General features: G+C 38.9%; 1 pseudogene; it reads left to right on the top strand.

The window, feature by feature from the left end:
• Positions 1–11,370: 11,370 nt before the first annotated feature.
• On the top strand, positions 11,371–12,415 carry LOC120795408 (annotated as a pseudogene).
• The last annotated feature ends 131,764 nt before the right edge of the window (positions 12,416–144,179 follow it).

The following is a 144,179-nucleotide window of genomic DNA, read 5'->3' as shown; positions in this document are numbered from 1 at the left end:
CATTCTTTAAGAATTTTATGTGAATGTTCATAAAATCCACTATTAGCTAATAGTTGTCAGGATTTCTGGAGACAGTGAAACTTTCAATCCAATACATTTCCGATCTGTTTTATGTGACCATTCAATGAGGCTACATTTTATTTTTTATTTAACATAGAACAGTCCTCCCCCTCTACCTTTTTTTGTTTCTATCCCTCCTAAACACATTGTATTCAAAAAAATTAAACACAGCCGTTGGGGAATATTTATTTAGCCAGGTTTCCAAGATGCAGAGAAAAACCAAGTTAGAGCAAGTCAGTGGATGTTCCATTTGGCTGCAAATATTTAAATGTCCACCTAATAATCCTTCAGTTTGGAATATGGATCCAAGAAAATGTTTGCATGATTGAGAGTTTTAAAAAATTAATTCTGAAATAACTCTTGATCACTGGATTTAGGCCATTTTGTTTGTACCCAATACTGCAGTCCCAGACATTGAGAGAATTCTATTGCGAAGTATGCAAATGACGCCACCATCTTTGACTGGATTACAAACAATATGAGAACCTATTAAAGGAATTCATTGAGGAAATCAAAGATCTTGCAGAGTGATTCACATTGAACAGTGTACTGCTCAATGTGAACAAAACCAAGGAGCTCAATGTTAATTCTAGAAAAAAAGGAAAAAAAAGACACACACCCCTGTCTACATCAGTGGAGCTAAGTTGGAGCAGGTGAACAGTTTTTTTTTTTTTTTTTTTTAGGTTCAATTAGTCCAAAATTTCCCATAGGTGTACAATTGGGTCGAGATCTGGTGACTGCGAAGGCCATAGCATATGATTTACATCGTTTTCACACTCCATCAAACCATTCAGTGACCTTGTGCCCTGTGGATGTGGGGACTGTAATCCTGTTTCTCCACTAAGTTTTTAGTTTTTTCCCACTAAACAGATTCCAATTTGAGGAGAGTTACCATCTAGTAAAGCCTTCCATACCTTGGTTGGTTATCAGATCACAGGTTGAATGATTTAGGAGCCTAGTAGGTAGCATGATTAGCTGAATGGAAAGCACCCAGGGAAATGTATGAACTAAAAGGAGTCAAGGAGTAATAAACGAAGAGGGATTGTGAAAGTTGCCTTGTGTATGTGAGAATAGACTAATCAGCCAAGTTGACCAGTAACCAGGCTGCTGTTTCTCTTATCAATTGCCAAAGAGAGAGAGAATTATAGAGACCATGATAATAAATGTATCATCAGATCTCAGTTAAAAGCTGCTTCTCTGATCATACTAAGGACCAGCATCAGTGACATGTCCTTTCCAAATTGCTCTGGTTATACACCACAAAGTCCTTTTTTGGTCAAGTTTTATTGATAGTACCTTTGCATGTATTATATGGCGGTTTCACAGCCTTTCATATTAGATCATATAGGTTTAGGCTACAGGCTTCATGAGTTTTAAATACAAGGTATACTTGCATTCACATCATGATATTCTACACACTGGCTGACACCAAGAAAGGGGCTTAAATCTTAACCTCTTCAGTGCTTGAGGACATGACATGACAAAAATGTCAATGATGACATACAGCTTCAACTACATGATCTGTTGCCCCTTCTCTCCCTGCTACAACATTCCCAACAGCGCCCTTTGATATAGTTTTGTCCCTACGTTCTATGCACACAGATGATAAATCTCCAGTCTTGTTTTTCCGATGACCCCCTCATGTTCACTGACAGGCCATGGGCAGTGTGTTATCTCTCAGGATTTGGGTGTTAAAATCTTTATTTTTTCTGTTTGCCTTGTTGCCTACTTCATTTCAGTGGCAGCACACAGACTCATTGGGGGAAGCCGTTTCTACCCTTTCCCCCAATCGTACTATCAGGGTTGAGGAAAATAACCTACCCCATTTTGCAGAAAGTCACTGTAGTGACTTATAACATTAGCCAGAAGGAAGAATCTTTTAATATGGACTTTGGCAGGCTTTCCACGGACCACAGCTCCAAAGTGGTGTTGACGCTACTGTGCTGCATTAAATTCAGAGGTCTGTTGTCATCTTGACAGAAGAACTGAGATTTTTTTGTGGTGCAGCAGAGAGAAATTACAGAACAAACTAGTTTATTTCTTTGGAATCAAGACAGTCAGTGGATACGTTTGTGGGACAAAATACATTTGCCCAAATCTTTCATGTTGTGTTCAAATCTGTTGTTGTTGTGAGATAAATTTGTACCACTCACAAATAAATAGCAATTGTTTTGGGGGGTAAGGGAGCATTTTTACCCTAACCGTATAGACAGACAGGAAATATCCTGAAAGGACGGGTCTCAGTCGGGTTCCAAGCAAACTCTGATTGCAGATATGTGATTTTAGCTCAAATTAAAAAGCATTTTTTTTTCCATCTGCTGACGGTGAACTGTCTAAAAGGCAAGCTCCTCGTCTGTATGAGCCTCATTTTCATAAATGCATAATCATTTGGTAACCATGGTAACACATAGCCACATTAGCATATGAGTGTGATGATTTTCCCTGTTACATCCAATAAGTTCTACAAATTCAACAACATAATATCATTGGTCCATGGACTCCAGAACAACACACACTCAACCCAGATAGCAAAATTAAACTTCTCAACCAGAGTTTGGCCCAAATACTTCCACACCTGAGCTTATTCCAGTTGTTATCCTTCAGTGTTGGTTGACAGCCAGGAAGACTTTTTGTGTGTGTGCTACACTTGGTCCAGAGGTGAAAGTAGAATCTGACAGTCATGCTGTATGTTGGCCGGACTTGGGCCGAGGAATGGGGCGAATATTCACCAGAATAATTTCACTGTCAAGGAAGTGTTTTCTGACACCCCTATCAGTAGGACAAAATTTGTCTGCTGATAGGGGTGAGATGCTGCTCTCTTACACCCCTCCCTCCCCTCTAAAGGAATTATACCACCTGTGGATCTGCCTGAGGCTTTGAGAGTAAAGCCAGTAAGAAACAGACATCCCCGAAGGAGAGGCAGAAGAGGGGGGATAAGGTAACGTCTCTGATGATTAGACAACAGTTTACCACTGCCCTGTATGATACTATACAACACGGGAGCACTGAGAAGCAGAATGGAGGAACTCCACACCAGTGCCAAGGTCTGTTTTGAGTACTGGGAATTTAGCATGATGGTGTTTACAGAGACTCCATAAGGATATTCCTAACTCGATCGAGTTGGAGGACAGAACTGAAATGTCGGGGAAGAGTCAAGGGGATGGCATCTGTCAGTTTTCGATTGACAGTGCTGACACCGTGAGAGAAACTGTATGCAAAACTGAAATTGAACTGCTGTGCCTGTCTCTGAGACCTTTTTATCCTCCAAGGGAGTTCAGGAACACTTATAGTCTGTGTGATGCATGTTCCTTCTAGTGGAAATGTGGCGAGAGACGTTGCTGGACTAGCAGACTGTGTTCACCAGCAACTGCAACATACACCTGGAGCTCCTGCTTTCATAATAGGGGATTTTAATCACTGTATATTATAACTGTCTCTACTGGGTTTTGAACAATATGTTAACTGTGACACACAAGATAACAAAGTTTTAGACAATTGTTATGGAAACATCAATAATGCTTACACCACTAAACCAAAGCCCCCAAACCACAGACCAAGACAGTGACTGTATGGTCAAGAGATAGTGTAGAGACACTCAGGGGATCCTTCCTTTGCACAAATTGGGACTTTTTTCATGATTTGGAAATTGATAAGGCCACCAAAATAATTAGACTACATACAATTTTCAGTGGATAGCGTGGCCATCACAGTGTAACCCAACATTAAGCCTTATGTAAATAGGAATGCAAAGGACTGCATCAAGTGGAAAAGAAATTGCTTTTAGAATTTAAGACACAGCTAGTTTGAAAATAGTGCAAAAAGAAACTTAATGCTGAGGAATGCAAGAAAGCAACACAGGAAGATTATAGAGCAGAATATCATTTCAAGAATCGAAAAGCTATGGGACTCGATGAAAGTTATAGCCAATATGAACGCAAACAGGAAGTGCTTAATCACTAATGATGATTTACAAAAAGTCAATGAACTGAATGATACGTTTGAAACATGGGACTTTTCTTTGGAATGTAATAATGCACTGGAGACCATTTCAACTACACATTAAAGCTTCAAGTTGATAGTTGACCCACACAAGATTCAGTCACTTTTTAGACATGTATGCACGAAGAAATCTACCAGCTCTGATGGCATCTCTGCTCTTCTCTTAAAGACCTGTCCAGAAAAGCTCACTCCAGCATGGTGCCCCCTTTCCAATGGTCTTTGAACTCATACATTGTCCTTGCCCTCTGGAAAAAATTATTATAGACCTGTGGCTCTGACTTTTATTGTGATGAAATTCTTTGAAAAATACATAGTCTTTACTCAATGCAGAGTTCAGTTTTGTACTAGATCCATTCCAGTATGGCTGATGCCATTAACAGTATCACCAATTTGACTATTTAGAACTCGGAAGACCCCAAAGCCTATGCACACCTGCTATTTGATGATTTTAATACGCTTCAACCCCGCTTGCTGACCCCAAAACTGAAACAGATGAGTGTTAATCCCTTTGTAATTAAGTGGTATTTAACCTTTTTGACCAATTGAATCCAGCATGTCAGGGTGAACAATGCCCTTCCAGAACCCAGATCAATCAGCACAGGTGCCCAGCAGGGTTGTTTCAGCTCACCAGTTCTTTTTACATTATACACAAATGAGTGTACAAATAGAGACCCTAGGAACCACATTTTTAAATTTTCTGATGACACCACCATCCTCAGCCTACTGCACAAGAACAGTCCCTCAGATTATTTCACCTTAATTGAGAGTTTTGTGCAGTGATGTGATGCCAACCATCTCATTTTAAATGTGAGGAAAAACTGAGGAGATGGTTCTGGACCCTATGCCATTGGCGAATCATAATCCAGTGGTTACACATGATGAACCAATTAATCAGGTCTGCTCCTTACAAGTACCTTTTGGCATTCATTTCGGACAACACCTTTAGCTGGAAGGCATACGCTGAAAGATTCTCATTTACAGAAAAGATTATATTTCCTATGTAGACTCAGGATGTATGAGGTGGATCAGTGGATTATGTTTTTTTCTACCAGGCTGTAGTAAAGAGTATGGTCAGATACGGGATGTCAGCATGGTATGGCAATCTCACTGTGCAGTTAAAATCTAGGCTTTCTCGTCTGGTACAGCATGCCATGAAGGTTATGGGGAAGAATAAACACCAGTCCTTCCAGTCAATATGAGTGAATATTTTCTGACCTATCTCATGTGCTCCATGCCAAGTATGAACTCTTATCCTCTGGCAGATGATATAGAATACCCCAATGTAAACTCAACCGTTTAAAAAAAGTCATTTGTGCACACCTTGGTTAAAATTTCAATAATGTGGCTTGATGCTGCAGGAGTTGTGCGATAGCATCATGGTGTTCTTATCACTTTATATCACTTGTTGAGTAATACAGTCCATTCATAAAGTAATCAGACCCCTTCACTTTTTCACTTTTTGTTTATGTTGCAGCCCTATGCTAAAATCAATTCTTCCATTCCAAACTTCTTCCATTTACAAATAATGGAGGCCACTGTGCTCCTGGGAATCTTCAATACAGAAGAAGTTGTTTCTTTAGCCTTCCCCAGATCCGTGCCTGCTCTGCAGGCAGTTCTTTCGACCTCATGGCTTGGTTTTTGCTCGGAAACAGTAGCGCTGAAGAAGTCTCTGAATGAATGTGTTCTGCTACTTGACCAGCATGAGGTGGATGGGAAGCGAGATGTTCTCCATTATATTCAATAGTTTGTGCAGCATCCTCCTCTCCACAACGAAATCCAAGGCCTCCAGAGAAGTCCCCAGCACAGAGCCAGCCTTCCTGATCAGTTTGTTCAGTTTGTTGGTGTCACTAGCTATGATGCTGCTGCCCCAGCAGGAAGAATATTGAACTGGCTACAATGGGCAAAGATCTGCAATATCTTGCTGCACACATTAAAGGACCTAAGCTTCCTCAAGAAGCAGACAGCCTCTGTATTGCATTTCCAAGCCAGTCTGTTGTTGAGGTGGACACCAAGGTATTTGTATCTCTTCACTACCTCCACCTCTTCTCCAAGAATAAAAATGGTTTTTAACATAGTCCTGGTCAACTCCTTGGTCTTGGCCACATTCAAAAGCAGTTGGATGTTCCCACACCATGCTGCAAAGCAGTCCACCAGGTCTCTCTACTCTTCTTCCTGGCCATTGTTGACACAACCCACAACTGCAGAGGGAGCCGAAAACTTCTGAAGATTACAGGATTCTGAAAGTCAGAGGTGTACAGGGTGAAGAAGAAAGTTGAGAGGACAGTCCCCTGCGGTGCTCCGGTGTTACCGTCCAGTTTTGGTTGTTGTAGTTTTATAGTATTTTTAGACTGCTGTCAATCAGCAAAACCAAAGCTTAGTTACCTACTGCTTATCTGGAAGAAGATGGCTACCTACCAACCAATATACACTCCCTGAGCCATTTGTTAGGAACACAATACTAATACTGGGTAGGGCTTCCCTTTGCTCTCAAAACAGTTTTCGTAGCATAAATTCCACAAGATGTTAGATACATTTCTTTGAGATCTGGTCTTAATATGAATGCATCACATCATTTCTGCAGATTTGTCAGCTGCACATTCATGCTGCCAATCTCCCATTCTACCAAAACCCAAAGGTTTTCTATTGGATTCAGATATGGTGCCTGGAGAGGCCACTGAAGTACACGGAACTCACTGTTATGTTCATGAAACCAGTTTGAGACGACTTTCACTTTGTGACATGGAGTATTATCCTGCTGGAAGTAGCCATTAGAAGATGGTAAACTGTGGCTATAAAGGGAAGCACATGGTCAGCAGCAATACTCAACAGGCTGTGGCCTTTAAACCATGATTGATTGGTATTAAGGAGCCCAAAGTGAGCCATGAAAACATTCCCCACACCATTACACCAGTACCACGAGCATGGATTGTTGACAGAAGGCAGGTTGGGTCCATGAATTCATGCTGTTGAGGGCAAATTTTAACCCTACCATCAGTGTACCTCAGCAAAAATCCAGATTCATCAGACCAGACTATGTTTTTCCAGTCTTAAACTGTCCAGTTTTGGTGAAACTTTGCCCACTGCAGCCTCAGGTTTCTGTTCTTGGCTGAAAAGAATGGAACCTGACGTGGTCTACTGCTGTTGTTGCCCATCTGCCTCAAGGTTTTATGTGTTGTGCATTCTGAGATGCTGCTCTGCTCACCACAGCTGTAAGGAGTGGTTATCAGAGTTACTGTAGCCTGTGTGTTAGCTCCAACCAGACTGGCCATTCTCCTCTGACCTCTTTCATCAACAAGGTATTTCCATTCGCAGAACTGCCGCTCAGTGGATGTTTTTGGTTTTTGGCACCATTCTGAGTAAACACTAGAGACTGAAAATCTCAGGAGATCAGCAGTTTCAGAAATACTCAAACCACCCCATCTGGCACCAACAATCATGCTATGGTCAGAGTCTCTGAAATCACATTTCTGTCCCATTCTGTTTGATCCTGTTAAAAAAAGAGGAGGAGAGTGGAGTAGAAATCAGAAGGAATAAATCTTGCCTGTAGGAAAAAGGAAGAATAAAACAAGGGGTGAGACAAGAAAGAAAGAGGAGAACAGTATATCTGGATTTTTTAAAAAGTATGTATGAAGTACGGTAATAAGTGAAATACCCCTTTTAATCTCATAATCATTGAATTCTGGGATAAATCAGGGCTGCAATGGATACACCAGTTATGTTTTCAGGCAGGAAACCTATCTGGCCTTTAGAATGGGACAGGCCTTGTTCGCCTGAACCAGAGGTGAAATGTCTACATGTGTCATTCATTCCCTGACTGTACCAGAATAACAACACAGATGAATTAATACAATGAAAAATGCAACCTAAGACATGCTCCAATTAAACGTGTGCAGCAGAGACCCCTGGTCAGTGTGATTTCTGTTTTTTAAGAAGAGTGAAACCTTTTGCGGCCCACTGTGGATATTATCTAATATTTCTCTTAGTGCATAATGAACCCTGGGTGCAGACCAAAGTGTTCACTTATAAATAATTAGAATATGTAAATGAGGAAGTCTCAAGGCATACTTGCCACTGAGAAAGGTTAAAAGCAGTATTACATGAAGTGCATGTGCAAGCAGGATCAAAGCCAACATAACAGCCATTTGCTCACAAATCAAACGTTGGCTTTGAATTACAAAACACCAAACAGCATTAAATCAAACATGAAAATATTTGTGATGAACATAATAGAAGCTCTTTGGGCACTGTTCTTGTCTGAAGTCAGAACTTGTGGATGGGGACAACATTAACAGGTTTACTGCGGACTTGATTAGAACCAAATGGGACATCCCTCTGAAACACTTTCCCATTATATCTATTTTATTATTAATTTTACAAGAAATGTTGACTATTGCATCATTTCCCAGTTGGTTTTGTCCTAAAGCTATTATGACAGCAACTTCAAAAATTAGTGTAGGAATTCTGAGAGGTCTATAATTTTTACTTAGCAAGACTTAAAACTAACTAACTAACTTTGTCTGTCTCCATTCTATTTGTCTTATTTTCTGCATTATAGCCACATGCCCAGAAATCACATACCTTCTGTGTCATGGAGAAAAACCATATATTGGCATAGTGGTAACCACAAACTCAGTGTTGAAGAATGTGATTATTTGGCCGATAATTTTCTTTGCTGTGCATTCATTTAAGATTACACATTTGGAATTCAAAAAAGATAAGGTCCTTTTGAGATATGCTCTAAATATTTTAGGGTGATACCATTCTTCACCACACACTAGAAAACACAGGTAGTCAGTTGTAAGACAGTCACAAGCACACCTAAATACTGATGTCCAAGTTCAAGAAATCCAAGTTTGGGATGAAACTGTCTATCCATGTCTTGATAGTCATTGAATGTATGGATTTTAAGCCTGACACATAAATAATTTTAAATAATAATTTAAAGATTCAGCCACCTTACAATACATTGCATTATTGAGGAATGTCAGGAGGTCCATTGCTGTGGAATGAAGCAAGTGCTAGAAAAGGTAGAGGAGAAAATAATAGGGTTAAATATTGTTGAGGGTGAAATATAGAGGATAGTCAAAGGATTTCAAAAATGAATTATTTACAGTGAAGGTGTTTTGAGATCACACAGAACCAGGAAAAACATATTTCAAAGAAAATTTGGATTACGTAGCACATGCTCAGATGTACCCAAGAAGAGATAACATTGGAAATTAACACTTTTGTCAGTATGTCAGTCTAAGGATATATGGTACTTGCTGCCAGTATGCACAGTTTCAATTACATGTCACAGTGATATGATTTTCAATGATGTTAATGATAAAATTTAAACAATATGCCACTTTGAGAGGATCATCCCCTTCTGTGTCATTCTGTACCAAAATCCCTTTGAGGATACAAACTCCCTAAGCTCTGGCAAAAAGAAACAAATCACAGCCATGTTCATTACACATGGGGAAATATTACCACATAATCAATCCACTGTTGACCTAGCAAAAAATATTTTACGGTCTTCTTGCTGATCTGAAATGTTTAGAGGCTTCGGGCTATCAGTTGGAGGACGGAAGCAACCTCAAGGCATCATTAATTACCATATGTGGCAATAATCTTGGTTCCCACTCTGTTGGTGGATTTATAGAAAAATTTCAGCAGTAGCAAAACCTTTGTAGGTACTGCTTGACTGACAGAGAAAATCTGCCAAATCACCACTGGTATGTGGCCCAGAAAGGACACCTGCAAACTATGATGATAGTGTTCAACAACTGATATGTGGCAAGGATGTAATTGATGGAAAACCATGTGAGAATGAGGAAAATGCTAAAAGCTATTAGCAGCTATACAGCTATTACCAGTGTATTTTGGCAGAAGGATCAAACACCATATTGAAAATGAGGTTTGCCAGTTGTGCGCTACACTAAAGTAAATAGCTGAAATCATCTGTACTCCAAAAAATCATTTCCGCGAGGTTTGCTTATCTGAAAGTGTTGCTGGAGGAATGTGTATTTACTGCATGTTCCCTTACCACCTTCTCAAACCAAGGTATCACTATGCAGACCTTATCCTTAAATTTGGGCAACTAATAAGCTTGTGGAAACCGTGAGGATTGAGAGCAGGCATTCCTATTTCAAGGAGTGTGCCAGAAAGCTTTGCAATTCTTTTCACAAATTTTATTTTTAAGTAAAACACTGGCTGAAAGAAACCAGAGTCTTCAGTCATACTTAGGTTCTGGTCAGTTATTTCTGCCTTATATTCAGGTTGCAGGTGAAGCAAATGAAACTGATGAACAGTCTGTATGACTGACAGCAATATACAGAGGATAATAAAGACAGATTTTCATTGATAAACACAAAACAAAAGAGGTTTCAGCAGTGACACATATACAGACCCAGTACACCAGACCTTGTTATTCTAGAGCGCACTGGCAACACATTGGTGTTTGTGAAAATATACCTGATAATGAGAGACAGGTGCACTTTGTTCTTTTGGTACATGACTCAGATAGCTGATATTTATGTCTACTACCTATGTAAGTCAGATAATAAATATGCATATATTTATGTAAATCGTCTGCAGGACTATTAACCTTTGCCAGTGTACAACATCTTGGACCTTCCTGTTATTTGCTTGCCTCATTCAGGGTTCTTTTCATTCTAAATGCATTCAGGAAATTCAGAGAGTGCTACCTGAACTGGACTATTAGAGGTTGATGGTCATTATTGAACACCAGTCATCAATGGTTGGAGTCACCAAGAAAGATGACCTGTTGAGAGGGGTAACTTGCAGCATTATTTAGCACCAGCACAGTGCCAGAAGGTCACTCATTCTTTGAAACAAACAGGTGAAAAAAAGCTAGGTTGGAGCTAATGATTTTCATACTGATTTAAAATATTGGATCAACGCAGTGTATAACTGTCAGCAAGAAAGGACAGAGTAATTGTAAGCTGGGCACAAATTGATATTGTGCAACTGCTCAAAGCACAGAGGCCTAAAACATAAGCGCTGATATTTTTGCATGTACTGTATATATGTGTAACAAAGAGAGGCAGATTGAGAATCCCAAATATTTCAAGTTCTTTCATTTGCAATCTGTATATACTGGGAATAACCTACAGTTGTAAATGTCTAAAATATCTATATCGAAGAGCAGAATGTTACAGTGGAAACTGATTTTAGCTGAGTGCTGAATGAAAATACAGTGCCCTTCTCAACCTTGGACACAGCACTGGCAAATGGACGTCGCAACCTACCACCTCCTCGTACACAACGCCACAATCCAGGACTCTCTTTGACAATAACATAGAACTCATGAATCAGGCAGTTCAAGATTCCTCAGGACAAGAAGCCTGCTTCACTCTCAAAGGCTCTATCAAGAGGGGAAAATCAAATGCCATGCAGGATCACTTTCTAAACCCCAGTAGGGCTGCATGTGTAGAGGTAGAGAAAGTTAGTCTGTCAAAACATCCTGTGCAGACACAACTGAGCAAGTCAAACATAATGGGTTACTACTCACTTGTTACTCAGCTTAAGACCGGAGTTGAACTTGTCAACTGCAACAATATAATCGAGAGAATACAGAAACCAAAGACAGCACTACCACCAAAACAGTATGTTGCAAAGTAGGCAGCTATGGCTGCATAAATTGGCAGCCAGAATCTCTCCCAGGACAGCCACTTGACTCTGTAGAAGACAGAAGTAAAACTATGGCAGCCGTAGTTCAGTCTGCTGGCTCCAGAGCTGGAAAAATGCCAGATACTGTTAATTCAACGAGTCTGATGCCTTTATCAACTTCAAATGATAAACAGCTTTCCTTCTCCCAATATCTATGAGGCTAAAGAGCAGTGGCCCTTCCTCTTTATGAAAATAGTACTCTGCACCCATTTCAGAACTCTCACAGGTACGGATATCTGTGATTGAATGAGAGAAACTCTTCAGACCAAAGGCAAGAGGATAATAAACTTCTTCCACAAACTATCACAGAACGGAGACATTCAGAGTCTTTTACTTGACATTGAAAGCAATGCTACAGCCACATTCCAAAGCTAAACCAACATACCAGCAGTGCTTCTTATGATGAAGCACTTCCCTGAAAATGAGGACATCTTTATTTTGGATACAAGTAGGCAAATAGTCTTGTAAATTAGTTGACACACAAATTAAGACATGACCCTACCATATATGCCAAGACTGCTCATGTTTGGTAAGAAAAAGATTTAGCTATGATTTTAAGAAAGGTGTAACATTTGAAGTATGCCTTTTTAAGTGTGAAATTTGCTTTTGATTTCTCTCAGGGAACACACTCCTCACTGTGTATCTACTCAAAGTGTATCGCTGTCTTGTCTGCATTTTTTGAATGATTTTTCATTATCAACATTAAGTACCAGGAACCAAGAGGAAAAAAAAAAACAATAAAAAACTTCCTTTGACCTTTATCTGTCCATGTAGATAGTTTCATTTTTATCCCCCACAATTTTAACCGCGTCAGCACTAAAATTTTTGCTGCCAGTTTTTGGATGATTTATGCAGCTGAAATTTGGTTTTTTATTCAAAACTTTAGCAAATACAATTATCTGCATGGCAAGATACCACTTATAGTAAATTTAGTAAATCTAGCTATTCTTATTCAGGGTGACTTAACCCTGAAGACCAATGTCACAATAGATGCATATGCAGCACCAATTTGGCCTCAATCACCAAACCGTGGTCCACACTGTCCGTGATGCATACGATGCAGATGGACCGTGTGGCAATGGTTTGATGATGAGTGTGAAATGTGTGCTGTGCATCCATTGGTAAAATGACCTTTTTAAAACAACATTTACTCATAAGTATGATCATTTAGTATTCAACAGTCAAAAACTTTTTTTTTTTGCCAGGATCATTTTTCTGGATGTTTTTTTTTTCCTTTTTTTCTGTAAATCTGTTAAAACAATCCCTGAGAGGCTAGTGAAAGAAAAAAAAATCGAAATGTTTTCTTCTAGGTGATTTTTAATTTCTCCATGCACCCTTAACACAAGATACATATATTGTGTGTTAGCAAGTTATGTAACATAACCGTCACATTTCACTTATTTGAGAGAAAAGGCTTCAATGATGCGGACTCTCTTGTATTTGGGTTAATGGTTTCTCAGGGAAATATTCCCAACAGGATGAGTTTCAAAGTGTTTCCTATCCTTAAAAATTTAGTTGTCCTATATTCACACCAATGCGGTAATTTATTTCTACGTACAATTTTCTACAGAATTTTTTTTTTTAATATGAATGTGGCACTGAGTGCACTTATACCTGAAGTGAGTTTTGTACATGCAAGTTAACGTGCTTTGTGTTAAATGCATTTTTGAAAATGATTTGAAATGATAATGTTTTTAATTAAATGTGTTCACACCTGTATAAAGTGCTTTAAGCATTTGCAATTTAGTGCACAGTTAACCTAGGTTTTACAGTGAAGTGAGAGTAATACATAATTACAGTAATAGTAATAATTACTGTTGCCATTGAGTTACTGTAAATATCCTTTGAATGTCTAACAGTGTAAGCTATTCAGATGCTAAGTAAACTGCATTTTTCCAGATTTTTGTAATGTATTAGCTCATATTTATAAATGAGAAGTTTCCAATCTTGTGTTTTTATGCCACAGCCTAGTTTTTGATAACAATATGTTTTCATATAAACTTACAACAAGCCTGCAGTCAAAGTATAACACCAAGGACTCACATAGAGTAGGAAATGGGAAAATGTTCAGATAAAGGCAAGTAAAACCCACTTAAGGGGCTGACAGCATCATGGCTTAGATAGTCACTTAAAATCTGGCTGGAGGTCAGTTTTTCACTGCTTACTGTATTTGAAAGTTTCAACCTTGTTCTGATGGGTGCGGTTGGATGTGGTCAGAAGTGTGCTCTGTTACACCTGTTACCACATCCAACAGTGATGCCACAGGGTCCTGGAGTACACATGTACATCACTGACGCAAGGTGAGAAGTTAGGCCAGTGGAGGTCAACAAAAACGAAATTTTCAAGGGGTTTTAAGTCACTGTTTAAGAAGATATTTACATATACATATTAACACAGATTAGGGTATCATTCATTTTAACAAACTTTTCAGAAATGTCCCACAATTGACACTGGCACATTAGTTGATTAATTTGCATTCTCCCAGAAAAAGTAAATAAATAAAAAAGATTGTATGAGACAGAATATTCATACTTTATTGTCAACAGCTGGCTGCCTGAGGACCATGGAGTGGTTTGTCAAACCTGTGTAACACCCTAGTGCAGCAAGTACAGGTAGTCAAAACCTGGTATTCCATGCTGGATTTGAAGCACTTATTTGTAGAACTTTTGTGTGTCTCAAAACTGAAAAGAAAAAAAAATCTTAAACATACTTGGTTAACACACAGTACTTTCTCTGTGCAGTGTTTTTTTTCATCTCCTTATGTCATGTCAGTAGTGGGTGACTTGCTGCTTTGTGTGATAAGACGACACTGAGGGCTTTGTTTTTTTTTAACACAGGGTTGCAGCCAGATTGCAGTAAAATTGTGTTCTACCCATTGCAGCATGCCAAATGCCTCTTTTAGTAATTTTATGCCCAAGCTCATCTGGCACACCTGTGGTGAACTTGGATACATGGTGGGATCAGAAAGAATATCATACAGTAGTTGGGTGTGTCAGGTGGGCCAATCACATTCACTACTTTCATCCCCTTGAAACACAGGGCTCTCCTCGTCATGGCTCACTGACAGTTTGGGAATCCTGTTGAGAGTTTAAAATATGAATACAGCAGCTCAAATGAAGGTGATCACTCTTTGTAGTTTAATCCATGTTTCATGTTGAATATCCAGTAGTCACCATGTTTTCTGTAAACAAGTGCAGAATTTTATGGATCATCATGGTGATCCAGTACAATAATTATCTGCAGTGGAATACCATTGTAATGCGATAAAGGAAATCAAAGTCGACTTTAAATGTGTTCTAGCGTTTTACATATTATTATTATTATTATTATTATTATTATTATTATTTCTTTTTTATTTTTGAAAGTTTTTCAGTCAGATTGGACCATTTACATTTGATTTTCGTATTGCAACATTTACATGATCCTGGTTGGTTGGATGATTCACAAATTGGCATTTTGAAAATAATAAATTTTTTTCTGGTAACACCATTATAAAATTTAACAATCAAATATCTCTGTTACTTTATTTTGCTCATCGCAGCCAAATGTCTCCCTGTATTGTAATTTTTAAAAGTGAAGCTTCAAGTGTTAATTTGGACAGACTCTTAAAATTAAAAGACAATGAAACGTGCAGTCGTTTCTCCGGTTACCCATTGTTTTGGATGGAGACAGTGAGTGAAAACTGGCAGGAACAGACGGTTATTAGCTAACCCACAATTTTTTTGTGGAACTTTATGAACAATTTGTCAATTAATCAAAATGACAAGTTTGATGTGCATATAAGCACAGAGGATTCTGTGGAAAGAGGAAAAGAAAACAGGACATGTGAGCTGTAATGCTATGAAAACAGTATGTGTGTAAATATATATTTTTATATATAATATATTCCAAGGGGTTAACAAAAATGTCCATTAACTGTTTAGCAATTACAGGCATTTTTATATAATTGATATTGATATTTAATACATAATTGGACAATTGACTAACAATCAACAATCAGTTTCCTGGCCATGTGTGGTGTGTTCCCTCCCCAACTAAGGAAATAAAAGATCTGGACTTGATTCCCTGTATTGAATTTGCCTTTGATAGCTGTTCATGGGAACTCTCAATATGTGGTCCAAAGAGGAAATAATGCAAATGAAGGAAGGCATAATTTAGCCAAAAAAAATAAACTAACCTATCAGACAGATGGCAGAAACTTGGGGTGACCAAATTAACAGTTTGGTGCATTCTTCAAAAGAAGAAATGTACTGATGAGGTCAGCAACACCAAAAGGCCTGGAAGAAAACTGAAGAAAACTGAATTGGATGATGGCAGAATTCTTTCCCCGGGGAAGAAAAACCTCTTCACAACATCTATCCAGGTCAAGAACAATCTCAAGGAGGCAGGTGTATCATTGTCAAAGTCTACAATCAAGAGATGCCTTCATGAATGTAAATGGAGGGGGTTTACCACAAGGTGCAAACCACTGTTAACACTCAGAAGACAGAAAGGCCAGATTAGACTTTGCCAGAAAACATCTAAAAAAGCCTGCCCAGTTCTGGAACAAGATTCTTTGGACAGATCAAACCAAGATTAACTTGTACCAGAATGAAGGGAAGAGAAGAGTATGGAGAAAGAAAGGAATTGTTCATGATCCAAAGCATACCACATCATCTGTCCAACATGGTGGAGGCAGTGTTATGGCATGGACATGTATGGGTGCAAATGGAACTGGGTCAGTGTATTGATAATGTGACTGCTGATAGAAGTAGCAGGATGAATTCTCAGGTGTATAGGCGTATACTACCTGCTCAGATTCAGCCAAATGCTGTTTTTCTTCAATGGCCCAATCAGTCACATGACCAAAACCCAACTGAGCATGCTTTTCATTAACTGAAGACAAAACTGGTGGCAGAAAGACCCACATACAAGCAGCAGCTGAATGCGACTTCAGTAAATGCCTGGCAAAACATCTCAAGGAAGGAAACTGAGCATTTGGTTATTTCCATGGTTTCCAGACTTCAGGCAGTCATTAACTGCAAAGGATTTTCATCCAAGTATTAAGAATAATCCCTATATTTATAATACTTAGTTAGTTTTGTCCAATTACTTTTGAGCCTCTGAAAATAAGGGTCTATGTATAAAAAAAGGTTATAATTCCTAAACAGTTAATGCGATACTTTAGTTGAACCCCTTTAATTAAAGCTGAAAGTCTACATTTCAGTCACATTTTGATGGCTCTGTTTCAAATCCATTTTGGCGGTGTACAAAGGCTAAATTTCGAAAATTGTGCCGCTGCCTGGATACTTATATACCTAAATGTATATATTAAATCACAATATAATGAAGTTTAAGAACTGACATACAAAACCGTACCTTACTAGGTATCACTCTCTCACCATTCTATCTCTACAAAGACAATTCTGCACGTTCTATCAGGGTTTTAGTGGACTTCATTTAAGTGTCTGTATCTGTCCCTGTAGTGACTCTGATCCCCCTGACACTGACATATTACACATATAACAAACATGTTTAAAATATGGGAACAACTGGCAACAACTATATTTTATATATATAATATATAATATATATATATACATATATGGGTTGCTTACAGCCTTCATGGTCAAGAATAAATTCTACTTTAAATTCTACTTCCCATTTCATTCATACAGTGTGTTGTGGCAGTAACTAAGTATTGTAAATGGTAAATGGACTGCACTTACACTTTTCTAGACTTGGACCACTCAAATAGCTTTACACATTTGCTATTCATGTACAGCGCTTTTCTATCCATAAATTCTCTATATTTTCTATACTTACAGCCTAAGCCACACCTGTACTTAGTAATCTACTATTTTGAGGTACTTGTACTTGACTTTAATATTTCCATTTTGTGCTATTTTATACACCTATTCCAATACATTTCAGGGGGAAAATTGTACTTTTAACCCCACTACATTTATAAGACAGTTTAGTTACTGGATACTTTTCAGATTAAGATTTAAAAATGCAGTGCATAGTTGTAATATATCAAATGCATTGCATAGTTATAGATTAAACCACTGGTTCCAAACCTGTTTGGCTTGTGACTCCCTATCTAAAACCACTGTCTAGCTAGGGCCCCTTGTCCCATTTCAGATGTCTATGAGTTGTTAGCAGTTCCAGCAAAGAATGGTTTCCCATCAGATTAATTGAAATAAGATCTTGAAGTCAAATTATCCAATATTTTACAAAATAGCAAAGGTTATAGAAAAGTACAAAAAAAATTATTAATTAGAACTGGATACCACATCAAAACATGGCACTCCATTCATTCCTACAAATGTAATTCATTGGGTACATATGCCAGAAAATCAAAAAAAAAAACATACTGAAATCACTCCAAAGTATTCAGACCCTTTGCCATGTCACTCCAAACTGTGGTCAAGTGCATCGTCTTTGCTTAAATTATCCTTGAGATGTGTCTAGAACTTGAGTCCACCTGTGTCAAAATGAATTGAAAGAAAGGCACACAGTTGTATATATAAGATGCCACAATTAAGACTGTATGTCAGGACAAAATCCAAGGCATGAAGTCCAAGGAACTCTCTGCAGACATCCTTGATAAATTTATATCGAGGGGTATAACATTTCTAAAGCTTTGAGTGTTCCTTGGAGTGTAGTGTAATTATACAATATAACTGTGAAATGGCAGAAGTTTGGAACCACCATGACTCTTCCTAGAGTTGGCTGTCTGGCCAAACTGAGTAACCTGGCAAGAAGGGCCATGGTCAGGGAGGTGGCTAAGAAGCCAATGGTCATTCTAACGGAGCTTCAGAAGATGGGAGAACCTGTTAAAAAGACAAACATCTCATCAGCGCTCCGTCAATCAGGCCTTTATGGTAGAGTGGGTAGACGGAAGTCACTTTGAGTAAAAGCATATGACAGCCCACTTTGAATTTTCCAAATGGCATTTAGAGGATGAGGAAAAACATTTTCTGGTCTGATGAGACAAAAACTGAACCCTTTGGACAGAACTCCAAACACTATTTCTGGGGAACACCAGTCACTCCTGGTTAACACCATCCCTACAATGAAGTATAGTGGTGGCAGCATCATACGTGCTGAGCATGCTTCTCAGGGGACAGGGACAGGGAGAGTGATCAGAATTGAGGGAAGAATGAATTCAGCCAAATACAGAGAGGTAATTGAAGAGAACCTGACCTGAGACTGGAGTGATGGTTCACCTTTTAGCACGACAATTATCAAAATCATACAGCCAAGACAACGCTGGGGCGGCTTCAAAACAAGTCTCTGACTCTCCTTGAGAGGCCCAGCCAAAGCCCAGACTTAAACCCCACAGAACATCTGTGTAGAAAACTGATGATGTCAAAGTCAAGTCAATTCAAATGTTATTTATATAGCACGAATCACAAATTTACCTCAAGAGATTTAACAATCTGCACAGCATATGAAATCCTAATAAGGAAAAACTCCTTGATAAAAAAATCCTTTTAACAGGAAAAAAATGGAAGAAACCTCAGGAGGTTTTAATAGAGGAGGGATCCCTCTTCCAGGACAAGAAAGACATGAAAGAGATGTCGTATATACAGAATAGAGTAATAAAGTACATTTATGGACAATCAGGATGACAACATTATAGACTGTCAACATAAATGGAGACTATGATATGGGAGGATGTCTTCCAGGTGCCACCAACAGACACACAAAGGGGACAGACTACACAAACACACAAGAGGCAAAACCAAGCACATCATTCAAATTACTAGGAGAGGAAAGAAACACACAGAGGGAGAGAGAGACAGTGAGGAAGCTGGGACTCCCAGAGGGTGATCCAGATCCAAAACATCTGAAATGAGGCACCAACAGCCAGGAGAGGGAGAGTGGTCCCAGGACCGCTGACGATTCGGCACAGGGAACGTGAGTGAAAAGAAAGGGCAGGGAGGAGAAAATACGGAGAGAGAGAGGAAGGGAAAAGACACAGAGAGAGATAAGCACACAGCCTGAACACTCGTGCTTGAGGGACAAACACAGGGATAGAATGATAGTGGTTCATAAAGTTAACATTAATCTCATCAGATGGACTACAACGTCTATGCTGTACATACTAGGTTTAACATCTTCATTGAGATTGAGACTAATTCGCTGGCAGAAGAATGGTAACATGTACAAGTACAACTCTTGGGACAGATAGGAGCCCTGCATTCTGAGAGCCACAGCATGGGATGGGATATAAGGTTTAAGGATATCAGACCAGTATGAAGCAGCCTGCCCATTTAGGATTTTGTAAGTCATCAAAAATCTGTTCTGACATGGACAGGGAACTAGTAAAGAAAAGCTAAAATGGTGTAATGTGGTCAGTTTTTTTCTGGATTTACTAAAACTTCTAGCTGCAGCATTCTGAACCATTTGAAGACATTTAGTACTGTCACATGGCAGGCCTGAAAACAAAATGTTACAGTAAGTCTTGATGACACAAAAGCTTCTGTCTCAGCATCTTCCAGGGACAGAAAAGACAAAATTTTAGCTATGTTACATAGGTGAAAAAAGGCGGTCTTGTTGATGTCTTTAATGTGCTGATCAAAAGAGAGGGTAGGATCAAACATAACCCCAAGGCTCTTGGCTGTCAGACATCAAGAAATAATAATGATAATAATATTAATAATAATAATAATGAACTTTATTTATATAGTAGCTTTCGAAAACAAAGGTAGTGCTAGTACAAAGTAACAACCAGAACTTAACATATAAAAAAGTTAAGTTACTTATATAAATACAACAAATACGATCAGTTGAGAAAGTTAAGAAAAGGTCATATGATAAAAGTGAGTTTGAAGAAGAGATTTAGAGGAGGACATTGAGTTTGCCTGCCTGAAATGTCCTGGCAGGTAGTTCCACAGCTGAGGGGCCTGGACAACAGAGGAGACTTGTCATCAGTCACCTCTGATGACAAGTGAGGTTTCAGAAACCATTAATAGGCCCCTGTCAGAGGATCTCAGGCAGCGATCAGGCTCATAGAGAAATGGCAGATCGCAGATGTAGGCAGGAGCAAGCTCATTAAAGGCTTTAAAAACAAGCAGTAAAATCTTAAAATCAATTCTAAAACTTACAAGAAGCCAGTGAAGGGCAGAAAGAATTGGTCTAATTGTTCCTTTTAGTATGTGTTAATAGCCTGGCATCAGCGTTTTGTATCAACTGCAATCTTTAGATGTTTTGCCAGAAGAGAGTTCCTGGAGGAGATAAAAGCATGGGTGACATTTTCTAAGTATGCAGTGGAAAATTAATGTTGAGTTGTTGTGTACATATGCAAAGACAATGTTGGACTCTGGGCCGCTGTGTAATCTGACCAGGGATGACATGTATAGCGGCATGACAAGGTGGTGTCCAGTTAACAATGTGGACTTTGTAGATAATTGGCGGACTTTCTGGGGAATACCTGGTCTGATTAGGAATGATGGCATACATCCCACGTTGGATGTAGCAGAAATCTGACCAAGTTTATTTATACACAAAAACCATGCCAACAAAGAGCTGAGACCAGGAGGCAGAGTTGCAGTCTTACACGCTTCTGTGTGCTTCCATTACAGCAGTCACCCACCCAAAATCCCATAGAGACTGTGTCTGCCCCCCAAACCAACTGCATTAATTAACTTAGAAATAAACAGAAGAGGAGTTGTAAACAGAAACCTAATAAAAAATTAAGACCACCACTGCAAAAGTACAACAAAATAGGAGAAATAAATGTGGACTTGGCTTACTGAAACCTGGCTGTGCAAAAATTAATGTTAGCTTAGGTGAATCCACTCCCCTAAGTAATATTAATACTCACATTCCTCAAGGCATTGGCTGAGGATCTAGAGTTGCAGTTATTTTCGACGCAAGCCTATTTATAAACCCTAAACATAAACTCCATTATAACTCATTCAAAAGCCTGGTTCTTAGTCACATCCATCATGGAAAACTTTAAAGCCTGTTCTATTTGTTATAGTGTACCGCGCTCCCGGCCTGTACTCTGAAATTTTATCTGAATTCTCAGAGCTTTTATTAAGTTTCGTCCTTACTACAGATAAAGTAATTATAGTAAGTGATTTTAATATTCATGTGGACGTTGATAAAGATAGCCTTAGCACTGCGTTTATCTCATTATTGGATTCAATTGGCCACGGAGTGTAAATAAACCTACTCACTGTTTGAACCACACCCTCAACCTTCTTCTGACTTAATGACACTGAAATTGAACATTTAATAGTTTTTCCACAGAATCCTCTTTTAGTGAACCATTATTTAATAACTTTTGAATTCCTGTTACTGGACAAGACACCTGTGGGAAAAAATGCCTTCACTAAATATCTACCTGATAGCGCTCTAGCTAAATTTAAGGAAGTGATTCCATCAGCACTTAATTTACCGCCATGTTAACTGCTATGCTAACTTTGGTCCCTCCCAAATTGAAAATCTTGATAGTGCTGTAGGTTCAGTGAGAATGACACTCAAGTCTATTGCCCCTCTAAAAAAGAAGATAATATAACAAAGGAGGTTTATCCATGGTTTATCTCCCAAACCCATATATTAAAGCAAACAATGTGGATATGGCATTCGACTAAACTGGAAGAATCCCATTTAGCCTGGCATGATAGTCTTAAAACATATAGGAAGGCCCTCTGTAATGCCAGAGTTGCCTATTACTCATCTTTAATAGAGGAAAATAAAAACAACCCAATATTTTTTGTCAGTACTGTAGTCAGGCTGACAGGGAGTCATAGCTCTGTGTATTCCTATAGCTCTCAATAGTTATGACTTCATGAGCTACTTAATGATAAAATTCTAACTATTAGAGACAAAATTCATAACCTCCTGCCCTCAACCAGCGCTGACTTACCCATTATTTACCTTTTAGTTAGCACTTCTTTATTAGATATGATAAATCTGTCTTGTACCACAGGCAAGTAACTGTAATTAAACCTCTTCTTAAAAAGCCTACTCTTGATCCATATGTTTTAGCCAACTATAGACCCATATCTAACCTTCCCCTTCTCTCTAAGATCCTTGAGAAAACTGTTGCCAACCAGTTGTGTGACTTTTTACATGATAATAGTTTATTTGAGGATTTTCAGTCAGGATTTAGAGTGTATCATAGCATAGAGACAGTGCTGGTGAAAGTTACAAATGAGCTTCTAATTGCATTGGACAAAAAACTTGTTTCTGTACTTTTCTTGTTAGATCTAAGTGCTGCATTTGACACTATTGAGCATCACATCCTATTACAGAGACTGGAACATCGAATTGCCATTAAAGGAACCGCTCTTAACTGATTTAAGTCCTATTTATCAGATCGATTTCCATTTGTACATATTAACGATAAATCTTTTACGGAGCTCCCCCAGGTTCTCTGTTCGGAACAATTCTATTCAACTTATATATGCTACATTTAGGCAATATTATTAGGAAACACTCTATAAACTTCCATTGTTATGCAGACGATACTCAATTGTACTTGTCAATGAAGCCTAAAGAAACCAATCAGTTAGCTGAACTTCAAGCACACCTTAAGAACATAAAGACCTGGAAAACAAGCAACTTTCTGCTATTAAACTCAGAAAAAACTGAAGTTATGGTACTTGGCCTCCAACACCTCAGAAACACATTATCTAATGATATAGTTGGCATTATCCTGGCCTCCAGCACCACTGTTAGGAAACTCGGAGTTCTCTTTGATCCGGATATGTCCTTTAACTCCAACATAAAACAGACTTTAACCACTGCCTTTTTTCACCTACAGAACATTGAAAAAAATCAGGCACATCCTTTCTCAAAACGATGGAGAAAAACTATTCCATGCTTTTTTTTTTACTTTTAGGCTGGATTCTTGTAATTTCTTTTTGTCAGGCTGCCCCAGCAAGTCTCTAAAGACTCTCCAGCTGATCCAGAATGCTGCAGTGTGAGTACTCACAGGAACTAGGAAAAGAGATCATATTTATCCTATGTTAGCAACACTGCACTGGTTCCTTATAAAATCGAGAGGAAACAGAAAGCAGTTAAAAATGGCTAAAATATCTGGACCAACCACCTGAAATACAGCTTAGAAAAATTCAAATGGAAATACAATATTAAGGACAGGTGGAAGATTTTGAAAGTGCAACAATGGGTTTCAGGTTTGACAGAGAGATATCACGGAAATGGGTTAATGTTGAAGGTAGGCATGAGTGAACATCAAGCTCTTAGTGTTCAGTGTTAAAGTGCTGCCACATCTCCACTATTTTATGAAAGTCTTTTAGAAATTCCTCCCATCTCTCTTGGGTAGATTCAACTGGCTGGCCAGGCGGGGGACCAATTACAGAATTTATGGTTTTAAAAAGGATTCTGGGAGTGTGACCCTGTTTAGCAGATTTGAAAATATAGGTGTTCCTTGTTGTTTGAGGCCTGACAAAAGTGAGGGACAGAGAGTAGATTTAGGGGGTGGGAGCGAATAATTGTAAAAGGTTTAGGGTCAAGGGAGAAGGGTGGAATCTGGAAGATCACTGTTTTGTGATCAGAAATGGCAAAATCAACCAAGTTCACATCACCCACACAGAAACTAGAGGAGAACATGTGGTCAAGTGGGTCCCCACTTGTCATGACTGGGCTGTTTCACATATTTTGTTAAATTAAAAGAATGTAAAAATATGTTCAAATCAGAAGTAAATGAGGAGGAAGAGCAGCAAAAATCATGGATATTAAAATCACCAAGAAGAAGAACAGTAGATTAAGGGCGAGGGTAGATTGAAAAACATAAGATGGGCGGTTTATTCTTTAAAATAAAGCTAGCACTCTCAAAGGAGGAGAATCAGTCAAGTGAGACTGGGGAACAACTAAAATCATTTCTGTGTATCACTGCAACGCCATCCCCTCGGCCGGTAGAAAATAAATATTCTGTGGGAGAAGACTCAGTGAGAGAGCACATTCATCAGGATTAGTCCAAGACTCAGTGATGATAAAAAAAAATCTATATTGTTAGTCATGATAAAATCCTGGCAGATAAAAGACCTACTGGCAAGGGATCTTACATTGAGTAAGCAGAATTGAGCTGTTTCAATGACAGGGAAGAATAAGTAGTTTTGACTGTGATGAGATTGTGTGGAGCATGAGTGGGTTTTTGTAATACACACTGTCATTCAGTGATACTAACAGGAATGAATGAATTATTGGGAGAAACAGAGGGGTAAACAAAAGCAAAACCAGCACCAGCCAGAGCACCAGCAGGGCCTGCACTGTCTGAGACAGGGCTATGAAGTACAGAGTCAGAAAGTTGGGCATGTTCTTGCCAGGGAAACCATCAAACAAAGGCTAAAGCAATGAAAAAAATAAAACTCCAAATCAATTTTCCTCTTCCTTTCCTGTTAGGATGTGAACCATCATGTTTGAACAGGTCCCACTGGTACGGAAGGAGTCAAAATGACTAATATATCCAAGGCCAGTGGCAATAGTAAAATTTTGCATCCATAGGTGCAGACTAAAAAGATGGCTAAAACGTTCAGAGGTATTGGTCGTAGTGGGAGGGGGACCAGACAGGACAAATCTCTTCCCGGGGCTTTCAGCTGTGGAGGTTAGAGACTCAAGCTCATAATGCAACTTAATGGATTGCTTAGACTTGACGTCATTGGTGTCAGCATGAACTACAGTGTGGACAGAGAGATAGATGTGAAGGAGACCTGTAATTAGTTCTATAATATCAGCTGTCCTGCCTCTTGAGAGACAGCATGTAATAGCAACAGGAAACTGATGCTATTACAATCATCTGATGGAATCTCCAACAATTTAAAAACTCAGGGTCAATAAGTTTCAGGGTTTCCTTTGTAGGTTAGATGTAGGTTTTTCTTATGTACAAGTGAAAAGGAAACCCTGAAATCATCTAAAATATCCTGGGATTCATCATTTATGACAATCTGGCTAGTAGTTGTTGAGAAACCCTGCAATTAAAAGAATTTTGGACAAATAAACAAAACAAAAAACTGTGTTGTCCTACCAACATCGCCATCTAACCACCAACAACAAAATCAATTGTGTTTTATTTGTGTTAACTCCATTTAATAGGGGATCAATAATTTCTATTACAGAAGGAGTGTTGAAATACCACTCCTGCCTGTCTTCAAGGCTGTTTGGATATGCACACCATGTTATGATCCTCATCTGTTCTGACTGTAGTACTGACCTCAGGCCTGCTAACATTGAAGGCAACGATCAAGACATTTATCAATATAGATTTTCTGGCCACATCTCTGAAAGAAGATACAATTAGAAAAGCAAAGCCCAACTAATGACCAAAACAGATTGAATGGGTGTAAACAATGGGTGTTTTATTTTACATTTCCTATGACAGTAAATATCTAGACAATTTCATGGGGGATATTCTAAATGATCCTCTTGAGAATGTTAAAACTAAGTAACCACAACTTTCCATAAAGAACATATTACTTGTAACAGATGAAGCAGGTGTCAATGGTGTAATGATGGCTGTGATATTTTGGAGCATGCGGCAAGGCTGTCGCCAGCAACCCTCTGTTTTTTAAGCAGAAAGATTTGTCTTGTATTGAATGAGCTCTTCCCACTTCATCACAGCTGACAGCTTGTGGCAGTTTCATGATATAGTAGTGGCCTCCCATGCCTGTTTGGCGTGTGTTACCACTGACCTCTGTGTTCCTAATCCTCCTTCACTGATGCAGTCTGGCAGACAGAGCTTATAGAACTGGCAGCGTTTTGTAGGTCATCAGCAGACAAAGAGGACCATGAATGTCTGTATATAAATTCAGTGCAATCTATCCAGTAGTTGTTGACATAATTCAGTCTGGACCAAGGTGATGGACCAAGCAAGCAAAATATCCATCTGTAATAGATTCCAAGCCTCGGGAGTAGGTACATCATGAAATAACCAACCAGTGCAGGCAGTCTGCAACACACTCACTGAGTGATGGGAGAGTTGGAATTTCATGAACAACATGACCCACAATTTGACAACAATCAATTTTTTGTGTTTGTCAGTGTGGTCGGAAAGTAAGATCTAACTCCATGACAAAACATTCATAGCTGAGCCAATGCTGAACACCTTACACTCAGTTATCAACCATACCATTGCAAGCTGACAAAGCAAGGGTGAAAATGATCAAGACTTTTGTTCTGACTGAACAGAACAAAAATATCTGATTATCATTAGACTATAAGAATTGCTTATATGATCACCAAGTAACCATACCTGACCAGTAAGAATCAGGACCACATGGGTTACCATCAACTCGGTCCACATTTATATAAAACTAGTAATTGCAGATTGTTGAAGTTTGTGTCATTGCAGATGCTCACATATAAGTTATTTCTTCAATTTCTTTGATCAGTTGTTCAATTTCTTGGTGATACTACCATGAGACGTCAGAGTTATTGGTTTTGCCATCACTCAGTGACTCATCCATGGACCCTGAGACTTACTGTATAGACTGCACAAGCCGGTCACCAGTTTGTCATGTGACATGATGTACATGCTGTAACTACTCCAGAAGCTTGGACTCTAATGCCTACCATGCTGCTTACATGCCTAAAAATGCAATATATAAATTAAATAATACAATAATAGTATAGTTATATAATATGGCACTACTAATACTACTACCACTCCAGTGTCCTTTGAGGACTTATGACTTTTGACTGTGCAAAGATCATGCTTTTTCCTGCACCTGCTTCTGTTTGGTTTCTTTATTGACTTCAGAATACAAAGTAGTGACTGCTGTGGCAGAGCTTTTAGATAAGAAAAGCGTGTTTGAAACAAGAATTTGTTTGATAACACACAAATTAACCAGGTAAGCTTATCCAAAATATGTAAGTAAATGTGTAAGTAAAGTTTATTTGTATATCACTTTTCACACACTTGTTATTTTACATCAATAAAAAATACAATATTAAAAACAATATCAAAACTAGAAACAACAAACAGCATAGGGCTGACAAGTTAAAATCAAAAGCAATAAATGAACTTCAGCAGCAATTCAGAAAGGTTTTTGGTCAGACTTGGTTTCAGCTGCTTCATAAGGGTGTCATTGTAATGATAAGGGGAGCATTCCATAACTTGGGTGCAACAGCTTGAAAAGCGCAGTCACCTCGAGTTTTATAGTGGGTTCGAGGGACAGCCAGTAATTTTTGTTCAGCTGATCTAAAAGCCAGATTGGCTGTACAAGGAAGGAGGAAGTCAGCAATATACTGTGGTGTTTGACCACGCAGGCCTCTAAAGGTTAGTATCGTTATTCTAAAATGGATGCAGAATGTAATTGGAAGCCAGCACAGAGAGGACAAAATTTGTTTGATATGTGATCTCTTGTCATTTCTAGTTAAAGCCGAGCAGCTGCATTTTGGACAGTTTGGAGACAGTTCAAAGTTTGATTCAAACAGGAAAAAAGAGCGTTTCAATAATCTCGATGAGAAGAAATAAAAGCATAGATAATCATCTCTCCCTCAACCTTGTTCACCATAGATCTTAATTTAGCAATTTTTCTCAATTGGAAAAAAACATGAGCGCATAAGATGATTGACATGATCATCAAAAGACAGGGATTGGCCAAAGATGATACTTACATTTTGAAGGTTATGCTGAACAAACTTAATGACCCCATATGCTGCTTGATGTTTGGAATTAAATTTTCAGGAGCAATTATAAGAGCGTTTGTCTTATTTGCATTTAACCGAAGGCAGCTGTCAACCATCCAAATCATCACAATTGATGGTATCCAAACATTAATTTCAAATGGACAATTGGTTACTCTCATTAGGCCTAATAGAGCAATACAACTGAGTATCATCGGCATAAAAATGATGAGAGATGCCACTATAACGGCTAATAGTATCTCCAAGAGGCAGCATTTATAAAGACAACAACATATGACCCAGAACAGAAACCTGTGGGAAACAATTTGACAGAGATGCTGTGACTGACATGAACTGACCCACAGAGACTGAAAAATTCGAATCAGCAAGATAGGATGAAAACCAATCCAAGGCAGACCTGGAAATACCCACTAACTGGTTTAGTCTATTTAATAGAATATCATGATCAGCTGTATCAAAAGCAGAGCTGTGTCAAGTAACACCAATAATTAGCATTTCCCATCATCTGCAGCCATCATAATGTCGTTAGTGACTTTAAGAAGAGCCATTTCTGTTGACTGCAGTTTACAAAACCTGATTTAAAGGAGTCATACAGACTATGTGTTTCAAAAACAGCTATAAGCTGTGTGGTGACAACTTTTTCCAGTTTGGACACAAGAGTCCGCTTGGATATAGGTCTATACTTCATTGGGAGGGTGGGGTCTAGATTTTTTTTTTTCAGGAAAAGCTGAACTATAGCATATTTAAACTGGTTAGAGACAGAGACAGCCGAAAGGCAGGGATTGATCATGGATACAAGAGTAGCGCCAATTGAACTAAAAACAAGGATGAGGGAAGAAGGTCAAGGGGGCCAGATGAAGGCTTAATTTTGTGCAACAATCTAGTGATGTCCTCTAAGGAAACAGGAGAAAAGGAGTTCAGGATTGTGGAACAGGAAACACCAATGATATGATGGTTTGATGATGGGGGAATATTTGCTTTTATATCCCTGACTTTGTCCACAAAACATTCAAGAAGGTTATTACAATCAGTATTAGAAAAGACAGGCACCTGTGGAGTGGTAAGATTATTCACTTTTGGTGATGCTCCTATAGAAGTTTCAAGGTCTCTCCCAGGGGCCTTAGACAGATGTTTTATGAGCCCATGGGAGCCTACCTATGCAGCAGCCTGTCGCCTTACAATAAATGGAAATAAACCAAGCTAAGCCTGTCCGAGGGTCAGTTTATAGCCAGTGCATGGGTAGCGTGTGAACATCATATAATTTTTCTGTCCTATTGGATGATGTGTTTGGGTAGAGTTATTTGGCTTAAGAAACACTATAAGTGATGTTTGTAAGATTCTTTCTATTGAGAGACTCTCATTTGACTTCTTGTGATAAGGTTTGTTTGTCTCCTATATTGTAACTTAAATATATTTCACTTTAGCCTTATCAGTTATTTGTGTTTAATTGTGTTCAGAATTTTGTCTAAAATCTTCCACAAGAGAACTTTTGAATTTATTTTGTTAGATGAAATGTGGATGACAAAATAAGCACTCCTAACATCCCTCATCATTTCATTCAGAATGATTAAAAGCTCTTTAAGATGCAGCTGATGGACTCCTAGTTTAGTGCCTTTCCCATAAGCGCTCTGTCTTCCTACATTTTCACCTGAAACTGCAGATTGTCTCATTAATCCAAGGTGAGGATTTGACAGAGATTTGTCTAGATTTAAAAGGAGCCACTATATCCAATACAGAGGAGCACTGTTAAATAACTGGACCAAGGTCTCCACATCATTACAGTATGACAGTACATCAGGGTCAAATAAAGCTGTTAAATTTTCAGCTGTGCTGATGCACCTATGAGACATGTTTATAGGGCAGCAACTCCAAATTACAAGAGACATCAAAAAGCACACACTGATTGCTGACAAGGAAATCATGCAAACAAACATTATTAATTGTCAGACTATGTGAAGTCCAAAGTGTGCCTATGTGTGGGCCCAAAAAAATGTTGTATAAAGTTAAAAGACTCAGTAATATTAAGAAATTCAGATGCAACTTTAGGAGTAGCATCATCAATGTGAAAGTTAAAATCACCAATAATTAAAACTTTGTCCGACTATATAACCGAAGATAAGAACTCATTAAAATCAGACAGGAAGGGCCAGATGGGCCAGATGGGCCAGGAGGTCAATAAATCAAAATGCAATAGAAAGGCTACAACTGACCAACTTTAGTCATATTAAGTTCAAATGAGGGGAGGGTCTCAGTGATAACCAACTGGCAGTCAAAGCAATTTTTATAAATCATTGCAGGACATTCCCCAAAGCCTGACAGCCGCGGCGTGGTGATGGAATTATTGTCTGCTTAATGTAATAAATGACTGGGATTGTGGCACTGGGGAGACAGTGTGCAATGGTGTTTATGAAGCGGATATCCCTGGTTATGGAATATCCAATGATTAATGTAGTGGGTGGGATAGCAGATGCTCAGCTTTCTCTGCCTGCATTAAAGACCACAGTTCAGGCTGGAGTGTCTGCGCAGGCAGGAGAAGATGAATAGGCTCAGCCCGGAGAAGACCTCCTGAACATTTGATGACGACCTCCGGCAGCATCCTATGGCGGTTGTTCCTCGTGGTGGAGTGATGAGCTGCCCGTGCAGCACTGGCCACAGGTGGAGGAAACACAGCGGAGATGAGACGATTCATCGCCGGGATGAACTGGAACCTCATCCATCAGGAAAGCAAAGCAGTTAGAGAGAGTTACAGGTGGAAAAACAACAACGACGCTGTTAAGGGAGCGGCTACAAGCTGAGCTGCTATCGCAGTAAAACTCTCCAGATAGGCCAGCAGATTTTTAGACCTTCCACAACATTCAATTTCTATTGACTCTACTGCAACTTCCAATGACTCGACTATTAAGAACAAAATAAGACACAAAGACAGGCAGAGTCTGGTGTAATTCTTTAGATTTACTGTAAAATGCAACAAATACAGTAAACCAAAGCTGGTTCACGAACACAGACACTGAATATGAGTCAAACCTTTCTTGGTTTAATATACCGTGCTGGACACTCCTTCTTGTGTGCTGAACAATCCCTCTTATGGCTTATTTTTAGGTATCATCCCACTTTTTCCCATATTAGGGGACTTTCCACCAATAGGTTGCATACCTTTGTTATTTTTGGCCCTCTACATACCCTTGGCAACATTCTAACCTACGGACAACCTAAGATATTTAAACATATTGTCTCAGCTTGGTCTGGTTCCAAAAATAGAATATGGACAGGTCTTGTTTCAACCATCAGAAACGAACATGTTTAGAAATAGTAATGTCACAAAATTAATTTTCCAAAATAAATTATACCACACTGCCACTCAAGTTTGCTCAGCGTGATTCACTGATAACTTAAAATCCCCCCATCTGCTTACAACAGTCCTTCATCCAGTGAAAAATACTGTTAAAAACACTAAAGATCTAAACAGTATAATGTAAAAATGTGGCTTAAAATTGGATAAAAGTCAGTTTTATGAATGCTTTACAGTAGTTGAGCCTACTAGTGATAAAAGCATGCACAAGTTGCTCAATATTTGCCTGGGAGAGAAACATACTTTAGCAGTATTTTTCAAGTGATAAAAGACAGGTTTTGGTCATATTCCGGATTTGGGCATTGAAACTTAAATTAGAGTCTATGATGACACCTAAGTTTTTAGCCTGTATCTTAGGACTGATTGCCAATTTATAGGTCAGTTTCTCTCTGTGTGCCTCTGCTTCAATGACAGTTACCTCGGTTATATCTTGGTTGCCCTGAAGGAAGTTCTTAGCCATCCAAGCATTAATTTCTCAAATATACTTGTGGAGGTCATCACTGGGGCTTTTGTCATCAGGAGACACAGCAATATAGAGTTCAGTCTCATCAGCACAACTGTGAAAATTGATGTAATGTCTGCTGATGACACTGCCAAGGGGTAGCATATGAAGGCTGAAAAGGACTGAACCTAGGATCAAGCCTTGTGGTATGCCACAGTTGATGTTATACTTTTAGAGGAGTGTGCTGGGACCTGACGAGGGCAACAAAATAATTCTCTACCTGCGAGGTAAGATGTAAAACACATAAAAACAGTGCCAGAGAGGCACAAACATTTTACTGTATGAAGTCTGTTTATGAGAATATTGTGGCCGACTGTATCAAATGCTGCACTTATTTCAAGGACAGAGAGTTTTTTTGTGTCCAAGTTGATTTTAAGGTCATTCACAACCTTTACCAAAACCGTTTCTGTGCTGTTATGGGCCCGGAAATCTGATAGATTTTTTTTTCAAAAATGAAATTTGAGGTCATAAAAACATTTAGCAGCTTAAAAACTACTTTCTATAGTTTTTTTTCCTGAAAAACCTAAAAGTAGAAATTTGCTAAAATGGCTAAAAACTGATAAGGTTGTTTTTCTTTAGCAGGGGTTTAACTATAGCAGTCTTAAGTGTGGTCAGAAAAACAACCGTCTGTAAAAAATAAAAAGATGGGTTATGTCAGCAGCAAATCTGCTTGTGGCAGGCTATCCCAACCTGGAAATTTATAGTTTAGAATCCGAGCGTCACATAACTAAGATCTTTTAACTTGATAAAAAATAAAAGTAGAACAACCAGTCTAAAAAGGGTAGCATAACATTTGGCTTAAAACTGGTTGAAAATGACAATTTAATAATTCAAAAGCAGCTGGTCATGAATCTGTTGGCAATTTTTACTTTACTGTGCCAAGAAGGGAAAGGCTTTTGAATATGTCAACAAGCTTAATGTTGTCTGTGGATAATCCAGATTAATTGGGACATTTGCTATGGAGTATTTCAGTTTTTGTCATTTCCTTGTAAATGATATTACTACCAAAGACCAAATTCAGATTTCAGATATCTCATAAAAACCAAAACCATCTACATGGCAGACATAGCTAAAGGTAAGTAAGAAAATATATATATATATATATATTTTTTTTTTTTAACATTTTGGGTGAGCTGAATCTTTAATACAGTGTGACATGAATGACTGGAAATACAGATTTCATTCCTCAGCCCTATCAGTGATCAGTACTGATTCAGAAATCATACCCATCATGCTTGTGCATGCACATTTATGCTGTATCAGTATGTAAGCATTCATGCGTGTGGACCTGCAGCCCCTATACCCTCACATTAACACGATCGGTATAAAGCCGTGAGTTTACATTATTCAAATTTCTTTAAATTGATGACGCAGGCATGCCCGCAGTAAATTACACTCATAAATCTGACCAAGGTGCTTTCAATGTGCTCATTGAGAAGCTAATGTTTCCACCGCCTACTTCCCAGGATCAACATTACCTGTGTGATTGGATACAGCAGGATTATTGATGATGACTGATTAGAATATGGGAATGAAATGTTGGTTAAGTGTCTTCAGGGTGTTTGGTTACTGTCTGATAGAATTTATCAGTTATGATATTTTGTTTTCAAAACCAAGTATTGGCTTCAATCAATCAGTTTGAAAAGCTGAGGGGAAACAAACAATTTGCTTCCTCTTTAGTCTTTTGATCACTGGAAACACTCAAACTACAGATTATGAGCTAATTTACAAATAAAAAATAATAAAATATTATTTTCCCTGCTTAATATTTCCTGCTGAGAGTCATGGATTACTGTGGTTGCAATTGAACTTGGTTGCATTACTAAACCAGTTAGTTATGAATCCATATAGCGAGAAGAACTTTGACTTTCTCTTTATTGGTCTAACTTGATATTAATTCTTATGTGAAAGTGTGACATAAATAACATGAGGGGGTCCGTTGTCATTAATCAAGGGGCTCTGTACCTAGTATGCTAAAGCTGTGCCAGTGTGCTTTTGCTCAGATGAACCTTAATCACGTTGTCAATGACCTGAATTGACAGTATGAATACACCGAGTCACCATGTCAAGTGATGAAAATATTACAGAACTAGTGTTTAGCAAGTTACTTCAAAAACGCAATCAATTACTCATACATATTACTCTTTTAAAAAGTAATTATGTTACCTTGCTAATTACTCAACAGCAAAAGTAAAGAGTTACATTACTTTTGTTACTCAGCCCAGCTCCGTCTCATAATCTGTATGTAACAGATGTGAAAATAGAAAATGAGGCATTATCGTATAACAAGCCGCCAGTTTTTGGAAATATTTACTGACTATCAACAGCTAACAGTACTGTTAGCTACAGTGACTGACGCAACTGTGGGGTTCACACATCCTCCAGTTCTGAACAAAATTCAGGTGACTCCTGAAAGTAGGCTTACCAGCAGGTAGCGTTAGTAAGTAATGTTCTTCAGCTATGTTTAGCCAGCTTCTATTGCCAAAGTTCTTACACCATGAGCGCTGCAAAACTTTGCTTCTCATATCTGTGCACTTTTGTGTCCCTGGTGTCAAAAATGTGGAAATAGAGCGAGCTTGAAAAAATGGTTGTTTCTGTTTATCTCTGAAAATCCAGTTTTAAATTTGTATAGCAGTCTATGGGGCAGCAGGATGGTACTCCACCACTTTAAGGCTCATGGAGCAAACTGTGTACGTTTGTTTTCTCGGATAGTTACTTTGTGTGAAAGAAGAAAAATTTGCCTAAGTTCTGGCAAAAAATATTTGTGAAGAGTGAAGTTTTTGGCTGTTGAGTGGTGTTAAACAAATTTTTCAGAACACCTTCTCCCACTCTGATCTAGCAATCCTACCACTTACCATCGACACACATTAGAATCTTTACTTACTGCTATAGCCTCTCTTGATTTAATAGACATTCGTCAATTTTAGAAATCCAAACAAAACTAGGAATACATGGCATAGAAATAAGCAAGTGAGAGGTGAGGCCCTACTCACCTCTCACATTAAAAGTGTCAAGAATTAACATTGGGCAGACATGGAACACCCCTCTCTCCAACTTGAAAAGGCTATTTTTTTGACATGATAATAACAGGAACTTTGTGGGACTTTGTGACCTTTGGGGGTCACACTGGCTGTGAAGGACCAGATAAGGTGAAAACAATCATGGAGCAGAGACTAGTGTTTTATTCAACAAACTGAGATATATTTTACAAAGGAAAGTAATCACTATTTAAACATATGATGATCTGCAGGTCTCTCTCTCTCTCTCTCCCTCCCTCCCTGTCTCTCCGTTAAACATGCACCCACACACACACACACACACACACACACACACACACACACACACACACACACACACACACACACACACACACACACACACACACACACACACACACACACACACACAAACACCCGTTCTCCCCTTCTCTCTGTCACACCCTGGGACAGTAGTGATGCGCGGGCCAGGGTTTTTTAATACCTGCACCCACCTGACCTATTATGAGAGCCAACCCGCTCCGCCCCAACCACAAAAATATGCATTCATCAGCCACCAGAACCCAACCCACAAGCCGCCAACTTTCAGCTCTTTTCACTTCTTCATGCTCAGAAACGGCAGCTACAGCATTGATAAAGCACTTGATTTAGCGTTTACTTATTTTTATTCCAATTAATAAGGATAAGAATAATAACAATGAGAAAATAGATGAAAACAACATCTGCTGTCTGCTGTGCATCTTTCAACACCAAGGAGGAATGGCAAGCAATGAGGAGAGAGAGAGATGCTGTTTATTTCAGTAATAACAGTAGTACACTTTATAGCTGATAGAGAGAGAGAGAGAGAGAGAGAGAGAGAGAGAGAGAGATGCTGTTTATTTCAGTAATAACAGTAGTACACTTTATAGCTGATAAAGAGAGAGACAGAGAGAGAGAGCATCCTACTAATCCACTCTCCTGTGTGGAATAAGTACATCGTTGTATTTCTGAGTTCTACAGTTCATACATTACTTAACTATTTTATTTTCTGTTTTCAAAGGCAAGAAAGAAAACCAAGTCACTTGCACATGCCTCAAATACAAGCATGTGGGCCTACGTCAGCACATCTGATATACAGTTCTGGCTGAAATTACTGGCACCCCTGCATTTTCAGTACAGAAGTTAGAATATCTTCAGAAATAAATGCAAATTAACCAATTTTTTTTTTATCACATTATTTAATTAAATAAAATGTATCTTCAACACAATTATTGGCAGCCTTTTGATGAATTTAAATTAGTTCTTCAAACAAAATAAAAAACAAATCAGACTCACATGTGCTTAGTTTTCAGTGTTCACATTACCTGAATTAACCAATGACTGATGGCTTTACTGCATAAGAAGGGGCTGATTGTTTCCAGTTTCTTTTTCACAGTGGCATGCACAGGAGAGCTGTCTGAGAGCATATTATCAAAAAACATAACATTTCCAAAGGCTACAAGGCAATTGCCAAGGATCTTGAAATCCCTGTTTCAACAGTTTGTAACGTTATCAAGAAGTTTCACAGTCATAAAACTGTTAGGATGCTTCCAGGACGTGGCGCTAAGGAGAAACTCTGCGAAGGTTGATGTGGAAAAAATACCACGCAAGACATCTAAAGAGCTTCAGGCTGACCTGGACCAATCTGGAGTGATGGTTTCAGCCAGTATCATACGCCACACACTAAACCAAGTAAGGATCCATGAGCAAATACCAAAGAGGACACCACTATTGAAAGAAATGCACAAAAAGACAAGACTAAAGTTTGCAAAAACTTTCATAGATAAGCCACAGTCTTTCTGGGATAATGTTCTATGGACAGATGAAACCAAAATAGAGCTCTTTGGGAATGAAGTGCATCAGTTTGCTTATAGTCTATGAAATGAAGCCCATTAGGAAAAGAACAGCCTACCTACTTTAAAACATGGTTGAGCTTCTATCAGGCAGTGGAGTTGCTTTGCTGCCTACGGTACTGGAGACACTGAAGGTATCAAAGGAATGATGAAATCAGGAGATTACCAAGGCGTTTTAGAGTGAAATGTGTTACCTGGTATCAGAAAACTACGTTTGAGGTGAAGGTCTTGGGTCTTTCAGCAGGACAACAACCCAAAGCAGACATCCAGCAGCAAAAAGGAATGGTTGAAAAGGAAAAGATGGACTGTTTAAATGGACCAGCAATGAGTCCTGACCTAAATCCTTTTGAAAACCTTTGAAGTGACCTGAAATCTGCCTTTGCAATTACAAAAGGACACATGCAAATTTAAAAGAGCATAGCAAAGGAAGAAACTGGCAGAAACTCCCAGCAGACAGGTGTAAGAAGCTTCTAGATGGCTACAAGAAACGTTGAGGCTGCCATTGTTTCCAAAGGTTCTGCAACCAAAAGTTTTGTTTTTTCTATTTTCTTTTGTTCAGTAACTTTGGAAATTTTATTAAATATTTGGATTATATAAGATCGGTTAACTTGCATATATTTCTGCAGATATTCTAAATTCTGTACTTAAAATTCAGGGGTACCAATGATTTCCACCAGGACTGTATAACAATCAGATAATGACCACATCAAACCTCCACATGGATATCAAAACCACACATCAGACTATGATCATTTATAGTTCCGTAATGCAGATTATTGACAGCCAAGGCATAAGAGGACCTGCATCCTCCGGTGCCTGCATGTTTGAAAGAAAGAAAGAGAGCGAGAGTAACAGAGAGAGGGGAAGAGAAGGTGGACTAGTAATCACAACCTAGCCTATTGCATGCAATGTTACTATAATTTATTTACAATTTTTTAATTCTTTGTTAAGATGCGTGCATTTTAATCTTTAGTTATGAAAAGCTTTACATTGTAACTCAATACCAAATTGAATGAGCCTAAGTTTTTTATATTTTTGTACTTCAGTAAGTCTCGCTTCGATAGTATTTTAGAAGTTTCGTCATCCGGCCAGTGAGATTACTGGACTAGACTAATCAATGAGTCTTCTCAAAGAAAGTGGATGTAGCAGGGTTTTTATCAAAATAACCACAACTGACCAAGAAATCAACAGAGGCTGTGTCATCTACCTTCTGCCTGCTTGCAAAGAGCCACCATCAGCCTTAAAAATCTGATCCATCAACCCTGGAGTGAGGTAGCTAGATCAGATGAACATCCCACTATATGACCCCTTGTTGCTTGGGAACTGTTGCTTCCCAGGGAGTGCGATGTTGCTGGGAGAGCGGCAAGCGCAAGTTCACCAACTGAACCACCACGTGTACGTCTGCCTCATATCCCCAACTTGGTCAGATTGGTCACCATCCAAGGAGCTTCGGGCCGTTGAGTTGTGGAAATCCAGGGCAAGGAACATGATACATGACATTGCTACCCCAACCGGGGTTGATGTCTCTGAAACAAATGGGAAATAACTTGGAATTGTGTCGCCACCTTAACAACTAAACAAACAAGATACATGTCTAATTTCTAAAAATAAAATTACAAAATTCTAAAACCTACTGGTATTATTTCTACTTACTAGTTTTAATATATGACTAGGGGTTAATTGGTTATTTGGAGTTCCATAACTAGTCAACTAGGAGTTCTAAGATGGTGGGAGTAGTGTCATCTTCAATTATTAATAGGTCTTTGGTAGTTGGATTCTGTCCTGGTTTCTTCCGTCTGACTTCCTTTTTCAGCCTCTCGGCGCACTTCTTAATCTGGCACTGCGAAGCCTTAGTGCGCCAGATATAGAGGTACGTGAGACCGTAGGTCAGTACGACAGCTGCTAACACACTATCCGGAGTAGACCAAGCATATTACAGGGCTTGAATGAGGGTCTTGCCCTATGAGGCAATTTCTTAAAGGAAGTTATCAACAGGGCCTACATCTGTAGTCTGCGTTCATTCGTATTATATCTGGGTGATCGTTTTGGGATCTAGTTCAAGGGTGTGTTTGCTGAAGAAGTTGGATATCTCAATGTTACTTTCATACTGGTCTGGGTGCATGTGGTAGAAAGCTAAGTCCCATATATGGATGATTGTACCCTCGGCGACGCTGACCCAAAGGGTATGGTCAGGCAGCTCAATACGGATGGAAGTATCATGTATGTCGTAGGTAAGCCTTGCTATGACTGCCGGGGTGTTGATTAAGCAGTGGTCCCCTACTATTTCTGCCTGAGTGGAGGTAACTTGATACCAGGGTGTGATACTTGTCGGGCACTGGGAGTCTTTTGTCATGTTTCTGAGGCTGCAGATAACACCTGTATTATCACGGATAAATGCTTTGCTTTGACAAAGATAATAGATGTCTCTAGTCAGAGTGCACATGCATAAATTTGGGGGCAGGTACAGTTGTGGATTGTTGTCGTGGTAGGCCACGACAGGTGGTGCGTGCACTCTAAATTACGTGCTGGCGTGCCACGTTCCGACCTTCATCACATCCTTAAGTCAGTAGATATTGTCGGGTGTCACTATTGGCAAATTAACGATGAAGGCCACTTTTCTGGCCTCTGGGTCAACATAGATGGGTATGGAGTTGCCCATGCCCTTATGTCTAACTTGGCAAGTGTTACAACCTCCTGTTTCCAGCCTGTGCCGGCCGAAGAGGTTAGTTTGACTGTGGTGGGGACATTCATACTGCATACCATTTTAGGGTAAGTAGTTAGTAATGGAGGAGGGATGTGCCAATCACTGGGATCCCTAGCTCAAAGTCATATAACTTGGAACTGATAAGCCAGCCCAATGGTGAGGACTTCAGAATCAGTATAGTCTCTGTAGTATTGTTCTGCACAAACAGAAAGGTTGACCAAGAACCCAGCTCCATTAGGGGAGTGGCCTCTATGGAAAGTCCTACGTCAAAGAAGAGGGAAGAAAGTTGTAAGCCTGGGTGCCTGTGAGTGATTAAGGCATTGACCAGATCACATATTGGAGCACATGGAAATATTCTTGGTGTAGGCAGGTACTACTACGCGATGGTCATTGGCTATTTGGCAAACCTCAGGGATTGTCTGCTCTGACTTCATGTTTTCAGGGTCGGGGCCGGTAGGGTCGTTTTGAGCTTTTGTGGGCAACCATGGGATATTAATGATGGTGTCCAGATGGACACCAGTATCACAGGGCCAGTATCACATCATCAACTAAGTTCTCTTGGTGACCCTCAGTGTTGGGAGACTGTCAGCCTCTTCCTGTGGAGAGGTCTTGGGAAAGAGAGCAAGGCAAAGGTTGGTGTACTGAAGTATTTGAAATCAATTAGGGGTCCAAATAAATTAAGAAGATCCTTGCCATTGAGGAGAGGAATGGAGTTAAGAGGGAACACGTACAGGGGGTGCATGAGGCTCATTAGTCCACTAGTCAGCTGCACTACCTACATTGCTGTCAATGTGATACGTGTGGGGGCATACGGTTGGACGTCCAGGGAAGAGGGCTGGAGTTCCAAGTCTTTGTTTGACCGGCATGCTATTGTTCGCAACTTACAGAAGTGTGGACAAAATCAAGGTGATGTCCATGGTCATGTCAAGGAGTGGTTCATGTGCAAGTGTACCTTTGAGCGTCAGAGACATGTAAAATTTCCATGCAAACCCTTTCTCATGAAAGTAGTATAGAAATTGTTGGACGGGTGGACCAGGATGACTGACATGTACTTGGTGGGGGACATGTGTTTTGGGTTGAGTTGCAACACCAAGGAAGGATTGATTTCTTACCCCCCTTGGTCTGATGTGTCAGACCTTTTATTAAGGACTGCTGAAGCCTGGTCTTGAGACAGGGTAGGCTTTGATCCACTAGGGCCTAGATATAACTCCTCAGCCACCTCATTGGCCTGGTTGGAAAGGTTGTTTTGAGGAGTAGACCCCTCGCCACCAGGATCCCCTTCTAACTCCACAGGCAAGTATTCAGTGTTGAGTCAAGATGATGTTAGGCTCTGTCTGTTTGGCATGGAATTGTTTTTGTTTTGCAAATCCTACGTAGGCAAGTTCATGCAGTTGTTGGATAGTTGAGGTGCATGGGTTTGCAATGATACCTAATGGACTACTAGTACCAGTGTGGAGGTTTTGGACAAAAATGGATTTGAAACCTGGGTTCATTTCGAGGACTAAAATAGGCCTGAAGAAGATGATGGTAATATTGTTGAAGAGGGTCTGGTATTCCTTTTTTTGACTGCCATAGCGCAGTTAGGCCAGTCTATGAAATTCAGTCAAAGAACTCTTGTTCCAAGGACTTGCAGAGCAGGTCACAGTTGGATCCAACATAGTTAGGCTGCTATTCAATGAATTTGCTCAAGTTGCAGCTAGAGGTCATCCTGATCAGTACTATCCTCTCGTCAACGGTGGCATTCAGGAACTTCCGCAAATAGAATTCAATGTCGTTCAATTATGCGCTCATGTCATGAAAACCACAAGGACTGGGTTCAAAGCGTGGTACATCATGAGTGATCTTATCTAAGTCTTGATCTGAGGTGTTATGTGGATGCCTGAAAGTAGGTAAGGTCATGCAGGGGGACTGCTTCTAATCGGGTCCAGAAGGGCCCTACTGACCCACCAGGGGGATGGCGTGAGTGGCGAGATAGAGTAGTAGTGGTAGATCATCTTTACTATCCTCTTGGAAAGTTTCATCGAGATAGATTTGTCGAGATCACCCTGTCTAAAAGGATTGTTACAGCTCTCTTTCAACAGCTGTAAGTTCTATTTCTTTAATTTCTTGTTGCCGATGGGCCTCTTCCACCTTATCCCTGGCTTCGGTCAACTGTTGTTGCATCTGTTGGATCTGCTTTTGATCAGCTTTTAGGTGTTGGTCTGAGCTTTAAGATCATCTATCTCCTCTCTTGCTCGCTGAAGGTGCCATTGAAGTCGTTGCTGGCTTTACTTGCCTCACTGAGTTGGTCTTGCATTGCATCCAGCTCTTGGCTATGTTTGAGGAGAGGCTGTTCTAACTCTCGGTTTCTATCTCTATCTTAACTCAGGTGCTTTTTCATCTAGTTTGTTACATTGAGCTCTTAGCTCCTTGATGTACGCTTCAGCCTGTGTTAAAGAATATTTGGATTAGTGTTGGAGAAATTTATTTTCTTCCTATAGCTGTGAATTTTGTTTAACTTGTGCCCATTCTAGAGGATTGTGTGCATTTTTGAGCCATGGGGTCAGCACAACAGCGAGGCTAACTAATATTTGGGTTAGTGCTTTATCTTTTAGTGGTTTAGCCAGTGCTTCAGCTACTAGTTCTGACATTATCAGCTTGAGTTCCAGAGCGTTAGTGCCGTGGATGCAGGTTGCATAGCCAGGTAGCAAATCCTCAGTCATGTCCACCAATGCGGCTTCCAAATTCTCAAAAGCGTCATCGTAGCTCCGATACAGCAGGAGCTGCCCTGGTTGGTTTAATAGGGATTGCCATGTCAATGGTTTGGTTAATGAATTTGAGTTATTGATTCCAGATCAGGACACAAGGTAGAAGGAAAACAGCAAATAATTGGGTTAATTTCACAGGCAGTTAGTGGGTTCAGTATTGCTCCTGAGTTGTACTGTGAACAACCACACAAAGCATGTGTATGTTTCTGTCATTGGTTTATTTGTTATGAGTTATGGGATCGATAGGGGTTATGAATAACGTAATTTGAATGGTTATTGCTTATTTCTGTCTGCTACATGCTCACAGTGATTGCTTGAATATTTCAACCCTCAAACTGAGTTAACCAAATCAACCACCAGAGGACAGCAAATATCTTGTGTTTGTTTTACAAACAGTGGGGGTGGAGTGAGGTGGGAGGTGACATGGGGTTTGGTTACCTTAGTACCACCCAACAGAGGACCTCCGTTACTCAGGCATAGAACAATCAGTTTCCCTTGAGACACAGAATGAGCAACTTCTCTGTTAAGGCCTTTGACCTTTCAAACAATAGGCCACGAGGCGCAGCTGCCCCAAGCCCGCGCTTACTGAGCTGGTGTTACTTTAATTAATTTCTATTATTCAACACAGTCCACTTGCGGATGCCCGGCAGTAAACTAAGCACTTACAATATTTATTTTTTTCTTTGCCTATCTAACAATTCAAACCATGAGGGTATTAACAGTGTTAGAGTTATGTTTAGCGATCACTTTTTTTCAACATTTATCCTCTCTCAGACATTCAGGCAAAAAAGCACTTTTATTTCTTAACAATTCACACCACAGGGGTAATTTCACTCATTTAGTGATTACAAACACAGTTGTCAGACCACACCGTGCAAATATAAACCTCTACCTGTAACTACATTAAGCAGTTGCAGCTCTCAGTGTGTCTGGTAGCATGGCTAACGCAGAGGGTCTGAGGAAGACTAAATTCTCCAGGACACGTGGGGAATTCCACCCACACTCAGGGCGGGTTAACAACTCCTGGGACACAGAGTAGCCAAAACCCACCGACAAGCCTTTTTCATTGGCGGATATTCAAAGTGTTGCATGAAAATTATGACTAATAGCTTAAGCGAAGTAGGCCATAGCCTCAACTCTTCTTTTGTGATTCCTGTTTATTGAAGGTCGGCGGAGCCACTTACAGGTACACTATCGCTTCCACTCAACTGGGGAATTACTTGCATTCAAGTAAGTCAGTTATTTTTCAATCACTTGTGTCCAAGTTTTTCAAACTCAACTTCATAATTCAAACGCTAAGCTTAATTCATTAGTTTACAAATAAAGTTAATATTTATCTAGGTTTAGTTGCTCACACACAACAAGCCACATGCAACAAGCAGCCAGGTCAACAGGCTGATTTATGCATATGATGCCACTTTCCTAAACTTGCAATTCCTTTGTTTTACAGAACGATGATATTGCAAATCGGCCTTACACGGGGCCGCAAAATATAATGTAGCATGTCTATCAGAATTAATAAATAAGCACTCGTAAGGGCACCACCTGTTTTTTGCAGGAAATCGATTACTCAAATTAATTGACTAGTCAAATTCATCTGCGTAATATCAGAAGCCATGACTTTGCAAGTCAATGGATATCCGAACTGTACTTCAAAGGAACACACAGCAATTTATTAATTATTGTCTACTAACAGAACAAATGCTGTCTAATAATTACAATGAAAGCTGGAACAAAAGAACAATAGTAACCAATAGCTGATAAGTGGGTAAAGTGATAACTTGGGCAATGGTAGGACAGAATATGTTAAGGTTGTGGATGATGTGGCTATAATACTATATGGATCCTAGGGCATCCATAAATAAAGTTTTAAGGATTGCAAAATGTTACCAGTATTTCGTCATCAACCCAGTCATGAGCAAAATAATAGATGGCTTTGCCTACTTTAGTTACTGGTCTGGGGCTTTTGACTGGAAAAAAAGCAGTTGGTAGTCGCGGCTGGTAATCTTTACGGCAGACACTGGGTGGATCCTCCCTGAGGTGCCGTGGGTTGCCTATGCAACAGGCTCTGCCAATATTCTCTGCTGTTTCAGTGTTTGGAAGTCTGCCAGCAGAGTCTTACTTGGCACCGCTGATTATTTACAATGTTATTGGTGATGGGAAGGGAATCATATAATTGGGGAACTTCAGTACATTGTTCACAAACCTTCAACACAGGAAGATGCTTAGTTAGACATAGTATGGTTACATGGTGGAAATTGGTTTAGATCTTGCAACACACATTTCAGCCGTCCTAAGGCCTAAAAATTGGGGGGTTTCTGCCTGTAAATATTTGAAGAATAACATTAACATAGTTACAGAATAGTTGGACATTTAGTTTCAATTATTTTAGGCATGTGTTTCAAGGATGGAGATGTTACTTTCAGTCGTGACTGTAATGTAGTGTATTTTATGGAAGGGGTCTGTGATCTATCATTTGGGACCCCTATGGAGGTGAAGAGGGAAAGGGGGGAAAGATTGTAATGTCCATGTGTGTTATTCCAATGGGTTCATAGTGTGGGTATCACACCCTGGTGGCAATTACAGTACTTTTATGTTACCTTCTTTGTTTAGAAGCAAAAGTCAGATATTGATCGTAGTTTTGTCTAATTTTGATGGGATGAACTCAGTTCAACTCTGTGGGGGTCTCACTTTTTAAATCCCATTTGTCTCATGTCCTTTTGACCTTTGGGTCAGTCATACATCTCTCTGACTATGTTTTGTGCTATGGCAAATAGCAGGTCTGTTTTTTGGATACTGCTCCTTTGTGTCTTTTTCCTGTTGGAAGGGTAGTTTGAGTGCAAGAGAGCAGGAAGGGAAAGCCCTTCTTGCTCCATAATTTCTGTAGGCTGACCGACTTAATGGTTTATGTCTGCTACACTACTAAGGTCATTAAAAACACCCAAAGGCCACTGAAAACATGTAAGTTTAGAGTTTTGCTTAAAAAGTGTCAGTGGATTATTCCAAAGCTGGGGCAGCTAATACAAAAGCACTGTCTCCCTTAAACACTACCCTTGATCATGGAACAGCAAAGAAGCAATTAATTCGAAGATTTAAAAGACCTGGATTAGGGGCAGAGAATTTCAGAAATGTACTGATCTGCCATCCCTCGTATGGCTTTAAACACAAAGAAAGAACTTTGAACTTTGTCAATGCATCCTTGCACTGTCACACAGTGCAAGCATGCTAGTACAGGTGTAATTCTGTTCAACTTTGTGGTACCAGTTAGGAGTCTCACTGCAATCACTGAAATCTAGGAGGGTTGAGGAGATAAAATCATTTAGAATAAAAGTCATGTTTGAGGGTGAGCTAACAGTGGATGCAGTAGCCTGAGGTGAAGCCTTAGAAGAACAAGAACCTTCCTAGGAGCGTGTGTGGGATGTAAACAGTCATTTATGTGGCTCGGACTGTACCATGTGCTGCATCCAAGTGCTTAGTTTGTTTGGGTGGATTCTGTGTCTCTTTTAAAGATAAAAAATCCCAAAACAGATTGAAATTGTCAATAAAACCTATAATCTGAAGCCTACAAGCAGACTGAAGGCTAAGTATTCTTCTGTACCGCAGTTCACTGTGGAAATGGGACATGAAATATAAAGAGACTACAGCATGCTGCAATTGGAGGAAGTGGACTTAACCTGCAGCAGAAGCCGTTGGTTTGGCTGTCCCATTATGAACTAACAAGGTGCCCAATCAATGGCAGTGGCAAGTAAAGAGGAGAGAGTAGCATCAGCAGATGCCACAGCCAGGGGAGAGTCTAAGTCAGGTGGAAACGGGACCATGGGGCATCTGTTGGATGGGCTGGAACCTCATTGGCCAGAATCGCATGGCAAGTTGAGAGATTTAGGCAAGGTTATGAAGCAACCCTGTCCAAGTCTGTCTTGCCACCAAAAACCACCTCATTCCAAGACGGCTGAGTCCAGAGGTTGGGCTGGTGTGGAGGTTAGAACAGCATCCTCGGATGTGGCTCCTGAATGAACCCATACAGTGTCTGGTTGATCAATGCTAGCCACAGAAGGTTGGCAACAGAGTTTGACATCAAGACTTGTAACATTAGGGAGGAGGCCAATCAGGCCACAGGGATAGTGATGTAGACGACTGCATATAGGAAATATGCTTCATCTGGGCAGAGGTGACCAATACAAGCCATCGACCAATTCATTCTTTTCCTGGATTTCTGACTCCAGGCAGTGGAGGCGGTCCTTCAGTTAATAATAATAATAATAATAATCATCATCATCATCATCATCATCATCATTTTTTTTCGGGGTACTCAAAGATACGTTACATTAATTAAAAATTATGATAGAAAGCAATACAAGACATGACACATTAATTACACATTAAAAGCAGTTCTGAAAAGGTGAGTTTCCAGTACTGATTTGAACACTGACAGATCAGTGCAGTCTCGGATGTGTTCATTGAGAGAGTTCCAGAGGGAGGGAGCAGCTATGGAAAATGCACTGTCGCCCCAGGTTCGATGCTTGGTCCTGAGTGGTGTAGACAGTACACAGAGTTTGGCATCAAGGTAAGAGAGGCTGCAGGAAGGAGTGTGGTGATAGAGCAGTTTGGTGAGGTAGGAGGGGGCCTGGTTACGTAGGGCTTTGGGAGTGAAGAGAAGACTTTGAAATGGACCCATTGTGGGACAGTAAGCCAGGGAAGCTTCAGTGACCACAGGGGCAGACATGCAGTAGAGTTCTGGATGTACTGGAGTTTATTTAGGAATTTAGATGATGTTACATAAAGAATGCTGTTGAAGTAGTTAGTCCTGGATGTGATGAAGGCATGGATCAAAATTTCTACAGAGGAGAAGGAGCGTGATGGATAGAGACAAGCTATGTTTTTTAGGCGGAAAAAGGCAGTTCTGGTTTCCAAAGGACAGGTTGCTGTCAACAATGACTCAGAGGTTGTGGGAGGTTGTGGGGAGGGAGACAGAGTGGGGTTATCAATGGTAGGCAGAAGTCATGAGTGGTTTGGGTGAGGAATTTGGGTGAGGGATTTGGGATTTATCACAGTTTAATTGGAGGAAGCTTGCATCCATGATTTAATTTCTGTGATGCAGTTGCTCAGAGCAGAGTGAATATCAGTGGTGATGAATTTGGTGGAGATGTAGAGCTGGATCTCGTCAGCGTAGCAGTAGAAGCGGACACCATGACAACTTATGATGTTACCATGGCGGAGAATGTAGAGGATGAATAGAAGAGGATCGCTGAACCCTGGTGACGCCTTGGGACATAGAAGCAATGGAAGAGGTGCAGTTGTTGAAGTTGATGAACTGGTGTCTGCTTGTGAGATATGACCTTAGCTAGGAGAGGGCAGTACCAGTGATGTACAGGGAGGATTAGAGGCGGGAGAGAAGAATGATGTAGTAGATGTTGTCAAAAGCTGCTTTGTGATTGAGGAGGATGAGGAGGATGAGGTGACCAGATTATGAGGAGAGAAGGAAGTCGTTGGTGACTTTGAGGAGTTATGCTGTGCACGGAAACTTTATTGAAATGGTTCAAATATCATTTGAGAAGATGTGGGCTTTGAGTTGGGAGGCGACAACACATTCCAGTATTTTTGAGAGAAAGAGAGATTGGAGATGAGGGAGGTGGTCAGGTTGCTTGTCTCAATTTTTGCTTAAAAAAATGAAAGGAAAGAGTTCAACTTATAAACTTTGAAGGATTTGAAGGTGTTGTCACTGGGTATGAGAAGTTTGTTTACTGTGGAGAAGAGAGCTTTGGGGTTGGTGGAGCCAGGCTGTATGAGGTCTGAGTTGTAGGTGGACTGTGATGAGATTGTCTTTGGATTGTTGAAGGTAGTCTGAGAGGGCTCGAAGATGCACTGTTAGACCAGTTTTCTTGCAAAATCTTCCAAGCTGGCATTTACAGGATTTCATTTGGTGGAGTTTAAATGTATATCAGGGAGCTGAGCATGTGAATGAGACTATTTTTGGTTTTAATGGGAGCCAGCTGATCAAGACAGGAGGAGAGCATGTCATTTGGCTTGTTCATACCTGGCATTAACATCGAGTGATCTGATCACAAGTGAACAGCTCTAAGTACAGGTGTAAATGCACCGAAGAAGCATTGAGGATGCATTTGAGATCTGATCACTCATACCACACTCGGTGGTGGTCTGGACTGCATCTGGCCACGTTCTTTTTGTGTGAATGCAAATGTATCCTTAAGCAACACTGAAGGACCACCTACTCAGCTGACATTCTCATCCTGCCACAGTTTCATAATGAACTGCAAATATTATTACACTTCTTAGTGTTTCCCATACATTGATTTATTTGTGGCGGCCTGCTACAATATCAACATTGTCTGCCACATACTGATTTTCAATTTTTTTTCTATTTTAAATGGGTAAAATCTTAAAATCTTCATTTTATTGTAGAGCTGTGCACAGTGAATTATTCGCTCAGCCCCTACTTACTCCACTGTCAGTCACTCTCTCTCTCTCTCTCTCATACACAAACCCATTGACAACGGACCGTCGGTCATAGCAAAGCTAATGTATTACAGTAGAGCAGATCAAATCCAGGATGTGACCACAGCTCTGAGTGGGGAAGTGGATATGTTATGTGAAGTTGAAGCGTTGAAGCAGTTCCTTGTCAGTCTCATCAGTGTGGATGTTAAAATCACCCAGGAGGAGAACAGAAGGTGAGACGCCACATAGCTGGGACAGAAAATCAGAATAATCAAAGCGAAAGGAGGGGTTTGGTTTGGGGGGATGGTCAATAACGGCAGTGACCAGACCAGCGGGACAAAAGAGTTTGAAGGCAAGGTGTTCGTAGGAGTGAACGGCAGGAATGGAGATAATGGTTATCTGTGGATGTGGTATGATTTAGCGAGAAATAGTACCGGGGTTTATGCCAGGTTTGGATTAGGAAGAGGAAATTTAAATTACTGTCAGTTATAAATTCATTCAGAATGGGGCTTTTCTTGTTGAGTGAATGTTGAGCTCGGAACTTAGGTTCAGAGACAGAGCAGCAGCAAAAATGTGCCATCTTCCGCCATCTTTTCAATGTATGTTTTGGATATGAGCTGTGAGTGTCAGTTGTGAATATGCTAGTTTACAGTCCCTACACATGGCCATGTGGTCTTCGCTAGTTCGAGTATAAGGCGATCAAATCACCTGGTTATTAAAATAATTGCAGTGGATAAAGTCGTGGATAATATAAGTAAAATACTTGGTTTAACAATGGTTTAAAACTAATAAAATGGTTTATAACCAGTGAAAGATTTTTAGGAATATTTTGGTGGAGCACCAGTACACACTGACGCCATCGCATAGATGTGAAGTGTACAGTCAGACATGCCTGAACCTAACCAAGCTGTTTTTATGCCTAAACCTAACCAAACCCTGGCCATTCCATAAGCCTAACCACGTGTTTATTATTGTAACCATGACAACGAAGGTCCAGTATGCCTGCGGCTGTAGGGGCCGCAGGCATAAGACAACTTGGGTTCCTGAACACTTTCTTAATTGACGAGTTGACCATTGATCATTAAAATCAAGGCCACAAACTAATATTTTCCTAAGTGAAAGCTTGAAAGAGCTACCAAAAACCACTCCCCTTTACACAGCATTAAAAATTTCTTGCACAGTCTTGTCTTACCTTGACCTCATCTCATGCATGCACATTTCAACAAAATCCAGGGTTACTCAATCTGTCGGTCAGCCATGCAGACCTATCAGCCACAACATTAAAACCGGTAACTGGTTTTAATGTTGTGGCTGATTGGTGTAGCCATTCACGCCTTTTGGCCTGCATCTTCAGCAGTCCAGTAAAAATTATTTAAAATATCTTAAAACCAGCATTAACAGCATGTAAAATAACAGCATGTGTATCAGTAGTGGTGGAAGTCTATTACAAAACATGATGGAAATATCATATTAATTCAAACTATTAACAATATTACTTACTTTCAATGTCCTACTATCCTACCTGTCAATGAAATATGAAAGAATAAGAATATTCACTTAATTAAATAAAACACAAAAACATTGTATTAAAGTCTGTGTTGCAACACCTGCAAGTTGGAGTGACCCTGCAAAGCTCTACAGCTTCCGCAAAGCAAAACCCCCAAGCTAAGCAGCCCCTCCTCCTGCCTTATCTCATCCTCCCACTCTGAATAGCTTTATTTAAGTCCAGTGGGAGAGCCAGATTTACAGCAGAGCGCTGAAGTAAAAGTGTGCAAAGTTGGATTAATGTGCATGTTTAACACAGTGACAAGATGCCCAACTATCATTTCATTGGAGGTGAATGAAGTTCCACCCAGTGCAGATTTAATGTGAGTCTATTTTGGTCTCAACCAGTGTTGGTAGCTTGGATGGTTTTGGTTTCTGCTTTATTTCTTTGCTGCCATACCAAACATTACATTTCCTCTGTAAATTTAACAGAACAACCAAATTATCTTAAAAAGTCACTTCACTCAGGTGTACCTAACTAACAAAACGCTTTGACTGAGGAGTCATCTAGTATGTCTGTAGTTCTGTCCATACATCCATACATTTATTTACTAGTAGCCATTTTCTAATGTTGGATCTTTTCCAGGAACCCAGGGACCTTTTTAAAAGTCGATTGAACTTAACCTGAATTTTGATTTGAGGAATTTGAAGGTCTAATTCTAATTCAAGGCTCCATAGATGTTACTGCTTGGGAGAAGTCCTCTAATAGCCTGGGAGGTGAAGTTTGTAGTGCTGACCATCAAAGTCAAATTTACTAAAGTTTTTAAAGCAAGAATACATAACTTTTAAAAGAAGGGACAACACATTCTTCCTCTTATAGATAGAATGTTGAGTTTATAAGCAATAAAACACACTCTTGCTCAATTCCACACACTCAGGTGTGATGCTGCTACAGTCTTACTCGGTCTAGGATGACCATTAGCTGTTCTCCTCCTTTCTCCTTTGAAAGTGGGCATGTAGAAACCCACTCATGTGAAGTTGTACTGATATTATTGTGTTTTACAGAGGTATGTGATCTCTTTCTTTGTTATTTTGTTATGTAAAATTTGTTTTGTATTGATCATTTCAGCATTTTTATACAGTGTATATTTCTATGTATGTTCATGTTCATTTTCTAAATTTAATATTGCACATAGAAACCTGCTCATGTGAAGTTGCTGTACTGATATCATTGTGTTTTACACAGCCTTTGAGAGAAAAAATCCCCCCATGGCTCGCAAAACAGCAGTTGTCCTTGTCTCATTTCTCATCATCCACAAACACAATGTAGAGTTCATAGAAAAATTGAGTTTTGGACCAGACTGGCTACATTTACATAGATCTTATTTTGTGACTGACGTTTCTGAGACAGTTCAGTAATTGCACGACTCTTCCCTACTTGAGGTACTGTTTTCTCTCAAACAAAGCTGCTGCTGTCATCTTTTCTTGGTCTATTTCCCGAATCTTCTTCAGATTCAGTGGAAACAAATGGGAATGTATAAAAGGGACTTTTAGGACTTTTCTAGATGTGTCCTTATACCATATTACATGCTAATAGTATACTTTGTGCCACTTTTGTATTTAGTATACAATAAAGAAATTAAATCAACTGCAGCCTTCTGTTTCAGTTCAGCATCTGTGATAGCAGATCAGCATCAAACTGTAGCTGGACCTGCATCCACAGACTGATCATTTCACACAGTCAATTGAGCCAGTCACTCACTACTTCCTCACAATTACTGCTACAAATCATATCTTTAATAGAAGACTGGGTTTAATTTAACATGCATGCTCATATAAAACTCAGAGTCATTTATTTATGAGAGAGGGTTAAAGCTTTGGCAGACTGCTGTTAATTGAGATGCAGAAAAGGCTCCCCTGACTACTTTCTGCAAAATTCCTTGAGTATGGAGAGTTTTTTTTAATTTGCCCTCTCCTCAGTAGCCATATGGTGCTGTGAATGCTTTTATTTAAAGAAACAACAACAAGAGAGGAGAGCTGCAGCATGTGAAAGGTGCCATGGTTAAAACGGCAAAGCAGGATCAATACTACAACGTGTCAGATTAGGCAAATGACATATCACTTACACACTCATGTCAGTAAATACGCACACCTTAAAGAAATTCCTAACCCCTTAAAATTTCACAATTTTCTAGCAGTGACTCAGCTCTGTAGTCTGAAATATTACAGCACAGAAAGTTTGTATTTGCATCCCTTTAAAGGATAAATTCAACACAAGCTGGAATCTAGACAGACTGGAAAAAGCGCACATAGAGATTACTTCCACGCACAGATATTCTAGTCTTTGACAGTCAGGAAGTAGCATAAACCTTACGAGTAAATACACTAGACAACACACTGAACCACTATTCTCAGCCAGCTTTGTAGTAATAAGCTCTAGAAATTGCTAAAACCTTCACACACACAAAAAAAACGGTTAACTGTTGGTTAGCAGTTACACCACAGAGATTTCCTATTACATTGCAATCAAGCTAGCAAAGTCACTGATCATGTGGTGAGCTCAACAAATAAAACTACAAAAAACTAACATCATCACAAAAGCATCTGATATTGTATTCAGAAACCCTCTTGAATATACAACCTGCATTAATAACAATTTTACCAACAAAACAAACTTATTAAGTACTTTAGCAGAGCTTATTACAGCTCACCACGAAGACAGGGTATGGCAGACTGATAACAGTATGTGGGGCATAACGCTCAAGTTTGCAGGGGCACAGTAGAGGGAGGTCATGTTATAAGCAACAAAAGGTAAATGGTAAGTGGACTGCACTTATATATTGCTTTTTTAGTCTTATCCAACACTCAAAGCGCTTTACACTACTGCCACATTCACCCATTCACACACACACATTCATACAGCACTTTTTTCTATACATACAGAGCTTTCTACATACACACACCGATGATACATCGGGCATAATTTGGGGTTCAGCCTTTTGCCCAAGGACACTTAACACGCAGACTGGAGGAGCCGGGGATCCATCGGGGAACCAGCGACCTTCCGGTTAGTGGACAACCCGCTCTTCCTCCGGAGCCACAGCTGCCCCTCCTCATCAGATGACAAATAAGACGTTTTCTTACTTATCTGGTTATAATTGATGCCTAAAGCCTATAGCAACATTAAATGTGGACCATGCTCTGATAATCAGACCTGTTTTTTGATACAGGGTGCTGGGTTAACCAGTACCAAATCAATAAACCTACTTGGTACTGGTTAACTCAGTACAAAGAACCAAGTGGTTCCTTGTGTGTGTGCGCCTATGATGGACTGGCCAGGAGTGTGTGTATGGCTGAAGGACTGCCTGCTGCTGATTAGGTCCTGTGACGAAGTACAATATTAGTTGTTTATATATGTATTTGTATAAGTTATTTCAGGGTTCAGCCTGAGCAGAAAGTATCCTATAAGGTATCATTCAAGATTCATAATAAATTATTTAACTGTAGCTGAAAAATCTGTAGCGGCCTGATTCCGGTTTCAAGATGGAGCAACACCTGCTGTAATGCAGTGTCCTTTTTCCCTTAGATGGAGTGTAACAAATGCTAAATAAACTACATCTGTCTGCCTCTGTCTCATTCAGTGTCTACCCCGATGCTCAAATTTCAGGTTAAATACTTAAAGACACAGACAATGGAAATGAATGTGGCCTGATAAATTTTTTTTTTTTTTTTTTTAAAAGGTCTGTTGCTGAAGATACCATGTTTATTTAGCATAGATGGGAATTATTAGCTCTTTGATTCTGATGTTTAAAGTCATTTTTGTAGTAGCTGAACACATTAAATCAGTTTTATTTTACATTGCATGTTTACAGAAAACAAACTATAGGGACCAAGGGAGACATTTATAGGGACACTATAGAGTACTTTTGTAAATACAGAAGGAACCGGTAAGTATTTTATTTATACCTGCTTCATACGACGAATATTACACTGTAAAAGGTGGGCTACACCATAAATTCTTACCGATTTTTCTAATACTGTTTGGTTGTGATGCTTCCATGTGGATCACTGGCAGCTAGCCGGGACTATATAAAACCTCAGTCGACAGGATAATATGAGAGCTTTTGTGTTGTCAGACTCAACATGTGAGGCTGTGGCTATTTTTTGGAAATACTACATACCAGTTCAAACTGTACAGTACATACCGCACTTCAAAACATCGCAATATAAATGATTCATATGTACATTTTTGTCAGCACAAGCAGCATTAACAGCCAATTCAAACAGTTTACAACCACGAAACTAGATGTCCCATGTGCCTGTACTGTTGAGATTTTTTGAAACACTGTGACACTTTTCTGGACATATGGCTTATAGCTTCCTACAGCTTTATGTAACAGGAAGAGTAATGTTCATGTCATTACATCTGTGCAGTTGCTATGTGATAATGGTGTTTACAACATTACACAGATGCTATCCTCTGTTGACTCCACTACTTATACGGATGCACTGCAGTTTTGCATGTGATGTATTTCTAAAAATCTGCATACTGACTTTGTTACTTTCCACAGATCTCCCTTGTTTTCTGAACACATATGAATTAAAATTCAGGGTTTTCGTGTTCATTTCATGGAGATAAATTGAATGTTTCAATTACATGTTCCTGGTCTTATTAGTTTTTTTTATTTTTTATTTTTTAACATATTTGTTGCTTAATTCATCCTATGATTCATCTGATGAATCTTATTCGTTTTGCCCCTGTGAGGCACATGATTCCTCCAAGGGGATCATTTTAGTTCCATCTCAACTTGACTTATTAAATGGAGATTGCAGCGTTTTGTTTTTTTTTGTTTGTTTGTTGGTTTGTTTTTTTTGTTTATTGCATGTAGGTCACCAATCCAGCTGCTTTTGGCCATAAATCTGTAAACTGCAGCACCATATAGAACAATTGTTGCTTTTTGCCTCAGGGGTCACTCCCACATTGCCCTGTGCTTTTTATCCCAGCCAGCATCATCTTTGTTCTCAGACCATAGAACCCACATTTATGTAAAGCCGGCTGGTTGAGACTGCCAAGGTGCTGTCACAAAGTAAAAAAGCATGCTAAAGAAACAATATTGATTGTTGCAGATATGATTTCCTCTTGATTTAAATTCTAGGTCATAGCCCACAGGCTTCCTCTCAGACACTTCTCCTCAAGAATTACCAGGCATGTGAGCTGGAAACAATGGACATAAAAAGAAAACAGAAATACAGTGAAAATGAAGGAATGTTTGAAAAATAAATCTGTAAAGAAAACAGCTGTTGCATCTATATATATTAACTAAGTTCATACTGCAGATCCAAACACTCTTAGAAATGTGCTTTCACAAATAATACTTGAAGCCTTAGAACAGTAATTTTCCTTTTACTTTTCATTTATCTTCGTTTTATGAAGTTGTTTTACTGCATTTAATCCGGTTTTTGTTTAACAACTCACAATACTACAAATACGACAATACAAAGACTGCTCTACACACACGCACACACACAGACACACACATACACACCATGCTCCGATGGTTTTTGTACCTTTTCTTCATCATGCAGAGGTACAAAAACTATTGGAGGTATCATTTTACAGAAAAAGCATTACATAAAGTAGAAGCACCAGACAGGTAATGAAACAATGTTTCATCATTTTCAAACAAACAAATACTCTGCTTCTCCACGGCACCTGCAAAAAGGCATGTATTTGCCTACCAGAGAACAGAGTTGAGAGTACTGGTTAAGGCTGAATTTAACAGGTGTTAAATTCTAAACAACACAACACGTCTTTTGTAACTGTCTTCCAAACCAATCCATATTAGCAATTTCTGATCTGATGGTCCTTTCATTAGGATGACATAGAGCACTATATTTACCTATCTATAATAATAATAACTTATTAACTGTAACTGTGAAGGCTCTGTGATCATTGTGTCTAAGTCTAAACTTTGAGCAACAAGAGGAGAGGCAACTGAGGATCTAAGGGAGCGGGAGGGTGCATAATGAAATGTATCCAATCTCTAATGAAATTTGATCATGTTTCTTTGTTTATTTGCATGTATCTATATAGCCTGTATAGACCAGTGTCAATGGTAGCACAAGCATGTGCCAAAGGGCTAGGTGAAGTAGAATAAAGATCAGTGGGTGTGGTGATTAATTATTTTCATCTCAGCCAGTCACATCATTGATCTCATAGAGCTGAAATAGCTGAGCCAATCACAGTGAAGCATGTGAGCAATGTGTGAATGGAGCAGAGTGGCAAAAAGACACAGCACCACAAATCTGCAGCCAAAGGCAGGAACCCATGTTTATATTTGTAGGGATACTTGAAGTCCAATCATGTCAATACACCACTGTAGCTGGTTTTATTTTGACAGTTATTTTGATCGCACTATACTCCAAATATGCAATTTTAAAGCCAGAGACACAGAGCCAATCAATGGGCCTGAACCTTTAAAGGGGGTACCCACCTCAATGGATAGGTCATGTCATGTCAAGGCAATCAACGTCTCGACGTGGGGCTCCAATGTCAATCATGTCAGTTGATGTATTTGATTGGTACAGGTACTGCAGCAACTGTCCAATCAATCATTATGCTGCTAAAGCATGACATGATGTACGACATGATGGGAGCTCCAAAACGCAACTATGCCTCCAGCACAGCCAAAAGAAAAGAAAAAAATTAAGAAAACGAAGACAGAGGGGGTAACAGTACGTGTCTTGGAGTCATTCATCACAAATGAAGAAACTGATACAGATATTCTTAACTGAATATTAGCCTGTTCCTTTCAGAAGAAATGAAGCTGCTGCTGAGAGACAGAGAACGTTAAGCTAACTTAACTTGTGTGACTCTTAGCATGTATGAGGTCAGTCAGGGTAGCTAGCTTATTTAGTCTAGTGCATTTGTTTACTAGCTAGACATTCATATCCCCATACGATTCCCGAGAACAATAAAGGGGTGATGATGACAAGTAAAAGAGAGGTAAGAAGCTTTAATTCTATAAAGACTTTTGCTGTCAACAGAAGCTACAAAACTACATGCTGATGTGCTGTGGAAACTTGCAAGAATGTTCTTACTGTTAATATCTTATATATATTTTATACCAAATATATACCAAATATACAGCATACCAAAACATTTTATATCGGCTAAGGGGGTCGATGAATTAAAAAGTCATGACTTGTCCATTTATTTTGAATAATAAGTTAAATATAAGGTAATCTGCAGTGGTAGTTCAAATTTGATATGAATTAACTGACTGGAAATGAGCAGCACAATGTGAGGGAATGAGGAGGGGTGAAATAAAAATGCAAAAAATGAAGGAAGGCAGAGATACAGTAATACAACGATCAGCCACAACATTAAAACCAGTTTTAGTTTCTATATACAGTATACATACAGTATATCATTCAGCCACAATATTTAAACAGGTAACTGGTTTTAATGTTGTAGCAGATCGGTGTTTATCAATAACGCTTGCAACATTATGGCATGGGCATGTATGGCTGACAATGGAAGTCGGTCACTAGTGTTATTGATGATGTGACTGCTGGATACTGCAGTGTATAGGGCTATACTATCTGCTTAGATTCAGAAAAATACTACAAAACTGATAGGACAGTGCTTCACAGTACAGATGAATAATGACCCAAAACATACTGCGAAAGCAACCCGAGAGCTTCTTAAGGCAAAGAAATGGAATATTCTTCAACGGTCAAGTCAGTCACCTGACCTCAACCAAACTGAGCATGTTTTTCATTTACTGAAGACAAAACTGAGGGCAGAAAGACTCACAAACAAGCAGCAGCTGAAGGCGGCTGCAGTAAAGTCCTGACAAAGCATCTCAAGGGAGGAAACTGAGCATTTGGTGATGTCCATTGGTTCCAGACCTCAATCATGCCTTGATGCTTTCGTTTCAAATCCATTGTGGTGGTGTACAGTGGCAAAATTACAAAAATTTTTGCACTGTCCAAATATTTACGTACCTAACTTTAAATAAATAAAAAACTCCATTTATTGATTGCAATTGCAAAAGAAAAACTTTTATTAATAATCTCATTGAAAAAGGACTGCCTTGCTCTTTTTAGTTCCAGATTATACATGCAAAGTCTCTCTTTATAGACGTCATAATGAACCCAAAGTTTGGTTTTTCGCAACCTGTGTTCTGTCTGTCTACACTCTCTTTTGTGAGCTTGTACCAGTGTGGTATGCCTCAATGATCCTTTTTTATTACCGGAGACAACTTCGGTCTTCATGGGGGCAATTGCATGGCTGGGAATGTTCAATATCGTTGTCCTTGTTGTCATGGGTAGAAATTGTAGTATTTTTCACAGATTTTCCTGTCTTTTTCCAAATACCAGCAGTGGGGTGCTGGAGGTGATATGGTTATGTAAGTTGGCAGTAAGTCTATGGACCCCCACTCTGTTTATATGAAACCCAACCATTCTGTAATGGTTTCATTGCTCCCAGACTAGGTTGAGATTGTCAATTAAGCTCAGTTTTTGAGCAGTATGGGCGGAGGAAAGCCAGGTATTTAATGCCAGCAAGCAGTTAAAATCTTCAATTCCTTTCCCTAAAGTGGAGATTGGCTATGACACAAATAGCTTGGCTTGCTGTACAATGTCTAATAGGTGTATGAGGTGCCTTTTTAACAGCTCTGAGCCATGTGTCATCCCAGGACGAGTGTCATTTGTATTCCATCATACACGATAAGCGTGTCCATGCCCGGATGGCCCAATAACACCTGTGGCAGTGTTTGGGTCATGTTGCTAACTGTAGAGTTGGGTAGACAGTCAGTTTTCAAAACTCTGAAAAGAAGGCTTTGAACATCTCATATTATGTGGTAATCTGCCAGCAGAGTCTTTGGTTTTAATGTCTTTTCTGGCTTGATTAGCTTCTCTTTCAAATGTCTGGTGCATGTTCTGATATGATGCCAACTTTTTTGATGATATGACATTAGCTTAAATGCTTTTGATCTGTTTATTTACCTCCAGAGGCCACGGAGAGACACTCCTCACGTACTTAGCTGTATCACGGGCTGTGGCTGCATGGGTCCTGGTGTTAGCTTCTGAGCTAGCGGTGCTAATGCTTGCTGTGGCATTACCATTGGGCTCACTGACAGGCAGCTCATCCAAGACAATATACCTGTTCTCCAGCCGAACCTCTGGTGAGACTTCAGTCCGTTATGGTCCATTATGGTATTGTCTGCATGCCATGCACTTCATGTCCCTGGATTGTCAGCCAGTTCCGGGACAGTAGCACGGGAAGCAGCAAATAGAGTGTTAATGCATTTTTCGTCCTCTTGTATTTGGTAGAGATGACACTCTTTTTTTAAAGCTCTGCCTTGTCTGGCTGAGCTTGACATGGCTGGCGCATTCAAGGGGAGGCATGTTTTTCACAGAGTTTATATTTTTCTTGAGTCTTCAGTTTTCAGTCTACAGATCCTACTAGATTGAGGACTCAAGAAAAGTATAAATTTAATGGCATTATTGCAGCTACAGCGGCATGAAAAAGTTTGGGCACCCCTGGTCAAAACTTTTCTTACTGTGAATAGCTAAGTGGATAAAAGATGAAATGATTTCCAAAAGGCATAAAGTTAGAAAGATGACACATTTCTTTAATATTTTAAGCAGTATTACCTTTTTATGCAATATTACTTTCTTTTACAGTTTCAAAATGACAAAAAAGGAAAAGGGCCCAAAAGAGCAAACAGACAGTTCTTCTTTGGGGAATTTCGCATCTTCTAAGCAAAAGGCTTCTAGTTCTGTGAGATTCTTGGGCCATCTTGCATGCACTGCTCTTTTGAGATTTTCGATGATGTTTAGGTTGGGGAACTGTGAGGGCCATGGCAAAACCTTCAGCTTGCACCTCTTGATGTAGTCCATTGTGCATTTTGAGGTGTTTTTAGGATCATTATTGTAGAAGCCATCCTCTGTGATGTTTGCTTCCAGAATTTGATGGTGTTTAATTGAATCTATTCTTTCTTCTACCAGTGAAATATCCCCCATGCCACTGACTACAACACAAGCCCAAAGCATGATTGGTCCACCCCCGTGCTTAACAGGTGGATTTCATGAAATTCTGCACCTCTTTTTCTCCAAACATACTTTTACTCATTGCGGCCAATTTTGTTTTAACTTTATCAGTCCACAAGATTTATTTCCAAATCACATCAGGCTTGTTTAGATGTTCTTTTGCAAACTTCTAAACATGAATTTTGTGGTGAAGATGCAGGAAATGTTTTCTTCTGTGATGCTGCACAGTAGAAGAATGCACCACCACTCCAGAGTTTGCTTAATCTCCCTGAACGTCTTTTGTAGTAAAATGGGGGTTTTGATTTGCCTTCCTAGCAACCCTACGAGCAATTCTCTCTAAAAGTTTTCTTAGTCTTCCAAGTCATTGACCTCCACCATTCCTCTTAACTGCCATTTCTTAATTACATTACAAAGTGAGGAAAGTGCTACCTGAAAAGGCTTTGCTATCTTCTTATGGCCTTCTTCTGCTTCATGGGAATCAATTATTTTAATTTTTCAGAGTGCTAGGCAGCTGCTTAGCTCCCCCATTGTTTGGGGGAGTCAGAGTATTAATAAACCTTTAAAATTTGCATCACTTGGCCTGTCCTAATGATGATTGTGAGGAAGCCACAGCCCTAACAAGCAAATTAAGGTCTCAGACCTTGTTAAAAGTTATCTGAGAGCTCAAATCTGTTGAGGTGCCCCAACTTTTGTGTGGTGCTCTTTCCCTTTTTTCACTCAAAAATAACACACTAATCTTGCTTAAAATGTTGAAAAGAATATTTCATCTTTAACTTTATGCCTTTTGGAGATCAGTTCATACTCACTTAACTATTCACAGTAACAGAAATTTTGACGAGGGGTGCCAAAAACTTATTACATCTGTGTCTCTTCTTGGAGTCTGCTAGATGACCTTTAAATAAAATAAATAAAAAATGTAAAACATTTACCCACATTTAGTGGGATTCAACTGAATTCTTCTGTGTCTATCTTTCAAGAAGAGAAAACTCAATCTTTGTCATAATAGGCTAATTTGTTTTCAGAGATGAAAAAATAAAGCAACTTTCTTTTCAGTGAGATTTAATTTCAAGCCAACACCACTAAATTATAAAAAAGTCAAAGCAATGCCTGTATTCTGAGGTAGGTGTGTGATACAGCACATTCTCTTTTTTTCTTTGTATAGCTTTAATCCTTGACATCTTCCTTTTTTCATCTAGTGAAAAATTGATATTTGCTTTGAAGCCAAATGGTTGACACACCTGTCACCCAGGAAACTAAGACATGTCTATATGGACAATACTACAAATACGACAATACAAAAACTGCTCTACACATACACACACACACACACACACACACACACACACACACACGCACACGCACACGCACACACAAGTATAACAGATAGCACTGTGGTGAAGTTGGAGGTTCAGCCTTGAGGGTCTTACTCTTCCATCCTTCCATCAGGTAACAGAGACAGACGGTAATGGTTTTGAAAAGCATGATTGATGAACACCGCACACTATGTCCTCACCTTGGAAACAGATATGCTTAGATTCCAACACACACACACACACACACACACACACACACACACACACACACACACACACACACACACACATTAGAAACCCTCATTTTAATGAAGATCATTAAATTGAGGTTTACACCTATTATCATAATATCACTGACTCTTCTTACATAGAACTCAAATGGTGTATATACACCTTTGCCATGGAGCTGATGGGCTACAGTAGTTAAAGCAGCCCTGAACTATCTCAAATGCAGGGTGATTTTCAGATTGCCACACAAAGGAATCATCTTATATGGAAAGTTCTGTAAAATTCAAATTGCTAGATACAATTGAAAATAATGACAAAAAAGAAGAAGGCACAATTATGCCTTGGGGGTCACTGCAGTATTGCTGCATCATTAGCTAAAATATACAGTATGTAATGCCATGAACAAATGGACTATGTTAAGTAAAAGGCACAGACCATTTGAATGTATGTATTAAAGTTGTCAACCTACAGATGTCACATCAATTAACAGTTGTGATTGCTTATTATTACAAATTTTGGGCAAATCATCTGCAAATGTAAATATTTTAAGAGTTACTGTTAGCACCATCATGTTATATACAGAATAAAACAATTAAAAATAGGAAATTTCTAACATTAACTGTAATTTTTGTACGATCTTTTCTAATTAATTTTTTGTTCTTTTGTTACAAAAATAGAGTATTTGTTTCAGTTGAAGAATGATTTCATGATCACCTCCAAATTGATGTTACATGAATAGTTAATAGTGGGGAGTCATGACATGAACAACACACTGCATTGTGTGCGTGTGTTTGTGTGTTTGCGTTCGTATAGCATGTGTGTCAATACACTGCCGTGAGAGCAAATGACGTTGGAGTGGATCTTTTATTTGACTTTGCAGGGGTGTGGGTCAACTGTACTTCGACCCAAACAATGATGTCGCTGTGTGTGTGTGTGTGTGTGTGTGTGTGTGTGTGTGTGTGTGTGTGTGTGTGTGTGTGTGTGTGTGTGTGTGTGCGTGTGTGTGTGTGTGTGTGTGTATTTGTGAGAGATAATTGCTGTGGGACATGGTCAACCAGAGAACACAAATATTGATCAGGGTGTTAGGTGAGACTGTTTCTTTTCAACCAGCGGCAAACAGCTCAGAGTGCTAGGGTTTCCATGTTTTGCACTTAGCTAATTGCCTCAGTGAGAAGCCAAGCTCTCACTAGCTTCACTACTACTGTCTACTCTTTATTGATATTTTCTTAAGCTGTTTGGATAGAGAAGTAGAGCAAGAATAATGTGAATAATGTATATATATATATATATATATATATATATATATATATATATATATATATATATATACTATTAATAGTAATAATAATAATAATAAGCTGTTTGGATAGAGAAGTAGAGCAAGAATAATGTGAATAATGTATATATATATATATATATATATATATATATATATATATATATATATATATATATATATATATACTATTAATACATACTTTTCCCATATTTAACTGGATTTATGTTCTTTCTGCTGTGCTGTCCTCAGACTTTTCAGATGTGCATGGGGACCCTATTTTATGTAACTCTGAAACATTAAGTACATATGGGCTGGCCCATACAGAGTCACACTACACTGGCCTTGCTATAGCCCTTGACTTTTTTCACTGGTTACAGCTTTTCCAGGGATTAACAGAAAATCATCTACTCCACATCAGTGGAAAGAAAATCTACTCACATCAACTTCTTTACTCCTCTGTCCTGCTCCTTCCCCAGCTGTGTAGCCACTGCTGCAGAAGCAACGGGAGGGCCTCTCTGAGCTAAAAGCCAGCATGAAGGCATTTATCTTTGCCGTGCTCACTTCCTCTCAGCAGCTTACCATCTTCCATCCTGTCTGCCTGATGGATCTCATGGGTTCCAAAAGCTGGCACCTGCTTCAAAGCTGAATCTGTTCCATGCCCGCCCTGTGAGCTGACAACCTTTCTCACTCTGGGTTTTCTTTAATCACAAATTGCCAGGCTGCCTTTTTCAGGTCTTATGTCGTTATTCCCATCAGTCCTACCTTTCTACATTCACTAAAATAATTAATTACTTCTTTGCTGTTGGGGAAGTTTTGGAGTGGACCAATAACCTTCCAGGCGAGTTTCTGCTTTTATTTCCTATTTGCTATGGTTTAACTATGAACTTGATTAGACAAATTATACTCTACTGAAGCATTTTCCATTATCATTCTTGTAACTTTGCAGAAGACAAGTCATCATTCTGCTTCAAGTGAGATCCACTTAATGTCGATCGACACACACACACACACACACACACACACACACACACGCACACTTTTTTTTGATCTTCTATCCCCGTGAGACGCGAGTATGTGTTTGCTACACATAATTGCGTTTTGTGGAGATGCTATCAGCCCTGCAGCCTTTAATAATGATTTCTGCTGGATGACCCGGTGCTGAGTGGGAGCTTTCAACGGCTGGTAACTTCAGATGGCCTGGCAGAGTGAATGTCAGAGACAACACAGTGGCAGACAGACAAGCTGTCTGGAGCCTGTGGTTATTGGCCTCATTGATCGAGACAAATGCTTTGCTGAGCTGAGGGACACTCTGGCAAATGGAAGCTGAAATCCAGAGAAGACTCAGCACCTCACAAGGTGGCTCACTTCTGTCTGATCATCAGTCCTGGTCCTGGGTGTCCGATGTTCCTTGCTGATTTGACTTTGCCCTGGACAGCTGTCATCAACTGAACATGGGACAATGACGTAATGACTGATGAGCAAATGGTTGCAATATTTCTGTTTTTCTGAACTTTTCCAAAGGTTTGAGAAGGCCTCGGCTCAACATAAACAACTACCAACTTTCTTGTACAGATTGTGACGTAATTTATTAATGAACTATTGTAATGTAACTTTTTAAAAAGCAAAAATTGATGAAGCGGGGCAATATTATCTGCATTATATCGTCAATTCAATACAATGTCTATATCCAGGGCAGTAATTTCATCAGTAAACCAGCAGTCAAATTATACTCAAAAATCTGCTGTGCTGAGGTTTGATTTTACAACAGCAACAACCAAAAAGTTTACTTTGCCATTTTTTCATTTGCTGTTAACCTAGTCAAAACTTCCAGCAGGTATTTCCCATTTAAAGTCTACTATGAAAAGTGCAGGATTATTTCCGTTGAGTTGCTCAAAGGGTTTCCGTGAGAAACGTCTATGCAGGAAGTGTTGAGTTTCACTGACTGTAGTTTAACAACAAATTTAAAAAGCAGCAAAGAATAAATCCCTGTGACACTCAACTGACTATGTAAGGTCATGCCCCGCATATATGAAAAAATAGAAATTTGCGCCACCCAATATTTGTAATTATGCCAATTTTCCTCCCAGAATATTGAGTGTGTTAAACTGATTCCAAAACACACTGGATGATCACTGAACTCCTGCTTCATGATGGTGTACATGTCAACCAGTAACAGTGAACACAAAAGCTGTGCACGTGGCTGGCAAGTGTGTTACTAAGATTTTTGTCCATTTTGTACCCTCTGTGCAATATTCACAGTTGATCACTCACAGGTCTACTACACAGGTAAGATACAGTCTGCTTAAATCACAGCATCGCTGATACACATTTCGTATAGAGTGTTACTGCTGTTGTTTATAAACCAACAAGTCCTCCAACCTCAACGACCATATAGGTTGTTTGTCCTTACCCTCTGATAAGACTGTAGGAGCAGATATGCCGTACAGTTATTCTGAACAATTTATCTGTGGCATATCTCGGGCAGGAGAAATGCCACAGATAAATTGTTCAGAATAACTGTTGAAAGATAAATTACTAACCCTTTTATGATGTCACAATGCTATAATAAAGGTTTGGTTAAGTTGAGGCACAAAGGAAACTTGGTTAGGTGTAGGGAGAGATCATGGTTTGGGTTAAAATAAGTGTTTTGTTAAGGTTAGAAGACGTTTGTCATCATGACTACAATAATAAACACGTGGTTAAGGTTATAGAACGATCACGGTCATGGTTAAAAGAAACAATGTTGACTATTGGTTGGAGCTAAGCTCCACTAAAAGCAACCTGAGCTTCCCCAGAGCTTAACATTTCTAATGCCAGAATTATTAATATAAGAAAGTCATAAAAACCTAATAAAAATCTAATATCTTGTCTGTCATTTTGAACGTGTTACTTTAACTGCTGTAAGTGTCTAACATAATTGATCAGGACATGTCCAGAATATTTTTGATTTATCATGGCTCACGAGCTGCTTTCATAAAAACCGTGAAGTGCCAGTCAGGTGATGTTGCTTCAGAAATATGGTCTTGAGGCATCTATTCTCGGTACAGCAACACCAACAACTCGCTTTGCACTGCTTCATCTGAGAAAACTTCCCACCTGTTCCTGTTCCTCTCCTCCCACCTGTGCACAGTGCACATTGCACTCTGCAGCAAAATACACAGACAGGCAAAGTAACTTTCAAGGTTGTGAAAGGGTCGGCGGGCTGCTTGTGCTGGTTGTTATAATCAGTGACTAAAGACTTCACGATGTGGTCCTCTGCTGTTGTAGCCCATCCACCTCAAAGTTCAATGTATTGTGCATATTGAGATGCTTTTCTGCTAAATATTATGTTTCATTCCTTAAAAGATTGGAATATCGCAGCTAAAAGTATCTGCTTCTCTGCTGATAAGCTTATATAATTATTGATACAAACACCACTGCCTCCCTCATGTGAAGTCTTGATTGGCTACTCAGCCAGTCGCTCATGAATATCATTGTTTTATTGGTTTCTTTTTACACCCATTGACTTGCATTGCGGGATCAGGAGGAATCTGTTTTGAATTTGTGTGTATTGTGGCTGGGATGGTGCACATTAGGAAAGAAAATACAAAGTGGATACATTTTTTAGTAAATATCATAATGTATAGCTTCATTTGAAGTTAAAATGCTCAAAAAATTATAAATTTGGTCATTTAAAATATTTACTGATAATTGATTATGCTCACTGACTCTGAATTAAGCTTTGTGGATGATGGGGTGCTGTACATGTGCTCTCTATTTGCTAGCTGCCATTGATTTTAACCCAAACTGGGATCTTTCCCTAAAAGTAACCTGAACCTAACTAAATCTTAACCATACTGCTGTCACATCATAAAATGGTGTACTGATAGGGAAATCAGTTCAGAAAACATTTCTTCTTCATGAATAAGTCCATAATATACACTATACAGTTTAGTTGATGACTTAAGAATAATAGTGTTTTTGTTTTTTTTAATATATTGTAGTTTTACTAATCCCACTTTTTAAAATATTTTTATTCCTAAAGAGCTGCAGGTACAAAAGGTTTTTACACAGTGGTCTTTTATTGAGCTGTTTTTTTTATGTCAGGATAGGATAGTAAAATGATGTTTCAGCTACTCTACGAGTCTTTATAACCTGTCACCTATACAATAAGTGTCAATCAAAACATAACAGCATGTGTCACATATGACTACCTCCGGTGAGATACTCTAGGTGTCTCTAGAGTTGTCTTAGTGAGTGCATCAACTTAACAAGAATACATACTTAAATACAGATTATGTTACCTCACATGACTATATAACTTTTGTCTACAAATAAGCATTCACATTTGCACATACAGTATTAACATATATGGGTAAAAAATATGAGCAAAAAAAATTATTTTTTCCGGAGTGGTAAGCAAGGACAGACACTCACAGAGACTTTTCTCCAGTATGTGACCCTGGTGTGCTCCCCTCAGTCATGTTCACATGGCTCTACACAGCCATCTGGGATTTTTATCATGTACTCCTGTTCCTAGTGTGGAAGTAAGTGAAATGGAGAAACATGACAGTCATATTAAACATTACTTCTATGAGGTTAATTCTACCAGCACTGCCACCCAGTCAAGGAGTGGTAGGATAACACCATTTGTCTCTATATCTGGTAGCCCATAATCCCATGTGTAGACATTGTTTGGATTTGCCGTGGCCACCAGCTGAAGATAAATAATTGCTAATATAATTACTTACAATATCAGTCTCATTAGTAATATTTATTAATAAAGCCATGCAATAAAACATGTGTCAATATGATATTTGCTTAAAGGTCCTGTAGGTATTCTTTGACTTGACGTGTAGCGGCTTTGGAACTGACATATATGTCTTTTTTACTGGGGTGGTGTCATGATATGGAGCTTCAAAGAAGGAACCGAAACTATGTCATCGTCATTGTCAGCAAACACATGACAGTCCTGTCTTAGTAACTGTCTCACAGTCTATGTTTGGACATTGTTTAAGTGACTCAGGTCAACATGGGGATCCCACTGAGCCGACTTCTTTTTTTTAAGTGGTCTTAAATGTTTGTAGGTGACCAAGAACTGTGCGCTGGTTAAGGGCAATGTCCTACTTATTTGTGTTAGCAATGGGGATTGACACATACCCTTACCTATCATTGAGGACAGTGATGAGACCCTCCTCAATAGTGGCACCCTCTGGTAGTGTCGGCTCTTCACTAGGGACTAATGGAAGGCAGCCTTTGGAGAGGTGTTCCTCATGGCCAAACCTATAACAGTGTCTGCAGGATTTACCTAACTGAGCTTCCTTATACACTCTGCAACCTCTTGGTCTGCTATGGCAATGAGTGGCAGTTCTCTCTGTTTGGTTTTTCTTAGTAGCCTTGACTGTTTCTAGCACTAACTTTTTTTTTCTCGCACTTCACCCTTCAGCCCTTCTATCATGCCTTTCTCCTGCTCTGTGTTACCACCCCTGATTTTTCTTACCTTTCCTCACTATTTCCTTGTTGTTTACTGTGTCTGTACTTTCATCTTTAACCTCAGTTTCAGCCTCCAAGAGGTAGTTGGAAGTCATGTGGATACCGCTCAGCCTGCACTTCATTGATTCTTGGAGGCCTACTCATAACTACTTTTCTCAGTCTTTGTTGTCTTTCCTGCTCTAGGTTTGCAGCCTCAGTAACTCACTCACTTAGCACCTTATCTATTACAGAGGGTCTACTAAGGTAAGGCTGAAGATGGAACTTAACTGTATCACTCAACAGTCCCAGGTCTACAACTTGGAGGAATTTCCTCTGTATTAGCCCTAGACTTCATCCTCATCACTTGATTTCCACAATAATTTTTCTTTCAGTTCTACTGCCCTAAACAGGAAATTTGAGGAAGATTCTTTTGGGTCTTGTGAGATGTTCATCAGACTGCGCAACAGATCTGAGGAGGAATCCACTTATTATTTCTGGCATCTCCCTCAAACGAAGGCCTGAACTTACTCCTCCAAGAGCTGTTGGGCTTCATTTTGCTCCTCCTGTAACCTCTTATACTTATCTTTCAGGGTGTCTAACTCACTTGTCTCATTTTGTACAGTTTCTGATGCATCTGAATTTGACGGCTTTAGGGAACCCACAAAGATGCTGAAGAAACTGCTGAAACGACACTGAGTCATCTTCATCCTCAATGTTGTCTAAAGTTCTCTCAGCCAACCTGAATAGGGTGTGTCGACCTTGGCTTGCAAACCCTCCTGATGGCTCACTAGACTTTAGTTACTTGCACACAGAGATGAGCTCTGACTTTTCAAACATCAGCAGTGTTCTGCTTTAACTGCAACTGCTCCATTGTTCTCTCCTCCGGATGCACCACTAGCTGGATGACCCTACTAGCTGGCTCGCCAAAATATGTAGCGGTACACAGAAACACAGGCTTGCAGGCTTGATGTGGTGCTACACATTTAATGAAGATTTTTATGCAAAATGCAAGATTATCACATTAGGTTGACAATCGCTATACAGCATTTTGTGCTACCATCTTGTACACAGATATTACCATTATCTGACTTAGTCACAATAAATAATAAGATAACATAAATTTACAAAAATAAAAGATATCCCCACCTCTCAAACTCTTTAGAGGGTAATATGTCTCATCCATTTCCATACGAATAATCATCACTCAGCATAACACCGTATTTCTTCATAAACAGTCATACAAAATACTAATATGAGCAATGAGGGCTCATCGTCCAGGCTACCACCCCGCGCTCCAACTACAACAATGGCGTGATTTAAACCTCCCATTAGCTGCTAAACTTACACAGTGAACACAGTTGCTAATAAACAATTACAAAACTTAATACAGTCTCATGAACAGTGTAAACATGGTCCTATCGCAGGATACCTAAATAACATCCCCAGCTTACATGCAAAATACAAGAATATCACTTTAGGTTAACAATTGCTACACAGCATTTTCTGCTTCCATCTTGTGCAGCGTCAAACTGCATTCTGGCTCCAGAGAGTGCCAATGGGGCAGAGGTGTAGAACGACCGGACTTCACTCTGCACCGCTCCTGTAGCTGATTATCAAGTCTAGTGGCCTGAGAGATTTAGAGACTAAAAGATTAAGGCAGCTTTCTCATCTCTCTCCTCTCTCCTCCTGTTGCCTCCTGCAGATCTGTGACTGCAAACAACCTACTGCCCCCATGATCCTGCTCAACACCCACTGCTTCAAATATTATGATTATCATTAGTATTATTATATTTAGTTTAATTGATATTATTATTCACCCTATTATTATAATTATTAGTTTTATTATTAGTCTTATTATTGTTATACATCTTTATGTTATACCTGTACTGTGCTACCCCCCCCCACTCTTTCTCTCTCAGCCCAGCCATTCGAGGCCGACGGCCGCCCACCATGAACCAGGTTCTGTTCAAGGTTTCTACCTGTTAAAAGGGAGTTTTTCCTTGCCGCTGTCACCAAGTGCTTGCTCTTTGGGGAAAATTGGGTCTCTGTAAATATAACTATAAAGAGTCAGATCTGCACCTGCTCTGTATGAAAAGTGCCCTGAGATAACCTCTGTTATGATTTGGCGCTATAAAAATAAAATTGAATTGAATCTAAATTATTTGGTTCATCATGGAGGGCTATTTCATCCTTTACCTGGTCATTTAGGCCTTTAACAAAAACACTCCGTAAAGTGCCTCGACATTCCATCTGGAGTCAGCTTGCACCATAAGCAATGGTTGGATGGTTCTCCCAAATCGCTGTATCCCAGTCTAAAGCTCCCCCCTTTAAAAGCCCCATGATATGCTATCATGGCTGCTGGCTGAATACCAGGAAGCAGAGCAGAAGAAAGGCTTGGGAAAATGCCGGTGTATGGTTCAGGAAAGGGAAGATGGTGTTCCTTTGGCCGGAGGGCAGCAGAACTGGTAATGGGCTCCAGAACAGGTGGGCTGGATTGAAGCTAGGGTCCAGTGTTGGGCTGTGTAAAGGCAGGGTGAAGAGGGTGGCCTGGCCTGGAGATTGCGTGGAGGAGGCCGGTAATGGATGAAGGTGGATATAGTGAGGTGAAGTGGGGAATGCTGCAGTCTTGAGTGGAGGTGGATGAGATGGCGAAGCAGGCAGGCAGGGGGGTTAGTGGCGGAGAAGGAATGGATGAAGCTGACAGAGAAACTGGACCGTGGCACTCAACAGGTTGCACTGATGAGGAAGCGAGGCATGATCCTAAACACAAGGAAACACTCATTAATAATGAGGAAAAACACAAGGAATAAACTTAGACTAGTAATATACAGGAAACAGAACGAAGAAACCAGAGTCACGGCCAGGACCATGTCAATAACGCATAGGAAAGATAAAAAAAAAAAATAAAAATCTCTTAACTCACATAACATCCCAAAAATTATGACCTATACATGACTTATTGTGCCACACAAGGTAATAACAAGCAGCAGATGTCAATCTGCACACCACATTCCCACTTTGGGTGCAGACGGAAAGTCACAGTCCTGGTTGGAATTACTGTCACCCCTGATTTTTATATACAGAATTTAGAACATCTTTAGAAATAAATGCAATAAATGCAAATGCAATTAACCAATTTCGTATAGTAAAAATATTTTTAATAAAATGTCCAAGGTTACTGAACAAAAGAAAATAAAAAACAAAATTGGCATAATAGGGAAAAAACTACAAACACTGAATTTACCCTTGACACAAATATTAGCACCCTTCACTGATATTTGGTTGCAGAACCTTTGGCAATAATGGCAGTCTCTGAACATTTCTTGTAGCCATCTAGAACCTTCTCTAGCCTGTCTGCTGGTAGTTTCTGCCACTCTTCCACTGCTATGCATTCAAGCTCTTTTAAATTTGTAGGAGTCCTTTTTTTTATCGGTCAGGACTCATTGCTGGCCAGTTTAAAACAGTCCATCTTTTCTTTTTAAACATTCTTTTGTGCTGCTGGATGTGTGTTTGGGTCATTGTCCTATTGAAAGACCCAAGACCTTCGCCTCAAACCTAGTTTTCTGACACTTAGTAACACATTTTGCTCTAAAATTCCTTGGTAATCTTCTGATTTCATCATTCCTTTGATACATTCATTGCCTTCAGTACCAGAGGCAGCAAATCAGCCCCACAGCATGATAGAACCTCTGCCATGTTTTACTGTAGGTAGTCTGTTCTTTTCCTTATGGGCTTCATTTTGTTGCCTATAAACAAACTGATGCACTTCATTCCCAAAGAGCTGTACTTTAGTTTCATCTGTCCATACAACATTATCCCAGAAAGACTTTGGCTTATCTATAGAAGTTTGTTCAAACATTAGTCTTGTCTTTTTGTGCCCTTCTTTCATAGTGGTGTCCTCCTTGGCTTTCACCCATGTAGCCCTACTTGGTTTAGTGTGTGGTGTATGGTACTGGTTGAAACCATCACTCCAGATTGGTCCAGATCAGCCTGAAGCTCTTTAGATGTCTTGCGTGATTTTTGTTTCCACAATCTGAACCAACCTCCACACACATCTCTCATTGAGTTTCTTCTTAGCGCCACGTCCTGGAAACGTCGTTACAGTTTTATGACTGTAAAAATTCTTGATAACGTTACAAACTGTTTAAACGGTGATTTAAAAATCTTTGTCGATTGCCTTGTGGCTTTTGGAATTGTTATGTTTTTCTGATAATAGTATTTCTGCTGCTTTCAGACAGCTCTCTTATTTTCACCACTTTGACAAAGAAGCTGGAAACAATCAGCCCCTTCTTATTTTGTAAGGCCATCATTCATTGGTTAATTCAGGTCATGTTAACACTAAAAATCAAGTACAGGTGAGTCCTATTTGTTTTTAATTTTGTTTGAGGAACTAATTTAATTAATCAAATCGTGCCAATAAGTGTGTCAATCATACATTTTTTGTCAGTATTTTTTATTTCAGTATATGAAAGCATTTTTGTTGTTGTTGTTGTCATTGTTCCGTAACTTAAGACGTTTTATTAAATATTTAGATACAGATTATAAAAAAGTAGTTAATTTGCATTTATTTCTGAAGATATTCTAAATTCTGTACTAATAATGTTTGGTGGTTATGCACCAACCACGTACTAGACTTTTTTTTTTAAACAGTTTTTTAAAAAACAGTTCATCATGAGGGGAACATGAATGTGAATATCAAATTTTATGGCAATCCATCCAACAGTTGTCAAGACATTCCACTCAACACCACAAATGACAAGCTCATGGTGGCACTAGAATAAAAGTCAGGGGATCACTAAAGTCATTAGCATTTAGCCTGGGTACTATAAAGCAATCAGCCAGATTGGTGTAAATGTTCAAATTCTTGTTCCAGTCCAACGAGTAGATGCTGAGATATTTCACTGGATAAAACTTTGACCTGCTAGTGGCTCCTTCTAGTGGCATTAGATGAATAAACAAGGGAACAGCAAAGTCTTTGGAATTCATCTTCTGGGGACCATGAATCTGTACAAGCTTTAATGTAAATCCATTTATTTTTGTTGCGATATTTAAGCATAGACCAACATGGTGGTCTGACTAACCGACTGACCAACATTGCCACACCTAGAGTCTCGCTGCTACTGGGTTAAAAACGACATTCACAGAGATAGTTGATGGAAACATCAATTCATATTTTCTTTTACAGAAATTTCTAAACGTCGTGAAAAAAATTGTTTTTTAACTGAAATTTAACTTCTGGCAGGGTGTAGTTCGACTTGACAATTACAGAGGCCAGTGCTACACCAAGACTAAAAAGAAATTAAAGAATTCATGACTAAAGAATATGAGGTGAATTTATCCGTATAAGGATATAAATATAAGATATGTGCATAACCCGCAAAGCCTCAACGTTGACTCCTATACCTCATCTCCACTGGTGGAGTCTAAATGGTTGCAATCACGCTTATCTAAACACCATGTCTACTTAGCCACTGGTGTGCACTGAAGAGTTACCTTTAAGTCTCCTCATCTCCTCCCAGGAGCCTTTGCATAGCCTCATCAGCCAACAAGCTGGACTCATAGAGAGCTCCATGGCTCTGCTTCACTTACCTCTCTCCCATCCCGGGAGCGAGACACTATTGCTTTTAATTTTTCACCTCACTCGAGCATGATGGAAAAAAAAAAAAAAAAAAAGATTTGCCAGCTTTAGAGAGGAAGTGATGAAGAAGAAGAGATGTCAGCTGCACCAAGGAAGACACTATCTTTATGGGTATTTTTAAAAGTGACATTTTATATGTGGATGCACCTCATATACTCTCTATTGAGCAGTGCCTTTTAAAAGGACATCAGGGAGCCAAAATGTTAAAGCAGGAGCTGATGAAATGGAATTCATCACTATGGCCTCAAAGGTCTGGTCATAAAATTTTAACGGTTCTGTCATCCCTTGAGAGCAGTCAACTGTAGATTACACTATTGTGAGTGGATGGTTACCTTATTACAGCACAGATACAGACCTTTGAGGTGAAACATCTCTTCATGTACATTGTCATTGCTGGGTTATCTGATATGTCCTAAAAAGCAGCACACAGTGAGTTATCCAGTGTTGATAAGTGCTGATTTTTCAGTAACAAGCTAGTGTGATGTCAAAGTGCATGCATTCATAGGACTTCCGTGGCTCTACAGCAGGAGGACTAAACTAGCATTAAATGAACTGTGATTAGTTAAAAATTTTTGGAAGGTTATTTGTTTCACAATTAATTTAAAGCTTCTTTGAAAAATTTTATGGCCACTTTAGCTCAGCAAAACATGCTGAAGACATATCATTTGATCAACTTAGAAAGTACATTTAGGGCTATAAGTATTTGGACAGTGACACAATTTTCAGGCTTTTCCCTCAGCACACCACAATGGAAACAAATCCATCATTGTGATTGAAATATAGAATTTAAGCTTTAATTCAAGGGGTTTGACAAAAATATCTCATTAACTGTTTAGGAATTACAGCCATTTTTGAACAAAGTCCCTCACTTTCAGAGGCTCAAAAGTAATGGACAATTGACTGACAGTAACTTTCATGGCCAGGTGTGGCTTGTTCCCTCATTATTTCATGACAAATTAAGCAGATAAAAGGTCTGGAGTTGATTACAAGTATTGAATTTATGTTTTGTAGCTGTTCATCCGAACTCAAAATATGTGGAAAGTTTAGGAGTGACTAAATCACCAATTTGGTACATTCCTAAAGAGAAGGAATGCACTGGTGAGTACAGCAACACCAAAAGGCCTATAAGACCACAGAAGACAACTAAAGTGGATGATGGCAGAATTCTTTCCTTGGTGAAGAAAAACCCTTCATAACATCTAAACAGGTCTAGAACACTCTTGAGGAGGAAGGTGTGTCATTGTCAAAGTCTACAATCAAGAGACGCCTTCATGAATGTAAATAGAGGGGGTTTACCACGAGATGCAAACCACTGTTAACACTCAAGAACAGAAAGACCAGATTAGACTTTGCCAGAAAACGTCTAAAAAAGCCTGCCCAGTTCTGGAACAAGATGCTTTGGACAGATGAAACCAAGACCAACTTGTACCAGAATGATGGGAAGAGAAGAGTATGGAGAAGGAAAGGAACGGTTCATGATCCAAAGCCACCACATCATCTGTCAAACATGGTGGAGGCAAGGTGATGGCATTGGCATGTATGCGGTTGCAGTAAAGGGCTGGCAAAGCATCTCAAGGGAGGAAACTCAGCATTTGGTAATGTCCATGGGTTCCAGACTTCAGACAGTCATTGACTGCAAAGGTTTTTCATCCAAGTATTAAAAATAATCATTTAATTTATGATTATGTTGATTTGTCCAATTACTTCTGAGCCTCTGCAAATGAGGGACTATGTATTAAATGGCTTTAATTCCGAAACAGTTAATGCAATATTTTTGCTAAACACCTTGAATTAAAGCTGAAAGTCTACACTTCAATCACATCTTGATGGCTTCATTTCAAATCCATTGTGGTGGTGTACAGAGGCAAAATTATGAAAATTGTGTCATTGTCCTAAAACTTGTGGACCTAACTGTATATGACTAATTTGCTAGCAAGTAGACACTGAGCAACATGATCATTCAGTTGGAATCTTGTTTGTGTTCTCCTGATGACTGTAAGTCCAATATTCTCTTTTAGCTCTGTTTTGGTCTCTGCCAACTGCTGAGAAAATATGTTTCTTCAGCTGCTAAATGCTCCACTGTGTTCACCAGCTAATCACTATCTGTGTCTGTCTGCTAGTTTTTTATTGAAAACAGCTGCTTGTTGCTGCTGAAAACCTGGCTGATGAGAGCGGAGTTTGCAGGATGGAAAGCCAAAACAGTAAGCTAGCAGTCAAAGACTAAACAGCTCCATAAAGCTGAGGGGAACTGCAGAGTTAAGTGACAATGATCATTTCCTCTTTTCACACTGCACAGCCATTGTTATTGCAAAAATAGCACCAGCTTTAAGGTTTACACTTGCAATCATTCCTAAAACCCAAAACTATTGTCTTTACATTTCTGTTTAAGAGTGAATAAAACAAATGAGATTACAACACAAAGGGTGTTAGTGAGTTTCAAAAATGTTTTAATGTTCGCTTGGGGTGGGTTTCGCCTTTTTTCAAAAAAAGAAATTGTGCTTAATGGGAGACACCTTTCATAATAATAATAACATTATACTGACATGACTGATCAGCTGTTTCTGCCTCTAGAGAAGAAAGAGAAAACTATGTCCAGCACCTTCCCATATCCGGACTGCATGAAACAACCAATTTTAGCTGACATGAAAGAAGAATTACAACTTGCCCAACTGAAAAAAAATTCTGTAGCCCTCTCTCCATTTTATTTTCGTATATGGCCAAGGCGACTGATTTTGTTTCTTTTTCTTTTTTTGGTGTTTTGGCAGTTGGGAAACAACTTGTTTTATGTCCGGTTCACAACCTCTACAAAAAGTTTGCTTCAAATTCACTTTAAAATTATATGGAAACACAACTATTGTTTGTTATAGGTTGTTAGCACTTGATAATCAAGGTTGCATTTATTGACTTATTTTTATTAATTTGTGTGAGAAAGAGACAGAGAGAGATGCCGGGCTCAACAGCCAGACTAGAACAGGCGAGAGACCTGATCTAACATGTGTCTCTGGCAAGAAGATGGCGTTGGGGCAGACTGGGTTATGCTACCACACTGCTACCACGCTGTGCTCCAAGGGTGTTGGTGAATGTGTGCAGGTGTGTGTAGGTGTGGATGAGTAAAAAGGAGGGAGAGAGAGAAGCATGCAAAGCAAGGTAAAGAAGATCCCAGCCACCACCTTGAACCACAAGAAACTCCTATTTCACCACACAGCCCACAACGTGGGAGAACACAAAACAACTCTAATGCACTAAGCAGAATAAAATAAGCAGCAAACAACATAAATACTCCACAGTATTTACAGCAATCACAGAACGCGGCAGTCCATTCCTCACAGTCACAAGTCTCTGCCCAGACACAAGCCCCTTACTTTTAGTTGCTCCAGAAAGCAGGTGAAGTGTGTGTATATCCACCTGGCATGGCTTCCGCGTGGTCTTTGGCTGAACACTGGTGGGGCCATTTGTGTCGCTCCTCAGGCGGTCATGGCGAGACGATTTCCTCAGCAGAAAAACAGTGGAGTCGTCTTGGTTGAGAAAATAATGTGTAATTTGTTATCTCCTCGACAAAATTTTTTTGTCGTTCTGCAGGCAGTATGAGAAATAGCTGAGAATGCACAGCTGTCTCCTTCTGATCCAGAAACGTATTCAGTGAATACAAAGAGGTAAAGACTTGTGGCCTAGGTCTAAAGTTAAATTTCAAATATATGAAAAAGATGCTCTCTTTCAGCAACCAAAGTCACAGGGAAAAGCCTGGAGAGGCTCTTAGAACAGTGAAGGTGCACGGGGAAAACAAAGAAGAGCAGAGCGGGTCAGCTGCTATTATCTGGGTGACATCATAGCCGTGGCACAGGGAACCCCTGGGGATTCTGGTGAGTCTCATCCAGTGAGAGGCCAAATTTCACACATAGGTGATTTGGTGCTATTTCAACTAATGGTAGGTGAAAATTCCATGAAACCCTGAGTCAGACCTCTGGGCTTCATATAGGCCTTCTATTGTTCCAAGCACATGGCATGAGATCCCAACAGCAGTTTCGCCTGTTTCACAATGAATGACAGGAACCGAACTGACAACTGGTGAAGAAGGTACATTCAGCCACACGGGACCACCAGCCAAGCCGTTTCTAAGGAAAATCTCAACACACTTCGCAGGCATTGCTGGGCACACACACATGCACAGTTCAACCTGGACCAAATCAGAACTAAGACAAACCCACACCAATCCTTAGAACAGAGTCACCTGTGTCCCCTGAAAAAGGAAAAACTGAAGTAAGGATGAAAAAATCCAGTGACCCAGTGTCTTGCAGGATTCTCACAAGCACTAACATAGCCCTTTCTTACATAAGGTGCATGGGCTTCTTGAACACCACAGGGTCCCTTATGAAAATAGAGAGAAATACAGAGAAAAGAAAATACATTTTTTTCCCCTCTATTTTGCAGTACTTTACTGTCTCTGGATTCTACACAAGGTGACTTAAACGCGCCACCAAATGACATGCTGATATTTACCCATATCGTATCTCTGACCACAAACATTATGATGTGTTAGGGCATGTGTTAGGACATCCTCATCAGGATGTCTGCTTCAGAAACAGTTTTTACTTGTTTCTCATAAATGTACCTTACACTGTAAAAGTTTTAACAAAGAAATGTCATGTATGGCTTTTCTTGCTTTCTTTTTCTACAGTGGTCTTTCCGTGCACTTGCTGGAGATGCATGTACAACACCCGCTACAGTGTTCGAGAGCAAGGGCAAGTCCCGTTCACAATAATTGGTGCGGACAACACGAGTATACTTTGAGAGGAGATGGCACGTAGGTCTCCTTACAGTGCATGCTGAGGGCTTAGAGACTGGAGGAGAAAACAGAGCTGTTCATATGCAAATGAGTGATTTAGGTAGTTTCTACATTCTTTTAACTAACTGTGGGAGTGTAAATCAGGCTATGCAGAGCTCATACATATGCAGAGCTTTATAATTCTGACAAAAATAATGTGTCTGCATATTGCTGCCTGTGCATACACAGTCCTAGTTTTAGTTGTTTCTGGCCCCAGCTCTGTACTTAACACACAGACATGAGAATTGATTCAAAAAAAGCTAACAGCTGATTTCACAAAATGTTGAAAGATTCCTTTCAACCTGGCAACTTTACTATGAGGAAAGAATTTATTGAAGATGCTGTCTGCACTTTAACACAGTGTGGTAAGAAACAAACAACAACAACAAAAAAATCACAACTGAAGTGTTTGTTCAAAGGAAGTAATGAGTTCACTTTTCAAACTCTTTTCGTACTCATGAATTCCCTGCTCCACTTCTCCTAGCTGCTTCGAAAACTCTTGCAGGGCATTGCATCAGTGTGAGCAAATCTAATTTACACTTGAAGAAAAATGTCAGTCACAGTTATATTCATATCACTTTGTAAAGAGATCCCGAACTCATTAAACACTCCTCAGGCAAGAAATATCTTGTTGATTTATCGACTGCATCTCCTAATGAAACAGAGGCTATACTAAGATTCTCTGGTACCCTCAACCCTCCAGAACCTGCAGTGGTTATCTCAGGTGCATGTGTAGGTGGAAAGTAACATGGATACAGTCAACTTGACACTGAGCTATTTTCTTTTATTCAGTGGGCTCATATCGTGTAAGGTGACTCCAAGGTTCCGCTGTGGGTTTTTATTCCCCAGACCACCCATGTAATCAGACTGCCACTTCTGATTAGCAAACACACCAATCACTTAGCCCGGGGGTCAGGCGGATGCAGTCCTGGAGGGGTAAACCATCCAATCAGGACTGTTCCTCTGGGCATCTGGTGTGTGGGCTCTCACACAGATGGGAAGGAAATCCACCGATTAAATTTCAGAGCCTTTTACAAATACGTTTTCAAATTTCCTTCTAAATCTCAGAATGGTGGTGTTGCATTGGTCCCTAGATCGTTAGCTCTTCCCCATGTTCAAAGTGTGAGCGGAGAGTCTGATGGATTGCTCTGTTCTGAAACATCGGGGGTGGTGTGAGAGGCTCTCCATGGTGGTGTGCAGCTAGAAAATTTTGAACAGGCATATGGATTTTTCACAGCTTTACTATTTCAAGGCCCCTAAGAGTTCATGGTGGAAATTTATTTTTCTGAAATACTTTTGTTGCCTCACAACACCTTTGCATGCCCTTTCAAATTTTCTTACTAATAGACTGTTTTTATCATTTATTTATCTCTATTTATTTATCTCTATTTATTATATATAAAACTGGGCATATGATTTGAAGTTTTCCAGAGCCCTGTATTTCATCACAAAGAAGTTAAAAGACACCATTATGATTACAGTGCTACTTTCTTACATGAAGTCCTTAGAATTGGAGAATTCATATTAGTTTAACATCGTCACTAATACGTGATCATATTTATTATGTTAGCAATGACACTACATCAGTATACTGATGAAAATAAACTTCGGTAAAGCAACATTTACACCGTCACAAATATGATTTCTTTCTTTCCATTGTGACTGAAATCTGATATTTTCAATTTCGATTTCAGTGATTTTCATAGTCTCTGCTTTTCATGACTCTTTTGCTTGCAATTCCATAATGCAATGCATCACATTTGATATATACAAATTACAGTCTTGTGACTCTACAACTGTCAGTGATGACCCAAAATGATGATGATCCATAAGTGTCAGAAATCTCAATTTACTGATCACTATAGTAAAGTATTGAATGTCTGTTATAAAGAGAATAGTAGTAAAAAGCCCTCCTTGGTTCATAAGCTAGAAAAAATACTGTTGTGAATCTAGAAAAATTAATTGATCAACTGAGCAAACAGATTAATAAATTGAGCAAATGGACTGATAAACTGAAGGAACAGATCATTAAACTATATGCACAAATACTGGAGGGCTGCTTTTTGAAGTTGTGTTCATAGGAACAATAAGACTTCAGATATGGACCTCTCACCATCAAAATAATAGTGGTGAGGGCTTTAGAGAGTGAAAAAAAGTTTGGTCAAAATTTCCGTTACAGTGAATTACTAAGCGAATAAAAGATAAACTGATTTTCAAAAGGCATAATGTTAAAGATGTCAGTAATTAGCAAAAGCTCCTCTGGCAAGTATCACAGCTTGTTTGTAACCAGCTAAGAGTATCTCAGTTCTTATATTAGGGATTTTAGCCCATTCTTCCTGCAAAAGTCTTCTAGTCCTGTGAGATTTGTGGTACGTCCTACATTCACTGCTGTTTAAGTCAATGTTGTTTAATTGGGGGGACTGTGAGGGCCATAGCAAAACCATCAGCTTGCTCCTCTTGAGGTAGTCCATTTTGGATTTTTAGGTGTGTTTAGGATGCTTATCCTCTTTTCATGTTCAGCTTTTTTACAGACAGTGTGATGTTTGCTCCCAAAATTTACTGGTGTTTAATTGAAGCCCAAAGCATGATAGATTCACTCTTGTGCTTATCAGGTGGAGTGGCGTGCTTTTCATGAAATTCTGCACCCTTTTTCTCCAAACATACCTTTTCTCACTGAGGCCAAAAAGTTCTATTTTAACTTCATCAGTCCACAGGACTTGTTTCCAAAATGTATCAGACTTGTTTAGATGTTCCTTTGTAAACTTCTGATGCTGAATTTTGCGGTGAGGATGCAGGAAAGGTTTTCTTTTGATGACTCTTCCATGAAGGTCATATTTGTGCAGGTGTCGCTGCACAGTAGAACATATTCAAGTGAAGACTGTCCCTTCTATAGAGAGAGGAGTGCTCCCAGAGCAGGTCAAAGTTGTGGATAAAACCAATATCTTGCTAATATTGTCCTGTTAAAACGCCCCATAATGCAGGCACAATTTTTTTCCACAATTGTTTAGGATCTCCTTCTGTAAGCTTGCACTGCTGATGGGCAGTACCATTCAACCTGACATGGATTATTACTTCATAACCGTCCTGAATGCATCCAGGAGTCAAGGGAGTTTTTCAAGGATGTCAGGAGTAGTAGCCCCAGGAAAACAGTGCATAACAACGTTAACGAAGTGGCTGTTTTACGGAGTCCCCAGTGATCAAGGTAGTGGGGGGAGAAGAGAGGAGTTGGGGACTGATGTCAGCGATGTCAGGGACAGTCTTTGGATGGGCTGAATGTTGTTGGTCTGAGGAAGCAGCATTGGGACTGCGAGAGACTTCGGATGTTGGGGAGGACGGTGCAAAACAGATACCGACACAGCAGCTCTGTCTGAGGAGGTCGACAGTTACACCAATGGTGTCAGTGGCAACAGGAGGTGGGTCAGCCAATCGCAGCATCTGTTGCGGCAGAAGTTTTCCCAGCGGGGGCAGGGTCCACTTTCACATGGAAAGGAGCAGCATCGGCTACGGGGCCATCAGCAGGATGAGCTGTGGCATCAGCCAGTATTATGGCAAAGCAATGTCAGAAGTTTATGGATGGAGGCAAGGCAGCTCAAAGACTTCCCAGCTTGCCATGTCTGATTACCACAGGAGGAGGGGCGACAATGTGATGATGGGTCCCACAGGATGGTATCTGAGATGACTGAGTTCATGGGTGAGTTCATGGCTCAGATTTTCATGGACTGTGTGGCTTTGTTGTCAATAAAATTGCATAGAGGATAGTCCTTTTTTCACAGTTCATCTGAAAGATGCCGGATATCCTCCTTGAGGTGGGTAATGTCTAGGAGGTTTTGAAGGTATGCCATGCAGGGCATAATAATAATAAATCCATTATTTGATGTCTACAGAAACTCTAGAGTGCTTTTCCAGTGTGGTTAGCCATTCACTCAGATTAGTTGTTTAGTAGGCTGGAGTCGGTCAGCATTAGTAACTTCAATTTGATTCGGGCGTAGCATGGGTAGCCAGTGGAGGTGAATGTGCAGTGGAGTGATATGTGCCCTTTTAGGCTGATCCAAAAACAGATGTGCCATTGCATTCTTGACCATCTATAAGGGTGACACTGTGTGTGAAGGGAGGCCCGCTTGAAGGGCATTGCAGCAATCAAGGCGAGAAATAACCACGGCCCCGTACCAAGAGCTGAGTGGCGTACTGAGTCAGGTAAGGCTTTAACTCTGGTGCTTATTTAGTCAGGTAGTTGAATTTTTCAAAGAAGTTGTGATTTTAAAAGCAATTGCGCACGTAGTTTAAAGAGGCTAAAAACATGCCATTACTGGACTACAGTAAACTACACTGTAATCTGTGCAATAACCGAGGTTTTAGCACCTGGAACTGCATCATGAATCCATACAGCATGTCATATGTCAATGTCAAGTCAATTTCTGTTCCATTTCATTCTGCCATAAGATCCTGTGTGTGATGTGTCGTATACTTCAGATTAGCACTGCAATAATTATTGGCCACATAGAGTGCTGCTGGAATGAGTCCTAAAACCTGGTTAACAAGTTAGAATCTTTGCATTTCCAGTTCCCTTGTCCCAAAGCCGATGGGTTTTTTTAATGAGTTTTTTGGTTAGATGCCTGAAATAAGCTCTGTGGTTAACACAAGCTCAAGACATTTTCATGTTTTATTCTATGACATAAATTAAATCAGTAAGTGCCCCATTTTTGATTTCTTAAGCTTATACTTGTATTAAGAAAGGCAGTTGCCAACAAGAGGCTAAATGAGACTACAGAGGTTGTCGGGGACAATAAACGTCATCAGCACAAAACCAATCTACTCACCAGTCTCATTGTGTTTACACTTGCACTCTTGCAAACTATTACTAACTTTCTAAGAGGAAAGGCTTTTGTAGAAGAGGTAAGAGTGCTAAATCAAATTAGAAGTTGGAAGCTTATTGTTTGTGACTTTGAAGTCATGGTGATTGTGATTGTATTTATGCTTCAAAAATCACAAGTTTTCATTTGTGAAGATTATCTTGCTGAACAAAACGTGTGAGTATAAACATTTGGAACAGTTTTTTTTCTGTAATAATCCCAAAGCCAGTGGAAAAATCCCATTGGTTTTTTTTTCGAAGGAACCACGGTGATGTTAATTTCCGCATTGGCCTACAAAAATATGTCCTCCCAGCAGCACTCTAGTGAAAAACATAATATAAAGAAGACTAATCTGGATCTTGCCTGGATCTGAGCAGGCAGCCAGAATCAAGGCTTGTGGTGTGAACATATCCTAAGACGATCCATTGTGGTGCAGAACTGCACAGTGTTATATAAGTATTGTGTGGGAAAGCAATCAATTTGCAATGTATTGTGAGGGAGCACAAAATCAATGCAAGATTATGCAAGAGATTCTGTAAGAAACTGAAACTTTCATTACATTGTCTTGTTTTTGTTTTTAAAACATTGGTTGGAAACCCCATGTGAGCATCAGTGGTGAGGGGTTCATTCCTGAGGTCACTGTAATGTAGAAACCCTTGGAAGCTTTGTACACCTGCAATGAACTTCCCTTCCATCGTACACTTACTAGGTGTAACTTGGCTTAACTTGCTAGGTGTTTGTGAAATCTGATCAGCTGCCGTGGTCAGTGAGCATAAATCACATCGACTGAGTTCACCATATCATTCGGCTACTTATCTATAGTGTTGCTGGCCAATATCCAACAGTCCAACAGAAGTTAAAATAAAGTGGAAACTTTTATTTGATCCCAACTTGGGCATGATAGTGGTTCTGTGTACTCAGAGGCCAAGACACGAATAGCAGTCAAATGGCTCTCAGAGGTCCCAGCAGAAACCCTCTGAGGAGGACTTCTATCAACCATAAAATCTTAATAGCTTATAAAAAACATCTGTGCGACCTTCAGGGAGACTATCACATTAGATGATGCGTGCTATTGTCTGTTCTGCTCACTTTCCATGCAAAAAAATCAAAAACAGCAACAAAAATTTTTCCTGATGTTCATCAGTGAGAGCAACTGCTGACATCATAGTCCCCAGTGATACAGTATTTATCGAGACAAACAAGGGCAAAAATGTCTTGATCAAGCAGGCCTTTATATAGCTCTACACTAAAGGCACCTGAGAGAAGTAGGCCAGCCTGGACACTAACAAATCATTAATTGAAAAGATTTGTGTACAGGCTACACAGCCTAAGACAAGCTATGAATCTCAACCTTTTTGTCTTTCTACAGAGTTCTATGAACAGTATATAAAATTGGCAAAAGGGCCTGCATAATGCAGGAGCCTTGAAGCCATGATCAATTACTATACTATACTTTTGTATACTTAAATTTTACTGTATTTACAGTATTAGGTATCTGAGAGTGGGAAATCATTCCTATCTGGCCAAAAATGTCAAAGCGACACAAATTTTGTCCCACTTTGAGGACTGAGTAAATGTATTTTATCAATAGTTTTTTAACTGAAAGAATTACGCCCTTCTGCTGATGTTAAGTATATTTGTAGATGTGTCCTAAACTGTAAGGAGATGCAAGAGATTCTGTGCAGGCAGGCACATTCTGTGGAAGGAGAGATATTTTGGGCAATCTTAACAAAACTCAGCTCATTAAAGAAATACAATTTATACAAACTGAATTTTTTTTTGACTTGCATTCATCACAACCAACAATTTTTGGAAGTATCAAATCAAACTGTGATCACTCTGCGTCTGATACATAAAGAGAATGTGCATGGCTCAAGGTTCCGCAGTGAGAGCAGTTTAAAGCTGGCACACACACTACCATCAGTGTATGAATGGGTGAATGACACATACATTATAAGGTGCTCTGAGTGATCGATAGACTAGAAAAGCACTGCATAAGTGCAGTCCATTTATCTCTTAACTTATCTTATCTTATCTTTACATCAACCACCTGCTGGCTCTTCTCCACCACCAGCAGCATCTAGGCTCTAATGCTGGACCAATTCTTAATGAAGATGCTTCACATAGATGGAGTCTAATTGCCAAAATCTTTCACTTTTGTAAATATTATTTTATATATTCTATTGATCTGTCCTTTTGGAACTTTTATTTGAACGCCATCAAGCCCCCCTTGCTATCACACGGTTTACTGTGATGAAGGATATTTCAATTTAATTACAACTGGTAAAATCCGATATGAGGTCTTATATCTGAAATATTTTTAAATATTTTTATTTTTATTTATATTTATATTTTTTTCATTTGTATTTAAGTATTATTTGAAATAAATGCCTATATTGTGTGGGTGACATGTTCATATTTTTAAAGTGTATTTCTCAGTTTTACTTTATGTTTTTTTTTTTCTCATTGCAGAAAAAAAAAAAAATTTCCCCATGAGTTTTTAATTATTTAAAAAATAATGTGCCTATATTAGAACCACATCTTGTATATATTGTTCAGTATTGCACATGCAACCATGATGTTGCAAACCCCCTGTGTATTGTGTAGCACCTGTTGAAAAACATGGAAACTTCACTTACACTTACACTACACCCCCTATTGACTTATGTACTCCTACAGTTGGTGAAGAATTAATTATTTCTTTAATGTGCCCCACTCCTGGGACGTATTCAACATACATTATCTCTCAAATATATTAGCCTGTCCTCATTATATTCAATGTTGGAAGAAGTATTTAAATCCTTCACTTACAGTGGAATGAAAAACTTTTAACACCCCTGGTCCAAATTTCTGTTACTATGAATAGTTGAGTTAGTAGAGGATGAACTAATCTCCAAAAGGCATGAAGAAAAGGTGAAACATTCTTTTCAACATTTTAAGCAAGATTAGTGTGTTATTTTTGTTTTGTACAATTTTAGAGTGAAAAAAAGGAAAGCAGCACCATACAAAGGTTTTGGCACCCCAGGAGATTTGAGCTCTCAGATAACTTTTACCAAGGTCCCAGACCTTAATTAGCTTGTTAGGGCTGTGGCTCTTTCAAAGTCCTTGTTAGGAAAGGCCAGGTGATGCAAATTTTAAAGCCATAAATACAATGACTCCTCAAACCTTGTCCCAGAAATCAGCAGCCATGGGCTCCTCTAATCAGCCACCTAGCACTCTGAAAATTAAAATAATTGATGCCCATGAAGCAGGAGAAGGCTATGAGTAGATAGCAAAGTGTTACTCAGTTCGTAAGAGAAATGGCAGTTAACAGGAACGGTGGAGGTCAAGTTGAAGTTTGGAAGACCGAGAAAACTTTCAGAGAGAACTGCTGGTAGGACTGATAGACAGGCAGATCAAATCCCCTGTTTGACTGCAAAAGACTTTCAGGGAGATTTAGCGGACTCCGGAGTGTTGGTACACTGCTCTACTGTGCAGCAACACCTCTACAAATATGACCGTCATGGAAGAGTCATCAGAAGAAAATCTTTCCTGCATTGTCATCACAAAATTCATGGTCAGAATTTTGCAAAGGAACATCTAAACAAGCCTGATGCATTTTGTAATAAGTCCTGTGGACTGAAGTTTAAAAAAAAATGGGAAAAAAAGAGTAAAAGTATGTTTGGAGAAAAAAGGTGCAGAACACCTCTCCACCTGTTAAGCACGGGGGTGGATTGGTCAGGCTTTTTGGCTTGTGTTGCAGCCAATTTTGTCTCGTGCGCTTTTCCTTTTTTGTTATTTGAGACTGCAAAAGAAGGAAATAAAAAAGTAACCTTGCTTAAAATATCAAAGAAATATCTCATCTTCAACTTTATACCTTTTTGGAAATCAGGTCATCTCTTACTCATCTTTTTACTTTACTTTTCAAAGTAACATAAAATTTGACACTGTAACAGCTGTATGTTAAAGTAGCAATACCACACTGTGGAAACACTGATACAAGTAAAGTAAAAGTTATGAAAATGTCACTTTTGTAAAAGTACATAGGTATTAGCAAAAAAAACATACTCAAAGTATCAAAAGTAAAATTACTCATTTGGCAGCAGCATGTCCCTTGTCAGTGTTGTATTGCCAAGTCATACATGATGAGACTATCATTACTAATAACATCTAACCAACATTTTACTGTTGTAGCAGTTTGAGGTGGCACTAATTTTAACTTCTTTATATACTGTTGGGAAATTGAATCTTTAAGCGGGGTATCTTTCTATTAAGTTACCATAGGTTGTCTGTGTAAAATGAGGAAAATATTCATCCGAAAAGTAACTAACAACTATAGCTGTGAGTTAAATCACAAGTGTAGTTGTGGAGTGGAGTGTGGATGTGGAGTGGCATATAAAGAACAATGTTTGATGAATGAAATGTACTGTAGTACAAGTATGAAGTAGCATAAAATGGAAATACTCAAGCTAAGTACAAAAGTGTTCTTAAATGAGTAAATACTACTAAATGCTACTCAGTTACTTCCCATTATTATATTTAAATAATAAATAGCCTAAATGTATGAATGAATTAATCAGTTTATAAACTGATGATTTCTTGGGTCTCTGTAAATATAACTATTAAGAGTACGGTCTAAAGCTGATCTATATGAAAAGTGATAACCGCCATGTTGATTTGGCGCTATATAAATAAAATTGAATTGAACTGAATAATTACTGCAGAAATGATCAGCTGTGATAGATCAAAACCATCACTGTTGTTAAGCTACATTTTCCCTGTTGCTGTAAGGTTTTGATACCCTGGCTTTTTGTAGTGAGAGCATTTGTTCAGTTTTGCATCCTTAACAAGGTTAAAAATTGAATAAATTTGTCCAAAGTGTATCTTTTGATAACCTTATTGTTATCAGTGAACATTTTTCCTTCCACAGAATGGGCGTGCATGCCTCTGCCCCGCCACCACCTCCTGGCAGGTCTTGAAAGGCTAGGACTCCTCTGGAGATCTCCTACATGTAAATATCCAACCCTGTCTCCCAGAAATTACATTTCTATGCCACTAAACTGCAACAGCAAATAAGTGTTGTGTGAAATGTAATCACTGCCTGGACTATGTTCAGGGGCAACATATTTTTTGGATTGAATGAAGCCCTACATTTATTAACAGCAGTCGAGTCGCCAGGAGGTGGTTGGAGTGGATGATTTTTGCCAGAGACCAAGGTACACCCCCACAGTCCCATCTGTGGTTTAGGCAACAAAAGGACTTAAACGTAAGGGAAAGATGGTGGTTTAGGTTACATTTAAATAAACACATTGTGTCTGAATTTAATAATGCTGTAGTCACTACAAGTGGCTACTGTATCGTAAGATCAGTTACTTTTGTGGAAAAAATATTTTTAATTTTTTGTGAAAACTTTATTGTTCAGTATCAATGTATTTGCGACTTGCCAGATACATAAATTAAGAACATATCCTCATCCTGTTAATAGAAAACATACTCCAGTCACATTTATATTTTGTACAAAACCTATTTGCTGTTGCAGTTTAGTTGTATAGAAAAGTAATTTTTAGGAGACAGGGCTGAAACACTAGTACAGATATTAATCGTTTCTTAATGTAAGAAAGTCAATAAATGCTTTTACTTCTAGCCTTAAAAAGTAGGACAATTTATGAATCACTCTGAGAAGTTTTGGGCAGTTTGGACTGAAATCCTACTCTAAGATGCTATATAAATATAAGCCCAGATATGTGTAGGTCTGTTCCTATAGATGTGTGTCTGTCTGTGGATATGAGAAAATAAACAATGAATCTTGTCACAGAACACAGGGAGAAAGAGAATGAAAAAAAAAGCATTTAGTTTCATAAAAGAAGCTTTATTGCATCCAGGGGGAAATTAGTGAGCTCTTTGATGGATGGCATACTCCATCGTGATGATGAGTTATTGTCCAGCCAAAGCATAAAGCAGTCATTGGTCTCAGTAGGGCACATGTGCCATGGTACCAATTACACAGCCATATTTGGTTAACCTTCAGAATTAATGACACATCTTCCTGGTCATATTCAAAAGGTTACAAGCTCTGGTTGTAAATCGGCATACACAGTTACAAGATGTGTAAAATCAAATATACTGTATCCCCTATGTGGAAAACCTATTTATTTCTACAATGATTAGATGTGGCCAAAAAAATGTAGATAATATTTATGGTTATGTAACATTCTGCAGGGTAATGATATCATGTTTGCTCTTATTACTGTCAGTGACGAAATGTATCGTCGCCCAGTTCCAAAAATACAATGTATAGGAGGATAAAACCAAATAAGACCGGCTGAGTGATTCATTTCACGCTGCACATTACAGCATCACATGAGGGCCACTTCTATCAAAAGGCCATGAATTACAAATGGAACCATATGGTTCTCCTTTCCCTCCACAACAGTCTAATTATGTGAAAGTCAAGAAAAATCCAATTTGCTGTTTGCATTATTAACGAACACCAACCAGGCACGTAGCCACTGTGTTTAGTAAGTTAAATTTAGATTCTGAAATTATTTGTCTGCTGAGAGATTATATCACTGTTTAACATTCTGCTAACATGAAATAAATATCTCTGTGTTTTTTGTCATTAATATTTTATTAGTCTGTGAGGATCAGACCAACCATTTCACAGAATCTGATGAAGACTCTGAAGAGTGCCTGAAAGCTCGATCAAAAAGATAGTAAGTAGACCTTAAGATTCATTTATCAAACTTCGGACTTAAGTAGTATGTTTCTGCTGTAAATGGAAAAGGATTTTTCCAGGCCTCTTTTGTGAAATGTATCATTGTTTACCATTAGGACAGTGACAAATATGAAAAGAACACTGAAAAAGGTCATTTTTCATTTAAATTCTATTAGAAATAAGCTAAACTCTGGACATAATTCAGATTCAAAAACAAAAATTCCAGTTTGTATTTTAATTTTCAAGTTTAGGTTGCACATTGTCATTAAAATTCTGTTCCACATTTAAAGTAAGTAAGAGTTCATTCAATTATTTGTTAGTGGAGTAATTATGCTGTTTCAAACATAAAAATGAGAAACTGGAATACAATATTGGCAGCCACAGACTTCCACAGTTGACTAAAAGATCCAAAAAGGAAATAAATGCTAAATAATCCCTGGCTCTAACTCTAAGTATCCTTACTGGCATTTCAAAGACCAACGCATAGAAAAAAATTGTTAAAATAGTAATCCCCAGACCTTACAGCAATTGTTTGTTGCAGTATAAAGTATTGCAAAAGTTTTGCCTGCCTAATGGACACCTGCAAATTCAAAAAATCAAGTTGATGTACATAATGTTTTCAGAATGTCTTTTACAATATACAGCTTACCTCAATATGAAAGATAGCTTAATTGTATTAATAATTGCAATGCTATGTTTTATAGAATGTTCTCTCTGCTCCTGCATGTGGCTGCCATTTATGTGAAAAGAACTGTCTTTTAAAAAAATTGTGTATTTTTGTGCTTCACCACTAAAATATCGTATTTATATGTAATTTTTTATTCACATTTTATCAACCTTGACAGCATGTTGTGATCATTCCAGATGGTAGTGCAGAAAGAAGCATAGGTAACTGTTAATACATTCATAATAAAGGATTTATTAACCTTACTAAATTGTTGGCATTGTTCTCTCTTTAGATCCAGTAGCTGCTAAAAGCACAGTTAGCTGTTAATAAATCCATAATAAAGTATGTATTCATCTTAATAAATCCACAAAAAAAAGCTTAGTAAATGTTTAACAATGATTCAATAGGCAAGTTTGTTAAACTCGATAAATGTGTTTATAATGCTACTTTTAAACAATTATAAGAAACTCATAAGGCTTTTATTAACATTCTTAAGTAGTCTATGAACCGTTAACAAATTTCTAATGTGTTTTTATGGATAACTTATATTCTAACAATAAATGTGTCAACAATGCTATTATTAACACTTATGTAGTCTTATTAACACATAATAATGTTTATAAGGATTTATAAGGGCTGTATTACGTATCAACTGATACTTATAACAAAGACCTTAATATATATAACGTTATCGAGGTTTACTGTAAAACAGGAGGCATCAACAATGTGATTCAGGGTTAGCTAATTTATATTAACAAAGATTTATTCATATACAGCAGTAGTTCTTCCAGAAAAAGATTCCAAACTCTTTTTAACATGAAAAAAAGCATTTTAACCAGTAGAGGATGGTGATTAATTATGTGGGCGTGGCTGAAGGCACTGAGGGTTTACGTTCTCACATGCATGCTGATGCCTGGCCTGGTGCACGAAGCTTTGGCACCAACTTTAGAAGACTGTTACATTTACTTAACTATTGAATCAGAGAAGCAAACACACCATCCAACAGCTCAGCTTGGCTACTTAATTCATTTGTCTATTTTCTTACTGAGCAGGAGACTCTAGAAAACTAAACACACCTTTGACTTGGAAAAAAAGTTATCATTTTAAACTTTTAACTTCAACATAAATGCTGAATTTCCATTCAGTTGTTTTTTATACATATAATGAAATTTTTTCTTGAATTGGGTGTCATTGTCTGCTTCTGTGATAGTTACAGCAATACAAATATGCAACAGTTAAGATAAAAAGTGCCAACAGCCTACATTTTAGCCTGTCATGCCATCTTGCTACGGATTGCTCCTTTTTTGACTGGAAGCTGTCAGCCTCTGTTGGACTGGACCAGCGGAACTAGCTAATGACTAATATTGTAGCAATGGCCTATGTAGGTATATGTCAGTACAGAGGCTACTGTATTCAGGTAGATGTAAACAGCAAGAAGTTGAATAAAGTCGAACCTCAAAGTATTCCTCATATTGATGAGGCACAAATTGGAAGTAATTTAACACTTCATTTCTTAAAAGATTGGAATAGAGTGGATAAAGGTATCTGCTCTTCAACAATTACTGATATAAACAAGGACATCCTCCCTTGTGTGGGATTTTGATTGGCTACTCAGCTAATCACTCATGAATCTCATTTATTTATTGTCTTATTTTTATACTTACTGACTTGTATTAGATGGAGGATTGTGTCAGGAGGAACCTAGTGTTGAATTAATGTGTATTGTGGCTGGAATGGAGGCCATTAGGAAAGAAAATATAAAATAGACTAATTTTTGCAGTTCATTTCATGTTGTATAACATCATTTGAAGTCCTATTAAAATGCTTAAAAAGTCAAAATGAATTAATTTGCTAATTTCAATTTAATAAGCTTGCTGTCTCTGAATTAAACTTTGTAGCTGGTGGGGCACCGTATGTTTGCCTTCTTCTGACTAGTCGAACTTTGATTTTGTTACACATTTAACAAAGCTTAATAAAGTAGAATTGTTCAGAAAACAAATACATTCATTTCCTCTCATTAACAAGAAACTTTTAACATCTGGATTTAAAAAAAAAAAAAGTTGTTTAGCAGGTCAGTTCTGGTTTGTGAGAAGGAGCAAGGAACAGTGAGTGCAGCATCAGCTCCGATCATCGTTTATCACAGCAGCTCAGATCTAATATCAGCTATAATGTCACACAACCACCAGTAGCACTGGAATACTGTGTGTTACATGTATTAAACAAGTTGAACATGATGGTGTGTCTGTCATTATGAGGTTGATGCTTTATAATAACACAGTTTCATAAACCCTTTAGAACAATAGTATTAAAATGTGCCTTAAAAGGATATTGATGCATGAAGGTCTCCACTTAAAATTATAAAGTTATGTTAATTATAGCCTCCAGAATGATAATAATCAGTTCCCCATGAAGAGGTTTGTAAATTCTGCATCAGGGGTAAAAGAGCACTGGTATCAGACTGTGCTAGCAGATAGTCAGAGTTTGGGTATCAGTATCTGTATCAGTGGAGGAAAACCTGGATCCATACATCCCTAATTATTACGTAGTTGTCTTATATCCCCTTATTATTTGTCATTGTTTATATAAACTATCTTACGGTAGAAAGTGGTAAAACTTTCAAGAAAATATTGCCCCAACCTACTTTTTATGTGGGATTTTATAAATAATTCACACGGTGTTGAATCTGTTTGCTTTCACTATAGGAAGGATTACGCAGGGGTTGTTGCTGTAAACTACCTGTATAAACTTGCTCGATCAGCTCACGTGGCAGTGCTGCAGGTTACAGCTCTCCAAAGCCCATAGTCAACATAGTGTTATCAGCTTCGATTACCACAAAATTTACCTCACCTCTTAAAAATATCAACATAACAACAACAAATAGCTGAGAGACCACAAGGCAATATGCAAAGATATAGCCAAAACACTTGTTCCCAATTGCAAAATAATGAGCGGGAAGTACTCTGCTGTTGTGAGCCACAGAAAAATTAGTGCTGCTCCCTTCAGATACTGTGCCTCTGCGTGCCTCTTGGAAGTTGTTGCATATCTCCAAAACCACAGCTATTACCTCTGTTCAGTGGCATGCAATTTATATGGTGCTCCCTGGGGAAATTAACTTTGTGGTGACAACTCACAAGATCAACAATTCTAAAAGGAATTCAGGCCATTCCTCTGCAGAAAGGAATAGTATAATTACAGGCTATGGACTTCAGCATAGCCCCTCTCCAGCAGAGGACTTTCTCTCTCTGGACTATTTATATAATTTTATTTGCAGGGGTGGTTCTTCCTCATAACAACTGATGGTAAACATTTTGATTTACATGTATAATTGAAGAATTTGACTATAGAACTGGAACATTTTCAAAGCAAATTGTTTTTTTTAGTTTTTTAAGGTGTTAAAATATTCGTTGTTTGTATATTTTTTGCTCATATTCCCTGTCCTGATGCTGCTGAGCAGGGCTTTTGTCATCACGGGGAGAACTGTGCACACACTATTATGAGACTGAGGTGATGATTATGCCCAGTCAACGCGGAGAGCCACACGCATACCAATGGCTGTGGAAATATACTGATATGCAGAGGTGATCAGCCAGAAGATGAGCAGTGAGCAGTCTGGCCTGCCAGTGTCTCGACTATCTCTCATGTCAAACCGCATCCTGTTGCATAATGAAGGGAGGCTCAAGCGCACAAAAGCCTCTAATCCACAAAGCTGTTACAGCTACACTGCCAAGAAATCAAAGTTCATCCACCAATTTTCATATGTAACTTAGAACGTGTAAAATAAATGAAAGATAGAGTTAAAATAGATTAGTTTAGCTATTGTGTTATTCTACTTTCATTCATATTTATTAACGTGTTATAACTGTACCTGATGAAAATCGATCACATGGTTTTTACATGACGAAAGCTGTATAATGTGATATTACTACAAGGGCCACAGTCACTACGGGGCCCACGGACAAAATTGTGCTGTGGTCCCCATCGATGTTCCCCCACCCTCTTTTCCCACTCTCTGTGTGTTAACATGTGTTAGTTAGTAATAATTGGTTTGCTCTTAGTAATTTGACTAAGCATACATTTATTAATGGATATGCACTATTTTTATAAACTGAAACAATAAAGGCCTTGAAGTCCTTAAGTAGTTTTCCATGACAATAAATATTCATAACTAAACAAGCAAAAGTTAAAGTTAAAAAACAAAACAAAAGGGACAGACAAACAAACAAACAAAACAAAACAAGGGTATTATTTATTAAAAGTTAAAAAGTCAAAAATTCAACTATTCTGCTTCATCAGGACTGTGTCGTGCTTTGATCAGATCTGATTGGTAAACATAGGCGCACAATTCATCACATTTATATTCTAATGTTGCTAAATCCTGATTGGTGCACAAATATGTGAAACCTGTAAAAAAATAACCCATAGGTTGTCTGTGCCCAGCCTGGGCATATGAATAACACATCAATTTCCTTTTAGTCATTTGGTTAGTTTTCACTACGAATTTTTTTATTTTTGCATGTTATTTCACGCATGTTATTTATGGGTCATATCCGTGGATAGGGACAAGTTGGAGGACTTGTTGATATAAACAGTTTTAGCTGTATAAAAACATAATGAATAGGAAACTGATTTGGGATGATCTGCTTTTAACTGAACCTGTCAGGCAATTTGATAATGTAGTTTAGCCAGCAGCAGTCTTCTTATAGGTCTGTACCCTGAATATTTCACTTTGTGAAATGTGTACATTCTACAGTACATGGGCCCAGGTTTATTTCCTCTTAGCATATTTGCTGTAGTGATTAGACAGACTTATCCCATTTCCCTAGTTGTTTAAATTTAAAGAAATGTACTAGTGTGATGTCTGTGATGTATCAGGCTTGCCTAATGACACTCCTATGACCAAGTTGTAGGTTTTAGGTTATTTTGACTTCCTTTATCAATGTTAAATTGCTCAATGGGTCATTAACATCAACTGAACTACCTCAAGTAGTACTGGTCCCTTGTGAGTAGAGCAGTGAAGTGTCTTTTTCTGTCACAGTCTGTTACGAATGCCACTCTGAGCCCACCCATTAGGATGTACCTCGCTGCTTTGATATCTTATTTTGTTAAAGTGTACTGCCAGCGAATAGATTTGGTCGATCCATATTTCATTTCCTGTGCGCTCTCCAGGGAACCTTCCCCCGTCCTTGTCAAGCAGCCAGCATCCACAGTCCCAGGGAAACTGCTGCCAGCCTCCAGAGACTTCGCAAACACATCCTCCCTCCAATGACAGCATCATTGCCAATGGCCAAAAAAGAATCCACCATAGCTTGATTAAAAACATCAATCATTTCCGTTGCCTTGTGTTGCCTTGAGTTGGCCACTGCAGAGAAATACTGTTATCAATAAAATCAAAACTCTTAAATTATGTTAATGGCTGGTGGCAGGCAACTTGACTTTTAATACAAGGCTAGTTTCAGAAGTTTTTGGAGATCAGAGGTAACTTGAGTAGCTCTCTGCAAAATATAGTTGAACTGAATTACTTAAGTGTTAGCATGGTCACTTTGAGTTTTAAAGAAGATTCCAGTTCATTACTCATAGAGCTGGCTATCATTTCTAACAGTTATGATAATACTTTACCCACCAATGAATTTTTCTATATATGAAAACAAGACAACATCGCTACTAGTCCAGTGGAGAAGAAACATAAGCCGAATATCCAGATTATCCACTTTGTTTGAAGTTCAAAACTAAAAGGGAGCACACCTGAAGTGTTTTTCTAATACTCCATCACTGAATAGGACAACTGTGTGCACACAACTACGGTAACTTGAACCAGGAAATGGGTCTGTAAATTGTACTGTTGGCCTAAATTTGGCTAACCCGGGGGTGTGTTTGCAACCTGTTTGATTATCTAACATAATTTGTGGTTCTTTTCCACTCTGACTCTTTTTTTAGCAATGTTGCCATGTGACATGCCATGTGTTCAATTTTGTTATTACCTAAAGAAATGATAGAAAACATTATAAAAAATATGACCTAGGTCGTAATAATCCGGAATTATTCTTTAATTCTTATGTAGTATGCCATTAGCAATATTAAACAGGCATTAATCATTTTGTCATATGAACACTTGGGGGCAGATGTTTGAAATACTATGACCTTGGCAGACGCTGAGCAATATCAGCATTCATTTGGAGTTGTGTCTCTGGCAACCTAAAGAATATAAGAAAGCTTTGGTTTGTTCTCCACCAACTCCTGAGAAAAATATCTGTCTTTTTACCTCCACCATGTTAACCAGCTAGTCCCTAAAGTTCAGTAAAAGGAACGCTTACGAAAATCTGGAACTGTAGAGTTGAGTGTGTAATGTCTTAAAATCGCTGTACAGAGAATTAAACCCTTCTGATAAAACATGATCTTACCTCTGGTGCCTCACTTTTATACGTTTGGCTCCAATTCTTTATGGTAAAATTCTAAGAATTCCAAATTGTGTCCATTTTCATCCATCCAACAATTTTGTGTTGGGTTTAGTGTGGAGCATTAAGTTCACTGGTACTGGCAGTACTAGTCTTGTAATACTAATCGTCTCTTTGAACAACTGTACAGTATATGCAATAAAATATTACATTAAATCATATCATCATAATCACCATTTGAGCTGACATGGCATATGAACTTCCTCCCTTCTCATAGAGTCTTCATGTGTACATCAACAAAAACTCTGACACCAAGAAGCTGTCAAGCTGTTTCATGACATTGCTTCCTGTCCTGCCTGGAGATCCACATCACTGTATCTAGGATTCAGTGCAGGACAGAGCTCATTCTGTTTATTCAGCTGTATCTTGATCTGCAGCTAAAAAAAATGACATGGTTGTGTCACCACTTTGCAGGAATGCCATACTGATGCTTCATCATCCTGTATGGGAGGCTTATTGGTGTAATACAACGGTGATCCAAACTTACTTACTTAGTCCATAATAAACTTCAACCTGTACTCTCCTAAATACAGTGTGTATGGTAGCTCTCATTGAGGGGGGAAGTTCCTCATTCTCACTGTCTTTCCAAACTAATGTGAAATAAGTTAAGCACTTGAAATAAGCATGTTTTTATAGACCCTATCACCATCATTCTATAACTGTACTGTGAGTGTCTTCTTCAGAGAAGTTGTGCCTACTGCAAGAGTATAGGTGTGGTTTCAGAAATAGGGGAACACAATGAAGTCAGATTCTCTTAAACCAATTGAAAAAAAGTTGAAAATGAATGCGATTTCCTGCATCTATATATCAGTACTTTGCATTTGTATTGAGAAAAAAACAAATATATTTGCAAATGTTTTATGAGCAAGGAAATGCATTCATCACAGTCGTTAGATCTCAAGCACACACACACACATACACACACACACACACACACACACACACACACACACACACACACACACACACACACACACGGTGTGTAACTCAACTTAAACGCACTAACCCTACTTAAAATCACATTTAAGTAGTTTCACAGTTTCCCTGATATAGACCTGATGCTTTTGCATTACTACAAAGACCACTGTCTTTAATAGTCTTATATCTTTAGTTGATGTTTAATTATTTCATGTTATAAGGATAATATCAACTGTAAATAATAACTTTTTTTTTTCAAACCCGAAAAGAGATGCAGAGGAGATGGCAGGGTGTTTTTCAGTCTGAAGTGTCTGCTGTCTTGCTACTCAGGATGCATACGGTCCGAACAACCTGCAGCAGTAAGATGGGAAAGCCTGTATGAAGCCTGAAAAGCAAAAAGAAAAAAAAAACAGTATGGAAATCACTCACAGCTGTTCGTAAAGGTTAATTGCTGTGAGCACAGGGTAACAACTGAAGATGAGCCTATCAACATTTTTATCCCCTCCTCTCTAATCTGGATTTTGGCAGCTGAACATGAGGGAATTCTTTATCAAGACATCACTGTTTTGGAAATTGATGCATTTTAAAGCAGCATCCACTGTAGAATGCTCCAGTTACTATTATTATTATTATTATTATTATTATTATTATTATTATTATTATTATTATTATTATTATTATTATCATTACTTTTGATTACATTAGCAAAAGTACAACTCTACAAGTACAAATTGGATCTTCATAAGGTACAAAGGTTGTTACCATGAGCAGTGGCAAAACAAGTAAGTCAGACCTTTGGAATGTCCGGATTTTCTGCATTAATTTGTCATGAAATGTGATCTGATCTTCATCCAATTCCTGAGTTCTGACAAACAAATTGTGCTTAAGCTACTATCACATATCTGTCATGTCTTTATTGAACACACCCATTCACAGTGTTGGTGGAAAAAGTCAGTGAACCCTTTGATTTAGTAGCTGGCCGAAACTCCTTTGGCAGCAACAACTTTGGACAAGTGCTTCCCGTAGCTGCGAATCAGACCTGCACAACATTCAGGAGGAATTTTGGACTATTCTTCCGAGAAAACTGCTCAGCTGGCAGACAGCCACCCAGACATTATCCTGTATCCAAGATACCTTGATAAATTTGGGAATTCGTTTTTCTCCTTGATGATGGTGAGCTGTCCAGGCCCAGAGGCAGAAAAGCCTCATCATGATGATTCCTCCAAATTCTTGACCACTGGGATGATGTTTTCTTGTTGGTATGCAGTGCCCTTTTTACATCATCTGTAGTGCTGCATGTTCTTCTCAAATAATTCAGCCTTAGTTTCATGAGTCCACAAAACATTTTCCCAGTAGAATTGTGGTGTGTCAAGCTACTCTTCCTCTACGGTGTCCTGCTATGGAGACCATGCTCAATGCAACTGTACAACATGATTTGCGTATGGTGCTCACTTCTATGTGTGACTGTGGCTCAGGAGGTAACATGGGTTGCCACTGAGTAGAAGGTTGGTGGTTTCGAACCCAAATTGGAACCCCAAATGTGTGAGTCTGTATAAGTGCAATGTGTGTGTGAAATGGGTGAATGTTGCAGTAGTGTAAAGGGCTTTGAGTGGTCGATAAGACAAGAAAAGTGCCATACAAGTGCAGTTCAATTACCATTTAGTAAGAGTTGCCACAGGACTAAACTGTCTCCATTTATAGACAATTTGTCTAACTGTGGACTGATGAATATCTAACTTATCTGAAATTCTTTCGTAACTGTGTCCAACTTCATGCAAAAAACAATATGTTTTTTTGGTGTAATTTATTAATAAATGCAGGTAATTCTAAATGGGTTCACTTAATTTTTCTTACCACTGTAGAAGAGTGACTGAACAAACTCAGGAACACCGTCTGAAATTCACAAGGGTAGGTTGTTTATTCTTGCGGCAAGGGAAGAAGTTACACACAGAGAGCCTGCAGTGCAAATGTTCAAAAATACAGAGTTCACATGAGACTTTTATAATGCTGGATGGACAGAGGCTTGCATTCTTGCTGACATATATCACACACGATGAAGATAGTTCTTTGCCTATCATACAGGAATAGACAAGTGAGATGGCCTTGAGGAGAGGAACAAGAGTGCCCTGTTCCTCTCTGGTATCCACCTCCTCCACTGGGCTCAGCCTCTGTTGTCATGAGAGAGTTGTACAGATTCTCACACAAGTAATAATACAGGGTCAATACAAGGGGATTACACAGTCATGAGCATAAAAGGTGAGAATTTTTCCAACAGTTGCATTAATCATTATCAGAAAATATAAGGAAAAAGACACTAGTATAGACACACTGACAAGTGCATTCCGGGAAACGTAGAAACAGCACAGCAATAAACACCAAATCCTGAAATATAATATCAATATATAAAAGCCAACACTGTGAATGGCCTGAAAGTAAAAAGGGGAAATGATGAGAAAGTGAATGGATTCCACTTATCCGGCCATTTTAGACCCAGATTATGTGGCGTAATTGCAGGTAATTTCACAGTTATTTCTGACTAAGGCAAACATATGTAAATGACCCGATGAATGCTAAATGGGATTTTAAGGAAAGTAACTTTGTGGTTGTGTTGGCCTATGCCAACAGTTGCTTTGGCAGAAAAAGAATCAATTCTGCATTACATTAATTCATTAGATAAACAGCATCTGAGCCAGAACACTCTCAATTTACATCTGTTTCAGTTTTGGAATGACTTCGCATGAATACATTTTCCCTAAAAAAGAGAGATGAAAAATCATTAAATGCTTCTTAAATGAAAGAGAGAACAAATAAAATATCAGCCTTCAAGTCCTTTGTGGATTCATTGCTTTGTCTTTCAGCTCTCAGAAGCTTTACAAAACAAAAATATATTGTCTGTGTAATGCAGACAACAAGCTCAAGGTGAAAAGTGCTGCTTTTCCATCATGCTTTCCTGATGACATGATAAGCAGCTGACAATTTGCCTCTACCCAGAGCCAGGACCTTACAGCCAGGATTATGACATCCAAAGCAGATCAAAGTCTCTCCCTGTCGCAGTATTCATTTCTACCCATATCAGCTCTCAAAAGCTGAGACATACACTTGAAGTAACTCATCATACAGCCTCACCAAATCTCCAAGGAGAGAGTCTGAAAGAGACAGAGTGAGCATTAGCAGCTGCAGGAAGGAGCCAGAGAGAGATTGACAGTTTTGTATTAATGCATTCTGACACCAGCGAAGGCTTTCTGAGAAAAATAAAGTACATTACACAAACAAGGTGCCTCAGCCTAATCCACTGCTAACCTGATTTATCCTCAGACAGAGTGGGCAACACAACAATGACTGCTCAAGTTGCTTTGAAAAGCTGTGATAAAGACCCTGTGTTATCAATGATGCAATCACTTCTGCTGCAGTTGTTTGACAGCTTGTCTGCTAAGCTTCCAGGTGTGTTCACAACTTGGCGGACAGGATCTCTGTTCTGAGTGACTGTGGGAGAAGCTGCAATTGCATCCGTGCAACAGTCAGTGGATATGAGGTTTTCATCAGGCAGTAATGGTTTATGAGTAATTCCATGTCAAATCAAATAATGATCTTGAAATTGCTTCATACTAGTTTGCAAGATTTTCAGCTTGTATGTTCTTTGGTTTCTGAGATATGGAGACTTTCAAAAAAGCCGTGAAAAGTCGTGGCCCTAATAAACAAGTGTTGCTAAAATAATACCTTTTTTTTTTCTTCACAGAATGAGAAAGTGGTCCCAGACTTGTGGACTCACTGTCTATATATATACAGGAGCTATTTACACAGAGCCTATTGCTTATTGCACAAATAAACCGGGGGACATGCTACATGGAGCGACTGATGTATTTGAACAACATACTATGTTTAAATTAAATGCACACACACTCAAATTTAATGTTTAAATTTGAGTGTGTGTGTGTTTGTGTATGTGTGTGTAAGGGGTGGGGGTTAAGGGCATCAGGGAGTCCTGTTTTTGGCAGAGAGACTTTAAAAGTGTCCACTGGGTCCTGGGGAGTAGCAGGGTGTTGATGAACCTCATAACCTTAGGGAAAAAGGTGTTCCTCCTGTGGGAGGTTCTGGCTTCCACGCTGCAGAACCTCTTGTGTGAAGGGAAGGGGGTGAAGAGGTTGTGGGAAGTAGAGGCATTGTTGTGCCTTCTTGGCCATGGATGTAACATGGCAGCCCCAGCTGACATCCTCAGTAAGGAATCTGGTGCTGGCCTTTCTCTCCACCAATGCGCAGAGGGGAAGGGAAATCCCTGGGTCCAGCTGTCCGGACTGTGATTTGTTTCTGGCAGGGTTGTGTCGTTCTAACACTGTGGTGTAAGATGGAATGATCCTGACTGATATGTGATCAGCATTTCCAATATGGAGGGATAGAACGGCTTTGTTAGCCCCATAGATGTAAGTGTAGACCTAATCTATGGTGTTGTCACCTCATGTTGGGAAGTGCACAGTTTTCAGGTTTGCCTGGTTAAAGTTTCCTGTAATGATAAAAGTCCTGTCTGACTGTCCGTTGTGTGCATTGTTCACATTTCTGAAGAGCTCCCACAATACCTGCTTTGTTTACATCGTGAAGGGATGTAGTGCGCTACGACCGCAATTGAAGTGTACTCCCTCGGTAGATAATGCAGCTGGCACGTCACGGTTAGCATTTCCAGCACTAGCAAACAGTGGCTCAACACTGCAGATGTACATGAACACCATTCCGTGTTACCATACAAACACAGTCCTGCTCTGTGGGTCTTACCAGAAGATGAGTCTGTCTGCCCGAATGCTAGTCAACCCCTCGTGCTGCATGGCTGTCTCAGGAATGAGTTCATGGAGCCACGTCTCAGTGAAAATGAAAATGCAACTTCCTCTGTGTTGTCTGTAGGAGTCTTAGGAGGTCCAGTTTATTCTCCAATGAGCAGATGTAGTGAAACACAGATGGTGATGCCAGTCTTTATGGGCGAGCATAAGGATTAGCCCAGCATGCAGGCGATTTTAGCGTATTCACCCAGGGGGCGTCATGTGGTTGGCATCGATGAAGCATGGCCTGTGCAAGCCAAGGTTCATCAGCTTTCCATGAAGCGTTTGCATCCAACAGCAGTTTGTGGGTCAAACTGATGTCGAGGATGGTCTGACGATCACAAATGTGGTCACAAGTGGGTTACTTCTGACTTTGCTCTCAACAGACAAAAGTCATAATTCACACAAGTGCTAGAGGTTGCATGTCCATTAAATGAATAGTTTAACCTTTTCGATAATCTTATTTACTTTCCTGCAGAGTTAGTTGAGAAGAATGATACCACTCGCATGTCCGTGCTGTAAACATGAAGCAACAGCGAGAAGCCAGTTAGCTTAGCTTAGGATAAAGATTGGAAACAGGAGCTTGGCTCTGTCCAAGGGAAACAAAATCTAACTACCAGCACGTCTAAAACGCACTAATAAACATTTTGTATCTCATTTGTATCTTCGGACTATTTCTTGGCCTGGTGCAGTATATTTCTGAAGTACCTGCTGGTTGCCTGGCAACCTCACTGTGATGACAAGACTCTAGGAAGTTAAAGTTGTCTAACTTTGGGCAAGAAAGTTAGATATTGATCTACTCCTTTAACATAAAAGCAAGTTACTCATTCTGTGACTTTTACTTAAGAACACTTTGAAGAAGCAACTTAAGAAGAAGCTCTTCACAGCACAAGTGCAGTAAAACAGACATTTATACTCCTACTTACAGTAAAATGTAGGAGTTAGTTAGTTTCACTAGTCTGATACAAACTAATATTAGATGTTAGAAAGAACTCACTGAACTTAGTAGGTGATTTACGAACAACTACAGTATTGCAATCCAGTGCTTATTTGCCTGTTGAAGTAAAAGGTCATCTTTAGCAGGAAGAGTTTTCAGGCTTGTTGACTCACCTACTTGGCTCATTTCTGATAAATGGACATCCACAGACTTGTTGATCATGTTGCTCAGAGATTTACAAATCCATAGCAGTGAAAAATGATTGCTCCTTGTTAGTACTGGCCTCAGATCTTCATGTCAATCTCCAGTTTTTTTTTTTTGCAAGTCCTTGAGTGTGGCCATCGACACAGGAGGGGTACACTTTGTTCAGACACCTCATATGACCCCCACAATCTATTTCTGTTAGTGAGAGCTTTAAATATTCATCAGTGATTGCCTTGCCAAGGAGAGAAGCCCTGAGCAAACAGGACGATAGGCATTTGGCATCGCTCTGTACTGATCACACCACATATCTGTGCGATAATCAGAAATTAAATAGAAACAGAGAGCAGGGGAGCACGTCTACCTTCAGATGACTTTCTCACTGCTGTTTAATCTCTGTGGGCCTGTGTGTTTTCCCTCTCTGTGTTCACTCAGATAATCTTGGTGCAGACAAGATTTATTTGAAATGTACTCCACAAGCTTTTATTTATGATATTTGAATACCCCCCAGCCACATGCCAATTGTGAAGGGGTATCATGATATTTTGATGGGAGCATGCTCTATTCAACCTCCGAAGCTTTGTTCCTGCTCCTCTGAGGCGAGACTGTTAAACTGAGCAACAACTCTCTTTAAATAAATAACATTAAATGGGAGATTGATTTGATTATGAGCAGCTTACATCATTTAATTTTGAACAAACTGAAAGAGAAAAAGAGACTTAATTATGCTGTTGATAACAAAAACGTCTTACCTCAAAGGTCATATATTACAGTAGTTTTGGAGCTTTCATTACATCAAATTACATCAAATTGAATGATTATATCGCATTGTCAAGAGCCAGCTTTGAAACCAAACTGGAGATGTTCTCTTTAGTGAAATGTTTTCTGTCAGTCTTTCACCACAACTTTTACCAGCCTCAAAGTGATGTGTCATCTTCAGGGGAAATTATGAGCTTTAGCTATGAGAAAACGTAATTCAACCACATATAAGAATAAATTACAGATGAAATACATAACTTTCTGCATGTTGTTGATGTGTACTTTAACTACAACAAAGTTGGTAGAGCATTCAGGGTTCCTCCTCAATGTGCATGAACAACTAGATAGCAAGGTACACATTATGGGTTTTGAAGGCTGAAGCTTGTTTTTTTTTTTGTTTTTTTTACACTAAATATCTTTAAATTTTTAGGCAAACAGTAAAAAAATTACACAGTAAAGTAACAGGGGTGAGGTGATTTATTGTGATATGAAAGTAATTTTTAATAACTTGTGTATGCACCACTTACTAGCTCAACTCTGAATAGACTTTATCGGCAGTGTAAGCAAGAAAGGTAGTAATGAGACCTAATAGTGGCACCTAATCTGTGCTCTGGGTCGCTGTCCAGCTGAAAGACCTAAGACCTCCACCTCAAACCTAGTTTTCTGACACTGGGTAACACATTTTGCTCTAAAACGCCTTGGTAATCTCCTCATATCATCATTCCTTTGATACATTCAGTGTATCCAGTACCAGAGGCAGCAAAGCAGCCCCACAGCATGATAGAACCTCCACCATGTTTTACTGTAGGTAGGCTGTTCTTTTCCTAATGGGCTTCAGTTGGTCAACTATAAACAAACTGATGCACTTCATTCCAGAAGAGCTCTACTTTGGTTTCATCTGTCCATTGAATATAATCGCAGAAAGTGTGTGGCTTATGTATGAAAGTTTTTGCAAACATCTGTCTTGCTTTTTTCTGCCTTTCTTTCATTGGTGTCCTCCTTGGCTTTCGCCCATGGATCCCTACTTGGTTTAGTGTGTGGTGCATGATACAGGCTGAAACCACCACTCCAGATTGGTGCAGGTCAGCTTGAAGGTATTTAGATGTCTTGCGTGGTGTTTTTTCTACAATCCTCACCAACCTTCACAGTTCTCTCATTGAGTTTATTCTTAACACCACGTCCTGGAAGCGTTTTAACAGTTTTATGACAGTGAAACTTGTTGATAACATTAAGAACTGTTGAAACAGACAGCTCTCTTGTCTTCACCACTGTGAAAAAGAAACTGGAAACAATCAGCCCCTTTTTATGCAGCAAAACAATCATTGATTGGTTAATTCAGGTCACGTGAACACCGAAAATTAAACACAGGTGAGTCTTATTTGTTTTTTATTTCGTTTGAGGGACTAATTTAAATTCATCAAAAGGGTGCCAATAATTGCGTCAGACGTGTTTTTTATTTCACTTTATGAAGTATTTTTTGTTGTTACTGTTGTTCAGTAAATTTGGACGATTTTTTAATATTCAGATTATACAAAGTGGTTAATTTGCATTTATTTCTGAAAGATATTCTGAATTATGTACTGAAAAACCAGGGGTATCAATAATTTCAGCCAGGGCGGTATGTCAGCTTTGAGTCACGAATTTCAGAAAACAGGCAGAAACCATAGTTAGAAGCCACAGCTGGGCTTTCAATGGTATGCCAATCCTGCCGATTGCCAGTCAAATCCAACTTTGGGCACACAATGCAAGATGCTGTGTAAAGACCAATAAAGGCTAATCTCTTCAACAATGGTGTTGTCTGAATACGACTGATATTATTCTATACTTTTTTTTTTTTTAAATTCCACGAAAAGACCCAAATATTACCCATTACCCAGTCTCTAAATACGGTCTTACTTCTCTACCCTGTCTGTGGCTCTCAGCCCCAAGCCCATTGGGTCCTTCACTTTACAAGAAGGATGTTAATCTTCATGTTTAAGACATCTAAATAAGGGTAAAAGAAAATAGTACTAGATGTTAACCTGCATTTTCCTTGTCACCGTGCATATATTTGCCCCAGCACTAAAATGTGGTTAACGTTCTGTCTGAACACACATTTAGGCAACACTCTGAGTTTTCTTTTCAACAAATACTCTCACATGAGCAACAATTCAGAATATGCTTGTACACATAACTTTTCAATGTTTATCGCTTGATATATTGTGTAAAAAACCCATATAATTATTATATTTACCATTGTAAAATGTTCCATCAAGCAGAACGCAATAAAAAGCGAATAGGGAGTGTGCCCCTATAATCTTCCCCAATGTACCTCAGAAGGGACAGTGTCATCTTGTGGCATTAACAGCATTCACACTTGGCTACATGTGTTGAACCCAAAGTTTGACATGAAATGACAATCGGATTAAATTTGAAACTGGAGACTGAAACTGAAAACCTGAAACAGAAATGGAGAAACTAAAACTGAAAGTGTAGATGGAAAGGTGTGTTAAAATGCAAAATGATAAAAGAAAACAACAATTTTAAGTACTTTATTTCCAGTGTCAAATGTCCTTTTTTTTAAATTTCCCTAATCTTTTTAACCTTTAATTATGGTCTGATTATCCCTACAGTAATGTAGTGACAGTTTATTTCGGTTTTCTTTATTTCTTCTTCATAATGTTAATAACCCATTGTCCTGAGAATGGGGGGCAGAGTGTAAGTAACTCAAATCTTCCACAGAGGCTCCATCTAGCAAGACGAGCCTGCAGTTGACCTTCACTCCATGTAAATGAGCTGAGCTGTGTGAGGCCACAGGCTTTGGCCCAGACACACAATCTGTTATGTTTTGACAAGGTTATGTTGGAATATTGTTGCTAGAGCCATGACTGACAGACTGAGGCACTAAAACAAAACAAAAAATGTAATTTTAGGTAAATTTAATTTGAACATCATTCCTGGTGGTTTTATGGAATGATCTGACAGGTACTGACTTTCTGTACAATCAAAGAAAATCCATCAATGATACATACAGGACACTGAGCAGATGGGAGAGATGTTTTTATCAGGGAGACAGCAGGAGGCTGTGCTGAAGCAGAGCTGCTGAGCTGAGCTTTGACAATCTTCACACTTTGATCTCCAATCTGCACATTTCAGGGACAGGAGGAAACTTAATCCGATTGGTAGTAATGCAGGAACACTCTTCCAGTCTGCTTTTTTTCATTCAGGCAGAAATCAAAGCTGTGTGTCAGGGAGGCATTCTGATTAATCTGCAGGTTTTGCCTTTTTGGCACTTCCCCTGCGGGGTTCGGGGAAAACGAAAGGTCACAGTAGCATTGAGATGGCCGTTACGCATGTAAGGGAAGGCATGAATGTATGCATGCGGGGGGATTTTGATACAGGAAAGCACTTGCTTGATGCTGAGTTGACCCACTGTAGTGTTCATGTGACATGATAATCATACTGTTCACAGGATATCTTGTATTCCCTGGGAAACTTTAGCCCCATTTAAAAGCTTTGCTACACTTTGATGTCAAGCTTTCTATCATCACGAGAGCCGTGCAGTGCTTCCACGTAATTCAACAAATTGTTTAATGTGTTGAACTTTTCGTCTAATCAAGTCATAGAAATGGATTTTATCAGACCTAGTCATCTCTCAGCTCTACTGGTAGGTTTCTAGAATATAATTTTTCATGATGCAGGGGAAAAAAAAATGAACCCAATGAATTTAATGTTTGTTGGATATCTGGCAGTTTTTCAGAGATTTTGGTCCATTCAGCAGCTAATACACCATAACTGGTGTAAATATCTGGACATAAAGGTAAATCCAAAATCAACCCATTGAAAATCAGCCTCCCATGTGCATTAGTGTTAAAAAAGAGAGCTGATCCGAAAGGGACATACAAAGTGATGAACCTAAATCACTGATTTGTTTTATGTCTTTAACAATTAAGGCAACAGGTGTTTAATTAGTATACAGGATACAGATAGGGGTCAGACCAAGGGTACATCCTAATTCCGTTGTTTGATTGCTCCTTCCTTGATCCAGAAATCATTCTTGTCTGGCGTCATGAAGGATGTTCCCATTCCCTTGAAGGATCGAAGCACATGGAGTGATCCCAGAGAAGACCTGAATGAGGATACATCAAAGCAGCCATCACCTTAGTCTTCTATTGGACCAACAAACCCTTTTATTATAACTCTGTTAACAATTGGATGCTGTGGCTGATCAGACTGCTGTCAAACCACATCATCACCACAGTTTTATACGGAGCCACCTGTATCATGCCCAAGTGTTAGATTTTATTTGTTTCTGATTCACCATTTAGTACAAAATAGCGGATCTGTGTTAATTGTAGGTCTGATTAACAAAAGAACCATAAACAACTGTCCTCGTTAATCTTCTTTTCACGATCTGTTATTTTCCCCTTTAATCTATATTCTGAATACTGTAATATTCAGGTGGAGGAGGAGAATCTGATGTCTTTTAGCAAGATTGTCCTCCTGTAAAAAACAACCCCACAGCTCGTCTGTGCAGCAGGTTATAATGACCCATAGTTATGTTTTATCGTGAGGCACCGTCTAGTGGCCATAGTGATTATGATGGGAGCAAAGGAGGAAGTCAGGTGAAATAGTATAAAGAGCGACAAAGACTGCTTTAGAAGTAGGGATGGGCCAAAAAAACACAGGAAACTGCTGTTCATTTACCCAGGCAACCTCTAGTCAACGTTATTTCTTTTATCCAAGACTGTTCCACAACCTTAACAGTGTGTTTATTATTATAACAATCACAATGAATGTCCAGTGCGCCCGCCGCTGGTACGCTCCCATAGGCTGTAACTGAGGGTAGGGACAAGGGACCCATATGAGCATTTAAGTTGGAGGGCTTGTTGCCTTCAGCATTAACACATTTGAATTATCATCTACATTCAGTTACATGTGAGGCTAATATTCTCTGTGTGTCGGTAGAAACTATAGTTTAATGTGAGATGTATTTACATCATTTCCACTTTCTCCAAAACATTTAGGCCAATAATCACTTTTAAAAATTCTAGGGCATAATTAAATAATGAATTTACAAACAGAATATCAATAAATGCAGCCAGTATAGACAGGAATAACTGCTGCCAGTAACAATGCATTTAGTGTCTGAGCAGTGCAGTCCACATACACACTGGGGTTTGAGTGATCTGCAGGAATAGGCTACAGAACACAGTTTTTATTGAATGTCCAACTGCTTCTTGTTAGAAACTTGAACTATTAGCGTTTAAAGTAAAAACTGAAATCCTGCCAGCAAATGAAGCTGGTCTTATATTTCAACAAAAGTGAGGGAGTCGGGATGACTTAAAATCGTAATCTGTGATTCATTACAAAGACAGCCAGTTCTGTTACCTTGTCTTCTCTAGTTTGGGAATGCAGACAAAAAAATTTCACTACATGTTTACTTTATCCTTTGTACTGTAAAATCTAATAAGTTATACTAAATAACCTCTTCTTTAATAAAGTATAATTAGAAAAGTTTGTCAGTTTCAAGTTTAAATTGTTTAATTATCATTTTCAGAACTAATAATCATTAGTTCAGTTGACTAAATGTCAGATGGAATGTTTACTTAACTCAACAATTTAAGTTATTTAGAAACATTGTTAGCTTATTCGCATATACGGTACTTTCTAGTATGCGCTGCATTAAGGTGAATATTCCCCAGAAATCCTCCTTTTTTTCTGAAATGAAAAAAATGGAGGCTTTTACGTGTCTTTTTATACTGTACATGTGTCTCTTGGGTTTCGGATGGTCTCCTCTCTTCTCACATTGACTCTAAGCCTGTTGTATGAAATGTGCTATATAAAAATAAACTTGACTTGATTCTCTCTGATCAAAAGTAAAACTATACAAACCATGATGAAGACAGATCCCTACCTGACACCTCTTGCCCCAACATTGTGTCAGGCACTTTCATCATAGTGGTCATATTGAGGAACAGTGTTCTTGGACTTATTGATTGCTAGCTGTGCAGCAAAAACTGTCATGGGCACAGGTGTAGTGCTGCCAGAGTGCAATGGAATGATGTTACACCACTTTTTAGTCCAAGTAAGGGAAATGGAATATTTGCAGTTGAGATAATTGGGTTGAAATTCATATACACTTTTTAAGCGCTTGAAGATCCAATCATCACAAAAGCATATGTCATGCAAAAGAGCCAATATAAACAAATGGAATGGTGAAAGTCGTGATATTGACATTAATGTACTGATTGGTTTACAAAGTCAGCTCATGCATTGATGAACATGCAAGAAAACATTCCACCTTAAAAGTTGCCGGTAGCCTTTGAGCGGCACAGTGAATTAAATTATATTTTCTACCTAGGTAACGTTAACTAGTAAAGATGAAACAGCAACAAAACATCCTTTCATTCATCACTACCTCCTCTTTATTTGTGATACAATTGCAAGGAAACATTACAGAGCCAGTCTATTAAACAGCTTGTGCTGCGTACACAACGCCTGCAAGAAATGAAAGCTTGATTAGCTACATTTTCAGAGCCTAGGTTATTAGATGATACATCTTCAGAATGGATGTTTTGATTGCAGTTTAAATTGCTCGGCACAAGTAAATGAAATTATTCAAAACACAAACTACTTGTCATCATTTACCTGAATTGCTTAATGCCAAGTTTAGTACAGCCTACAACATTGGCTACAGTATCGGCTAATACCACTAAGTTAATATTCTCAAAATGATAACACTATTCATAAAGTCAGTCATTTGATCATTTATTCAGTTATAGTTGACTAATATATATATACTTGCCAATGTAGGAACAGTGGTCACATAACCTTCGAAACAAGCCAAAACCAAACCGTTTGCGTGCACTCATGCGCAGGTGTCATAGTTGTGCTCCGGTACTTAAACAAAAAGCATCAAACCTCTGGTCATGAGGGATAAAAATAAGGCTTTACACAAAAAATTATAAAATTAATTAATTATTTATAAACCAAAATTTCCATGTGAGTACAGCACACAGACTTAAGCTACTTAAACTTAGAGTAAATAACAGATTTAAAAATTCTGAATTGTGAACATGTAAAATACATTTTTACTCTTATTTGTAATAAGTTTAACATAATTGAAAAGTTCAAGTTGGATAAACTCAAAGTGTTGCCTTGAAATTTTGAGTTTTCACAACTTTTTCTTTTTTACTGTGCATTTCTGTAGGCAATGAATGTCCATCTGTAATTAAATATATTTTTTTGGTCTGCTCAAGCATACATATTTGCTCTGTAAATATCTTGACCTGTGTTGTCCTTTGAAAAATGCTGAAACCAAAAGTGCCCAATGTGGATGAGATTCGACTTGAGCTGCTGAAGGCTCTGGACATTATTGGGCTGTCTTGGCTGATATGCCTCTTCAATGTCACATGGAGGTCGGGGACTGTGCCTGTGGAGTGGCCGACTGGGGTGATGGATCCCATTTTTAAAAAGGGGGACCGGAGAGTGTGCTTCGGTTATCAGAGTATTACACTGCTCAGTTTATGCCATGGTATTGGAAAGGAGGCTCCAAATGATTGTCCTACCTAAAATCCAGGAGGAGCAATGTGGATTCCAACCTGGGCATGGAACAGTAGACGAACTGAAACAATGGTTACATCTAATTTCCCCTATTGTCTCCTCATGTCTTCAGTTGGATGAACTAAAACAAGTGTGTTGCTGGAAAAGATGTGAGGGAAGAGGAATTGAGGAATGGAATAACCATGCATTGTTTATAATTTGGTATTCTGTCTGTGTATGGGGGAGACGCCGGATTACTGGGGCTCATTAATCCTGTGTGCCATGGGCTCCAATTTTTCATGTTTTATTCCTGAAATGCATTATGATACAAATGCTGTGGTATCACATCAATTACAATATGATGCAATTATTTTTGTTGATACCATAGAATGCAATAGTATAAATGGCCTCACCAAAAACTCATCCAGTCTGCCTCAGGATTCAGATTTGTGGTGCTATGTCTTCACGTCTTGCAAGCATTGTGTATCGTAGCAGAGTACAGTGTTTTCAGTATGATGGACCTTCATTGAAACTCAAACTTGTCTGTACCAATCTGTGCGTTCACAAATTTGATAATTGAACTATTCCTTAAGAAACGTTTTAAGATGCAGCCGATGGCTGAACTATCAGCCCTTTCACCAAAGACTTACATAGTTATACTCTAAGATACAGGATTGCGATTCTGCACCCTCTTATCATATCAATGTTTATTAATTTAGATAGAATTGTATTCAAGAAGAGGAGCTCGTCCCTGACATCAGACAAACATACATCCCACATCAAAGCCTCCTGTGTGTGTCCCAGCAGTAAAAGCTCCTTACCTCTCCTCTGGCTGTTTTGCTTGTGATTTAGGTACTCATGCTGCTGTGAGCCGTGGCATCGCTTCAGGCATCCAATTGGAAGTTCAGTTTACCTTGTGGAGGCAGTAAGGTACCAACACCCTCCTTCCCCCTCTCTCTATGCCCCAATGCAGAGACCCACTTGGTATTTTAGGCACACTCCCAAACAGTTTAATTCCTCTTAGACGGTTTGAAGGTCTACTGCCTCAATCAATAGCCATGATTTAAATTTAAAGCCCTTTTTTGACTTACTAAAATTGGCTGGATTAGATAGATTATGAGGGCTATCAAGCTACATTCTTGAGCTCCTTTTTTAGTCATACAATCTTCATTGAGGGCTTTATTGTCTACAGTGTAAGAGGAAATGTGTCATCATTTGATGATGATGTTTTACAAGCTAACATTAAAAGAAAACCCGTTAAATGAAAACTATGTCTGTGGCCTTAATTACTTTGATGATATAAAAGAATAGTGTTACTGTGGAGTCAGAGGGGTATAGTCAAAATGGAACATTTACACATTGATGGAGACAAAGCACATCTACATTCCCCTCAGCTCCTGAAAGCACAGAGGTGGAGTTATTATTTACCTCTGATTGTCCAAACTCAGGCTCTATGTCTTATTTTCATTGAATCCTTTATCATCACTGAGGAGCAGTATGGACTAATGTGTAGACATGGACTGATTCAGGTTTAGGTGCTGCACTGGTTATGTCTCTCTATATTTACCCAACAGTCGCTCTACAGGTTAGGAAACTAATAAGCAAACAATACAGAGAGCTATGATGAGAGAATCAAGCAATGGAACTACACAGATGTTGAATTCTGTTATGGAAGTTATGTGTGGCTTCATTAGCTGCTGTTAAGATCTATCTGACAAGCTGCCAGCTCACTGAAAATGCACAGTTTACGTCCAAGATTCCAAATCACGAACAGAGGTTACTCATTTTACGGAGAGACGTTTTATCCCACTTTCCTACCTGTAATCCCACTGAACAGTTTAGAGCATCCTTTGCTGTGACCGGTGACCTTCTACATAGAATTAACTTGCCATATTGTTTCAAATTAAAACACAGCTGAAACTATAGTATGTAACATTTTACTGAAAAAATGGAGACCAAGTGACTTTCTCAATGTCGGCATTGAAAGTACTACCAAAGTATGAAATTAAGTATGGAACAAATTAAGTATTACGTTTAGTCCACGGTTGTTTGCGATTATTTTTCCTATACATTACACAACAATAAACAGCACCTTGTTCAAAATTTAACATTTACTGTCAGGGCTTAGTGCACCTTATTATAATGATGTTTCACCTTAATAAACACTGCCCACACTAATGTTAGAACGCTCAAGGAACAGGATTTAGGGGAATCTATTGACAGGAATGGAATATAATATTCATATTTATGATCTCATTAGTGTAGAATCACCTTGTGTTTTCGCTTACAATGAGTGCTTCATGATTACATAGGGAGCGGAGCCTTGTTGCACCGCCATGTTTCTACAGTAGTCCAGAATTGAAAAACCAAACACTGGCTCTAGAGAGGGCTTTTCACGTTTTTTTACTTTACCGGAAGGCCAACCTAGGTTCTCCTATATACTTGGAAAGGGAGGAGTGAGTTGAGGAGTATTCAGTTCATGTTGCAACCTATGCTCTCTTTCTCTCCCCCTCCCTCTCTCTCTCCATTTCTCTCTCTCTTTCTCTTTTGCGCTCTCTCTCTCTCTTAACTCAGCCGGTGGGGGCAGACAGCCACCCACGTTTTGTTCAAGGTTTCTACCTGTTAAAGGAAGTTTTTCCTTGCTGCTATCGCCAAGCGTTTGCTCATGGGGGAATGTTGGGTCTCTGTCAATATAACTATCAAGAGTACGGTCTAGATCTGCTCTAAGTGAAAAGTGCCCTGAGATAACCTCTGTTATGATTTGCAAAAAGGGATTACTAAATGTGATTTCATGTTATGATTTAAATAAAATTGACTTGACTCACCGCTAGATGCCACTAAATCCTTCACACTGGTCCTTTAGGCCTTAGAAAGTGCAGAAGTGCTTTATCACACAACAAAAGACACATATTTAATGAGGTCATCTAGTAACTAAATTGATCATGAGACGAAATCCATTATGATTTCTTAATCAGGCCGTCTACAGACTTAAACCCCATGGGGCTGGTTTGGGATGAACTGGACAGAAGGTGAAAGCAACACATTGATGAGACGAACTTTCTGAACAATTTTTGATCTCCACTCTAGAAAGAACGTCAGGAATGAGTTCAGCTGCTGGATGAGTCAAAAATTTAAACTAAATTTAGTTCAACAAGAACACTCCATGATTCCTTGTTTTTCAAATCTCCAATTGTTTATGTTTTCCATGCTTTAATTTCAGAAACAGTGAGATATTACACTATGCAAATTTCAATAAAAACTGGAAAAGTGGAGGTGTTCTAAAACTTTTGACCGGTAGTGTATAAATAATAATAAAATATACAGTACAATAATATAAAACTGGGGCCATTCTGCATGATTTGTACTTTTACTTTAACACTTTACGAACATTTTGCTATGCAGCTGTACTTCTACTCAAGTTAGATTCTAAATGTAAGGCTTGTACTTGTAATGGAGTACTAGTACAGTCTAGTATTGATACTTTTACTTAAGTAAATCTGTGGAAGCTGTCTTTTATCACTGCAGGTGCCATCATTGTAAACACTGTTCTTGTCCTGTGGAGAAGTGCTACTTCTCATCACCTGACTATGATGATATTCAGTGGGAGGTCAGAAAGCATGGCTGGTTTAAGGCTGTTCTCCCTAGTTTCACCCCATGCTATGCAGGCGGCCTGTCCAACCAGTGGGAGTCACTAGTGTGGCGGCAAGGAAGATATCTCCTGCTGAATTCCCACCTAACACAAAATACTAAATATGTTGGTCAGCTGCTGCTTTAAACCCAGTTTTGTGAAGAAGCAACCTCTTTTCTTTGTATAAATATTTTTTTTTCACTGCACTTGTTTATTCAATATAGATTATTTTGTACATCCTGTTGCCCTGCAAGCAATAAATATGATTTTGTCATGTATCTCATTTAAGCTCTGAAGAAGAAGAAGAGGCACATTGTTTCTGAAATGTCAGCTCATGGAATAAAGTCTATTCTGCATAACCGCCATTCAAAAAGCTAATGTTTATCAGGACATCTTGTGCAGTGGAACACCTCTCTGTAACCTTTTCCTCCTTAGAGGACAGTAAAGAAAGTGCAACAGCCAATCTAAAGCTTCATTAACTGCTAACAACACAACAATAATCCTTAGTGTTGAGCAACTAGGACCTCCAAGATATCTATTGCAATGTGCTGAAAACACAAAAAAATTCCCCAGATCTAAAAAAAAAAAAATGTAATTGGTTTTACTTGTGCTCTGAATTACATCTAAGTCTTCTTCAGGAAAAGTTTTTCATTCACTTGTCATCATGTGACCAACGTGTGGGAGATACAGCTAAGATGAGTGGAAGAAGCCCATAAGTGAACCTCCAGGACCTTAACCAATATTCCCTAGGTGAAAGATGAAGAATCACATTCAAATAAAAGAACAGTTTTATGTATACTCTAAGCTCTACTGCAACCTGTATAGTTAGTTACTGTATATCAAACATCTGAACTTTAGTTCTAGTTTAATCAACTAAAGCCACCGGCTGATGTTAAATGGTAAAAATGTCAAGTCTGTCTATGATGTTCAAAACTAGACCGGTGGTGAATGCAAATGCTCCCATACCAATCCAACACCCCCCTACTCCATACCCTGACTTGAATGTCACATCAATTTTTTTAGTGGCACCAAATATTGCCAGTTACTTATACTAAATTGCAAAGGCAAGAATGATTGCATAGGAGTGTAATTTGCACTACTATGGGGGTGAAGCTATGGAGTTTCTAGACTTCGACATTTTTCAATCCCAGCTGGGGCCTCCAGTCAGATTAATTGCACTTGGCTCTCGTGTCATCATCATTATCGTCATCTAGTGATTGAATGACGATTAGATGTATGCTTCTTCTTGCTCTTGAAATATTTCCTCACACCCAGATCCTGATCAACAGTGTCATCCAGCTCTTCAGATTGGAAGTACTCATCCTGCCTCGTTCCACTGACAAATTGCATAAGATTTGCCAACCTTGCATTAACACGGATCAGAATACTGTAAGTGCTCTTTCTTTTACTTCCTGATTATATAATAATGATCCAGGAGGTAATTATTTAAATAGTAAGGAGTAAACCACTTCATCCTCTGACTCTGGATATCTCTCTTCAGACATAGTCTTCAGCTCCACAACCTTCCCGTGTACAGGCTGTATTATTTGTATAGAAGTATGTATTTATACTACAACATAGTCTCTGTCTTTCTCTCTTCAAAATCTGCTTGATCCTCTTTTTTAATGTGGATAATTTTCAGAACTTCTGTTTTTGTTTTTGTTTTTGTCATTGTTGTTGTTGTTGTTACTGTTTGTTGTCTGTAACATGATTGCAGATTTTGATAAAAACAAGGAAAATAAGCTTAATATGAGATTCACATTTAATGTCCAATTTTGACGAGAACCATTTTAACGGAATGTTTGCTAATAGCGATTGTTCAATCAAAGCTTGCCTTAGCTTGCTGTAACTAAACTCAGCAGGTCTGTCAAGCTTTGGAATTCAGCATATCTATCTGTTTGTTGTTTCACTTCCTGCCCTCGTGTGTTTCCTGCCTTTCTGATTACCTCCCACCAGACTTTTTTCCTGTTCCACTTACTCACCAGTTTTCACTTGTAATCCCCTAGCTTCACCTCCCACTTACACACCTGTTCCCAGTTACCTCATTATCCCAGTCACTGTTTTAACCTACCTCCGTCTCCTGCTCTTTATTGTTTCGTCTGTTTAGTTTCCTATGTAAGCTCCTAAGTTCCTTGTGATTCTACCTGTGTTCCTCGTGTATAGAATCCTGTTGTTTCTTCCTGCCGGTCTGCCTGTCAACTCACCTACCTGTTCATCCATCCGTCTACCTGTAAGCCTGATTTTTGTATATTAAAACACTTTCACCACATCAGCCGGTCTTGTGTGTCTGCATTTGGGCCCTTTCCCCTAAATTCCTGGTTCCCCTTTGACAGTAGCAAGAGTATGCAAGACACACTTTTTTTTGTTCCTTTCTTTTTTTTTCCCCAGCTTTATTAGTCTAATCCTGTGTACCCTCGCCAGTAAACATCCCCTATTGCACGGGGTTGCCTAACGGAGAAAACGGCACATGTTCTAATATCTTCATTGAGTATTGATTGAATCTAAATGACTTTCCTTCTGATTCTGCCCTGGAAAGGTTTCTCATTAAGTGTCCTAGCAGTGATGAATGATATGCAGGCAACAAAGGCTGGATTGAAGGCGAGGGAGGGGGGTGAGGTCATTACTGAGCAGCAGATTTAAAAGGACATCAGGTCTTTGTGAATGTTCGAGGAAGAGTCTCATTCTATCAGAGAGGGAATGAGAGAGATGGAAAAATAGAGTGCAGGCCAGGTTAGAGGATGAGAAATAAACTGAGATTTTCTATTGCTGAGGCCAGTCACTCATCTATGCTTGAACTCTTGTTCTCTCTTAGTAGGGAATGAGACGTGTTCTCCCTCTCTTTCTAAACTTCACTATTCTTCCTCCATGCTTAGCAGCGGCATCTCTTATCGTTTATTACTGCAACTGTGGACATGGAGAGAGCAAGTCTACATCAATCATTTTAAAAAATCCCAAAATAGCAATTGCCAAGTCTGACTGTGCTCTGCCCCGTTTTCCCCTAGCAGAAGCCTGGGTGGGTCGTCAGAGCAAGACTTTACCTGAGAGGTGGGAGTGGCGAAGGTTACAAAAGACCTGTTCTCCCAGGCCACACTTTCTTGCTGGATAGCCTCAACATTTCCCCACAATCTCCCCAACCCCATAGTGTCCTTTTATATTTACACCTTTTACAACAATCTCACACATACTTTTACTCATCCATACATGCTTTACACCACTAACTCCTTTCGTATATCCACACCCAATCTTATTTTTTAGCAATGGCATTTAGTTAAACTAAACTGGCATTTGGACTCTTCGTGTGTGGACACTATTGTTAGCCTGAGCTGACAATGCAGTCACCAATGACTTACTCAAAGACCACTTATGTCCCTAATTACAGAATTTGCCTCCAAAATTCCTTTGAATGGAATTATAAGATATAGCTCTGGATAACAATTACTTGGATTTGTGTAGTAACACTACTGTGATAGTATTTAAGTAATAAACAGTATGTTAAAAAGAATAGTAAAACATTTTGGGAAATACATTTTACTGCTGATATAACAGTACAAGGCTTATTCACTTTCAGGATTTAGTTAGCCTAGCTTAGCATAAAAACTGGAAGCAGGGATAAACAGCTAGCCTGGCTGTGTCAAAAGTTATGCCAAAAATATGCCTAGCAACACTTCTAAAGACTCAAACTAATACATTGCATCCCGTATTATTTCGTTAGCTAGATACTAGAGAGCTAGACACGGTGACTTCTTGGAGTCTTATGGTCTACATTTTTGACCTGGTTGTTCTTAATTTTGAAACATTGTTTTAACATTAGTTATATAGAAGCAATACGTTATATACAGTGTTTTAATAGTGTATTTCTCTTTGTTTATTTCAGTTAAACTTGGGAGGTATTATTGAACCAGGATTCACATACCCTGATTCTGGACTGCAAGTCATGATACTTTAAAATTGGAAGACATATGTCCACTCTTTTTATTCTGTTTACTTACTTTCATTTTCTGTTCACAAAGAGAAATATAGAAACAACAGACTGCAGCTCATGTCCCATCACAGACTTGCAATCAATATTCACATCATTTTTAACCATAACTACACTCTTTCCCAAGTCCAAAGTGTTTTAGTCATGTAAACATAAGCATACTTTAATTGCCATTTAAAATGATGTTACGCTTAAGTTATACCGTAGCATCCTAGCGGATGAGTGTGTAGGTGAATCCTCCTAGTTTTACCAGGGTGAAAGACTAGCTATAGGCCTTGTTCATGCACATGCTGAACTGTTTACATGTTAATTTATTGTAGAGTGTTTTCTGCCTTGTCTCCAAAACTTCACCTTATACTTAATTTTACTCAGTTATTGTGGGTATAAGTGGTGATCTTACACCATGAATGTTAATTGCAATTAACAACATTCCCTTTTTTGCAAAAGAAAAGCTGTTCTGTTACTAAAGTGATGCTTTGTAATTGCTGTCAATAAAGAGCGGTGTTCGAGAGAACAAAGTGTTTTGAGGGTTTCGTGCCATGAGCGAAATCCAGCTCGCCACACTACTGTAGTTGCCATGTGCAGATATTGTAAAGAAACACTTTGAAATATGTTGACATTAAATGAATGTGGCTTTTTGCAGAATCATACAATATCAACGTTCTGGTCTGGAGATGGGGTTGCTTAAAATGACACATTGTTGTGTTTACCTGACAATTGACCTCTCTCAGAAGTAAAAGCTGATAGTAGCGGTTGTAGTAGAGGTTAAGCTGTCAAACCTCTTTTAACCATGGCCAAGCTTTTTCTCAGACATTAACCAAGTTTTAGTCACTTAACTAAATTGCCTTAACTAAACCTCAACTGTGGAGGTGAGAAAAGCAAACACTCCTAAGAACTATTGTTGTAATGGTCATAAGAGTCATTCTGAAAAGTACTGCAAACCTATTTTGTTTTTTAGGTGGGAGGACTTGCTAGTTGGTCCTCTACTGTCCATGAATACCATTCCCAAAATTCATGGTAATTTAGTCAATAGTTCTTGTGGTATTGTTCTGGACCAAATGCCCAGATAGAGTGACTTTGCATCATCAGACTCAGCACTAGTGACAAAACACAGCTCACATAATTTTGCTTAAAACATATCGTCTGTGTATGAAATATGCCACCTACTGCAGCAGCTCTTAAACAATGTCCTATAGCAAACCGCTCAGCACGTGATGATAGGTATTAGGTATCTCTCTTCTTAGTTTCAATAGACTGAACTGTGAGGATCTTTCCCAGGCATCCATGTGTCATCATTAGGCAATAAAAGAGCCTAACATCAAAGCAGCTCGAGCAATCCCTACACCATAGAAGGGGTTAATGCGAAATACTTGTCTAATGATTTAGAAAATATGCAATTCTTCGACTTATCTATCAGGGCAGTCTGTCTATATATGAGTGTGTGTGTGTAGTTGGGGGAGAAGACATGTGATTGGGAATCGATGGGTGCTCTCACAGCAGTTCATCCTTAACATGTGTGGATGCAGTGGAAAGCAGACACTCTCAGAGCATCACATATAATATCCATCATGAAACATATCTGTATTACACTTGTCAATATGTCACTTGTCCTGGAGAGGGCTGGTGCCAGGACAAGAATAAACAGAATGAAAATAATACAGCCAGACTAGTGAACAACTTTTCTCAATTTGTGTTGAGAGCTTTATTGTCCATTGTGAGACAAAGTCTACAAACAATATACAGTAAATCACTGTTAACTGAAAGAGGCATGCAAGTAATACTCTGATCCTCTCATGGATTTACTTGGCTTCTCCTTTCGCAGTAATTTTTCTTCACAACAATCAAAAATTGCAAGATCTGACAGAAGGAAAGGGAAAAAAAAGTTTTTTGTTTTTTTTTTCTCCACTGAAAAGTCAACATTAAGTGTGTATAGCAAATATTAAATATTTTGCCATGACATTTTGTACAGACATTCATGGCCTTAGGAGACTGAATCCTACTGACTTTGGTGATCCCTATTTTTCATCTAGTCAGTTTCACTTATTCAGTGAAAATTCAGCGAAATACAATACTCCACATCTACTAAATTAATTAGTATGATGTATCCTAATTCCTTTGATTTCCTGACTTTTCCTCACGTCAACATTTTATGGCTCACTGTGAAATGACTTTTATTGGATAGATTGCCATGAAATGTGGTACAGATGTTCATATTCCCCTCTGGATGAATTGTAATACCTTTGTGATCCTCTGACCTTTGTTCTAGTGTCATCATCATGTCAATATTTCAGTTTGTCCAATGCTTTGGTTTGTGACCAAATACCTGCAAAACTAATGACATCTCCATCAGCCTCAGGAACTATATACTTGTATTGTATTGTTGTGTATTTTTAGTATTGTAACACGTTAAACTAACACGTTTTTTTTTTTTTTTTAATTTATTGTGAACCTTGTTGTCATGCTCTTTAGCATTCTGCTCAAAGCACTGCTAAATAACCTCAAAGAGCAGCTAGCATTTTTGCAGACTCTTAGTTTGGGTAAATTAATTTCAGAATTAGAGCCTGTTTCTTCATGGCCACAACTTGTGCTTCTGGATTGATGTTTTAATGTCTGTTGAATCATGTAGGTCACCTCTCTTGGATCAGCCTCCCAGGCCTGTTTCAGCAGGAGAGGCGACAAGTGTGTCGCACAATGTAATCAACTTGTCACCCATTCGACTTGAGTCAATGAGATATCAGAACCTACAATAGAAAAAAGAAATTTAAAAAAACAGTATGCCCTTCATGCAGTTTCGGGCTGAACGGTTTTCCATTTGGCAGCTCATATATAGAGCCAGTCTGACATTATGTGAATACAGCTTAGGCTGGATATGAATAGAGAACTAAATGGTGGGTTGACCTCACCTTGAGTCTCATAGCTCTTTTGCCAACACCGTGTAACGTAGCCTACCAGTCCAATATATTGTGAGCCAGAAAGGCTGTATCCTACAAGTAACTTTTTGTCCATACCAGGACTCACCTCACTGCACACGGTCATGCGCACGCACACACACACAAACAGACTCACAAACACACACACGCAGAGACAGACTCACAAACACACAATAGGCTGTGGCTCAGAGTGCATGCTGATTAGAGGAGCGAGCTGGATTCTACAGAGCTGTGTCAAGGTTGAAGGAAGCGCAACAAAGTGACCACCAACTTTTAACAGCTGGACAAACAGGATTTGCTCAGTACAGTATTCCTCCGTCCACTGAGGGCAGATAGGATAATGTGCAACTTTAATGAACTGCTTTACTTTCTGAACAAAAAACCAGCATGAGTGAGAGATGTGATTGTGGACACATGGGATATATTTACAATTCAATTTCTTATTTCCTGTGAGGTGAAGTTTCTACTCCAATCAGCTACAACATTAAAACCAGTTAAAACTGGTTTTAATGTTGTCCGCATTTATGAAAGCCACTTTTTCTGCCACTATAGCAGGGCAGCAATCTGAGAGACGGGATGTTAAAAAATAATTTTATGCAGAGTTTCACAAACATCTTGCCCCCCGTCTCTCGGGAATTTCTCCTGTTGTTATTGATTAAAGTGCCATGACTGAAGCCTGAAATACTGTACTCTACTTTCAACATTACTCTGTATTACTCTTACATTCAAGCAGAACACTTGTATCCTCAAGGGATTAACCAGCAAAAAAAATGGCCAAACAAGACTCATCTTGTTGTTACATGCCATATTTTTTTAGAACAAAATAGATTAGAATAGAATAGAGTAGAATAGCTTTACTGTCATTGTACAACAGTACAACAACATTTAAATTAATTCTCCTGAGCAATGCAACAAGTGAACACAATTCAGAAAATTAATATAGCTAGGGATCTTTAAACAGATTTAGCACAGCATAACATAGTTAAAGAATAAACAATACACACACATACACACTTTCACACACAAGCTGATGGTCTTTCAGTATCTAAAATATTATACATATTGCCTTGGTATAAATATTTCACTAGGTAATACTACACTGATTGAGATATTGCACCAGAATAGTGAATATTTGCAGAGACATTATACTATGTTAAATCCACTGGTCAGAGTGAGGATTCCTGGCAGAGGGAATGGTTATACTGTAGATAGGTACAGGCTTGGCAGAGTTCAGTTCACAGATGGCACTGGGGTAAAAACTGTTCCTGAGTCTGCAGGTGTGGGATTTTGTGGCCCTGTAGCTCTCTGCAGAGGGCAGCAGGGCAAATAGGCCATGTCTGGGGTCGGATGAGTCTTTGAGGAGGTTGGTTGCTCTGCCAAGGCAGCGATAGCTGAAAGTGTCCTTCAGTGAAAGTAGTGGAGAGCCAGTGATCTCCTGGACAGTGCCCATCACTCTCTGAAGAGTTCTCTTGTCCTTTGCAGAACAGTTGACGTACCACACAGAGATGCTGTATGCCAGCACACTTTCAATAGAGCTGCAGTAGAAAGACACCAGCAGCTGCACAGATAGGTGTTTTTTCTTGAGAGTCCTCAGGAGGTAGAACCTCTGTTGTGCCCTCTTGACTACTATGGTGGTGTTGGTAGTCCAAGAGAGGTCCTCAAATATGTGTGCTCCTTGAGATGATACAATGTGCTTTATTGGACATTTTGACAATAGAGAGTGACAAGACACGTGTGTAAAAATAAGGTGGAGGACATATAAAGGTGGGTCATTCAGTGTAAAATCAACGGAGGCCTCCTGACTGACTATCTTGGATTTGCTTCATACTATTACAACTAGCGTGCAAAAGTTTGGGCTCATATCTTAAACGAGTGTTGCTAAAGAATTCCATTAGTAATTACTTTTGAACTATTCATGCTCCATGCTTGAAATTACAGTTGCATATTGCCTAAGTATGACAAAGTCTACCCTAAAAACTGGAAAGAACATTTTTTTTAATGCACAAAATATCATGTTGGTACCTTAACCAAACTATATTTATTAAGGTATAAAACAAACCATGTTTTAATAGAAATGGACATTCTGCAAAAAACAGTTCTACGATTTAGCTAAGGCAATGTCAGGAAATTAAAAGCTTTGAAGAAATAGTGTCTACTTTTAAGAGTTTGAAGAATGCAATGATGTCCTATTCCAAATCTGGTGGAAGTGTATTCCACTTATACCAACTGCCAGTTGGTGTAAGTGGGGCATCAATGATCTTCACGATGTGCATATCCTGAGGATCATTGATCGATCGCTCTATGACATTCCAGCACAGATGATGAACTGGATAATGTTAGAATCATACAGTTATATTAATACCCAGATTGTGTCTAGTGCACATGTAAAGGTACTAATTGACATATGATGATGGTGATGATACGACACAGAGCAGAAGCTGAGTTAAGTTGAATAAAGTTCAATTTAATTTCAAGTTCAAGCGCCATAAGATATTAAGACTTGGGAGAGCTATAGAGTAATATCACAAAATCAAGAAGTGTATTGTTAAGCAATTTTGTGGGTGGCTTTTTTTCTGCCAAATTTCAAAAAAGGTTTTGTTTCATATTTAGCTAACCATAGACAGCAAATTCCAACATTTTATATTCAAGCTCTCCTTACATATTGAAGTATTTAGTGGTGTATTCTAGTCCCAGTCCTCAATTTTTTTTCACAGCAAAATATGCAAAACCCACTTTTGGGTTAGTCTTCCCTTAGGTAGTTTAGTTAAACCCTCATTCCTACCTTTAGAGTGTAGTTTAGATTATGTGAACCAATAACTATTCCATCCCTTATTTCTAAGGCTTCACTGTGTTTATCTCAGTATCCAACAGAAATCACAACACAACTATATCCCCCAAAATAAACTCAAATTAATTAACTTAAGGAGGGAAATAATGACATTTAGAAAAAATACAGGTTTGCACACAAAAAAAATAACACTAAACCAAGAAAATGGCTGACCTTTCACATATAATTAACAAATTATAGTTCACACTAATAATATGTTCCTCTAAAAATGATAACTAGTGTTTGATTTATCTCATATAATATATATCATATATTGTCTGTCCCGCAAACTTCTCTCTATTGTTGCCCTAACAGTTATTCTCAAGACAGTATACTGTAACAAGAATTTAAATTGCAGTTACGGCAGACTTATTTTCCTTGATGGAAACCCTGTAGACGACTGCAAGCCATCTGACTGGGGAGTATGCACCCAGACCCACCTAGTCCTGGCAGATTTTCTCTATCCACACAATGTCCTGACTGTTTTTACCTCCTACCTCTTTGCATCCCTGACAATTATAATGAAGTCTTTTGATATGATATAAAGTATATTGGTTAGAACCATTAGGTGTGTTTGTAAGCTATAAAATAGTTTCATGTTACTTAGTGCAGTTTTGAACAGATCCTTCTAATTGTAAACATCACATTTTGAGCTCAGTAAGAAAATTAGAAACTACTTTCACTCAATACTGCTGGGCCATTCTTTCAAGCAAGAGGTGTACTGTTTAGTTTTCAGTTGCCCATTTCGCACGTCCTCTTCCCTCTGTATGACATATTCAACATGGCCATTGCCCATTCAGTCATGGAAAATGGATGGGGTTGTTGTGGTTTCAGTGGGATACATTACATACTGGTGAAACAGAGCTGCATTGTGTCAATTATACTATGCTCGCAATGTGCAATGTCCCACGCACAGGAGCTGCACGCTGTCATGTGCACCCCGAATGACAGGCCCACAGAGAGGGCCAGTAAAGAGACAGACAGAGACAGTAAACACTTTATGGATTTTTATAGCTCTCTGAAAGTTAAAATAATTTAAGCCCACTAAGCAGGAGAAGGCTATAAGAAGATAGCCAAGCGTTTTCAGGTAGCTATTTCCTTGGTTCATAATTTAACTAAGAAATGGCAGTAAACAGGAACAGTGGAGGTCAGGTTGAGCTACACAATGAGCAAAGGTATGTTTGGCTAAAAAGGGTGCAAAATTTCATGAAAAAAAAACACCTCTCTAACTGCTAAGCATGGGGGTGGATCAATCATGCTTTGGGTTTGTGTTACAGACAGTGGCATGGGGAACATTTCACTGGTAGAGGGAAGAATGGATTCAATTAAATACCAGAAAATCCGGGAAGTAAACATCACAGTATCTGTAAAAAAGCAAAATAATGATCCTAAACATACGTAAAAATCCACAATGGACTATCTCAAGAGGCACAAAGCTGAAGGATTTGCCATGGCTCCCACAGTCCCCCAACCTAAACATCATCAAAATCTGTGCATAGACCTGAAAAGAGCAGTGCATGCAAAACAGCCTGAGAATCTCACAGAATTAGAAGCCTTTTGCTGGAAAAATGGGCTAAAATTCCCCAAAGAAGAACTGAAAGACTCTTAGCTGCTACAACAAGCATTTACAAGCTGTGATACTAAGCAGTGACCATGCATCTTCTCTTGCTCAGCTATTCACAGTAACAGAAATTTTGACCAGGTGTGCACAAACTTTTCCATGCCACCACAAGTGTACCTTGTGTTAAGAGTGCATGGAGAAATTAAAAATAACCTAGAGGAAAACATGAATGCTTCTAGTCCTATTTAGACTAGGGTAGTGGTGTACTTCAGCCTTTTGTGGCCGAAATGGGTATTACAAAAAAAAACAGGAAAATGTCGCTTGCCTCTCAGGGCTTCTGTCTTGAATTGTCCGCAGGAATGCAGTTTTTTTTTATGTTGTTGTTGTTGTTTGTTTGTTTTTTACTGAGGCATGTTACTGGGCTCTGACCTGTGCTTTATCCTCCTCATTATGATAAAGGATTTCTGATTTTACATTTTGTATAAATTCACTACAGCACTATACTAATTGATATGAGTGCGTTTGCCACTGCATACTCTTTAGACATCTTTAGACAGCAGCATTGAGAGGCCCACCCAGTTTTTCCTGAAGTGTTTGGTATGTAATAGTAACTATGGGAAACAGATTCACAAAATGCAAGTAATATTGCTTAAAGTATTAATGTTATTAGGCAATGCTAATCAGATTTAATTTTGTGCCAAGAGGTGTTTTAAGTATAATTAAATTATTTATTTATGTTATAATATTAAATAATAGTATAACCAGCAGAAATGTATTTCCTCTTAAAGTTTTCCTTAGCACTCAAAAATGTATCTGTTACTTATCCTGAGGACACTGACCCTGAATAAGAATGCTCAGAGGTGTTTCTGTTGCCATCCTCACTGTTCTTGAAGATGATGATGCTGCTTATCACCAACTTGTAAGCCACTTTCGATAAAAATGTAAATGTTGTGTTGGAAGGGGCCATTGTGCTGCATGACCCACCAGACCTCTCTACCGCCTCTGCATACCTCTTTGTGGCCTTCTGTATTCCATGAACATTGATCATCCAAAGCAGATGAGGTATACCTTGGAAGCAGTCTGTCTCGAGCTTGGCGCTTGAGGCTCACAGCACACAAAGTCTCTGAAAACAAAGCTTTTGCTGTGAATGCTAATGGGGAAACCAGACATCACTTTAACCTATGTTTCACCAGTTCTAGTGCATTGGGGTCAGTGCTCATGTGAAACTTCACAGCTAGTCATTTTAAGCATGAAAGTGCCCTTTGCCTCTAAATTAGGAGATTCATGAAATTTGTGAAAGTGTCAATTACCAGTTAGCAAGAGGTGCATATCCAGTGTTTCAACTGTTCAAGTTCATTGTTATATTATAAAGCGTACAGTCTAGACCTGCTCTATATGAAAAGTCCCCTGGATAGCTCCTTTCATTATTTGGCGCTATATAAATAACACTGACTTAACTTGCACATACAGTCATTTTAAGCATGCAATTCCCCTTTGCCTGTGAAATAGAAATTTGCGGAATTGTGACATGTAAGTCCACAAGAGGGACTGGATTTTTATGTTTTTATTTTTTTATTTATTTTTTTATTTTTTTGGCTTGTTTTATTATTAAATTCTTTAACTTAATGTGTTGAAGCGTTTGAGGCCCAGTAGGATTTATCACACTGATGTCAGGTGTATGAATCCTATTTTGATCTGATGGATAAAAGCAGAAGCAGAAACAATCCTCAGAATCTGTGTTCAAGGTCTGAAGAAAATTCATCGGAAAAACATAACCCAAATTAGGGTCATTTCTTGACACAATTGATAGACATCTAGCAAAACTGTCTTAAACACAGAATGATGTCTCATTACACTGATAAGCAGTTCACAATGGGCTTTATTCATGTCTTTGCATGTAATTGTACACCAATTAGTCATAACATTAAAACCGGTAAATGGTTTTAATATTATGGCTCAGAAATCAGCTCAGTGATGATGAGAAACCTTTCTTTTTATAATGAGTTCATTATCTTGTCATACAACATTTGTACAAGATTTGAGAAAGCGTCAGTTGGCAGTTAAGGAGAAGCATATAACCAGTGTTTCACAATTTCAAGTTCATTGTAAGTAACACTTCAGCGTATGTTCTCCATGTCAGTGCTCAAGTTCATTGTGATAAATGTTCATGTAAAATGTCAGTGTATTGGTACACTTGCACAGCCAGTCATTTTCAGTGTGTATGTCCTCTGCCTCTGAATGAACGAGCGGCTCTGGATTTTATTTTGACTTAATGTTCTGAGGTGGTTGAGGCGCAGTAGGATTTATCACTATATTCAGTCATGAAGAAAACACTTTGAGAATTTTGTTGACTGTCAACAAAATTTAATGTGACAACAAACATCTGTTTAACTGATCTATGTTGTACTTGAGGACAGACTTACCTCAGTTTGTACTTTACCCATTAACCCTTATGTTCACAACCATATAACGGTTCACAAGAGGAATAAACAAGCTTCCAGACAACTTTCAGCTGTGTCCTCTTTATTTCATTTATTTATTTAGCCAATATTTAAATGCAATTACAGCACAGACATTTTCCTTGATTTATAAGGGCAAGGTTTTATCTCACTGAAGCAAGAATTGGTTTTTTTTATTCCACAAGAATATCTTTGTTTGTTAAAGGTAGAATTACTGCACATGGCGCTGAAACAAGAATTTCATTGTTAGCCTCACAGGAATATCACAAGAAAACAAGAAGATCCAAGTTGGCAGAACTGTTTTCTAAACTTAGTGTCAATAACAGTAGTCAAAAGTTGAAAAAACTCAAAAATCTATTGCATTATGTTACGTTGATATTTTTGTTTGTACAGCTTTTAATTGCAATTCTGATGTACCTTAATTACACCCACCCTAGAAAAGGGAATAGTAAAGAAAACAAACCCCCATTGCAAGTGTGGTCAACGCTGGCGAAAATGGTGGCCAAAACCAGAAGCTGTTTCACTCTAACTGAGCAAAACTAAAAGCTGAGTACTCACAATAGCATAATCAGAGTCCTAATGTTGTACCTCCAGTTGTGGTGAAATGGAATGTGACTGGCTGTTGGCTGACCATAGCAGATGATAGGAAAAATCTTACTTTGTCATTGCCAGAGAAGCTACCAGGCATTCTAAATTTATCATCTTCTTTTGCACATGCTTTTCTCAGAACTCTGATTGTCTCTGCTGTTCTCTCACTTTCTTTGCTCGATCACCTGCTCCTTTCTACTCCGGCCCAACAGCCAATAATATTACAGAAATACATGACTCATAAGCAACCAATTAAATATAATAAAACTAAATCATGTAAGTTGCACTCTGTTTACACGGAATTCTCAATAAGTACACCACAAATTAAATTTGCAGTATATGTTTATATTGCATGGAATATGTTAATACTTGCCAGAACATGTTTATACTGAGCAAAACAGATAACTATAAACCTATTTTTGGGACCTGAATTTCGATGTATATGGCTCTCTCGCTGTTCTTTAAGGATGCTGATGAAATTCAAGGGCTAAAATTAACAATGTACAAATGAAAGATTATCCACAACACTATTGTGGTGCAAACATTTCCTCTAACTTTGATTAAATGACTGTCCTTGTGCCATGATGTGGGGCTGTAACAACACTAAATGACCCTCCACTCTGTAATCCATTCATCATCTCAAGCATAAATTATTCCTTTATATCTCTGTTTCAACAGTTAATCAATGCAAGAAGATACAGGGACAGGCCGGGACAACATTTTACCACTGATTTCCCTGTGCACGCATTTTCAGCTCAATGGCAAAGCAGTGGAGAAAGGCAGTCTATCTCAGGTGAAGTGTCATTAAGGTTGCTAGCCATTTTTCATAATCCAGTGGAGCTCCAGAGATCAATACTTGTGTGTGCGGAGGTGTGTGGAGTAGATTTGTGAGTGTGCGAAGGGGGGAGTGGAGGCTGTTAGTGGCCCTCTAATGCAATTTAATGCAAGCTGACCACAGTAATGACCAGCAGAAATGGAAACCGAACGTTCCTGGGAATCAGAGAGCTATTTTATCCATCCACTATGAATTAGAGGAAAAGACACTTGATTTAGTCCAACATTATAGCTGTTGGTTTAAAGACCATTTACAACATTATACAGGCTGAATCCTTCCCTTTGGGAAAATACATCTGTTAGGTTAAGGTACTACAGTGGCAATAAGTGAACCCTTTTGAATGACCTGGTTTTCTGCATTAATTGGTCATAAATGTGATCTGATCTTCATCTAAGTCACAACTGTAGACAAACACACCGTGCTTAAGCTAATAACACATAAACGATTCTAATCTTTTGTGTCTTTATTGAACACAACCATTAACCATTCACAGTGCTGGTGGAAAAAGTAAGTTAACTCTTTGATTTAGTAACGAACCTCATTTGGCAGCAACATCCTCAAACAGGCGCTTCTGATTGCTGCAGGTTCGGGACAGATTTTGGACCTTCTTCCCAGAGAACTGCTTCACCTCAGCCACCAAGGTGTACCACAGTGTCAGGATCTGTATTCATTTCCTGTTTTATTTTGAAGTCTTGGTTCTGTTGTGTTACTGTTTGTTTTACTTCCTGGTTTTTCCCGCCTGTTTTGATTAGTGTCTCCACCTTAATGTCTTTCACCTGTGTCTTGTTTCCTGTGTATTTAAACCCCGCCTCATTTCTGATGCCTTGCCAGATTGTCTTTGTTACCCTTGTGTTCAAGCTCTCTCGCATGTAGTCCTGATTGATTCCCTGTGTATGATCTGTTTTTCCGGTATTTTTGACCCTCGATTCTGCCTGTTCCTGATCTGCCTTGTTGCCTGGTTTAACTGACTACTGGTATTTTGACCTCTGCTACGTCTCTCGGATTAAAGATTTGGATTTTGGACATTGCACTTCTGCCTGACTCTCTCTCTCTTGCACTTGGAACCACACACACCTGCCCTTACACACAGGGCTTTCTGCTCAGCCCCCTCCTGTACTCCTTGTTCACTTACGACTCTGCTGCCAAGCGCTGCTCCAATGTCGTTATTAAGTTTGCTGATGACACGACTATCCTAAGCCTCATCATGGACAACAATGAGATGGCCTACAGAGATGAGGTAAAGACACTAACCAGTTGGTGGCAGGACAACAACCTCTTTTTAACATCAGTAAATCTGAAGACTTGATCGTGTACTACAGGAGACAGGAGGTGGACACCTCCCCGTCCACATTTGTGAGGCTGAGGTGGGAAGGTTCAGTGGCTTCGAGTTCCTCAGTGTTCACATAACCAAGGTCTTCTCCATGTCACTACACTGAGACACCATGGTCAAGAAATCTCACCAGAGGCTCTATTCCCTAAGGAGACTGAGGAGTTTGGCATGAACGCTAGCATCCTCACAATCTTCTACAGGTGCACCCTCGAGAAGTTGCTGGCGGACTGCATCATGGTCGGTAGAGGAACTGCTCTGCCCACAGCTGCAAATCAATACAGAGATTGGTGGAGGTGGCACAGCACGTCATTAGCAACGGACTCCCAGCCATTCAAGATATGATCCATGTAAATGTTTGAATTGCTAATGTATTCCATATGGACAAAAACTATATAATTGTGTTATTAGTTAAACCACACTGTGTTCATAAAAATACTTTATTTTTGCCATTGTGCATGTGGTATTTCTAATCCTGTAGTGCATTCGGAAAGTATGGAGACCACTTCACTTTTTTCAGCTTTTGTTATCATGCAGCCTTATGTTGAAATCATTTAAATTCATTTTTACCCTCATCAATTTTAGAAATGTTGGCATATTTATTAAAAGGAAAAACTGAAATTTACATATCACAGCAATACAAAAAATGGGCAGAAGAGGTAGGAAAAGATGACAATTATATAGTATATCAGTTCCCCATAATGACAAAGTGAAAACAAAATTTATAGATTTTAAGGAAAAACTGAAATATCACATTGACAAAAATATTCAGACCCTTTGCTGTTACAATTGAAATTAAGCTGTGGTTCTTCCCATTTCTCTTGATCATTTTTGAGATGATTCTAAACCTGGATTGGAATCAACATCTGATAAATTCAGTTGATTGCACATGATTTGGAAAGGCACACACCTGTCTATTTAAGGTCTCACAGCTGAGCCATGAGGTCAAAGGAACGGTCTCAGAGCTCAGAGACAGGATTGTGTCAAGGTACAGATCTGGGGAAAGCTACAAAAAAAATTCTGCTGCACTGAAGCTTCCCAAGAGGACAGGGGCTTCTAAAATTCTTAAATGGAAGGAGTGTGGAACAACCTGGACTCTTTCTAGAACTGGCGGTCTGGCCAAACTGAGGAATTGGGGGGGGGCGACTTGGTAAGAGAGGTGACCAAGAACCCGATGGTAACTCTGGCTGAGCTCCAGAGATCCTGTATGGAGATCGGAAAAACTTCCAGAAGGACAACCATCACTGCAGCACTCCAACAATCCTGGCTCTATGGCAGGGTGACCAGACAGAGCATGCAATTATGGTGGTGGCAGCATCATGCAGCAGGGCTGTTTTTCAATGGCAGGGACAGGGAGACTGGTCAGGGTTGAGAGAAAGCTGAATGGAGCAAAGTACAGAGATATCCTCAATGAAAACCTGGTCCAGAGTGCTGAGGACCTCAGACTGGGCTGATGTTTCACCTTCCAACAGAACAATGACCCTAAGCACAAAGCCAAGACAAGGCAGGAGTGGCTTAGGGACAACTCTGTAAATGAGCCCTGACTTGAACCCGATCCAACAACTCTGTTCTCTCTCTTCAGTTTTTTCCTTTTTAATAAATTTGCATACATTTCTAAAATTTGATTTTCTCTGTGTATTGAGTGTAGATTGATGAGGGAAAAACGAATTTAAACAATTTCAGCATAAGGCTGCAACATAACAAAATGTGAAAAAGTGAAGTGGTCTGAATACTTTCTGAATGCACTGTAAATAAACTGTTTTACAACTGTGTCAACTGTGAAACCCCAAAATAAATACCATAAGTAAAGCACACCTTGTGGAAGCTAATGGAGATCCAAATAAAGAGTAAGTAAGGCAGACAATGGAGTATTATTAAAAATTCCTCTGTAAAATATGCAATCAGGAACGTGGTTATATCCTTCTATTCTTCTTGTAGAATACCTGTTTATGTAATTCATTGATGCAGCCCTAACTTTGAACAAAAATCCAGATGTGATCAATATCTGAATTATGTTTAACAAAATAAGCTTAACTCAAGATCGCCTTTCTAGCTTTTTCTGGCATGGTTTTTCTAACTTTTTCTAACTTTCATCCACATCTCACTGTCTTCGTCAGCAGATAATGATCGTGATGATGTAAGTTGGAAGACACCATATTTTTAAGGTTTCAGTTGCGTCTGCTTTGCACTGTACCTGGATTACTTTAAGAAAAGGACATCCTTTTCGAAAATGACTGAACAGTCTACATAGTGCTAGCATTTCCAGGTGGAATAGTGGGTGGTAATAGAGATTACATTTCCCATGAACACAATTGCTTCTTGTTCCTGTTCCCAAAAAGCATAAGCGTGTGTATTTCTGCAACCAAAAATGTCAACCTCTTGGTCGCACTAAAGTCTGCAGGATTCATGTTATGTTGACCATTAAAGTTTGTGCAAAATATCACACCAATCACTCCAATATTTGCATAGATATTTCAGTCTTGACCAAAGATAACGAAGGATGGACCACCCAATGTCCATCCTACCTCCCTATAGCCACTTTTCTAGCATTTGTAACAACCAAAAAACTACCCGACACTGGGTGTCTAGGAGTGATGTCAAACTCGGCATGTATTATGCTCTACTGGGTCTACTTCTTGATGGCATTCACACAGCATCAAGTTGTTGCCTGTCTGAGTGTCTCTCGCTATCAATTTACTGGTGACTACATGTACAGACGGGTGACGAATTAAGGAAAAATCAACTTAAAATGCCTTGGTAAGGTGTTGGACTACCATCTACCACCAGAACAGCTTCAATGCATCTTGGTATTGATTCTACAAGTCTCTGGAACTCTACTGGAGGGATGGACGCCAATCTTCCAAAAGATATTCTTTCATTTGGTGTTGTTGATGATTGTGGTGGAGAGCCGTTTCTAACACATTTGTCAAAAATCTCCCATTGGAGTTCCAGATCTGGTGACTGCGAAGGCCATGGAATATGATTCACATCATTTTCATACTCATCAAACCATTAGGTGCCCCTTTGTGCTCTATGGATGGGAGAATAGTCATCATGAGACCACTCCCACAGGACAAAAATGTTTCATTATAGGATGAAGGTGATCACTCAGAACAAATTTGTATTGATTTACAGGGACCCTTCCCTCTAAGGCGACAAGTAGACCAAAACCATGCCAGAAAAATGCCCCCCACAGCAGAAAGAGGCATCAGATACCGTCACTGTTGGGATCAAGCATTCAGACCTGTACCATTCTCTTGGTGTACACCACACATGCACTCACCCACTTGTCGAGAATATTGAAGTGAAGAATGACTCATCTGACCCTATCACTTTTTTTCAACATCTCTTCAGACCAGTGCCTATGGTTTTAGCACCAATGAACTCTCAAATGTGCATTAATCGTAATAAGAGGTTAATGCACTGCAACTCTACTATAATATCCCTCTCCCGATCATCAGATGTGCGCTGTCGACCACAATTTTCAACCCTATTTACTGATGTCTCCCCCATTGATCTAAATGCAGATGTCACTTTGGTCACTGTTCCTATTGATACACTAGCCAGTTAAGCATACTTTGTGACTGACGCTTGTGCCATCCATGTCCCAACAATGAACCCTTTCAAAGTCGCTAACATCTTTTCCTCTTGCACTCTTGATACAAAATTAGAAACAACTGGGTTTGCTTAGCATTTTCATAAATGCCACAGAGCATGATTCATTGCTTAATTGTACCATGCAGTGCACCTGTGTTGAAGCATCTGCATTCGTTATGTATCTCAACTCATTAATTATGTTTCTATTCACTTACTATGTATTTATTTATGTGTTGTGCAATTCTAACAAAGCAATTTCCCTTTGGGATCAATAAACCTTTTCTGATTCTAACTTTTCACAAATTTCACTATGTGTACTGATAAATGTCAGTTGTGGTTACAACTTTGATATTGAGATGAATAGTATTTACAAGGGAGAAGCTGGAAATTGGAACTCTCATGTGACATGAAATCTACATAACATTCTGCGCTAACAGGAAGTGAAATACCATTGCTAATTCAACCTTACAAAGTGAAAGTGAAGTGTTTTTCCAAAGATTTTGTACTTTTTTCATATCACATTAGAATCAATATGCAGGCCTTACAGGGTCTTGCAATTTTAGCAATGTCTTAAAAATGCAGGAAAACTTTATTTTAAAACTAGTTCCTATTTAATGATTTTCTTCAGATTTGAATACATCCTGAAATGTCTTTATGTAACAATTGTATTTCAAATGGGTGTCTCATGTTTCTAAATAAAATAATCGAGATAATTAAGAAATAATTGCCAAATAATTTTGAATTAAGTTACATTTTGAAAATTGTTACATATCTGCATATGTTACAATATGATGTTTCTACCCTCTTGGGACAATTTGATCTCACAGAGATGTTTACAATACTAAAACAATGTGCTGCCGTAAGTGTATTGTCTTATTTCCGATTGCTGGCGTTTCTGGTTACTGGTAGCGTTTTTTGCTGCTCTACCTCAACCCAGTTAATTTTGCTATTTTCTTCAGTACAGCTGCTGTACATTTAAGCTTACAGTAGGTCTGCTCAACCATTCATAGCTCTTTTAGCGACTTTCTCTCAAATTCCACAATTGTTTACAGGCTATTCAGATAAGCTAGATACTTTAGCTTAGCAGTTAGCGATGGATTCTCTCTCTCCCTTTCACTCAACTGCTCTCTCTTGCTTGGTGTGACTCAGGTTTAGATATCCCTCTGCCTTTAGTGGTAATGGTACATATAATAAATTTAATGTAATTTTGTTGATTGAGGCAATGCTCAGTGAACTGGAAGCGCTGTTCCTCACCATGGAAACACAATCGTTAACTCCTTTAGTTGGCCAGCCCCCATTAGCCAGTGCGAGCAGACCCAGTGTAGCTCCTACTCTCCCCCTGGCAGTTCCTGAGCGGCTGGGAAGCCAGGGCGGCTCAGTGACTGTCTGAAGGAAGCATAGCCCTAAGCAGAAGCACACTGTTCACCATCAACCAGTTCATGTTTCAAACAGGTTTTCCTCACTCAGCAATACACGCGCTGAGAAACCAACTCTGATTACTGGCAACTCTATCTTGAGAAATGTGAAGTTATACACTTAGTCAAATGTATTCCTGGAGCCAGAGCAGCAGATGTAGAATCTTATTTAAAACTGCTGGCTAAGGATAAACATAAATATAGTACAACTGATATTAATGTCAGCGGTAACGACACCCGAATACCCCAATTGGAGGTCACCAAAATTAATGTTGATTCTGTGTGTACACATACAAGACAATGTCAGACTCCATAGTTTTCTCATGGCCTCTGCCTAATCCGACCAGTAACAACATGTATGGCAGTATTCCGTAATTAAATCACTGTCTGTCAAGGTGATGTCCAGCAAACCATGTGTGCTACATAGACATTTGGAAGACCTTCTGGGGAAGACCTGGTCTGATTAGGAGAGAAAGCATTCATCCCACTTTGAATGGTGTGGCTCTCAACTTTAGAAATCTGAATGGAGCTTATTAGTAAGCCAAAGCTGTGACATCCCATAGATCAGACCAGGAGGCTGAGTTGCAGTCCTACTTGCTTCTCTGCTGCTTTTTTAGAGCTGTAACCCTCCCTTAACTCCTCAAACCCCATAGAGACTGTGTCTGTACCCTTACTTTCTAAATTAAATGAATGTAAAATAATTAAAATAGGAGTAATTAATAGAAAACTAATAAAAATAAATAAACTTACTATAACATAATCAAAAAACAGGACAATTAAATGTGGACTTTTAAATATAACATTGCTCTCATCTAAATCCTTATTAGTCAATGATTTGATAACTTATCATCACATTGTTTTATTCTGTATTACTGAAACCTGGTTGCAGCAAGAAGAATATGTTAGTCCAAAATAATCAACACCCCCTACTAATATTAATTCTCACATTCCTTGAAGCACAAGCCGAGGAGCAGGGGTTTCAGTTATAGTTATAACTTATTTGAAAGCCTTGTTCGTAGTCTTTCACACCCAAGCTGGAAAACACAAAAAAACAGTTCTACTAATTACTGTATAACGTCCACTTGCCCATTACTCAGAATTTTTGTATGAATTCTCAGACTTTTTATCCAAGCTAGTGCTTAGTACAGATAAAGTAATTATAGTGGATGATTTCATCATGTAGATGCAGACACTGACAGCCTTAGTTCTACATTTAATTCACTATTAGACTCAACTGGCTTTTCTCAAAATGTAAATGAACCCAGTCACTGTTTTAATTACACGCTTGGCCTCATTCTGACATATGGCATAGAAATTGAACATTTAATAATATTTCCCCCAAACCCTGTTTTGTCTGCTAATTTTTCAGGTTTGAGCCTACGATAATTGATTACACAGCATTTGGGAAAAAAATTTAAATAACGCTCTAACCAAATTAAAGGAAAGAATTCCAAGTGTCAATACAATGGAGGACAGCTATCTCAACTTTACAAGTTGATGATCTTGATAATAGTGCTGTAGCCTCACTGCGTACAACACTCAACACAGTTGCCCCTCTGAAAAAGAAGGTAGTGAATCAGAGGAGGCTAGCTCCGTGGTACAAGTCACAAATGTGTGCTTTAAAGCAGACATCGCAAAAGCTGGAAAAGCATTGAAAGATAGTCTAATAACATATAAAAAAAGCCCTCTGTAATGCCAAAACCTCCTATTATTCATCAGTAATAGAAGACAATAAGAACAACCCCTGGTTTCTTTTCAGCATTGTAGGCAGGCTGACTGAGAGTCAAAGCTCAGTTGAGCCATGTATTCCTTTAAGTATGTATTCCTTCAGTAGTAATAACTTCCTGAGCTTCTTAACAAATAAAATTGTAACTATTAGAGAAAAAAATCATCACCTCCTTCCCACAACTGGCACAGATGTATTGTCCAGTACAGTAGTCTTAAAATCAACTGTAATGCCTGGTTTAAATTTAGAGTGCTTCTTTTCTAAAGATCTCTCTCAGCTAACTTCAACAGTTTCTTCATCTAATCCATCAATTTGTCTTTTAGACCCTATTCCAACTAGGCTGTTCAAGGATGCTTTACTGTTAGTTAACACTTTCGTTTTAGATATGATATTTCTTTCTTTATTAACAGGCTACGTACTGCAGGCTTTTAAGGTTAAGGTTACTTAAAAAGCCTACTCTTGATCCAGACGTTTTAGCCAACTACAGAGCTAAATCCAACCTTCCCTTTATTTCTAAAATCCTTGAAAAAAGCTATTTTAAACCAATTATATCAATATTTGCATAGGAATCGTATGTTTGAGGATTTTCAGTCAGAATTTAGAGTACATCATAGCACAGAAACAGCACTGGTGAAAGTTACCAGCGATCCTCTCATGGCATCAGACAATGGACTCTGCTCTATACTTGTCCTGTTAGATCTTAGTGCTGTTTTTTACACCACTGATCACAAGATTTTATTACAGAGAGTGGAACATGTCATGGGGATTAAAGGAACCGCAGTAGGCTAGTTTAAGTCATATATCAGATAGACTCCTCTTTATTCATGGTAACAATGACTCCTCCATGCACACAAAAGTTAGTCATGGAGCTCCACAGGGTTCTGTGCTAGGACTAACTTTCACCCTATACAGTATGTTTCCTTTAGGCAATATTATCAGGAAGCACCACATAAATTTCCACTGCTAGGAAGGTGACACCCAGCTGTACTTATCTATGAAGCCAGATGAATCTAATCAGGTAGTCAAAGTTCAGGCATGTCTTAAAGACATAAAGGCCTGGATGACATGTAATTTTTTACTTCTAAATTCAGACAAAACCAAAGTTATTGCACTTGGCCCTAAACACCTCAGAAAAACATTATCTATTCATATAGTTACTTTGGATGGCATTACCTTGGCCTCCAGTTCTATTGTAAGGAACCTTGGGGTCATTTTTGACCAGGTCATGTTCTTTGGCTCACACATAAAACAAGTCTCTAGAACAGCCTTCTTCCACCTGCACAATATTGTGAAAATTAGAAACATCCTATCTCAAATGGATGCAAAAAAAATAGTCCATGCATTTGCTACCCCAAGACTGGACCACTGCAATTCCTTATTATTAGGATGTCCCCAATAACTGTGAAATGCCACCAGCTGATTCCAAAATGCTGCCGCACGAGTGCTGGATCTGGAAAAAGATTGTATTTATCCTATATTACCTTCTCTGCTTTTGCCCCCTATAAAATCCAGAATAGAAATCAGAATCCTTCTCCTTACGTACAAAGCCCTTAATGACTAAGCTCCATCATATCTTAAAGAGCTCAGAGTACCCTATAATCCCAATAGAACACTTTGCTCCCAAAATGCAGGCTCGCTTGTGGTTCCTAGTGTTTCCAGGAGTACAATGGGAGGCAGAGTCTTTAATTATCAGGATCCTCTCCTGTGGAACCTGCTCCCAGTTTGGGTTCGGGAGGCAGACACCCTCCCCAAATTAAAGATTAGGCTTAAAACTCTACTCTTTGATAAAGCATATATTTAGGCCTGGCTCATGTGAGCCCTGGACCATCCCTTAGTTATGCTGCTATACACTGAGACTGCTGGGGGAACTCCCATGATGCACTCTGCACTTCTTCTCTCTTCTCTCTCTCTCTCTCTCTCCCCCCATGCATTTATATCACACTACTGCATGTCATTAACTTTCTGCGTTTTCTCTCTCTGCCCTCTCTCTCCTTGTCTTCGTTCTGCAGGTATCTCTGACTCCGGAGCTGCAGGAGCCGGATCAGCCACTACTAGTCAACACTCATCATCATTATTATTATTAGAATTAATTGGTGCTGCTATCATTGCTGCTGTTATTATTAAAGCCACTATTAAACCTATAAGTATCACTATTACAATTATCTTTATAACAACCAGTCTGACAGCGCTTTAATACAACAGTATCTAGAGCCGTTCTTGGTCTCTTTATCTTCTCTCTCTCTCTCCCCTCTCTTTCTCTTCTCTCTTCTCAAGCCATCCGGTCAAGGCAGACAGCCACCCACCCTGAGTCCGGTTCTGTTAGTTTCTTCCTGTTAAAAGGGAGCTTTTCCTCTGCACTGTCACCAAGTGCTTGCTCGTGTTGGGAACTGTTGGGTTTCTCTCTATAATACTGTAAGGTCTTGACCGTACTCTGTACAGTGCCTCGAGATAATATGTTATGATTTGGGGCTATGTAAATAAAACTGAACTGAATTGAACAAGCTTTCTGTTCCTTCCTCTGCGGGCTTGAATTTGTTTGTTTCTATAGCAGCTTATGGCTATGGAGAACCAGACTGGAACACAGCTCATTCATTACCACCAACCTAAAGCCACCAGCTGCAGCAGAATGAACACACCTAGATGCTTGGACCATTTCATTACAATTGTGACTTGCACAGATGGAGAAAAAATGCTCTCAACTGTCTTATATCTGCTGATTACATTACCCTTCTTTTTCTCAATCTTTACTGCATAAACTGAAGAAAATCAATCAGGTGATCTATACATCTGAACCTGACATAACTTGTCTCTGCTGTGTTGGATTGAAGGCATCAGAATGCAGTAAAATATGATTATGTTTACACAAATCTAAATGCATCATATAACGTTTGCCGGTAAAACTACGCATTTACCACTGGGGTAAATTATTTTAATTATCAATTTTTTTTTCAATCGATCAATTAATCATTTGGTCTATAAAATGTCAGCAAACAGTGAAAAATGCCCATCATGGTTTCCTAAGCCCAGTGTAATCACTTCAAAGTGCTTGATTATTGAATATCAGAACAGTTGTAGTTAGATTTCCTGTTGATGGAAAAATTGATTAAAAAGTTCAGCTCTACTTGTGAGTTAATTGCTATGATCTTTCCCTCTATTCACGCTGTCAGTGAATAGATCCCTTCCTAATATGGCTCCACCAAAGTGGAGGTTATCTAAAGTTTACCTGCAGCTAATGTGAAGCTTCAGCAGTCTGGTTAGACAAATCAAGCAGGTATCCTTCAAGGTCCCTCTTTTTGTTTCTGCAGACAATTTCAGTGAGGTTCCATAATTATTTGCTATGCTAACCTTCACTTCCTCTTGGCATTTGATGCCATTTGAGTGGCCAGCTAACAAGCCAGGGGAGGATTTAAAAATGAATGCATTGTTTCCTCTCACGTAATAATTAAAGATAATAAGAAGAGAGCGATTTAAGTGAATGATTAAAATATGTGATAATTAGCTGAGTAGTGTGGTTAAAAACAAATATATGACAAATTAAAGTTTCAGCTTTAATGTCAACTGATTTTGGCTATTGCAACCACATAATAAATGCTGGGCAGTATGGGTGCCTTGTTCTACATCACAATCTCAAAGAACTTCAAAGCAGTTTTCATTGTATTGGAATATAACTTCACGTGGAGATGAGGATTTCCCCAAGGAGAACTGAAAAAGTACTTGTTTAACCACTACTGAAACACACTGTTCGTTCTGGCTGAATTGCAGTGGACGGATACGTCTGTGGAGTTGCACAAGTTTTCGTTCCACTGGAAATAGACCTACCCGCAATACCCACTTCATTTGTCTAATTCAGACTGCTGAAACCTCAAATTAGCTCCAGCTGGACTTTGGAATACGTCTTGGCATATAAATTCGACAATAATTGTGGAATTTACATTGTATGAAGGGATTTACAGATGAAATATATAGAATAAATATGTTATAATATATATATATATATATATATATATATATATATATAAATAGCGTGAGAGTGTTGTATGGAGAAAGACTTAAAAATCAAGAAAACCATATCAAAAATAAACTGCGATGTACTGCATCTTTGTAATGTACAGTCTGGGTAATATTTTTACCTTTTCACTTACTTTTTTTTTTTTCAAATTAGTCTGACAAACCTGGGGAGTCTTCCTATGGCCTGTCAGATTGTCTGACTCCTCATCTCTTTTTGCCTGTAAGACTTATTTTTAGTGATTTTATTGTGTTCC

This window comes from Xiphias gladius, chromosome 10 (genome assembly GCF_016859285.1).
Source record: "Xiphias gladius isolate SHS-SW01 ecotype Sanya breed wild chromosome 10, ASM1685928v1, whole genome shotgun sequence".
NCBI lineage: Eukaryota > Metazoa > Chordata > Actinopteri > Istiophoriformes > Xiphiidae > Xiphias > Xiphias gladius.
Note: the sequence above shows the minus strand (reverse complement) of the source record. Positions and strands in the feature narration are given on the sequence as shown.